The sequence below is a fragment of the Schistocerca americana genome, chromosome 6 (genome assembly GCF_021461395.2).
Source record: "Schistocerca americana isolate TAMUIC-IGC-003095 chromosome 6, iqSchAmer2.1, whole genome shotgun sequence".
NCBI lineage: Eukaryota > Metazoa > Arthropoda > Insecta > Orthoptera > Acrididae > Schistocerca > Schistocerca americana.
In genome coordinates this window covers 171,323,080-171,467,258 of record NC_060124.1, presented here as the reverse complement: position 1 = coordinate 171,467,258, position 144,179 = coordinate 171,323,080, and positions in this window count along the sequence as shown.

Here is a 144,179-nt window from a genome sequence, read left to right as displayed (position 1 = left end):
GAGGCATTGGCGTCGGATGTTGTCTTTCAGCATCCCTAAAGGTGTCGGTCGATCACGATACACTTGCGACTTCAGTTAACCCCAAAGCCAATAATCGCACGGACTGAGGTCTGGCGACCTGGGAAGCCAAGCATGACGAAAGTGGCGGCTGAGCACACGATCATCACCAAACGACGAGCGAAAGAGATCTTTCACGCGTCTAGCAATACATTTTTTTTGTTCTAATAAAGCCCCATGTCATTCCAAGTATGTGTCAATTTTTACCTCTCTATCTACATTATTCCGTGGTTTATTAAGTTTTCAAATTTATACTGACTTTTTGATCACCCTGTACTTAAGCCTAACTAACCTGAGGACATCACACACATCCATGACCGAGGCAGGATTCGAACCTGCGACCTTAGCGGTTGCCTAGAACCACTCGACCACCCCGGTCGGCTTTATAGCTAATCTGGACATTCTTTACAGTAATGTAATTATCTGACGTACACTATGCTAGAGGCTCTAATGAAGAAAAAAAAACGTAAAATAAACAAAGAAGAAATTTGAGAAAGATAGAGAGAGAGTGCCACGCTGGACTCACATTCGGGAGGACGACGGTTCAAAGCCCTATCCGACCATCCAGATACAGGTTTTCGTGAATTCCCTAAACCACTTACTGCAAATGCCAGGATGGTTCCTTCGATAAGGGCATGGCATATTTCCTTGCTCAGCCTTAACCAGTTGGAGTATGTGCACCGCCTCTAATGACCTCTTCGTCGACGACACGTTGAACGTTCATCTTCCTTCCTTCCATTCCTGCTTCCTGATATTTAATGCAGTCTGCCCGTATTCCATTAAGTCATCTTCTCAATCTTATCTCAAACGATAGAGACACAATTTTGACCGCACCTTCTCTTCACGACTGCCGGTTCCGATCTGTCTTGCAGATCATTTTCAAGTCTCGCGCCGCGAGGTGCAATTGTCAACAATGGTATAAAGGGTATAAAATTCGTCATTTATATACCATCCATAGCACTACCAGCGGAAAATAGGCGAATACGTTCATCTTTATTTGAAAGACTCTGACTGAAACGTGGTGTGCCAGCTGCTTCACTCTACCTTACTCAGTACCTTCAAAAAATTTCCTAAATTTGTGATATGACAGCACGTTCGTGCTCCTTTTAACCCGAAACCTATCCCTCAATAAACTACCGTAAATATAACTCGTTCACATCCACTATTCCGTCGTTGTAAGTCGCTCATCTCTATCCACTCCCACGTGATCAATCTCACTCGCACACTCAGCACAACTCATTAAGTCTTGGTGTCTGACTGCCACTGTCTCCAGTTTCACAGCACAGCCACAGTCTCCGTTCTGTCCTACTACTACTGTCTCTCCTCACTCTCAATGTCTACCTCTTGTTCTCTCTTACTGCTACTGTTTCATTGATTCCTTCCCCTGCATCTGTGTCTTCTTACTGTCACCATCTTTCTCTTTCTCTTTGTTAGTGTTATAGTATCTCATTATGACTGTGCCTCAGCCATTTCTCCCTCCATCTCTTTATACCTCTCCCACTACCACTGTCTTCTTCACCCTTATCCTATCACTGTTCTGTCACTGTCGACTCTGTTCCACTGTCACTGTGTCGGTCTCTTTCTCTCACAATGCCACCCTTTCATTTGCTCTTTCTTTACTGCAACTACTGTCTACTATGGCACATTATTTATTACATTTCCGTCTTTTTCCCACTCCAATTGTGTCTGTCTCTCACAGCATAAAAATCATGTAAATATGTTTGCATGCTAAAATTTTTGAGAAATATTTTGAAGGAGCTCACGAAGGTGGAATGAGGCGGTTGGTACTCCACTTTTCAGTCAGAGCCTTTTACATGCGACCATATTCGCATTTTGTGCGTTCCGATTGGAGGGATTTCCCACTGATTATCTTCTTTTCCTCCTTATATGGAAAGAACGTTATGAGTCAGGAAAATTTTGATATTTTTCTTGAATGAAATTGAAATAACACAAAACTAATTTTACAAATGAGTCCGGAATTTACGTGGAGAAAAATTTTGCAAGTGCTTCGGTACTACTACATTGGGTTCCCAGAACCCTTCTGATGATATATCAGACATTTTACAACATATTACTTCGTGCCTTGTCACTTTATAACTACGTTTTCGCCTCACATCGGATTTTACATGCACCTTGGAATCGGATAAAGGTATCACGAAAATTTTCAAGGTTGTTTGGAATTGGAATCTTAGAAATATATAGCGAAAGTTTAGGGCATTTGCTGTGCATAGCCGTCTTGGAATCGCTGCTCTGATTTGCTTTCCAAAAATCACCATTTTGTGGTGTTTCTTGATAACGGAAAAAGATTTTTGAAAACGCGAAGATGGCGTTTCTCGACAGCGATTTGCTGCCTTTATTTATTTTAGATATCCACTGCTGACGGCGAAAAAAACTTTGCAAACGCTTTTTACGGCTTTTCTCAGGAACTTCCCATGAACTAAATGGTGCGCCATAATCCCTTCAAGGCGCTCCATAAACCACATCCCATACAAAAAGAACCAATCGATTTGCTCCATTTCATTAAGCTGGATGAAGTTTTAATATTTAGGCTTTGACCGTGTACGTTAGGATTGTTACAGAATTACGGTCCTTCATTTGGATACACAAAGGGTTTCTTGTCCAAGAGCTACCCAGAATACTTGACCATGCCTTTCTATCACCAATATAACATGAGGTATGACCCTTGGCCAAATTCCATTTTTATGGGTGGAGCTTCGTACTTTCCCACCTTTCTTTTCATTATATTCACAATCACTACTTCTACTGCAGTCTGTTGTCGGAGTCAGTTCTTGGTTCTCTTGTCTCTGCTGTTATCAACAAGCATCTACCTACCGATAACTGAGCATGTCCCCTTTGTTGAATGGTTTCCACATTGAAAGTTCACGTCTGTTCTGCCACAGATCAAAACAAACTAATATTTTGCGGCACTCGAGCAATCAGGATACAGGCTCAGAAAGCGGTAGCGATATTGTTTGTGTGACCCATAGGTTTAGTTTTGGGGTTCCGTGATGCAGCGGGTCGCAGCGAGAACACCACTGGTCACAGAAAAGAGACTGCTTCGTCGTGTGTTGCTGTTAGAGACGCTTCAAGCTTTCTGAATGAATTTTTCACTTTTCAGCGGACTGTTAACAGATATGAAACTTCCTGGCAGGTTCAAACTGTACGTGTGGCCCTTGCCTTGAAATCGGGACTTTTATCTTCCGTGGGTAAGTGCACTGCCGACTGAATTGCCGAAGCACGACTCATGAACCGTCTTCGCAGCTTTACTTCCGCCAGTACCCCTTTTCCTACTTTCCATGGTCACGATTTCGAGTTGCAGTCTGGCACACAGATCTGTACTGCCATCGAGTTCCGATTCATCCTTTGTCCGTTGGTACTGATTTGATGTTACTGGCAGTCTACCATATTTTCAGCCATAGACTAAGTGTCAATCTTGGCATGCGTGTACTATATGGTTACAGCACTGACCTCCCTAGATTGTGTCAATCTATGACACAGAACAAAGACTGGTTGTAAACTGAAGCTTGGTTTTGGAAAGCCTGTCAGATTTACAAAAACTATCGCAGGTGGGTTTTCCTCTTCTGTTTATTTCTTTTGCTTTCTGTCCAGTCATATCAGTATTTTCTCCAAAAGCTGGTTTTCCTGTTTTTGAAAATCAGCAAGTAAATTTCTGTCTTCTACAACCGTTTTCAGTGAATGTATATTTTCAGATAGTGAAATTCGAGACGACCTACAATTATCGAAACTCCGCGAATATAATATGCCGAAATCAGCCTTTTGTAATAGAGATATGGCATCATATTGACGGCGAGTGTTCATAAATATCTGAAAAATCTTGCGGGACGTTGAGCGAATGCGCTTCAATGGGAATGTGTAAAAGTGCGTTACTAACTACAGTGGGAATGAAAACAAAATTGAGCAATAGAACTGACATTGAGCATAGTTCAAAATGGGCACTGACTAACACCAAAACCGAATTAGAAATGATAGAAATAAGCAGCACTGTGTATCTCATTGACTCATTATTTCTTGGAAAATAACGAAAGTTTTAATAATTGTTCGTCCATTATCATTTTGAAAAATACTTTTAGAGTCTTCTTAGGTGCAAAATTTTGTTTGGTTCTTGTATATGATCTCCATCATGATCTATGGTCTCATAAATCTTGGGGACCTGTAATCTAATTCATTTATTTACTTTAGTTTACACTTAATTTCATAAACGATTTTCCTTACGACTATAGTCTATATTGTTCTGTTTGGTTTATAATTCTATAGATTTCCAGCTAATATTGCTTTTTCATGTTCCTGAACTGAGTGGCTTGGTTCAAATGGCTCTGAGCACTATGGGACTTAACTTCTGAGGTCATCAGTCCCCTAGAACATAGAACTACTTAAACCTAACTAACCTAAGGACATCACACACCTCCATGCCCGAGGTAGGATTCGAACCTGCGACCGTAGCGCCTAGAACCGCTCGGCCACACTGGCCGGCTGAACTTAGTGGTGTATGTATCTTCTATAGAATATGTTTCCTCAGCTTTTCTAGAACGTTAAGGTAAACGTTTATCAGCTTATGCTCTCCAATTATATATCATCCAATTTATTAAACTAAAACAAAAGAGAATTTTTTTATGTAATGTCATTCCGTACATTTGATTCATTAAGCAAAAGCACTCCGTCTTGAGGACACAAGTGGCCCATTGGGACCATCCGACCGCCGTGTCATCCTCAGCTGAGGATGTGGACAGGAGAGGCGTGTGGTCAGCACACCGCTTTCTCGGTCGTTATGATGGTTTTCTTTGACCGGAGCCGCTACTATTCGGTCGAGTAGCTCCTCAATTAGCATCACTAGACTGAGTGCACCCCAAAAAATCGCAACAGCTCATGGCGGCACCATGGTCACTGATCCAAGTGTCGGCCACGCCCGACAGCGCTTAACTTCGGTGATCTGACGGGAACCAGTGTATCCACTGCGGCAAGGCATTAGGCAAAAGACAGAATAGAAATGTATTTTCTGGAACTCTAGTAGGTTTTTGAAGTTGGAGTCATAGTACACCACCGATAGGATTATAATATGAGCCGAACCGTAAAGAATACAGCAAAAGACTTATTGATATAATGAAATTGCAAGCAGATGACAGCCTCAATAGAGCACTTTGTGTATAATGGAGCATACTAAGTTACGTGATTTTGGTTGTGCATCTATTTTAAGTTAGTTGTTACACTTAACGTAAGATTGAACAAGTAATTAGCTAAAACTAACAATACTTACAGTAACTAACATATATATTACAGCAATTCTAAACGGTTGAATGTAGAAAGCAATATGGAAGGTCAAAAGTTAACACACAGCTTTCGGAATATTGGAAACAACATAAAAAGTAAGCAACAGATCTAGAAGAACAATTCGCACATACCTAAGAAACAACGATATGTTTCAAAGACAAATGATGGAAGGAAAGAACCATTGAATAATATTAAATTACGTCACATTTTCGAACAAATATGCCGCATTATACACATCCGAGATGGACACGGGGGTCAAGCGGGCTTGTATCCGGCTGGACAGAAATGAACAAAACATTGTGATGGATGTCTGGTCACGAACACTCAGGGTGAAGTGTATGTACATAGACCGGAGTTACAGGAGAGTGAAGAATCTAATTTAATTACCATCTTGTTGCCGAATAAAATATAATGAGTTAGATGGGGATGGACACAACTGAGTAAAGTTGAATGAAAGACATCAGGAAAGATTCGACAGCAGCAGCAACAAGAAAAAAGCTGTGAACAGCAATGTAGAACAGATCGAGCATAAGGAAAGTGACAGAAGAGCGTAGCTAGACGGATACCAGGGTAATTCCACAGAATCAGAGGGAACCGGGAGATGCGAGAGACGGAAGACAAACTGAGGAGAAACGTGATGTGCTGAATAAGTCACGACACTATTGTGCCGAAACTAATTAAGTAAATCAAACATTTTTACAATGTCAGTTCTGTTACCAATATGATGATCACAATTTTCATGGTATAACGTTAGTGGAAAAACATGATATATTAACGGAAAGGCATGGTAACAAGCACCAAAAGAATCTCAGTTGGTTCTAGGAAGAACGGGAGAAGGTGGGAAGAATAGATAATGAAAAGAAAAAAGTTCAGATGGAAAGGACAGAACGATACTGAAAGAAATGTGGATAATGAAAACTGCGAGAGTGTGACAGAGATATGGTTCGCAATTGGTAGTCACCGAGAGGGAAGTTGAGCCCTTTTTTAAGGGACTGAAGGTGAGGTAATCTCGTGGGCCGAGATCAGGACTATACTGAGGGTTCCAGAGTGTCTCCCACTGGAGTTGTCGTAGCTTCAGCGTGGCGACGTTTGCAGTGTGGGGACGTGCTTTATCATGAAGCAGCAGCTGTTCTTGTTGCAGTTTTTATTCCACAACGGTGGCACATTCTTGAACTCTGTTTGAGTATTTGGGATCGCCAACAGGTCAGATTAAAAGAAGGTACCGAAGAAATTCATAGACGTGCTGCTTGATTCGTTACCGGCAAGTTCGATCAGCACACAAGTATTGCGAGGATGCTCTGTGAAATGAAGGTGGAATCACTGAAGGACGTTACTTATTTTTGACATTTATTTGTTTATACAGGGTGTTACAAAAAGGTACGGCCAAACTTTGAGGAAACGTTCCTCACACACAAATAAAGAAAAGATGTTATGTGGACATATGTCCGGAAACGCTTAATTTCCATGTTAGAGCTCATTTTAGTTTCGTCAGTATGTACTGTACTTCCTCGATTCACCGCCAGTTGGCCCAATTGAAGGAAGGTAATGTTGACTTCGGTGCTTGTGTTGACATGCGACTCACTGCTCTACAGTACTAGCATCAAGCACATCAGTACGTAGCATCAACAGGTTAGTGTTCATCACGAACATGGTTTTGCAGTCAGTGCAATATTTACAAATGCGGAGTTGGCAGATGCCCATTTGATGTATGGATTAGCACGGGGCAATAGCCGTGGTGCAGTACGTTTGTATCGAGACAGATTTCCAGAAAGAAGGTGTCCCGACAAGAAGACGTTCGAAGCAATTGATTGGCGCCTAAGGGAGCACCGAACATTCCAGCCTATGACTCGCGAGTGGGGAAGACCTAGAACGACGAAGACACCTGCAATGGACGAGGCAATTCTTCGTGCACTTGACGATAACCCTAATGTCAGCGTCAGAGAAGTTGCTACTGTAAGAGGTAACGTTAACCACGTCACTGTATGGAGAGTGCTACGGGAGAACCAGTTGTTTCCGTACCATGTACAGCGTGTGCAGGCACTATCAGCAGCTGATTGGCCTCCACGGGTACACTTCTGCGAATGGTTCATCCAACAATGTGTCAATCCTCATTTCAGTGCAAATGTTCTCTTTACGGATGAGGCTTCGTTCCAACGTGATCGAATTGTAACTTTTCACAACCAACATGCGTGGGCTGACGAGAATCCGCACGCAATTGTGCAATCACGTCATCAACACAGATTTTCTGTGAGCGTCTGAGCAGGCATTGTTGCTGATGTCTTGATAGGGCCCCATGTTCTTCCACCTACGCTCAATGGAGCACGTTATCATGATTTCATTCGGGATACTCTACCTGTGCTGCTAGACCTTGTGCCTTTACAAGTACGACACAACATGTGGTTCATGCACGATGGAGCTTCTGCACATTTCAGGCGAAGTGTTCGTACGCTTCTCAACAACAGATTTGGTGACCGATGGATTGGTAGAGGTGGACTAATTCCATGGCCTCCACGCTCCCCTGACCTCAACCCTCTTGACTTTCATTTATGGGGGCATTTGAAAGCTGTTGTCTACACAACCCCGGTACCAAATGTAGAGACTCTTCGTGCTCGTATTGTGGACGGCTGTGATACAATACGCCATTCTCCAGGGCTACATCAGCGCATCGGGGATTCCATGCGACGGAGGGTGGATGCATGTATCCATCCTAACGGAGGACATTTTGAACATTTCCTGTAACAAAGTGTTCGAAGTCACGCTGGTACGTTCTGTTGCTGTGTCTTTCCATTCCATGATTAATGTGATTTGAAGAGAAGTAATAAATGAGCTATAACATGGAAAGTAAGCGTTTCCGGACACATGTCCACATAACATATTTTCTTTCTTTGTGTGTGAGGAATGTTTCCTGAACGTTTGGCCGTACCTTTTTGTGACACCCTGTATATATAAATGCATATATATAAATGCATACAAAGAATTTTGTTTAAAGTTGCTGCTGTCTTACACAGTCATACTAATTTGATACGTAATAGCTTGTAGATGTATTTAAATTTAAAATTAAAAGTGTACTTAAATAAAGAAAAAGAGATGGAATTTTAACATAGTTATGATGTGACAGCTCTTCCCTTTATACCTCCTGCGTGCATGGTTACGTCTGTTGTCTTGACGGTATTGTTGTTGTTGTGCTCTTCAGTCCGGAGACTGGTATGATGCAGCTCTCCATGCTACTATATCATGTGCAAACTTCTTTATCTCCCAGTACCTACTGCAACCTACATCCTTCCCTCCACGCTTCCCTCCACCACTAAATTGCAGATGCCTTGATGCCGCAGAACGTGTTGTGCCACAAATTCCTCTTCTCCCGATTCAATTCAGTACCTCATCATTATTTACGTGATCTACTCATCTACTCTTGAGCATTCTTCTGTAGCACCACATTTCGAAAGCTCCTATTCTCTTCTTGTCTAAACTACTTATGGTCCATGTTTCACATCCATGCATGGCTACACTGCATACAAATACTTTTAGAAAAGACTTCCTGACACTTAAATCTGCACTCGATGTCAACGAATTTCTCTTCTTCACAAACGCTTTTCTTTCATTGCCAGTCTACATTTTATATTCTCATTACTTCGAAAATCATCAGGTATTTTGCTATCCAAGTAGCAGAACTCGTCTACTACTTTAAGTGTCTCATTTCCTAATCTAATTCCTTTAGCATCACCTGATTTAATTAGACTACATTTCATTATCCTCGTTTTGCTTTTGTTGATGTTCATCGCATATCCACCTTTCATGACACTGCTCATTCCGTTCAACTGCCCTTCCAGGTCCTTTGCAGTCTCTGAGAGAATTACAATGTCATCGGCAAACCTCAAAGTTTTTATTTCTTCTCCATGGATTTTAATTCCTATTCCAAATTTTTCTTTTGAGTCCTTTACTGCTTGTTCAATATACATATTGAATAACTTCAGGGATGGGCTACAGCCCTGTCTCACTCCCTTAACAACCACTGCTTCCGTTTCATGCCCGTCGATTCTTATAACTGCCATATGGTTCACTTACAAATTGTAAATAGCCTTTCGCTCCGTGTATTTGACCCCTGCCACCTTCAGAATTTGAAAGAGAGTATTCCAGTCAAACTTGTCAAAAGCTTTCTCTAAGTATACAAATGCTAGAAACCTAGGTCTGCCTTTCCTTAACCCAGCTTCTAAGGTAAGTATTAGGGTCAGTATTGCCTCATGTGTTCTAACATGTCTACCTAATCCGAACTGATCTTCTCCAAGGTCGGCTTCTACCAGTTTTTCCATTCGTCTGTAATGAATTTGTGTAAGTATTTTGCAGCTGTGACTTATCAAAATAATAGTTCGGTAATTTTCACACCTTCTTGACGGTGGTAATACTTAATTTAATGTACCGATTAGTTACGTTATTATTCGCGAGATACTACTGCGTAAATTTACAGCAGCGGAATTTGAGGCCGACTGCAGAACGATTCTACTGCTGCCACCATACATTTCCCGTAAGGACCACGAAATAACATACGAGAAATTATGGCCCGTACAGTGACTTTTAGACAGTCGTTTTTCCCTTATTCTGTTTGCGAGTGAAACAGGAAAGGAGACGACTAGTAGTGGTACGCGGTACAGTCCGCCACGCACCGAACGATGACTATGCAAATGTAGATGCACGTATTACACCAACATAATCTGGGTCGCTCAACAAAGTCAACATAGAACAATACGACCCATTACGTCCGGAATGACCATCGTACAGTTGTATCAGTTAACATTTGTTCTCTGAGTGATAGTTTCCAGACTTCCTGGCGCCTCTTTTCAGTAGCTAGGTGTAATTTTCCGCTCACAGAGAAAGCTCCCCACAGAAGCGAAGCTGTCTGTGCAGTCTGCGAGGTCACGGTCCCAGTGGCCGTTGGCGTAATTAAGCTGTGGGCGTCACCGCGCAGCGACGCAGGTTACGCCACGCACAGTAAACAAACGACTGGCGCCCAAGAAGCGCCCTGCGCTGGCGCTTGGCCGCAACGGCGCTGTCCGCAGTACCGGAGGGCCATTGCGAGCCACTTGAGGGGCCCGGGAGGTGCAGGGCTGCGCGTGACAGAACAGGGGAGCGCCCCGGGCTGAGGGATGGGGGCCCAGGCCTACCCGCCATTGAGGACCGCTTCCTCGGCCGTTCCCGCTAACAGCGGGAGAGGACCATGGAGCAGTTCAGCACAAAGCGCCACAAACGCATCAAGCTAAGTGGGGAGGGAGCCGCTGCAGCCAGCATGGCCAAGTTGAGAGGCTGTTAGGTGGCAGGGAGAACACAACGTTTTATTTGCAGCACCACTATATATTACCTCGCTGAAACAATACAATTCCAGTACTATGCTGGTCGTTAAAATTGCAACAGTACGAAGTTTGCAAGCAACGAACGTCAAACTGACATGACGTGCCGAAATATGAATAGTTAGCATTTCAGTATAGGTAGAAGTAAAGCCTTCTGCGCTCTGTATACAGGGTATTATAGAAAGTATTCTATACTTTGAGAGGGTAGTATGAACAGTAACAGAAACAGATGTTCAGCGCCGGCCGGGAAGGCCAAGCGGTTCTAGGCGCTACAGTCTGTAACCGCGCTACCGTTACGGTCGCAGGTTCGAATCGTGCCTCGGGGATGGATGTGTGTGATGTCCTTAGGTTAGTTAGGTTTAAGTAGTTCTAAGTTCTAGGGGACTGATGACCTAAGAAGTCAAGTCCCATAGTGCTCAAAAAAAAAAAAAAAAATTCTGTGACCATCGAACCTAAAGTACACGTCTCATAATCGGTGAACACTTGTTCGGCGGGAGAGGTCTGTTTCACAGTACGAATATAAACAAGTTCTCGTAAGTCTTAAGACTGCACTTCAGACCACATTTTCATCGGACATTTTTTCTTGTTTTGGTATGTGCTGCCACCACTATGAAAAGCATAGAGCTTGCAGTAGAAGACAAGCGTTTCACAGCACACAAGATCAACAAGTGTTTATATTCGTAGTTCTTCAGGTATGCATTTCAGAGCCCTAGTTTATTGGGTATTTCTTGTCTTGTTTCCGTCATACTAACGTCACTAAAGATACGAAAAACCCTTTTCCAACGAAAAATTTCGCAGCGCATTTCTCGTTCAGAAATCGGCATTTGACAGTAGGCTGTTTGCAAAAATGAATTAAACACATTAGATGCTAGTTGGCATTCATTATATCAATGGGGTAAGTTGAAAATTTGTGTCAGACAAGGATTCGGACCCAGGTGTCCTGCTTACTAAGCAGATGTGATAACTACTATGCCATCTGGACACAATGGTCACCACAACTGCGAGCACTACCCTAGCACGTCTCGTACCAGACCTATATTCTCAGCTTACAACATGCACTACTGATGTGGTACCGTTGCTCATCGGCGTCTTTACTTACAGCATCTCGCCACTTCCCGCAAGAGTAGAACTTGGTTTGTATCTGCAATGAAACGATCATTGACCATAACCACCATAATTACGTATACACTACGTGACAAAATATCCAGACATTTACCTGAAAATGACTTACAAATTCGTGGGACCCTCCACCGGCTATGCTGGAATTCAATATGGTGTTCGCCCATCCTTAGCTTTGATGATAGCTTCCACTCTCGCAGGCATACGCTCAATCAGATGTTGGGAGGTTTCTTGGGGAATGGAAGCCCATTCTTCACTGAATGCTGCACTGAGGAGAAATTTCGTTGTCAGTCGGAGAGACATAGCACGAAGTCGGGGCTCCAAAACATGCCAATGGTGTTCTATATGATTCAGGTCACGACTCCGTGCAGGCCAGTTCATTTCAGGCATGTTAATGTCATGTAACCACTCCTCTACAGGCCGTGCATTATGGACAGGTGCTCGATCGGGTTGAAAGATGCAGTCGCCATTCCCGAATTTCTCTTCAACAGTGGGAAGCAAGATATTGCTTAAAACATTACTGTAGGCCTGTGCTGTGAAAGTGCCACGCAAAACAACAAGGAGTGCAAACTTTCTCCATGAAAAACACGATCAAGCCATAACACCATCTCCTTCGAATTTTACTGTTGGCACTACATACCATGGCAGATAACGTTCACCGGGCAATCGCCATACCCACACCCTGCCATCGGATCGCCACATTGTGTACCGTTATTCGTCACTCCACACAACGTTTTTCCACTGTTTAATCGCCCAATGTTTACGCTCCTTACACCAAGCGAGGAGACGTTTGGAATTTACCGGCGTGATGTGTGGCTTATGAGCAGCCGCTCGACAATGAAATCCATTTTCCTCGCCTCCCGCCTAACTGTCATAGTACTTGCAGTGTATCCTGATGCTGTCTGGAATTCCTGCGTAATGGTCTGGATAGATGTCTGCCTTTTACACATTACGACCCTCTCCAACTGTTGGCAGTCTCTGTCAGTCAACAAACGGGATCGGCATGTACTCCTTTGTGCTGTACGTGTCCCTTCACTTTTCCGCTTCACCATCACATCGGAAACAGTGGACTTAGGGATTTTTAGGAGTGTGGAAATCTCGTGTACAGACGTATGACACAAGGGACAACCAATCACCTGACCACGTTCTAAGTCCATGAGCTCCGCGGAGCACCCCATTCTGCACTCTGACGATGTCTAATTACTACCGAGGTTGCTGATATGGAGTACCTTGCAGTAATTGGCAGCATAACGCACCCAATGTGAAAAACTAACGTTTTTGGTGGTGTGCGGACACTTTTGACCACGTAGTGTTTATGTGGAGTGGTATGAGCTGAAAATTTGGGTTTGATGAGATAAGTGCTAGGGTATTCGGTGCAGTTGTGCTGCTACAGTGTCTGGATGTCGTAGTGGTCAGCACATCGAAGCAGTAAGTAGGAGATCCGGGCTCGATTTCCAGTCTGGCTGATTTCCAACTTGTCCCATTGATATAAATCAACATCTAATGTTGTAGAAAAATCAAACAGCTACAGCTGTCGTTTAGATGTTATTTATTGTGTAGTTACCAGTTTCGGCGCTTCAATGCACCGTCTTCAAGCTTTAGTTGCTGTTGAAGTGGTTATCACGATCCTTAAATACGATACATCAATGATCAACGTAAATGGTTTATACGAAATACCTGTAACTGTGGTGTCGTCTCTCCAAACAACTCTCAACTGTTGGAGAGACGACATCACAGTTACAAATATTCTGCTTAAAACAGTTATGTTGGCCGCTGAAGCATCGTATACACGGATCGTGATACCGCTTAAGCATCAACTAAGGTCTGAAGATGGTGCACTGAAGAACTGAAACTGATAGCTACACAATAAATGATGTCTTAAAGACGGCTGTAGGTTTTTCATTTTCTTACAGCAGTGAACGGCTGTAGTCCCCCAGACCTCTAGCCACAAGGATGGACACATAAAAAGCCATTTAAATGTCTTTGATTCTTTTGTGTCTGGAAGAACAGACACCATATATATGGCTGGTTTTTTGTTGTAATATAGCATTAAGCCTTGTGTGAGAAGGTGATATGACAATCAGCACATGTCGGAACTCGGCAATGGCAGAATCTGGCACATCAACGCCAGCCTGGATCGGTATCCTATGACTGTTATGTGTACGAAAGCAATACTCAACGTCAAGTACTAGCCCAACTGTCCAAAGCGACTAGCATCCGAGAGGACAGACGTGTTGTTCTCTTGACTCTGCAAGATCCTACAGCCACGATACCCGTCTTGATTAAGGAAATATATTCCTTTGTATCAAGACAAATAACCGCACGAACAATCTCTAGACCAAGACATTAGGATGAAAATTTTTCCGGTTTCACTTGTTGTGTGAACAAAGAGAGGCGAACCACGATACTGGACACAGTGATATAATACATCATCTCTTCAGATTAGTTCTGGATCAGTGTGCAGCACCGCGGTGCAGGTGTAAGCGTGCAGAGACTCCGAGGAAAATGAAGGCCTTTAGACCCCTCGCATATAAGGGTTCGTAACGCACGCAGGAACGTTGTAGGACATGAACTCATTACTAATGTCTTTAAGGAAAGGCGTCTTTTCTCTTCGTGTTAATGCGTAATTCTTTCATTTACCCTCTGCAATATATTGTAATGGTTTTTCCTATGTACCAGCATGGTCTAAATTTCATCGAGCAGTGTTACTTGGCAATGACACATCATGCGAAACTTACTTTCGTATTTACGTTTTGGACAATAGTGTACGTTACCAGTTCCTAACAGGTGTCTCACATAAACGACGAAGTTTTCAGTGTTATCATCTTTAGGAAGTAAATCCTGTCGGTTTTTCGGGACTGATATTCAGTTTCCTAGAAAATATCTCGATGTGGAAATTTATCTAAATATGTTTTAGTTTTCATGTTCAGTGGCGTACAGCGGTCTCATGATCAAATAGTGCGATTCATCACTCCTTTTGCTTAGAAATCCCTTTAACGAGAGAAAATGGATGAGGGCGCCACGGAACTTGAAACAGATCCCGGAGGGATCCCTCCTTCGATGGGTTTAAAGTTTCTGTTCGCTTTATCAACGAAAGGGCAGAATCTGTTGATTCTTATAAGTAAATCTGCCATTTTATTTCGGTATCGATTCAGTTGCTTTGTAATGTGAGATGGATTCAGTATTGTAGCCCATGTCCAGTCAGGCGAATGGTTTATTGTGTGTTCCTACAAGTAGTAAGGAAGCCGAATTACAGATATGGTGTTCTCTTGGTATGACTGGCTCGACATATTTTGGCACCCTAGGCGGATATGTATTGCTCCTCTGTTGGAGTGTGGTACCCAGGAAACTCTAAAATATAAATTTTCACGGCCGGCAATGTGACAATAAATAAAATGTTCTGGGGTATTATGCCGTCGTCGGATGGATTTTTCTTTGAAACCCAACGTTTCCCCTCCAACTGCGGAGGACGTTTTCAAGAGGGATCGTAGCTTCCGATTCACTGACTGCAATAAAATTCCGCTGACACGTGTTTCTTGCGCAGTGGCGTGAAGTTACACGCTTCGAATACCAGGCCGCACTAGGCCATTCTCGGTTGCCGTCGTCCACTGCTGCTGCCACCTGATGTTGGAAGAATCGTACACGTCTTCTTCAGCACCGGATTCCAGATGTCATGTGCTCCTGCCCACAAATACACTGAATCTTATAGATTCTTGATTTTTCCAGGGGTTTACGAGCAACCTTGGCCAGTTTTAGGTGATGCTGTACTCTCCGAGTTGGTCTCCAGATTGCCACGATGTTCCGCTCTCCCAAGATTTTTCCTATGCGATCAGTAACAGAGCATTGCAGTAATCTACAAATCCAAAAAATGTTTCAAATGGCTCTGAGCACTATGGGATTTAACGTCTGAGGTCATAAGTCCTCTAGAACTTAGAACCACTTAAAACTAACTAACCTAAGGACATCACACACATCCATGCCCGAGACAGGATTCGAACGTGCGACCGTAGCGGTCGCGTGGTTCCAGACTGAAGTGCCTTGAACCGCTCGGCCACACCGGCCGGCCTAGAAATCCACCAGGAAGGTAAAGCATCACCAAAATTGGCCAAGGTTGCTCGCAGTCCGCTGGAAAATGCAGGAATTTATAGGATTTCGTGTGGTTGTGGGAAGGCGTATGTGGGTGCGACAAAAAGAACGGTCAAGAAACCACTAGAAGAGCACAAGCGTAACTGTAGATTTGGAGACACTGACAGATCGTCTGTTGCGGAAGGTGCTGTGCAACCAGGAGACTATCACATTCATTGAGATAGGACTCAAGCATTGGTAGCCACAAGATGATACCGCCAAAGGCTTTATAGAGAGGCCACAGAAATTGTTTAACACCCCAGGAATTTCGGTTGGAAGGAGAAGGACATGAAATGAATGACGTCTGGATCCCTGTGGTGAACACGATACAAACGAGTCTTCCATCACAGGGTGGTAGCAACAGTGGAGGACAGCAACCAGCAACGTCCAATTGCGCCCAGATATTCAAAGCATGTGATGTCCGGCCACTGCGCAAGAGCACGTGTAAACGGAATTTTGTTGCAGTCAGTAGCGAGCCTGGAAGTTGTCGAAGATCAATGATGATTGTGAGAGTAAAGTGTGTGTTTAGTGGTGCTATTGGAATGGATCAGTGTGTGTACGTGTGTGTGTGTGTGTGTGTGTGTGTGTGTGTTAGTGTGTGTGTGTGTGTGTGTGTGTGTGTGTGTGTGTGTGTGACTGTGATATCGTACTGAAAACGAAACACCAAGACTCGCAGAAACGCATTTCTGCCATCCTGACATCACAATGAAAGTCTTCCCAGAATAACTGAAGTACTGATAATGAAGCCGTGACTTAGAAATTTATGTTGACGATGTAGTAACACTATTGAAAGACACTACACAGTTTTATCGTTAAGTTTTCCATCAAACGGGTATTGTTCACCATTCAGTGGTGTCTCTGGATTTTTATAATGACTATCAAACGGTATGAAACTCCCTGGCAGATTAAAACTGTGTGCCGAACCGAGACTCGAACTCTGGATCGTTATCTTTCGCGGGCAAGTGCTGTACCGCCTGAGCTACCCAAGCACGAGTCACGCTCCGCCCTCACAGCTTTACTTCTGCCAGTATCTCGTCTCCTACCTTCCAGACTTCACAGAAGCTCTCCTGCGAACCTTGCAGAACTAGCATTTCTGGAAGAAAGGATATTGCGGAGACATGGCTTAGCCACGGCCTGGGGGATGTTTCCAGAATGAGATTTTCACTCTGCAGCAGAGTGTGCGCTAATATGAAACTTCTTGGCAGATTAAAACTGTGTGCCGAACCGAACACGAATTCGGGACCTTTGCCTTTCGTGGGCAAGTGCTCTACCATCTGAGCTACTCAAGCACGACTCGCGCCTCGCCCTCACAGCTGTACTTCTACTGCCAAACTTCTACTATCAAACGGTAATTCAAAAACTATGACACATCAAGAGTTATAGGTGACGTGTTGTCGCGGCTCTTTTAGTTTCAGTGTCAGTCACCCAGCTGCCCCGCAGAGCCTGCGGGCCCACACCGTCTGGGACTGGGTGAACCACTGCCGCCGTGGCTGGAGGAATGCAACGCGCGACTGCCTACCTTTGGTTTGCCAGGAGCTCGGCCTCTTCATCATCTGCCCCTTATCTGGCCACCTGATAAATCGTCCGCCCAAATAATTAGAGCGCCGGCTAAATCCATTCGTTTAGCATATTTAATTACAGCTGCTGTGCGGGCGATAACATCTCGAATGACTTAAGGCGCGCTCATTACACGCCCCTCTGTGTTCGCTTCTCTGCGCTGGTGGCGCACTCAGCCACACACACACACACACACACACACACACACACACACACACGCACACGCATACGGCTTGGCAATTTTCACCCTACCTCCGAACTCTACGCCAGCTCGCTTACATTAATTATGTCCACTAATCGTCGATTATGAACTGGATAACCTCTTTAGACAATTAATATTCGATAAATCTCGCACCCATTTTAACTCAGTACTACAAAATAAACCAGGGTCATTCACTCGACTTACTGTAAATCTGCTGCATCGACCCTACTCCTTTGCCTAGACTGTTGCTTTTTTATGTAGTACTATTATATATGTACAAACAGGATTTGACTGGGCAGAGTGAAAATAAGGAAATAACGTTGTTGATAATTAAGCGCGGATAATGCTACCTAAATTAAGTTTAGAATCGTCTTGGCAGTCGTTTTCAGTTTTTTTCTGTTCATTGAGAGTACTGTTCAATCAAAATTAAATGTTATCATTTTTCCTCCTTTACAAACAATACTTAAGTGAAATTAAATTGCAGTTTCTCGTTAAGAAATGAACTGTCTTTTATGCATTTATAACCACTGAACTTAAACTTTTTTCTTGTAAAGAAACTAAAAGTCTTAATGTAATAAGCAAAAACACAGAAAGTTTACTTCTTCATTAGTAGCTAAACAGCTAAACTCACGTTCACTAGTTAAAATACACTGAACAAGGGCGTTCAGAGGAGATTAGAAGTCTTAAAACGTAGAGCATTTGGAGACAAACATTTGTTCCTTCAATGGGCAAAAAACGTGAAAAGATACAAACGATTGTTGTCCCGCGAATAACTCTCATAGTTCTTCTAAAAACAGATCCGCTATGTACACAAAACCCTTAGCAGAAAGTAAAGTTTTCCATTAAAACAATAATATCAACAAAAGTAAATTTATTGAATAAATAATTATCTTCTTGTATTTATCTTTACCTGGAATTCACCATCAAAGAATAACTTGTTCTGCAGCACTACTAAATGTTCAGCGCCCTCTGCCATTAATTTTAAACGTCTCACTACAGGATTAAACACCTCAGACGACTAACCCAGAACCTTGCCGTTCAGAGGTAGTGCTATTACCCATCCAGCCACGACATACTCTTGCCCACCATCCGGTGAGGGGTAGAGTTTTAGTCTTCCATGAAAAACGCGCGCCCATCTGTAGAGTGGATCAACATTCCTTATGGAAGCTAAGAAAAAGGCACAGAAGATTAGACACTATAAGGGATTCAAATACTCCTTAATTGAGCTACTGAAATTCGAAACCCTGTATGGAGTACATTTTTACACTCTGCTACAGCCGCAGGTTCGAATCCTGCCTCGGGCATGGATGTGTGTGATGTCCTTAGGTTAGTTAGGTTTAAGTAGTTCATCTGGTAGCCATAACAGCTCAAGATAAGATATGCCACGTGTTCATCATGGCAATGAATCTCAAGCATATAACTAACACCGTGGAGCTATTGAGCCTAGAGTATGTGGCGACATAGTCCAGCACTCAACACAAAGTTTACTATTGGAATTATATTATCTCCCCTATCTCTGACCTTTGAGCTGAAATATCCATGTACACACTGCCAAAGGGAAATGAAGCTATGAGTGAAGAAATGGGATCAGCTGAGAATTGAATACTGGATTTGCAGTCTGTTACCCACCAAACTCATATACTTTCAGGTTTCTCCTCAACAAGTTGTGTATTCTAATTCGCAACATAAATTGGCGCAGTACTTTTTCAGTACTACCTACGACTGCAATAGAAGAATGTGACAGTTCCCACCCACACTATTTCCAGTATGTCGAAATTCACTCATGTAGGAAAATAGATTTGAATTACTTTATCGTACAGGCAAGTATCATAAACAAACAATTTGCCACACTATCACGCAGTTTCTTGAGCACAGTGCTGACTGACCGAATTCACTCAGTTTAACGTGGGGGGTATGTACACTGAGGGGGGACAAAAGTTTTGGAATAGCTCCTAATGTCGTGTCGGATCTCATTATAACCGGCGTACTGCAGCAGCTCGAGGTGGCGTGGGTTCAATAAGTCGTTGGAAATCACCTACAGAAATAATGAGCTCTATTGACAGCCATAATTGCGAAAGTGCTACCTGTCCAGGATTCTGTGCTCTAACTGACACACAAATTATGCTCTAATTGACATACAAATTATGCGCCACAGATGTTCGATGAGAGTTATGTCAGGCGATGTGGGTGCCCAAATCATCGCTCAAATAGTCCAGAATGTTGTTCAAATGAATTTTGAACAATTGTTGCTACCTGACATGGCGCATTGTCATCAATAAAAATTCCATCGTTGAATGGCTGCGAATGATCTCAGACTAGCCTAGCAGAACCATTTACAGTCAATGGTCGACTCATGTGGACCAGAGGACTCAGTCCATTCCATGTAAAACACAGTCCACACCACTAAGTAGTTACCACCAGTTTGCACAGAGGCTTGTTCACAAACAGGATCCATGGCTTCGTGAGACCTGGGTCATACTCGAACCCTGCCATCAGCTCTTACCAACTAAAGTCGGGACTTACCTGAACAGGTCACGGTTCTCTAGTCGTCTAAGGTCCAACCAATATCCTCACGGGCCCAGGAGAGAAGCTCCGTACGATGCCGTGGTGTCAGCGAAGGAACTTGCTTTGGTCTTCTGCTGCCATAGTCATTAACGCCAAATTTCGCACCACTGTCCTAACGGATGAGTTTTTCGTACGTCCCACATTGATAGCTGTGGTTATTTCACGTTGTGTTGGTTGTATATCAGCACTGGTAAGTCTACGCAAATACCGCTGCTCTCGGTCGGTAAGTGAATGTCGTCGGCCGCTCTGTTGTCAGTAGTGAGAGATATTAATGCCTGAAATTTGGTATTCTCGGCATACTCTTTACACTGTGGATCTCGGAAATTTGAATTTCCTAGCGATTTCCGAAACGGAATGCCCGTGCGTCTTGTTCCAGCTACAATACCGCGTTCAGAGCCCATTCATTCCAGTCGTGCGCCCACAATCACGTCGGAAACCCTTTCACGTAGATCATCTGCTTACAAATGACACCTTCTCCAATGCACTGCTCGGCTAACCCTTGAGTACGTGATATTATCGCCATCTGTATATGTGAGTATCGCTATCCCATCACTTTTGTCACCTAGATGCACACACGCCAAAGGACAAAGAATACGTACAATGTTATATCTTTGAAAGCCCTTAGTGCAACCACTGTGGGAGAAAAAAGTGGTACAAATGGCTCTGAGCACTATGGGATTTAACATCTGTGGTCATCAGTCCCCTAGAACTTGGAACTAATTAAACCTAACTAACCTAAGGACATCACACACATCCATGCCCGAGGCAGGATTCGAACCTGCGACCGTAGCAGTCGCGCGGTTCCGGACTGAGCGCCTAGAACCGCTAGACCACCGCGGCCGGCACTGTGGGAGAAACCAACCGTTTAATTCGGATATTCTTTGACTGTGATTCGTAGGTACAGTTCGAAATGTATTCCAAGTATTTTCATCTGAGCACACGATTAGCGCGATGTTCCTACTTGATTGAGCACCTCAAGTTAAACATGCCAAATGGTTGTTATTCCTCTGACTGTTCTGGTCGCATTGCGCATACATTAATTATAGTTGCATAAGAGGCAATATTAAAGGATATAACCTGTATTGGGAGCTAATATGTAGACAATATTAGCACTGCCAAAGCACTATTTTCAAACCCGCATACTTTGGCAGCTAAGTAGGAACATACTCACAGGAGATCAGATGAGTCATTACAGTTTACAAAACTGGAGACCGCGGAATTGTTATTATTATTATTATTTGTACTGGTGGGGCCACTGTTGCTCCCTGCATCTTCACTTATGCATTGGATGTATTCCAGATTGGTCTTGTATGCTTTAGCTCCCTACAGTTCATTTAGTACCATTCCCTGACGTATTAACAGACGCCCGGTCATCTTGTTCCTTTTACGCTAGCGTTGTCTCTGCTCACCGATTCTGCAGAAAACCTCCACGACGCTTATCCTGCCAGTCCACTTTATTTTTAACATCCTTCTGTAGCATCAAATCTCAGATGATTCGATTGTCTCCTTTTCCACTCCCCACAGTCCCCGATTCACTACCAGACAATGCTTTGCTCCATACGCATATTCTCAGAAACTTCTTTGTCAAATTAAGGCTTTTGTTAGATACTAGTAGAGTATTCTTCGCCAGGAAGCTCGTCTTCTCCTTTACTGTCTGCTTTTTACACTCTCATTCTTTCGTCTATCATGTGTTATTTTCCACCAAAGGTAGCAGAATACCTTCACTTCGTCTGCTCTGTGACAAGCTATTTTTGCCTGTATTTATCTGTAAGCTCATTACTGCTACTCTTTATTACTCTCATCTTCTGTCAGTTTACTCACAAACCATACCCTGTACTCTATAGACAGTTGATTCCACTCAGCAGATCTTGTAATCACACTACCATTAGTGAAGCTTATCACAGATATCCTTTCACGCTGAATTTAAATCCCACTCTTGAATCTTCCTGTTACCTTCGTCATTGCTTCTTCAGTGTTTAGGTTGAAAGGTGTAGGTGAAAGATTACGTCTATGTCTCTTTTTGATCCTTGCACTTTGTTGTTGGTCTTCATTTCTTGTTGTTCCCTGTTGCTTCTAGCGCAGATTGCATGCCCTGCTGTGCCAAAACATTATAATCATTTCTTAATTGCTTGTTTTATAGTCTTTGGAAGGAAATATATCGCTGACTTTGCGTATCTAGGATCCGACAGTTTGCTGGTAGGTTTGTGGAGATATTTACAGGTAGTGTGTTTCGCGTGAATAACGTGCCCCATGATAACCTAAATGGGTTCCATAGGATTTACATCAGGCGAATTTAGTCACCGAAACATCAACGTGAGTTTGCTGTAATGCTCCTCAAATCCCTGAAGTATGATTCTGGCTTCGAGACACGGACAATTAGCCTGCTGAAAGAAGAATAAAGTGATGCAGGTCGTTCGCCGCTGTCACAGCGTCTTCGATTACTAGCACAGGTCCCATGCAAGCGCAGGAGGATGTCTACCGTACCATAATACTGCTAATGACAGTCTGCGTCTGTGGCGCGCTGCACGTTTCGAGCCGCCTTTCTCCTCGATGACGGCGTTTGTGGAGACGACCATCGACCTACTGGAGCAAAAATGTGATTCACCCAAAGGGTCGACACGTTTCCGTTGGTCGACGATCGAATCCAAATGCTCCCGTTCTCACTGCAACCGTAACTGACGATGTTGTAGGACCAACACGTGAACACGTACGGGAGGTCCGCTGCGGGGCTCTATGATTAACGCGTACGATGAAAGGTGTGCTGCAAAACACTTGTGCGTGCACTAACATCGTGCTCTTTAGGCAGAGGTGATACATATCACCATCTATCCTACTTTACAGAGCAGGCAATCTTCTGAAGGCCACGTTCTTTGAAGAGCCATGACGTCCAAACATTTAGCGCCTTGTGGTAGTCTGACGACAGTAGCACATGAGCATTCGACCAGCTTCGCCGTTTGCGAGATGCTACTTCACTTACTCTGGGTAAGAATAGTCCACCCCTTTGACAAAGTAGTTTATCTCAATTGATTTACCCATTTGCAACCCATATCTTCGCTAGGGTGATCCCCTGTCCGTGTCTGCTCCGCTTTTGTTACCGCACCATGTGCCCGCAACGCCACCTGGCAGCATCCAACGACGCGATGGGCTGTGGCCATCGTACTCGGATTTTCCCCAGAATTTCGAACGTCTAGCTCCCTTTTATACTTTCGAAGGCGTTTTCTAGTTCGACAAATCCTATGGAGCGCCTTCACTGTGAGAGGTAGACAGTTGCAATCCGCCAGGTTGTTTGAAAACTGCGTATACTTCGCTTCAGAGTGAAAACCACATTCCAGTGTGGCGTTATAATTTTGTTAATTCTTTTTTGAGAATTTGTGAACCAACACGGCCTACGGTCAAAATTTCTAAAATTTATTTGGAAATTCAGAGTGTTTATTTTGTAGTGTGTTACCTAGATCTTGCATGTTAGCTGCCGGGCTTGTGGCAGAGCGGTTCTAGGCGCTACAGTGTGGAACCGCGCGACCGCTGCGGTTCCAGGTTCGAATCCTGGCTCGGGCATGGATGTGTGTGATGTCCTTAGATTAGTTAGGTTTAAGTAGTTCTGAGCTCTAGTGGACTGATGACCTCAGAAGTTAACTCCCATAGTGTTCAGAGCCATTTGAACCATTTGTTTGTTACCTAGATCGCAGATTTTCAAAATCTCATCCCAGACTTGGAACGTCACACATAGCTTCAGCGGTGCTACGGAGCACCTGTTGTTCGTCTTGCAGAAATAACGTTCACTCACATTGCGGCGAATTTCTTCTTCTGTAGTCAGTCCACACCCCTTACCTGTTAGAAAATGGGTGACGTTTATCAGCTAGAGAAAATTGTTGCGTAGACTAGCTGTATTACTCGCCCTTACGGGTTGCATCAAATGTATCCTGGCATCGGGTTAATTTATCTGTTGAACAATAGTCTTTGAGTGAAAAATCCAAAGTATTCTTAGTCGTTTGTTACAAAAACACCGCGAAATACGTGCTAAGTTACAGATTCGGCACTCACACGCAAACATAGTCACTCACAACAGCCAGCCATTGGTATCCAACCGAACCTTTTACAGGAAAGATCACGAAACTGCTTGTCTGTGACCGAATGCTCCCGCAACTATCCCACAACTCCATCCCTCTGAACGTTCAGTACTAGGTCCGACACTTACAATACCCCACGTGGATTTTATTTGATTCAAAAGTCACATTTCACAATGTAAGGTGGGCATGTAGTTTTAATTTACATAAGTTATTGATGTGAGAGAGAGAGCAAGTTATGTTACTTTAAACAATCTTTGGTTTTGATGTTGCAAAGTCTTTGCCTCTGCACAGCTTTAAACTTTCTTAATTGAAGCGTGGTAGGTGATGGGCGTATTCAAATGGTTCAAATGGCTCTGAGCACTATGGGACTTAACATCTATGGTCATCAGTCCCCTAGAACTTAGAACTACTTAAACCTAACTAACCTAAGGACATCACACAACACCCAGCCATCACGAGGCAGAGAAAATCCCTGACCCCGCCGGGGGGCGTATTCTATAGCGCTATGTTGACTAGTGATTGTGTCTGTTAGTTGGCGAAAGATTGATTGTAAAGGACGGTTAGGATAAATAAGATGTACATCTTATAAAGCGAAGAGAATACAAATTTTGAACAATGTTATCTCGTATTGAAGAAATTGTAGAAATGATTGTTGGGAGCTAGTTAACTAGGTTGAGCCTAGTATTTTTCAGATCAGTATAATGTGTGAAGGTAACGCAAAGTTTTTACTTCGACTTTTCGAATATAGGTTTCATTCTAAAATTGTTGCCTTGGTATATCATTTCTTAGAAATAGTTACTCTCCCCATCCCACTGTTTATCATTAGGCATTACCACATGTGGTATTCACAGTGGAAATTTTATTTAGAAATATAAATCTAGCTTAGTCACTGCCTGCTTGCTGTTTGCTGTTGTGTCTTCGAGAAATCTGCAACAATTGTCTCAAGATGTGGCGTAAGTGGAAATCTTGTTTAGAGCCAGATGATTATTGCACATCAATTTCGGGTTTAATATAAAGACAAGTTGCATTCAGACCAATTACAGTTCAGTTCTAGATAAGTACTGTGTGGTCAAAGTTAGCATAACATTTGAGCTAAATTTCAGATAGAAGCAATTATTGTGTGGATGTTACAACACATAAAAACAGGGCTTCCATGCGTTCTTCTTTCTCGCTCATTCGCGCTCTCTTTGTGCCACCCCATCGTCACGTTTATCCCATAATTCCTACTCAGAGCTCCTATACATACATCAGATCATGATGAAAGTTGGGTCCCGAACTGGGTTTCAACTTCACAAAACAGTTATTTAGATAAAAAATACGTACTGTTCTCAGATTGGCTATGAAGCATCATAGCCAATCTGATATTAGTATTAACCCGCGCAATCTCACGTCTTTTACATTTGTCCAGTCACTACTTAATAGTCGTTACGAGCAATTCCTTAGAAGAACAGCTTATAACGCCCACAAATATCAAAATAATTCCCTCTTTAGACAGCTGAGTTATTGAAAGATGATTCTTGTTTTCCACAATACCAAAAAATGGCGAATTGCTCTTTACAAGTTTTCCCTGAGAGTATGATTCACTCTCAGTGCAACCATAGTTCTGATGATAATGTACACTCATTTAATAAATGTAATAATATTAATTTATTACATTATTCTGCGTTCACATCTTCATTATCACAACCAACAAATTATGTTCAATCAATGTAGTATTCACAGAAGATAGTTTAGTTTCCAAAATAAATTGTTTTTGAATAAGAATTTAACACTCCACAAGATGCAGACATCTTTTGGACATCCCTGTCACTATTGGGAGCTGCTATCGGATACTTCTCCCATGCTGTAATCATCACTCAGTAGATACACCGATCAGCCAGAACATTACGATCACCGACCTATTATCGATATAAATCCGTGCAGGCAGTAGCAGCGTCATCTGGCAAGGAATGACTGCTAGTCAGACACACGCATAGTGCATGTAGTATCAGTGACCATACAGACCCTGTGTAGAACGGCGTTGTCTGAGTTTGACCGAATACAGATTGTGATGGTCTGGAGGCTCGGAACGAGCATTTCAGAAAATGCACGACTTGTCGGGTGTTCGAAGGAACATCATGCTTTACTGCTGGGCAGAGTACTCGTGCAAGTGTGTCTGAACACACGGTGCACCGAACACACCCAGCGATGGGCCTTCGCAACCGACGACCCACGCATGTTCCGATGTTCCCACCACGACATGGGCAGCTGCGAGCGAAATAGGCAAGCGGCTACCGTCACTGGACATTGGCGCAGTGGCAGAGCGATGCATGGTCTGACGAATCCCGATACCTTCTTCATCATGCGTATAGGAGGGCACAAGTCCGTCGTCTTCCAGGGCAACAGTTCCTTGATACCTGTACTACAGGATGGAGACAAGCTGGCGGCGGCTCCATTATGCTCTGAGGAACACTCATTCATGAGTACAATGTAGCTCGAGCAAGGCACCATGACGGCCAAGGAGTATCTTACACTGGTTACAGACCATGTACAGATATTCATGACGATCATGTTTCTCCAATTTGCCAGATTTGAAGTCAATCGAACACATTTCGGATATGATTGAACTTGCCGTCGGAGCTCATCGCTCTCTGCTCGGAATTGACGAGAGTCAGGTGACCTGTATGTGCTGATTTGGTGCCAACTGCCTCCAGCGGTCTACCAAGATCTCATTGCTTCCATGGCACGATGCATCACTGCTGTTATCCGTGCCAAAGGTGGACTTACCGGCTGTTAGGTAGGTGCTCATAATGTTCTATCCGATCAGTGTAAAGCTGTCTGCTCGCTACCGGCTGACTTCCGTAGGCACGAGACAAGGAGCTACGCCTCAATAGAAATGCGATTGTAGATGTGAGACTACGAAAGAGTGATGGAGAGAGAACGCCCTAGCGACCGATTCGGCGCCTCCACGTAAACCCCCACCCGTCAAACAAACTTCCTCCCAGTCCAGCGAAGCGTGGTCCTTTTGTGCCCTTGCCCTGCGCCCTTTTTGGTAATTACTCGCAGCTAGGCGTCATTCAAGAGGTGACATTAACAGCTGTTGCAGCGAACGGTGTGCGCTTAATCACTCCCCACGCACGTGCCGTACTGGCGCACGCTATAACGCCTGCTCATTCCGAGTAGTGCAATGTGTGTAAGTACAGCTGCGGTGGAAAGTGCTCTGTGTAATAAGTTTCACCACTCCACAAGCCAGTGCCTGAGATGAGTGGCATCCCTGCCCTCTAACTGATCTATATGGCTCTGATTCTAAAAGGTTACACCAGTTGCTGAGAAATTTAATTACCTGCTGTGTACTTACTCGGCACTGTTGCGTATAACGTATTTCGGTCCTCTGCCTCGTCCTCTGCGTCCTCTATTCCGAACTTGTCAACGTCTTTCCCGATATAAAATGCCTGACAAATAATGTGAAGCAGTCTGAATGGGGGTGGGAAACGTAAGGGAAATTCACACGTTGCGACAGTATGTTAAGCTGTTCCAGTGACTACGAAATCGAATGAACGTAGAACTTGGCAGTATGAGACACTTATCCAAATGACGTTTCACGGGATGTGGTCTGCATGCATGCACTGATTCGGAAGGGTAGAATAAAGCCGTTGTATACTCTCCAGAAGCAAGCTGGCCCACAACGTACTGTTGTAATTGGTCTATGTCCTGAATACTGGCGGTGGTGTGGAGTCGACTTCCAAGTTAGTCCTACAGATGTTTCATTTCGGACAGATCTGTGAGCCTTTCTGGGAGTACCTCAACATGACGTAGACAGTTCACTGAAACACATGCCGTACGAGGACTTTACAGTTGAAAAATCGGACAGCTGTACTGTGCTATCAGAAGTAACACAAAGGATTGCAGGACGTCCGCGACATACAGTTCCGCCGTCAGAGTTCCCTCAGTCACCACCAGCCCTGACCTGACGTCATACTCGATGGCTCCCCACAGTATGACGCCACTATGCCTCTCCAAAAGCTGGAAAAAAGAAACCTCGGCCCAGGTCGCCGCCATATTGGCCGATGGTGATAATCCGTGGTAGTGTACAGGCGCGATTAATCGACGTACACAGTGCAACGACATTCATGAGTGATCCATCTTTCCTGGACACAGCACCATTCCAGACGCAGCTATTTATGTTGTTGTTTTAGAGTGGGTGGTAACTCCTTATCCTGTCTGCTACTATTATCCTCCCAGTGGTATGGGAATTCAATTTTCCACCGAGACTATTACGGTTCTTTGATGGCAGGCGCAAATGTGAAGGGTTTACGATGTGCTCAGTGCACAGCACGGCGATCCTCTCTCGTGATGGTCAGATGTGGTAGACCGGAACTTTGATGAAGGGTGCGCCTGCCCTCATGTTCGCATCCAGCCCGACACTGGGCCACTGTGACATCGTAATGTCATGCAACTATGGGAACTGCATGACTATATCAATCGTCTGACCGGAGAGTCACGGAACGAGGTCCCTTTCAAATTATCCATGTAAGTCAGTGCAATCGCTCAATATCTGCTGCTGTTCACGCCCCTTGAAGACTCTACCATGATTTCTAATAAGACTAGAACAAATAGCGCTAATGCAATTTGGGGGTCGTTCTACTTGCCAGAGAGAGATGCAAGTCCAGTAATTTGTGTCGTGCATGTACGAGGTTACATCGACATTCGACCATGTTTTCTGGATGGTTCAGTTTTTGTCACGTAGTGTGTAACCATTTTGTCATGGACCTCCCCTTGCTCTTTCCCAAGCCATGTCACCTTAGCACACTTCCCTTAGAACTTCTTCGTCGTGTGAATTTCCCTTTCGATCTCTTCACTTTACGGTAGGTGACGGCAGTGGCACACGCAGGTGATAGCTGCGATGCTACCTGCAGTATGCGTTACGTCTGAATGCGCGTAACCTTGCCACGTAGCCACGATTATGACTTTCAACAGGTGGCGGAGTCAGAGCAGTACTGAGGCGACAATGCGCCCTCGGCAGAACTGCCGAAGGTGCTCGACCCCTACCCCTCCCCAGAGAAACTACATTTCTGCAATGCTTTTCTACACATATTCAAGAAATTTTGTAATTTTGAAGGCATGTTTAATAAAGCTGAAGCTTTATTGAAAAATATTACTGAAATGAGCTATTAACTGAAAATTTTTGCAGACAATAAATTAAATATGTCTTTGCAGTAAATAAATTTCAAACTGTATAGGCTCTCTAGAACAGACTGAAAGTAAAAGAAAATCTGTCTCATTGTTTGCAGCAGCGACTGTATTTGAGTATGATATAAAGTATAGAGCATATTTTACTTCCTTCTCATGAATTAGTAATGAGCATTAACTATTAACTCCAAATAACAGGAAAAGCACTATAATTAGGTGTTAAGAGAAAATCACTATCCACATAAAATTTTACTTTCCATTGCCTTTGAACGAAGCAAACTCATTGCCTATGTCATCGTGTTGTGTTCTATCGACAGGATAGCTGAAGGGATAGTCCGCTTCACCTACAATAGACCGCAAGTAATATTTTATTATCTTTAATTTCTTGAAACTGTGATGACAAGATACTGCAGTCCTTGATGTTGTCACAAACATCCACAAACTATTTCGATCTTTTGATAAGCATATCGTAAACCCTACTTGAATAAAAAGACAAACTTCCGTTATCCAGCCTGAAAACTGTGTCAGCGCTCCTCAAGTTCCTTCGTCCACCCCTGGTATCTGAGTGGTCAGCGCTACGGAATGTCATACCTAACGGCCCAGGTTCCATTCCCGGCTAGGTCGGAGATTTTCTCTGGTCAGGGACTGGGTGTTGTGTTGTCCTTACCATCATCATTTCATCCCCATCAGCACGCAAGTCGCCGAAGTGACGTCAACTCGAAAGAGTTGCACCAGGCGAACGGTCTACACGACGGGAGGTCCTAGCCACACGGCATTTACAACAGTTCTTTCTACGGGAATTCCAAAGCCGCTATTTTATCAGTCAGTTGAACTGAGTTGATATTTGTGCTGTGTTTGGCACCAAAATCTGCTGTATATTTTGCAAAATAAGACACAGACTATTCACTTAATCCGTCCCCAATAATAAATTAAAATTAGATGAAATGATCTGTTGTATGTAAGACCTGTTATGCTGTTCACCTACCACGGTATCAAATAGTTTGAAGCACACTAGCTTAAACCATTTGATTACAAGCCTCACGTGACTGAACTTTTCGCAAAAATTGGAAGCCCTTGGCAAAAGGCGTATTAAGTTCAGCACCCGTTCGACAACCTAAGATATCCTAACGGCAAAAACTCCATTGTGGAGCATGATGACTGGGTAGGGGGCAGCTGTATGAACCACGAGAACTGTTGATAAAGAATCCACATGACGTCTTTTCCATGGAAGTCATTTCTTTGTGATGCCACTTGGCCGAAATACACTACCGACCATTACAATTGATACACCAAGAAGAAATGCAGATGATAAACTGGTATTCATTGGACAAATGTATTATACTAGAGCTGACATGTGATTACATTTTACGCAGTTTGGGTGCATAGATCCTGAGAAATCAGTACCCAGATCCACTACCTCTGGCCGTAATAACGGCCTTGATACGCCGGGGCATTGAGTCAAACAGAGCTTGGATGGCGCGTACAGGTACAGCTTTCCAGTGCAGCTTCAACACGATACCACAGTTCATCAAGAGTAGTGACTGGCTTATTGTGACGAGCCAGTTGCTCGGCCACCATTGACCAGACGTTTTCAGTTGGTGAGAGATCAGGAGACTGTGCTTGCCAGGGCAGCAGTCGAACATTTTCTGTATCCAGAAAGGCCCGTACCGAACCTGCAACATGCGGTCGTGCATTATCCTGCTGAAATGTAGGGTTTCGCAGAGATCGAATGAAGGGTAGAGCCACGGGTCGGAACACATCTGAAATGTAACGTCCACGGTTCAAAGTGCCGTCAATGCGAACAAGAGGTGACCGAGACGTGTAACCAATGGCACCCCATACCATCACGCCAGGTGATACGCCATTATGGCGATGACGAATACACGCTTCCAATGTGCATTCACCGCGATGTCGCCAAACACGGATGCGACCATTACGATGCTGTAAACAGAACCCGGATTCATCCGAAAAAATGACGTTTTGCCATTTTTGCACCCAGGTTCGTCGTTGAGTACACCATCGCAGGCGCTCCTGTCTGTCACGCAGCGTCAAGGGTAACCGCAGCCATGGTCTCCGAGCTTATAGCCCGTGCTGCTGCGAACGTCATCTAACTGTTCGTGCAGATGGTGGTTGTCTTGCAAACGTCCCCATCTGTTGACTCAGGGATCTAGACGCGGCTGCACGATCCGGCAGAGCCATGCGGATAAGATGCCTGTCAACTCGACTGCTAGTTACACGAGGCCGTTGGATCCAGTACGGCGTTCCGTATTAGCCTCCTGAACCCACCGATTCCATATTCTGCTAACAGTCATTGGATCTCGACCAACGCGAGCAGCAATATCGTGATGCGATAAACCGCAATCGCGATAGGCTACAATCCGGCCTTTATCAATATCGGAAACGTGATGGTACGCATTTCTCCTCCTTACACGAGGCATCACAACAACGTTCCACCAGGCAACGCCAGTCAACTGTTGTTTGTGTATGAGAAATCGGTTGGAAAATTTCCTCATGTCAGCACGTTGTAGGTGTCGCCACCGGCGCCAACGTTGTGTGAATGCTCTGAAAAGCTAATCATTTGCATATCACAGCATCTTCTTCCTGTCGGTTAAATTTCGTGTCTGTAGCACGTCATCTTCGTGGTGTAGCAATTTTAATGGCCAGTAGTGTATCAATGTGACGAGAGCGTTTGCACTCTCGACCAGCGGGCAAGGCTTCTTCTGGCAGGCAGAAGATAGGAATACGAGCGGTAGGAGAAGTCATCTACTCTCCCAGTTAACTCTTAAATCGGTTTTTTGTCAGTTTTTGCACCCTCTCTGTGACTGCGCCATTGTCTGGTGCCTATCTTGCTCCTGAGATGCCTTCCTCTTCATCTATCTCTATTAGCCACGCAATCTTCTTTTCCTTTATATTTCCTTAACTAAGTTTCATCATGTCTCTATTCTTCTCCTCCCTTCACCATGAGTCTCCCTCATACTCCCTGCTGCCAGCACTCCTATCTAAAATCTGTCTCTTCAATAATGTCTAATTATAACAGTACTTGTGACCTAAGAATATAAACTCTATATGTATGTATTTTTCCAGGTGTACCTTTCAAATTGGTTATTTCACTTTTGTACTAGATGTAGTTTAACATGCCTACTAAAACATATGAATGTAAAATAAGTAGAATGCCTGGTTAGATGTAAGAGAGGGCCTGATGGCCCTAATCTTGCCAGGTTAAATAAATAAATATCTCACCATGGCCTTGGTATGGCCCAGGTCAGTAGGTCGTTACTTACCCTGTGCGCTCTGTAGATGTCCCTCTACCTCGCTGTTCGGTTTCAAGCACAAAGCACAGGTATCTGAAACTAGTAGCGCTACAATGACATGGATAAAAGGATGTAGTACCATTAATACATATCGTTTGTTTAGAATATCATCTGCTTTTATTGGTTAAAAAGGACAAAAAACCGAAAACTGTTATTAATATACTTTTATAAATATGACTGGCTGCACTGCGCTAAGTCGCAAAGGTGAAACCGCACTCTTGATAACAATCAAACGCTCTAACAGTGCAATATTTTACCAAGTGCATAGGTACCTCTAAACACTTCGACATATCATCTTGAAGTGACCTCTGACCGACGTTACATCATCTCAGGAACCTGAAACATCATGCTGCTTAGGTTTTTGTATTTTTCACAATTAGTAGTCATGGTTTTAATGATAAACTACCAATTAACTTAAGAAAACATTATATGTTGTGATGTAGAAAGACAGAGAGCGTCTAGGTCACTTTTTATATTTATATTGAAAGCCTATTTCGAGCCACTATGAAGGTTATCCTCAGATCCAAAATCTAATATCTGCCATCTTCAACTCGTCAGCTTGGTGAAGATTCGGATATCTGCTTCGGCTTGCTGCGGTTGCCACTAATCAGTTAATGGATCTGAGGATAAACTGTAACTGAAGGTAGAAACATGTATCTCAATCAAAGATTAATAGTCACCTATATGGTATCTGTCTTTCATCATCATTTTGAAAGTGATCACAGTGCCCTCAGGTGTCATGTTTTCAATTATGACAATACTTTACGGGATGTAAAAAACTACTTCTACAGGTGCACCGCCTCCCTGCTAGGCGTCGATGAAAATTTTGACATCGATGGACAGCGAAGGCGTTGAAACTGCCGTGTGATACGTTTTAGGTATTTATAACATGGATTTCTTTTTACTCTCGGAAATCAAGCGTTTTGTGTACGAGAAACCGATAGACGCTTGAGAAGAGTTGGTTGCCCTTTTGGCCGAAGCTGCAGCCACTATTCAAGAAACACCCGGTTGTTTTGTGCTTGTCAGACTATTATTAGCGTACAGATACGAGTTGTACATTAATATGACGAGGAGTTAGCTGGACTTCCCCACCTGATTCGTGCGAGAGACGCCTAATGCACTGCTTATTCCACTAACAACATCCAATATTAGCGTACGTCGAGGCTCTGGAGAAAATAACCCAAAGTTGAAACATATCCGATATAAAGTCCTTGTCTGGAAATATGAACAAGTGTTCGGCGGGCTTTGTTGGGCTACAAGTCGACAATGATACCAGTTAAAACGTCAATTTTGTACTTTGTTTGGACTTTACCTTGCAGGAACGCATATTATTGCGCTGGTGTGACTACCTCTGCCAACTCGAAAAGAAAGGTGAATGAGCTGGTGGCACATAGAGGTGAATTCAAGTAGGCTTTTGGAGTTAAGATCAAGCTCACAGCATGTCTGTCGTATCCGATAACTGACTGTGCTGTGACTACTTTTCTTCACAGTTCTGTCCGCTTCAGCAGTTCATTTATAGTGTTTGATTGCAGGAAAGCAAGAAATTAGCTCCTTGTCCAACCAGAATTTCTAAATATTAGTGAAATCAACAAATATCCTTCCCCACAATTATTCTAACAATTGCAGACTGTGCGTATGCTCTCGCCACAGGGGACAGCTACGTGTCTTCGGAGTCTTTCGCGGCGCAATTCTCGGTTTACAGGTCGTATCACTTCAAACAAAATACTCGAGCTTTCGATTGCTGCTCAACTTACCTTCCCACACATGGCTTACTTCGGCCCTCTCTGGAAGGTTAAAGACGCTGCTATCATAACTGTATAACGGGACACCGTCTCAGCCGTCGCAGTCGGTGGCTTTTCACTCTTTGTGACGATAGTGCAGACTACTATCAATAGCTTCAGTTTTTTTAACCTAAAGTGACGCGGCTTTTAGGCCGAGAAGATTTTACTCAGGTAAACAACTGTGAAAAATTCAGAGGTATATATCTCACTGATAACCAATAATGGGCCATGGAGAAGCTGTGTTGGAGCTGCTCACAAACTTCATTAAGACTCGCCATGCTGAAAGTTCGTAGAAATATGTTATTGTGATGACTGTGTTAACGTTTGAATAGAGAAAGGAAGAATTTAGCTGAAAAAGGAAGTCCCATGTTCATCTTGGGAACAGCTAAGTGGTCTAATACTACAGCTTGAAAAGCTTAAGTGGTACTTCGTTGTATGCAGTCCACTGTACTTTACTATGTATTATTGTGAGGGACCAAACAACAAATAATCAAATAAAATTACGTTCGAGAACCTAGGTAGTAGTGTTATTGTATCAGAACCTTCGTTATCCAATTCATTAGGGAGTAGTCATTGGTTTGACGAGGAGCAGTGGGAGTAGGAATATTACTTCTACTGCTACTACGTAACATGCATTGTAAGTTGAAGCCAAAATTTTGAACTGACAATTTATTCATCAGGCTTGGTAACTTTTTGTGGATTATAATCACATGTACAAAGTGCTTTCACCTAAAATGGGAGTATATGGAAATATGAAGACATAAACGCCAAATAACGTAAAGATTATTTAATTTTGTGTGTTACATTACAAAGGCAATGTGTAACTTTTTGCTCAGAGCACTATAAATATAACTATGAAAACTTGATGGAAACGTGGAGGACGATTAGTTGGCACTGAGTAACAAATAAGGAAACTGAGACACTATTAGATGCTTGAGAGTGAAAGGAAAAACAATTTCTAGAATTTAACTGGGATATGTACGTATGTATTGTGTTAGTTAACGAGCATTTCGCTCTTATTTAAATATATGGCTGAAAGAGTCAGCCTTCAGGACTTGTGAAACGAACCCTGTCGTCGAGGGCCAGGTGCCACAAAGAGCGCAGATTCGCCACGAGATGGGAAATTCACAGGCGTTTATTGCGCTGAATGAGGCCTAAGAGGTGTAGCGTGCAAGTGGGAAACACGAGAATCTACGTCATAGGGAAATCCTGTAGAAGCATTTTGTGGCCAGGGAGACGTAGCAGTGTTAGATATGACGGACCTAAGATCGCCCATAAAGGGAAACATCTATGAAAACTATTTAATTCTGTAGTAATTCAGGGAATGAAGCCACAGTAATTTTAGTCTACCATCCTTCACAAATGTTCATGGTGATCCCAATAAAACTTGAATATTAGTCGTATATGTAACAGTTTAGGATTTACAATTAAAGTGAAATTAGCACTTTTTGTAACAAAGAAGTCAATGCTAAAATCTGAACGCTTTGGTCGATCTTAACGATCGATATTTCATATAGAAGCGCATCATTAAAATGAAAAATGTTGTAAATATCATCTCTGTAACTTTAAATGGTTCAAATGGCACTAAGCACTATGGGACGTAACGTCTGAGGTCATCAGTCCCCTAGACTTAGAACTACTTAACCCTAACTAACCTAAGGACTTCACACACATCCATGCCCGAGGCAGGACTCGAGCCTGCGACCGTAGCAGCAGTGCGGTTCCGGACTGAAGCGCCCAGAACCGCTCGGCCACAGCGGCGGGCTGTAACTTTATTTGTTTAAAAGATTTAGTAAACTTAAAAGATATAGTAAATTTAAATTATCAGTAATTTCAGCTAAGAATCTGATCACGATTTCCTTCACACAAAGTAAATTGAACGATGACGGCATGACACCTTATTGAATCCTTAGGTAATAGAATACTTGTAAAGTTTAATGCATAATAGCTACTTTGTTATTTATTTATTTATCAGAAATCACGTTGGTGCAAGGCTACTGGTCATGGTATTCAAAGCTACGAAGGAAATTGTATTGGTTTTGTGTAAAAGAATTTAACGTTTATTATGTAATGGACATTATTGTTATTTTATTTAGAACGTTAAAGTGGTCTGGTTTTGGTTATTTAAATATTTTAAAATGTAAAATAATCTAGAAAAAGCTGTAGTCAATCATATGAATGGTTTCAGGAAAGGGAACTGCCCTAGTCAATTGAGCGACGATGTTTGACACACGGGGTTGCGGCCGGAGACTGGCAGATGGACAGTGCTAGTGCAGACGCGAAAGCGGACAGTTCGGCTGGAGACACCAAAGTGGACAGTTGTGGTCAAGACACCAATGGAACGGTTCGGATTGAGACGCGAAAGCGGACAGTCGGTCTTTAGGTAGCTAGGAAGTGAAACAGTTTAGAAAATTTCGCGTTGTGTGGTATCGCGGGAATTGGTCTCTGGTCGGTGAGCAGAGGCGCCCCTGTTGTGAATTCTAGCTTTTCGTGTAAACAACGAGTTGGAATATTGGACTTGTGTTTCGCGATGAGATTGTGAATGATCTAACTGTGTCAAATGGATATCCGCTCGAGTGTAACAGTAACTCTAGAACGACCGCTTTCGCTATTAGTTTGCTTTCTGAATAAACATTATTTTACCCAAATCGCAACTGTGTGGCCTACATCATTTATGCGTCGTCAGTTTAGCTCCCGATATTATTATTACTGTTATTCTATGTTATATTAACTTTATATTTCGTAAACTTGCCATCAGCCAGACAATTTAACCAATTAATTTAGGGCGTGTAATGCGACACGTGCGGTTCAAATCCAAGACGAGTTTGAGCCAAGACATTTCGACGAAGAGCAACCGCATGTGAGCCCAAACATATATTTGATATTAGCTCGCAAATGCAAAACTGGTTTCAAAGATTTTACATCAGTGTCTTTCTGAACGTTGGCATAGATTTGAATATCAGAAACTGATAAAGCAAGTCTACACAATACTAAAAGCTCAATTAATGACTAGCGATAGGTGAACATGTGCTGGACGTGTGGTCATGGGGTATCGTCTTTGAGTCATAATCAAAACGTCTTCGGTCCCAGGTTCCAATTCCGCAGTTCCTTAAATTTTGATAAATAGTGAGCATTGGCACCCGAAGACTTCCGGCATAAGAAGTCACCCTCATTCTGCCAAGAACCTTGTCATGGAGGGCGGAGGAATGGACAGAGCTTCAGTGAACTCTCTCGTCCTAGGGGTGGGAAACTGCCCCTGAAGGCGGGAGAATCAACGAAGATCAATAGCATGAGGATGCAGAAGGCAGTGGAAACCACTGCATTAAGTCAAGTAACATGTGTGCACAGGACATGTGGGCTGTAATTGAAGAAGCGTGAAGATGATCTCTCCTTTAGCGAAAGATTCCGGAATAGTCCCCCACTCGGATCTCCGGGAGGGCACTGACAAGAGGAAGGTTACCACGAGAAAAAGATTGAATAATCAACGAAATAATAACATTCTACGAGTAGGGGCGTGGAATGTCAGAAGCTTGAACGTTACAGGGAAACTAGAAAATCTGAAAAGGGAAATGCAATGGCTAAATCTAGATATAGTAGGGGTCAGTGAAGTGAAGTGGAAAGAAGACAAGTATTGTAACTCTTCAGGCTTTCCCGTTGTGATCTTGACATGTGGAATAATCGGGTCTACTGCCGGATGTATGTGTCGCTCTGGCACAATTTTTCGGCCACGTAACTCGTTGCCTTCTTCAGGTGATACCTGAACTGCCATATCGGAAAATCTTGTCCAGTACTGGACAAGATCCTCCATTACGGCAGTCTCCGGTAGCACCTGAAGAAGGCAACGAGTTACGTGGCCGAAATATTGTGCCTGAGTGACACAAACATCCGGCAGTAGATCGATTATTCCACATGTCAAGACAAGTATTTCTGGTCAGATGAGTATAGGAAATACCAACAACAGCAGAAAATGGTACAACTGGAGTAAGATTCGTTATGAATAGGACGGTAGAGCAGAGAGTGTGTTACTGTGAAAAGTTCAGTGATAGGGTTATTCTTATCAGAATCGACAGCAAACCAACACCGACAACGATAGTTCAGTTACACATGCCAACATCGCAAGCTGAAGATGAAGAGATAGATAAAGTCTACGAGGATACTAAAAGGGTAAAGAGTATGTAAAACGGGATGAAAATCTAATGGCCATGAGGGACTGGAATGCAGTTGTAGGGGAAGGAGTAGAAGAAAAGGTTACAGGAGAAAATGGGCTTGCGACAGGGAATGAGAGAGGAGAAAGACTAATTGAGTTCTGTAACAAGTTTCAGCCAGTAATAGCGAATGCCGTGTTCAAGAATCAAAAGAGGAGGAGGTATACCCGGAAAAGGCCGGGTGATACGGGAAGATTTCAGTGAGATTACATCACGGTCAGACAGAGGTTCCGAAATCAGATATTGGATTGTAAGTTGTACCCAGGTTTAGATATAGATTCCAATCACAACATAGTAGTGATGAAGAGTAGACTGAAGTTTAAGACATTAGTCAGGAAGAATCAATAAGCAAACAAGTGGAATACGGAAGTACTAACAAATAAGGGAGATATGCTTGAATTTCTCTAAGGCTGGAGATACAGCAATAAGGAATAGCTCAGTAGGCAGTACAGTTGAAGAGGAAAGGACATCTCAAAAATGAGCAATAATAGAAGATGGAAAGAAAAACATAGATACAAAGAAGGTAACTGCGGAGAAACCATGGATAACAGAATAAATACTTCAATTAATCGATGAAAGGAGGTAGTACAAAAATGTTCCGGGAGACTCAGGAATACAGGAATACAAATTGCTGAGGAATGAAATAAGCGGTGAGTGCAAGGAAGCTAAGACGAAATGGCTGCATGACAAATGTGAAGAAATAGAAAAAGGTATTGGAAGATACATTAGACAAAGATGTTGTATGTCACCAACGGCTTTCATTATGTACCCTGAGAAACAAATGGAAGAATATTAGGAAAAGAAAGATATAATTGTAGGAGGAGGAAGGATAAAGGTAGTTAGGTTTGTAGATGTCAAAGTAGGGGTCCTCAGTGAAGGTTCCTGGAATATTTGGCCACAGCGTTTGCGTCTAGAGGCTTCATAAACAACGTACCGTAGCTATTTTTGTGTAATGCAGGAGTGGCCCAGGGAAGTGCGATACGACCACTTTGAATCTCTATGTGCATAAACGATATAACGGAGAGAGTCAGCATCAGTCTGCAAATCTTTGCTGGTGACCCCTTAGAGTAAGGTTGGTTCAAATGGCTCTGAGCACTATGGGACTCAACTGCTGAGGTTATTAGTCCCCTAGAACTTAGAACTAGTTAAACCTAACTAACCTAAGGACATCACAAACATCCATGCCCGAGGCAGGATTCGAACCTGCGACCGTAGCGGTCTTGCGGTTCCCGACTGCAGCGCCTTTAACTGCACGGCCACTTCGGCCGGCCTTAGAGTAAGGGAAAGTGTCTGTAGAAGGATGCTTCGGATGGAATTTCTATTTGATGTGATGAAAGGCACCTTGCCCTAAAAGTATAAAAATGTAATTCATTGCGGATGCGTATGAAACGTAGTCATGTACTGTTCCAATACAGTGTGAGTTGTGTGCTGCTTGACACACGTCGATTATATACGAGGGCTATTCTGGAAGTGAGAAACGATCGGTCGCGAAATGGAAGCCACTGTGAAAATGCGACGAGGCTATTCATAGACGTTTTCGGCAGTGTCTCTAGTATGCCCATCGATAGCATCAAGACGCTCTTTTCAGCTGTGAGCGCACCGTGAGCGAGTGAAGGTGCCTAGAACAACAATGTCTCCCGCCAAGTAGGAGGGTCCGCTGAAAGGCTTCGCCTTAATGAATGCAGCCCACCTAACACAACTGCCACGCACTTCCTTCTCCATGGCAATTCTGAACCGCACTCTGCAGGGGCAGTGAAGACGCCTCTGCAGCTTTTACGATGGGAAGTGTTGATTACCCTAATTGGCTCGTCCTGAGTGTCATCTCTGTTCACATGAAACGCTGTATACGAAGACAACACTTGGGCGCAGGGTACGCGCCATAGACCAGCGTAGAGAATTATCGGAAAGCACAGGCGGCGGCCTTCTATGACGATGAGGTTGGAAATTTGGTATAAAGCTCCGACAGATATCTACGTCGGAGCAGCGACTATGTAGAGAAGTACCTGGAAGGTGTAGCTAAATGCGCAAAGAAAACAGTTTTGATTTTGCGTGTGGTTTCCATTTCGCGACCGATCGTTCCTTACTTTCCAAACAACCCTCTTACCTAGACGCAACATTGAAAAGCTGTAGCCGGACGTGGTGGCCGAGCGGTTCTAGGCGCTACAGTCTGGAACCGCGCGACGGCTACGGTCGCAGGTTCGAATCCTACCTCGGACATGGGTGTGTGTGATATCCTTAGGTTAGTTAGGCTTAAGTAGTTCTAAGTTCTAGGGGACTGATGACCTCAGACGTAAAGTCCCATAGTGCTCAGAGCCATTTGAACCATTTGAAAAGCTATGTGAAATGGAACGAGCACGTGAGCTCGGTGTTAGGGAAAGAGAATGTTCGTTTAATTGGGAAAATTCGAAGAAAATGGAGCTAATCTATAAAGGAAGCCGAGTACAGAACTATAGTGCGACACATTCTTGAGTACAGTTCGAGTGTTTACGATTGTCAGCAAGTCGGATTCAGAGGAGGAATGGAAGCAATTGACGGGCTTGCTGCTAGATTTGTTACCGATAGGTTCGAAGAACACGCGAGTGTTACGGAGATGATGCGTGAACTCAAATAGGAAGCCCTGTAGGGAAGGCGACGTTCTTTTCGGGGACCACTATTTACGAAATTTAGAGAATCGGCACTTTTGGATGACTTCAGAAGGATTCAACCGCCACCAACATATACGTTTAGCGTCAGGACCACAAAGAGGTGATACGTGGGATTAGGATTCGTACGAGACAGTCGTTATTTCCACGCTCCATTTGCTAGTGGAGCGGGAAGGAGAACTAATAGCAGTGATAGCGGTTACCTTTTGCCAAGCACCATACGGTACCTTGTGGAGTATGTATGTAGAAGCAGACCTACCGAAGGCAACACAGTGTGGGCAAAGTAGACGCACATAATTATGTCATATGTTGATAGAATTTCCGTAGAAGTTATATATTGAAACAAATGAAACCACAGTGCTGTAATATCCAAAAGATGGCGTTAATAGTCTGTAATATTATTGGATTTCAGATACTTAGCAAATGAGATATTTGTCATATAAGAAAAGAACAGCCATTGGGCTCCATGTGATTAAGATTTATATTATTCTACATCTACATCTACATCTACATCCATACTCCGCAAGCCACCTGACGGTGTGTAGCGGAGGGTACCTTGAGTACCTCTATTGGTTCTCCTTTCTATTCCAGTCTCGTATTGTTCGTGGAAAGAAGGATTTGGATGAATCAATTACACTAATCACATATTCACACACCTAGTTCGTAAAGATATTAAGCATCTCAGCGCATGTGTAAAGAGACGAAATTATAATGTGCGCCTACAGCAAAGGCGCGCGTCCAGAGTTAAAATATTTCAAATAAACACTACGACCCGCTGGGCGCAGATATTTAAATCATTGCCACAGCGCTCGATAGCAATAAGCTGCGAAACATTTGAAAGAACTATCCATCATTTGTTAAGATATGTTCTAGAGACTTCATTGCCATTTTACGTTTCGTCGGCGACTTGTTAAGACATGTTGTGTAGCACTGCTACAAGTTATATTTTATTTAACGTCAAAAACCATGTAAATCACCAAGCAAAAACGCTTCGGTAAACCGTGTGAATCTAAAAAGTACTTACGCGCACGCCAGAATATTTAATTTTTAAGAAATCTCGGACAGACAAAAGCAGCGATTGTTGAACTGCTCCATGAATTGCAGAAACATGAAAATATAAGTTTTGTACTCATTGTATATTTGTTAATGTCTATTAATTTAGGGTCTTTGTACTTTGAGAATATATTCATGCTTCACTTTACAGAAAATCTCTGCTTGTTCTTTTCTTTAAACACACCGTGATTTTTCAATGTATGTAAGCTTTGTTACAGGTTCGCTCTTCATCGTGGAATCTCACTGTATTCGGGAGGATATTAATGTGTTCAATTTCCGATCTGACCACTTTTACAAAATTTCACTGTTTTTCATTCATTTCCATTTTTCTTTTTATTGTTCAGATAGGTGCCTTGGGTATTTTCATCGAAGATTCTGACCGCGTGAAGGCAATCCGGGTCAAAGGTCAGTCACGAAACCACCTTCGCGTAATCGAACCTTACGTTTCCTGAACACAATCGAGAACCGACGCATCGGCACTCGTACATTAATTTTTCTCTGTTTGCAAGTCGTAACAAGAACGGCAAAGCAGAAGTGCCGTGAGTACGCAGTCTAGTGTTATAGTTTGCATTTTTATCTTGGCGGCAGACATTGCCAGACATTATCATCATCACTGTTACATTTGATTGAATGTGTGAGAATAGCAAAATCTATAATACTGGAAGTCGGACTGAAAGCAAATGGCCATGGCCAGTGTATTTTCTTGCTAGTAACTGTTCTGTCTTTAGTGGCTTACTCTCTGAGCTGTGCAAATTATTTTCCCGTGTGCGTATTTGCTGTGTGAAACGTACAATGCCCCCGTAGCAAGGGCGAGGTTTCGCCGTCATAAGGAGGCAGCCCAGGTCGCAGACTTTTTCCCCCTTTGTTGGCTGGCGGCACGCGAGTGTCTACGCTTTTGGGGTAATTAAGTGAAAGGCAACGCCCTAGCTCTTTTACATGACGCGGAGAATTTCTCTCATACTTGCCGCCCAATCCTTTCCTTCCTTGTGCCACCATATTATGATTGTGTTTGTGTGTGTGTGCGCTTGCTAGAGTGTGTGTGTCTGCGTGTGTGTGTGTGTGTGTGTGTGTGTGTGTGTGTGTGACAGAGAGAGAGCGCGAGAGCTGCTTTCCTTGGCGCCTTTGTTTGAGGTGGCGCTCGGGTCTCGTGTGCCGTTGGCCCTGGCGGTAAATTAAGCCGCGTAGGAAGTCCGGACTGCGTCAGCGGCGCGATTCGCACCGCAGTCTCTGCTGCCGACTCCTGTGGTGCTCTTTCACTGGGGAAGGGTTGGCAGAGGGGGAGGGGGGAGGGCTGTTAGCTGGTGCACGCACTTGGCGCACACTTCCACACCGTGAGCCATCTTTGTGGAACGAATCCAGTTCCACTAAATGTACTCTGCTCACCCTGCAATACTATGACGACTTTCCACAAATACTACGTTAGAGAATCAAGTAACTTGGCACTCTCCCATCGACAATGAGATATTTCTTTCTTTTCTTCGGTTCTTGTAATTGAAATTGTTGACTTTCAGCTTACATCATACAGCCAACTCGTACTTCCATAAAATGTACAGACTCATTTTGATAGAGAATTAGTGTTAGAAGATTTATTGGTTTGCACACACACACACACACACACACACACACACACACACACAACACACTGGTTACAGGCAGCCCAGTACCGTATAATCGTTGTTACATCAAATGCCATGGAACAAACTTTTATACAGTCCCTTCTCAATGATGTACTTGTATTGATCTTAGATTCGTATACCTGCGGCAACAGTGAGCCAGTACGTCGCGTTGAAAAAAGTCTCTGACCCTGTGTTGGCATCAAAGCGGTCACTCAGAATGGTTCAAATGGCTCTGAGCACTATGGGACTTAACAGCTGAGGTCATCAGTAACTTAGAACTACTTAAACCTAACTAACCTAAGGACATCACATACATCCATGCCCTAGGCACGATTCGAACCTGCGACCGTAGCGGTCGCGCGGTTCCAGACTGAAGCCATGGAACAAACTTTTATACAGTCCCTTCTCAATGATATACTTGTATTGATCTTAGATTCGTATACCTGCGGCAACAGTGAGCCAGTACGTCGCGTTGAAAAAAGTCTCTGACCCTGTGTTGGTATCAAAGCGGTCACTCAGAACGGTTCAAATGGCTCTGAGCACTATGGGACTTAACAGCTGAGGTCATCAGTAACTTAGAAAGCCGTCACTCACTGGCACATTACCTTATGATGGAAAGTCAAGTTGCTGACTATGGGAGTGGTTTACATAGGATCTGCACTTGAAAGTTGCCACAACCAAATTAACAAATGGCAGTGTCCACGGAGGTGACAAACGTCATAGGACAGGCAGATGAACATGTACAAATGGCGGTAGTATCGTTTACCAAGGTATAAAAGGGCAGAGAATTGGTGGAATGGTGGAGCTGACATATGTAATCAGGTGATTCACGTGAAAAGTTTTCCGGCGTGATTATGGTCGCACGACGGGAATTAACAGACTTTGAACGCGGAATGATACTTGGAGCTAGACGCATGGGTCATTCCATTTCGGATATAGTTGTGGAATTCAATATTTCGAGATCCACAGTAGCAAGAGTGTGCCGAGAATACCAAACTGCAGGCATTATCTCTCACCACCGACAACACTGTGGCCGACAGTCTTCACTTAAAGACTGAGACAACGGCCTTTGTGTAGAGTTGTCAGTGCTAACAGACAAGCAACACTGCATGAAGTAACCGCAGAAATCACTGTGGGATGTACGACAAACGTATCCCCTTGGAAACTATGGCGAAATTTGGTGTTGATGGGCTATGGCAGCAGACGACCGACGAGAGGGGCTTTGCTAACAGCACGAAGTTTCCTGTATTGCCTCTCCTAGGCTCGTGACCCTATCGGTTGGACCCAAGAAGACACAAAACTGAGGAATGGTCAGATGAGTCCTGATTACAGCTGATAAGGCCTATGGTAGGTTTCCAGTGTGGCACAGACCCGTCTAAGCCATGAACCCAAGTTGTCAACAAGGCACTGTGCGAACTGGTGGTGCCTCTATACTGGTGTGGGCTGTGTTTGTTTGGAATGGACTGGGTCCTCTGGTCCAATTGAGCCAATCATTGACTGGAAATGGTTATGCTCGGCTACATGGAGACTATGTGCAGCCGTTAATCAACTTGATGTTCCACAAACAACGATGGAACTTTTGTGTATGACAATGTGCCATGTCACTGGCACACAATTGTTCACGATTGGTTTGAAGAATATTCTGGAGAAATCGAGCGAATGATTTGGCCACCCAGATAGCCCGACATGAATCCCACCGAACATTCGTGGGACATAATCTAGAGGTCAGTTCGTGCAGAAAATCCTGCTCTGCCAACTTCTTCGCAGTTATGGACGGCTATAGAGGCAGCATGGGTCAATATTTCTGCTTGGGACTTTCAACTACTTATTAAGTCCAAGTCGAGCTGCTGCCTTGCGCCGGGGAAACGGACGTCCGACGTGAAATTAGCAGGTGTCCCACGACTTTTGTCGCTTCATTGTATTAGCCTTTAGCATTCTCCATATGGATCAACATTTCTGCAGAGGACTTCCAACGACTTCTTGAGTCCATGCCACATCGAGTTGCTTCACTACGTCGGCCAAAAGGAGGTCCACCACAATATTAGGGGTATGCCATGACTTTTGTCAGCTTCAGTGTGTTAGCCTTTAGCTTATACCATATCGGCAGCTTGTTTTTACATAAAATGTACAGGAATTGATAGAAAATTAGTGTTAGAATATTTAGGCCTTTGCACGCTCACACAGGTTACAGAATAGACCAATACAGTACAATCACAGTAAAATCAAATGTGACAGGACACTTCTACAGTCCATAGTCAGTGATGTGTTGGTCTTAGATGCAGATACCTGTGGCCGCAGTTAATGTGTACGTCACGTTAAGAAGTCCCTGATGGCCAGTTGGTATCACAGCTGTCACACACTAGCACATTACAATATGGTGGTAAGTGCAATCACCAATTACGGGAGTGGTCATTATAGGATCAGCACCTGATAGTTACTCGACATAATGAATAAGCGCCAACATCAAGCTCTGAGAGCTTGTTTCGGAGCAATGCTCTCCGCCCCTGGCGTGCAAAGGGTCGTTGTGCAAAGGGACACCCCCCATGCAAACGTCGAACCCCCGTCTAACGTGAGATTAATTGTCTTGCAATCCCGTTGAATGTAGTTGCAATTGAATCCACTGTTGGACGTGGGCCCCTTCTTGCCTGTCACACAAGGCAGGGGTACTTCTGTAGCTGATCGGAGTCAGCCGCCTCCTCTCCTTCAGCAGTGTTGTCCACGGTTTAGAACGCTCAGCTGTACGTGAAACATTGCTGTGATCAACAACAACTGGGCTACGCTAGTCACACTTCGTCCTTGTTCCAGATCCCAGATGGTTATTCCCTATGTGAAGTCATCCAGTTGTTGTCTTCGCGCCGTATTATAACGATGAACACCACCACAGAGCACCTTAACTGCTCGCTAATTGGCAAACACAGACCTTTCTCGTCCCTTCAACTTGTTGCGAGTACAGCCCTTTTCAGCGCTATAATCCCTCTGACCTCATGCCATATGACGTCCAGCTTTCCGCGCACGGCTGGAAGTTCTCTGGTAACATGCTGCATCACTTTCATCCGTTTTCACCTAGTTCTTAGTACACTATGTGGTCAAAAGTATCCGGAAACCACCAAAAACATACGTTTTTCAGATTAGGTGCATTTTTCTGCCACCTGCCTCCAGGTACACCGTATCAGCAACCTCAGTACTCATTAGACATCGTGAGAGAGCAGAATGGGGCGCTCCACGAAACTCACGGACTTCAAACGTGGTCAGGTGATTGGGTGTTACTTGTGTCATACGTCTGTACCCGAGATTTAAACACTCGTAAACATCACTAGGTCTACTGTTTCTGACGTGATAGTGAAGTGGAAACGTGAAGGGACATGTACATCATAATAGCGTACAGGCCGACCTCGTCTGTTGACTAACAGAGACCGCCGACAGTTGAAGAGGGTCGTAATGTGTAATAGTCAGACATCTATCCAGACCATCACACAGGAATTCCATACTGCATCAGGATCCACTACAAGTACTATGACATTCAGGCGGGAGGCGAGAAAAATCGGAATTTCATGGTCGAGCGGCTGCTCATAACCCACACATCACGCCGGCAAATGCCAAACGACGCCTCATTTGGTGAAAGGAACGTAAAAATTTGTCCATTTAATAGTGGAAAAACGTTGTGTGGAGGGACGAATCACGGTACACAATGTGACAATCCGATGGCAAGGTGTGGGTATGGCGAATGCCCGGTGGACGTCATCTGCCAGCACGTGCAGTGCCAACAGTAAAATTCGGAAGCGATGGTATTATGGTGTGGTCGTGTTTTTCATGGAGGGGGCTTGCACCCCTTGTTATTTTGCGTGGCACTATCACAGAACAGGCCTACACTGATGTTTTAAGCACCTTCTTGCTTCCCACTGTTGATGAGAAATTCGGGGGTGGCGATTGCATCTTTCAACAGGATCGAGCAACTGTTCATAATGCACGGTCTGTGACGGAGTGGTTACACGAAAATAACACCCCTGTATTGGAATGGCCTGCACAGAGTCCTGACCTGAATCCTATAGAAAACCTTGGGGATGTTTTGGAACGCCGACTTCGTGCCAGGCCTCACCGACCAACATCGATACCTCATCTCCGTGCAGCACTCAGTGAAGAATGGGCTGCCATTTCCCAACATACTTTCCAGCACCTGATTAAACGTATGCCTGCGAGAGTTGAAGCTGTCATCAAGGCTAAGGGTAGGCCAAGACCATATTGAATTCCAGTATTACCGATGGAGGGCGACACAAACTTGTAAGTAATTTTCAGCCAGGTGTCCGGATACTTGTGATCACATAGTGAATGTTATGTTACTTTATCTACCTCATTCTTTAATTTTCCAGAGTGTTTTATCTTCATTAGCATGTTACCAAAGATACCATCGTTGACCTCAAATGAAACAATCTGTATGGTTCGATGAACTAACGTTGTACAGAAATTTCAATTTGCCTACTCTATCATCGATTGGATTCATCGTCACACAGTTTGCTCTACGGCCGCTCCTCAAATTCCGCGTTCGTGAGGTGACGCTAGCCCACTCCCGATGCACTCATCACCGTTGGGGAACATCAACAGTCCACAATTACCTTCTTGCAAATGTTCCTATTGTCAGTTCTTCACATTGATATGAAGGTCAAATTCTTAACTATCTGTACTCTGAAACGACATATCAATATTCGTCGTCTTTGTTGTCGGACGAATGTTGCTTCCATATAATAACATTGTCATAGCCACTCATTTGTCACATGCCATGTTTCTTTCTCTTCTTCTCTTGTTTTTCAGATTTCTTTCTATCGTCCCGTGTACTGATTATTTTTTTGCTGACGTCTTTCCTACATTATTTCTGAAAACGATTAAGCGTCCCAGCAATTGAAGGAAGCCTCAGAGTCCAGTCTTCATTCAGTATTTGAAATGCTTAGGAAGCTCATCGTAGCCAGAACCGTTAACACATGCTGCGTCGTATGTGAGTTACAATTTTTTCTTATCGTCAGTATTTGCTGCAAAAACAGAGGTGCAGCGTGATTACCAGACTATGCGCAAACTTTCTGTTTCAGTTATTGAGAGTGTGTCGTGGAGTGAAGGCGTCAGCCAGAACCTGACTTCTTCGACATTCCTTTTATCCCTACTGAGTAATAGCAACAAAGACCTAGTGTTACACTCCATGACCCATCCAGTACATATACATACTTGACACTACACAACTAATCAGAAGTATACTACAAACCATCCAATCCAGGTGTCCTACATTATTTCCGGTACTTTACACTCATCAAATAAAGTTTCGTAAGTGCTCTGTCACAGTGTCACATCTTCTCACTTCTGAACACCGGAACAACGCAGTGCCGAATCGTTCTAATGAATTCTGGTACATAAAGAATATTCAGTACTGACAGAAGCAACGTACAGAGTTCCTCTAGCTCTGACAAAAGATGCTTTCTTACCACCATACATTGACTTGAAACTGCATCAAAGACGTGAATCAAGGCATGTGTCACTGTAAGTACAGAAGACGGTATTGACAGTAGAAAACAACACTGTTTAGTTTCCTAGGTGTTAACGACGTATCTCATTGTTCACAGGGGAGATCCTACTATAGTAATCACTTAAATCAGAAAAGTTTCATCCATTTCAATCCGCCGTCCGCAGCTCGTGGTCGTGCGGTAGCGTTCTCGCTTCCCGCGCCCGGGTTCCCGGGTTCGATTCCCGGCGGGGTCAGGGATTTTCTCTGCCTCGTCATGACTGGGTGTTGTGTGATGTCCTTAGGTTAGTTCGGTTTAAGTAGTTCTAAGTTCTAGGGGACTGATGACCATAGATGTTAAGTCCAATAGTGCTCAGAGCCATTTGAACCATTTGAACCAATCCGCCACATACGTTTCTATTTTGACAGGCCATTACTGTATCGTCAGCGTTTATTTTTCATGTATATGTTTGGTTTAAGTGCGTTTTAAGAATAATCCTTTGTTGTTGTTGATGAGTATATTGTTGTTAATGATGTTCAAAAAATGTTCAAATGTGTGTGAAATCTTATGGGACTTAACTGCTAAGGTCATCAGTCCCTAAGCTTACACACTACTTAACCTAAATTATCCTAAGGACAAAAACACACACTCATGCCCGAGGAAGGACTCGAACCTCCGCCGGGATCAGCCGCACAGTCCATGACTGCAGCGCCCTAGACCGCTCGGCTAATCCCGGGTGGAGTTGTTGATGATGATGATGATGAATGTGACGTTGAGCGAGACCGAAGTAAGTGTGTGGGAACATGTCTTAGCATTTATGTTTCTCCTCACGAACAGCTCCATGGGAGTCGCCGGGATTAACGGAGGATGCATGTAAAGTTTATCAAAAACGTTGAAATTTTTTTTTTTTTTTTTGGCCACCACGTAGTTCTGTAGGATATTGAAATACTGTATCCAGTTTTAGAAGTTTATTTCGTGCTACAAATGATGTGAAAGCCCTCTAGTTTGAAGCACTGCGCAGTGCCACGCTCCATTTTCTACACGACTCTGTCCTTGTTTGCTATATTTCATCATTTCCTGCCCTCAGAGAAGACAGATGTAGAATACAGGAGGTTGTCAGCTCGTTTACGATTTATTATATAAATACAAACATGGTGGGACACAAATCGCGAACGAAAGCTTTAATAACCTCATTTAGAAAAGATGCCCAAAGACAACATTTTGCTCATCTGCTATTGTTAAAATTGCCTCTTATGATGCTTGTCTGACGTTCAGTGTTGTTAATGGAGGAAAAAATCAGGGTTCTTACGAGACTAAGATTTGATGCGGGTTGCTTCACTGGTAACCTAATGAAGAAGATTGACCACGTGCCTATAGCTAGTTCTGACATTTTAGTGAAGAATATTGCCCGAAGGGCGTTGCAGAAGGATCGGACTTGAAGAAAAGAGCCACATGAAGACCAAAAGTACCAAATGTCTGGTTCTGACCAACTTTACGGTACTTGCTTCTAACATAAATCCTAACAAAATCTTTTTTCTGCATATCTCGCAACTTCGTCAGTGTATAATGAATATTTTCTGCTTAACCATTGACAAAAAAGGTGACATTTGCCCTGTTATACTTACTACAACACTACTTCCTGTGATAAAAGATTTTCCAAACTGCGATAGTGACAAAATTATTTAAATTTTATGAAATAATAACCGATGTTTCATACATTTAAATCAAAAAGAAATTCTTGTAAGATTTGTAAAACTGATGTTAAAAAACTGGCACACCATTTTGATTATCTAATTACTAAGAATAACCTCTGACATTTTGGTAGTGATGTTGTTGTTTTGGTCTTCAGTCCTAATACTGATTTGATGCAGATCTCCATGCTACTCTATCCTGTGCAAGCTCCTTCTTCTTCCAGTACCTACTGCAACCTACATCCTTCTGAATCTGCTTAGTGTATTTATGTCTTGGTCTCCCTCTACGATTTTTACCCTCCACGCGGCCCTCCAATACTAAACTGGTGATCCCATGATGCCTCAGAATATGTCCTACCAACCGATCCCTTCTTCGAGTCAAGTTGTGCCACAAACTTCTCTTCTCCCCAATCTAATTCAATACTTCCTCATTAGTTACGTGATCTACCCATTTAATCTTCAGCATTCTTCTGTAGCACCACATTTCGAAATCTTCTATTCTCTTCTTCTCCAAACTATTTATCGTCCATGTTTCACTTCCATACATGGCTACACTCCATACAAATACTTTCAGAAACGACATCCTGACACATAGATCTGTACTCGATGTTAATTTCTCTTCCTCAGAAATGCTTTCCTTGCCATTGCCAGCCTACATTTTATATCCTCTCTACTTCGACCATCATCAGTTATTTTGCTCCCCAAATAGCAAATCTCCTTTACTACTTTAAGTGTCTCATATCCTAATCTCATTCCCTCAGCATCACCCGACTTAATTCGACTACATTCCATTATCCTCGTTTCGCATTTGTTGATGTTCATCTAATATCCTCCTTTCAAGACCCTGTCTATTCCGTTCAACTGCTCTTCCAAGTCTTTTGCTGTCTCTGACAGAATTACGATGTCATCAGCAAACCTCAAAGTTTTTATTTCTTCTCCATGGATTTTAATATCTATTCCGAATTTTTTTTTTTTTGTTTCCTTCACTGCTTGCTCAATATAGAGATTGAATAACATCCTGGAGAGGCTACAACCCTGTCTCACTCCCTTCCCAACCACTGCTTCCCTTTGATGTCCCTCGACTCTTATAAGTGCCATCTGGTTTCCGTACAAATTGTAAATAGCTTTTCGCTCCCTATATTCTACCCCTGCCACCTTCAGAATTTGAAATAGAGTATTCCAGTCAACATTGTCAAAAGCTTTCTCTAAATCTACAAATGCTAGAAACGTAAGTTTGGTAGTGATGAGTAACACAATCTTTTACAAATGTTCCTCATCTGATAGTACGTGATCTAAAAGTATCCAGCAACGTGCTGATAACATTATTTGTTCGATAAATAGAAGAAAACAATGTAGATTATAGCCTATGACATAAGAGAACATGTGTAAAATTTGTCTCAAATGTCTCTGAAGCAGTAAATATTACCATAGTTTATATATACATGTGTATATTCACATATGTCCCCCTTAATGTGCGAAACTAGGTGACGAATTAACACCAGCAATGTCAGATTCTCCCAAAATGATCCACTACGGAAACCTCAGAGATTTAACATATGGCATTTTGATGTATAAACAGCAGCACTCGTCTACTAATTTTACTATCTCATTTTCTAACCTAGTTCTCTAAAGTGCTGACCGGTTAGCTGAACTGGGAGTACAGAAGCTAAAGATATTCACATTATCGTTCAGATGCACATCCCTAGTAGAGAGCAGTATCAGGCCTCAATAATAGGTAAAAAATTTAAACCGTATCCATGTCTCACTTACCACGGCCATTCCCGCGACAGAATTGCTTACGCCTCTAAGAAGTTTAGGTTTCGTACCCGCAAAGAGATCGGGCTGAATCTGCCCGATAGCCTCGATGGTAAAACTAATAAGTATAAAAAGTAGTGAGTCTACATAATTAACTGTGACTTTTTCAACGTCGTCTGCCTTAGCGAATCGGGCAGAAACTTTTTGACCATGGACTGAGAGCACACATAGGAGTGTTGGAACTTTAATAGTAACCACTATTCTTGTAGAAATTACACAAAATACATGAATATTTCAAAGTTTTACTTTCCTTCAGAGTAGTCACCAACACTGTGTACATCCCGCTGCCAAGCTACGTGGAAGTCATAGGATACACTTAGCATCGCCAGTTGTGTTGATGGTCCGAGTGTAGTGGTCAATTCCCCGACGAACTTGTGTACCATTTCTGAAGCAATGGTCATGAAGTGCTTCCTTCAGTTTAGGAATCAAGATGAACTTGCATGAGAAGTGTAAGTCTCGAGAGTGTGTGCTACAGCACTTCCCATCGATCGAACATATTAGCCACAACGTGTGCCATACGCACCAGAGCACTGTCTTGCAAAGTAATGGTCGGTTCCTGCAGAACGTAATGTCACTTCTTTCTCCAAGGTGGTCGTAGGCTGCGTTCCGTGAATTAATAACTCTTGGGTGCCATTTAAGAGACGAGGGCCATGTGATGAAATCCTTGTACGTGGGTATGAGAATCTTGTGTTTTTAACCTAAGGGGAAGGATCTAGATATCTACATCTACATCTACATACATAATCCGCAATCCACCATACGGTGCGTGGCGGAGGGTACCTCGTACCTCAACTAGCATCTTCTCTCCCTGTTCCACTCCCAAACAGAACGAGGGAAAAATGACTGCCTATATGCCTCTGTACGAGCCCTAATCTCTCTTATCTTATGTTTTTGGTCTTTCCGCGAAATGTAAGTTGGCGGCAGTAAAATTGTACTGCAGTCAGCCTCAAATGCTGGTTCTCTAAATTTCCTCAGTAGCGATTCACGAAAAGAACGCCTCCTTTCCTCTAGAGTCTCCCACCTGAGTTCTTGAAGCATTTCCGTAACACTCGCGTGATGATCAAACCTACCAGTAACAAATCTAGCAGCCCGCCTCTGAATTGCTTCTATGTCCTCCCTCAATCCGACCTGAAAGGGATCCCAAACGCTCGAGTAGTACTCAAGAATAGGTCGTATTAGTGTTTTATAAGCGGTCTCCTTTACAGATGAACCACATCTTCCCAAAATTCTAACAATGAACCGAACACGACTGTCTGCCTTCCCCACAACTGCAATTACATGCTTGTCCCACTTATTATCGCTCTGCAGTATTACGCCCAAATATTTAATCAACGTGGCTGTGTCAAGCGCTACACTACTAATGGAGTATTCAAACATTACAGGATTCTTTTTCCTATTCATCTGCATTAATTTACATTTATCTATAATTAGGGTTAGCTGCCATTCTTCACACCAATCACAAATCCTGTCCAATTCATCCTACAGTCACTCAACGACGACACCTTCCCGTACACCACAGCATCATCAGCAAACAGCCGTACATTGCTATCGACCCTATCCAAAAGATCATTTATGTAGATAGAAAACAACAGCGGACGTACCACATTTCCCTGGGGCACTCCAGATGATACCCTCACCTCCGATGAACACTCACCATCGAGGACAATGTACTGGGTTCTATTACTTAAGACGTCTTCGAGCCACTCACATACTTGGGAACCAATCCCCTATGCTAGTACCTTAGGAGTCTGCAGTGGGGCACCGAGTCAAACACTTTCCGGAAGTCAAGGAATACGGCATCCGTCTGATACCCTTCATCCATGGTTCGCAAGATACCATGTGAAAAAAGGGCTAGTTGCGTTTCGCAGGAGTGATGCTTTCTTAAGCCGTGCGGATGCATGGACAGCAACTTCTCTGTCTCAAGGAAATTCATTATATTCGAACTGAGAATATGTTCGAAAATCCTGTAACAAACCGATGTTAAGGATATTGGTCTGTAATTTTGAGGATCAGTCCTTCTACCCTTCTTATATACAGGCGTCATCTGCGCATTTTTCCAGTCGCTCGGGACTTTACGTTGGGCAAGAGATTCGCCCAATTAGGAATTAGGTATTTCTGTCCATCGATCAACCAATCCCTATTCAATTATCAGTGAAAAAGCGGTCTCCCATCGACATTGGTTCATTAATATCTTTGGCGAGGTTCTGTCATAAATGTGATCCCTCCCCCTTAGCATCTTCACCAATGACGCGTGCCTGATCAGTTGTGTTACTGCTAATATCTGGTGTACGCTACGTTTTGTTTCCCAACCTGTCCAAGAGATGGCGTGGCAAGTTTACGTTTGGCACCAGTACCCATAACTGCTCTACCCTAGACTTCATGGGATCTACCAACTATCCAAAATGTTTGTAGACGTTCTTCCTCGGTGTTTTGGCTAACATCCAGCACAGAGATAGCTTTTCACATTATCTTACTACTTTCCCGTAACCCACTTTTCTGTTAGGCTTATTTAATCGCGACTAGTAAGTCTGCTACGTTGCCGTGCGGTTGATGATATATCGGCCAGCTAATCCTGAATTTAACGCAGTGTCACATACCCCTCTTATCCTACAAGGGTAGGAGAAATCCGATTAAACTAAAGCAGGCCTCGGTTTTTTTTGCCTCAGATTTCTGATGAAATACCGTCAGCTCTTGTTGACTCAGTCAAACCCCAGACTGTTCTTAATGTTAGCACGCTTTTTATCGTTTCATAAATGCATGTAATCTTCCCAGCACTTACCTGTCGTATAATGCAAGGCTAATGAATTTCTCCTTTGTTTTTTTGTAAACATTCTTATAAATGTTTTACCTCTATGTATTGTATACTAACTTTGTTTGTATAAGGACATTTAAGTCGATAAGGATGTTTCAGTCTATGCTTTATGCTCCATCTCCTCTCCCACGCCAACACAGATTTTGGTGCATTTTCTTTCGCGTTCCCTCCCATCTAAACATCGCAATAATTTAATTTTTATCCTTTATTCAGGTCGTGTTTTACCTAACAGATCCACAGCGACTTCAGCTCTTTACTTTCGTTACTGGCTTTATAAAGTCAGTATTTTTAATGTAATTTGTAAGAGCATGTAGCATCTAACAATTGTAGACAGCCTATTTTATTCTTCCGTAAATTTTGTTAGAACAGTATCAACATAAGTCAATAGCGATACGTGTCACCATACCGCATACCTTCCATACTTCCTCTCACTGTTTGGAATTGTGCCTAGATTTTAAAGAGCCTTGAATAATTCTTTCTACTGTAATACTGTAATTCTTTCTACTGTTTATTATTGGCCATCATCTGTATGAATTACGACTGGTCTGTGATTGTCCCACTATGCTTTGGCCTCCTTGTCCTCCTTCCAAATACTTCCCTTCAGCCACCAAGTAGATAACGTGATATACTGGCACAGATATGATTATACGTTTTTCACTACTGTTTTTAATTATCCGTATAAATGTTTGCTGCTATTATCTTTGCAACTTTTCTAATACAACGTTTTGTTATTAACATGTCCATATAATTTTAATAAACGCTTTTAACACCAACTGTAATCGTACAATTATGTCACAATTGGCAGGAATTTTCTTAAACGGCAACCTGCTGTCAGTTAAGCACCGATATTGAAAATGTAATTACGCGACATAGCATGATGTATTAAAGCATTTAGTATGGTACGTAATGTAATTGTGAATGGTGTTATATTTTTGTTCTTAATGTCATTCGCTTCACAAATGGTACAGAGGGTCGTTGGGCAACAGACCATTGGCCGCCCCCACCTGAACGATAATATTAATTTCTTCAGCTTCGATTTCGAGTAGGTTTTCGTACGTGCAAAAACCAGGCTGAATCGGCCCCATAGTCTCTATGGTAAAACTAATAAATTTAAAAGCTAGTTAGTCTACAGAAATAGCTGTGACTTTTGCAACGGCGTCTTTGTTAGCCAATCGGGCAGTGACTTTTTACCATGTACAGAGAGCAAAGAGGAGGGTTGGAACTTTAATAGTAACAACTATTTACGTACAACTTATACAAAATGCATGAATGTTTCAAAGATTTGCTGTCCTTCACCAACATTGTGTACATCCCGTTGCCAAGCTATGTGGACGTTATAGGATACACTTAGCAGCGCCAGTTTAAAAATAAGTGAGTCTTAGCTTTTAAAGACCTAATAATGCAGTAGTATAATATGACTGGAAGACCGAGAACGAAGTGCTCTTATTAAAAAGGCTGTAAGACAGGGATGCAGTCTTTTGCCCCAACTGTTCATAAAAGAAAGACGGAATGTAAAGAAAAGTTCAAGACTGGAATTAAAATTCATAGTAAAAGTATATCAATAATAGGATTTGCTGATGACATTCTTATCCCCAGTGAGATAATTACAGGAAATCTTGTGTGGTACGAGCATATAACGAGTTCAGAATATGGACTGAAACTAATTGAAAAAAAGAGAAAATACCCAAGTAGTATTACTCGTGAATGAGAATATTGCCAAGGTTAAGGAATCTTTTGAGAATAAGGGAATTTCAAAACTTGAACACTACCCTCCAGACCGTTTGTGAAACAGATTAAGAACACGCGCATGACGACATCCTTCTTGTTCGATGATAGAGCTTGTGAATCTGTTGAAGTTATGAACCCACGGGCCTCCTGCTTAAGGGCACAACTTAAAAGTCACAGAATGGACAGTCCAATGAGGCCCATTGTTAACGATATTGGTAGTCCAGCTTACAAGCTGTGTATAAGTTGAATGACATTTTAGTAAGAAATTATGTGATCGAGCGGCAATTTTCTGTTAAAAATACTTATGACCTTCTTGAGAAAATTAAGAATGTTCAGATACCAGGTAACTATAGATGGATGTTATTAGACATAGTAAACCTATACACTAATCTCCCTGTAAAGGAAGTCATTCTTCTTGTTAGGAAGAATTTTATTAAGAATGGACGTATGTCCGTTGGCGAGACTGATAAATTTTTAAATCTTTTAGAGCTTATACTATCGTACAATTGTTTAGATTGTTGGCTCGCAGGTACACGAGCTAATACATTTGTCAGTCGCCTTGAGGAAAGTTGTTCGTGCAACAACAATAGTTAGCCGATTTGAGCTTATAATATTATCGATACGTCGACAATACATTGTTATTGTTTCGAGATAATAATGTTAGTTTAATGAAATTTTCGAGGCTTTCAATAACGAGCATCACAAGATGCAATTTACATAGGAAAAGGGAGAAAACAGTTTAATTACTTTTTTTGGCCCATTCGTAACTGGATAGAGACCATACCATTATAGTAACGAATTATTTTTTTTTTTAGTATACAAACTCTCGGCGCTTGAGCATAGCAGTTTCGTTAAAGGCCCGTTCATGTATATTTAACCGTGTCTCTTCTCTCTGTGATTTCTCTAAAATCAAACAGCACCCAAAGGCGACGGTGGCTCGAGCTGGACGACATTTTGCTTAAAGGTACGGAAACATTTGCCATGCCAAGTCACCCAACAATCTTACAATGACTAAAAACACAAAATAAAACATACATAGTTCAGTAATTACAATGTATTCTTAAATAAAAATCACAATTAAATCTATACTTACGTTGTATAATTACGAGTACCGTTTGGTTGTAACTCGTGAATAAAATAACGAAATAATGTAGTATTAATTGCGGTGTGTCACATACGTCCGATGTGAACAAGACCTAGAAAACAAAAGTGATTCTTCCTCTTTCGCCAGTAATATGACGATCAGAAATCTTCAAATGTTTCCAGCGGCTGCATACAATATTTATGTAGCTGTGGACTATATCTGTGGCTCAAATTATTTATTTCATTACTTATAATTCCGTTTTCTGCTAAGAAAAGTTCACCATGCAAATGTGCCTTTAAACTTCCCTCTGAGTTGCGAGGCGAAACACCTGCAGGCGATTAACTCACTCTAAAGCACATTACATACGAAAGTCTACAAATACACATATCATATACAAAATAGCTTTCAAAAATAATAATTACACAAAACAGATTTACAATGTTTGGATGTGGCGCTTGCGCCTAGGACAGTTTTATGTTTATATTGCGCCTACCACGCATGAGCAGTTGCTTAAAGTTCAGCACTACCGGGGCCGTTGCGAAGCGAGTTCACCACACGACACATAGTTTATACTTAGTCCGTATGTTCATGTGCACAAGACGTCCCAGAGACAACATTTATCATCATGGATTTCACAAATGTGGATTAACATTTAAAACAGATACAAAATCCTAAAGTTACAACACTTGTTGGCATGAAATTACAAGTTCTTATTGCTGATAGTCTTTTTTGCACAGTATTGCGCTTGAAATGTCTTTTTGTATCAGATATAGAGTCTTTTTTACGATTTGTCGTCGTTCACAGTTCCATGAACGGAAAGCATACGATAATTTTATGAAGGTGAGCATTGTTTATGGCAGTTAAATGTCATAGTTCGCAGTTTTGATACTGATGCATGTGCACTGGTTACACTGTTTGTTTAGACGAATGTCACTATTTTTGTCCTGTATCCATATAAGTACAGGGTGATCAAAAAGTCAGTATAAATTTGAAAACTGAATAAATCACGGAATAACGTATATAGAGAGCTAAAAATTGACACACATGCTTGGAATGACATGGGGTTTTATTAGAACCAAAAAAATACAAAAGTTCAAAAAGTGTCCGGCAGCTGGCGCTTCATCTCATCAGAATAGCAATAACTAGCATCACACAGTAAGACAAAGCAAAGATGATGTTCTTTACAGGAAATGCTCATATGTCCACCACCATTCCTCGACAATAGCTGTAGTCGAGGAATAATGTTGTGAACAGCACTGTAAAGCATGTCCGGAGTTATGGTGAGGCATTGGCGTCGGATGTTGTCTTTCACCATCCCTAGAGATGTCGGTCGATCACGATACACTTGCGATTTCAGGTAACCCCAAAGCCAATAATCGCACGGAATGAGGTCTGGGGACCTGAGAGGCCAAGCATGACGAAAGTGGCGGCTGAGCACACGATTATCACCAAACGACGCGAGCAAGAGATCTTTCACGCGTCTAGCAATATGGGGTGGAGCGCCATCCTGCATAAACATCATACGTTCTAGCAGGTGTTTATCAGCCAGGCTGGGGATGATGCGATTCAGTAACATATCGGCGTACTTCTCACCCGTCACCGTAGCAGTTACCTGCTGTCCAGCGCCATCTGTCGGACATTTTGTGAATTTTTTTTTTGTTCTAATAAAACCCCATGTCATTCCAAGCATGTGTGTCAATTTTTACCTCTCTATCTACATTATTCCGTGGTTTATCAAGTTTTCAAATTTGTACTGACTTTTTGATCGCCCAGTATATAGTTCTGGCAGTACCGGCCATGACCTTCTTCTTCTGTGCGGATGCACACATATTCCCCGAACTCTTACGTCACTTGGCAAGAATGGCTTCCACGAATAATGAGTGCGTTTGTGTGGGACGCTACGAATGTAGTGTGTGGACATTCAAGGTGAGAATGTGAGTCTCGCCGGAAGCGTGCGCGAGATAGTCCCTGCTGTCGCCCTGTCCTCTCTGCCCTCGGTGGCTCAGATGGATAGAGCGTCTGCCATGTAAGCAGGAGATCCCCGATTCGAGTCACGGTCGAGGCACACATTTTCACCCGTCCCCGCAGATCTATATCAACGCCCGTCAGCAGCTGACGGTATTAATATAACTCTAATTTATGTCCTAGGTCGTACATTGCCTGTTAGAAGACTGGTGGATTCCCATTCCACAGCATAAGTTCGTGAAGGTATGGAAGGAGAACCTCAGAGGCCACATGCTGGCGTCGATACTCGTTTAGACCAGGTAAGAATGTCCGTCATTTCCGAGAACATATTGGTCTCTGCGGACCCGACCAAACTTCCTCTACCTGTCGAGTGGTCTTCCTCGTTTTGGAACAAAGCGACCATAGGTGCAGCAGGGAACAAGTTCTTGCTATTCAGACTTTCAGAGATCCAGAGATGCAGCGCAGTAAATGTCAATTTGCGATGCAGTCAAAAGTGTCGGTGCACTTCACTATGACAGTTTTTTTCATGTACTCAGTTTGTCAAGCGATATACATATATTCGTACACAAGTAGTTGTCACGTAGAACAAATGTCCGTCGTCAAGTTTTTACGCTAACAGTCCATAAGACGATTCTACGTTAACAGTTTGTGAACAAATTTCAAACATAAATAGCTCACCACGTCTATATACATTGCAATATATTACGCGGTTTTGCACACCAGTTTCCTCGTAATCACAAATTCAGCGACATATTGTAAACGTCCACAAATAGTTTCTGGTTACGCAACTCTCATAACTTTTCCCAGATAACATATAGAAGTGAGCATGTATCATTTAGCTTTACCTAAATACAGATACGTACATAGAAACATGTCGCATATAGGTTTTTTGCATAGCTACAAATACATACAAACATATTACATATTGGCTTTCCATAAACATAGAAACATATTTCTCTTGTCTTCACAGAAGTAGGATTGGTCACATAGAAATATTTTTCATATAGCTTTACATAAGTTTACAGTATTTACAATCATTACAATCTTACATCTATGTTTTGCTTTTGCAAATGATGTCATCTGATATAGAGGAGGATTAGACGCGACATCCAACACCAGCAATTAGGCCAAGCGCACAACTACAAATAAACAAATAACAAAGCAAGGAACTAATATCAAACACGCGCGACACGAGTGTAAGTGTGTAGAGTAAGCATGACCTTAGCTACTCGTAAGTGTGTGTGTTCAGTGGTGAGATGCATATCCAAGCAGCTGCAAGGTGAAAGTGTAAGGGTGTAGAATGATTAAGTTCAAATGTTCAAATGTGTGTGGAATCTTATGGGACTTAACTGCTAAGGTCATCAGTCCCTAAGCTAACACACTACTTAACCTAAATTATCCTAAGGACAAACACACACGCCCAAGGGAGGACTCGAACCTCCGCCGGGACCAGTCGCACAGACCATGACTGCAGCGCCCTAGACCACTCGGCTAATCCCGCGCGGCATTGATTAAGTATTCAAGTTAATCAGTCGTTAGCAGTCGAAGACTGACGATGCAGATAATCTCTTCACATCTGTATAAAAGTTAATATGAAATTTAATTAAAGTTTTAAGTGGCTGCTGTTAGTATTCGGCGAAGACGAATCTCGTCTTTCTCGTTCTGCTGCTGACAAGAACAGCTGAAATAATACTCTTATACTACGTAGCTTCTCTGTAGAAGTACTGTGAGGTACGTGTATTTGACAGTTGTGTAAGCATGATCCATAGATGTGTTTAATGTTGTGCAGGGAATATTCTGAGATCACGGTGAGCATATTGTCCAATATTTCTGTTTGTTTTAGGATGCTGCAGTAGATATGCACCAGGGGGCGGAATGCCGACAGTGATATGAGGACCGTGGTACAGCAGACGCCATGTCGCGTTGCGCCGCTGAAGAGTAGACAACTTACGGTGAGTAAGCAAAAGCACTAACATACTAGCTCTAAATTTCTGCATCCGCTTGACAGTGTGCGCATAAATTTTCATCCTAATTTTGGCCCCTGCAGTCAGTGTCGCACAGACTTCCCTTACCTTTTCGTCGTGTGTTGTTTGTTGAAAAGGTAGTTTTGGTAACAACGTTGTCCAATCTTTGTCTTCTTTGCGATCGAACATGAGCTCATTAGGAATGTACGGAGTTTCATAAACATTGAGGTTATTGTGTACCTCTTCAAATAAAGGCAAATATGTTACCCAATTCGTAAGAAATGTAGGCTCATAAATCTGTTAACCTCACGGAACACGTGATGAGTAGGATTACACTAGGGACTATATCTTGAAATAAAAATACCCTTAATGCTATTGTCTTCGACAAATTTATGAAACTTGTACTCTGTATAGTATGCAGCATTGTCGGATAAAATAGCTTTTTGTTTTACCACGTGAGGAATGTAGTCACATGAGAAACGACGAATGATGGCAGTGACAGCAGTAGATCATATAGTAAAGTGGCGGAATTAAAGCTGTGAGGACGGGGCAGAGTCGTGCTTGGGTAGCTCAGTTGGTAGAGCACTTTCCCGCGAAAGGCAAGAGTCCCGAGTTCGAGTCTCGGTCCGGCACACAGTTTTAATCTGCCAGGAAGTTTCATATCAGCGCACACTCCACTGTAGAGTGAAAATTTCATTCTATAGCAAACAGTTTAACATGCTTGGAGAGTAAATCGTAAAATACAAGAATATATTTCACACCACCACTGCTTGTGGGATGTGGACCACTTATGTCAGAACTTACAATTTCTAGAGGTTTACTGGATAGAATAGAATGCAAATCAGGCTTCGTAGACAAGTTCAGCGGTTTAGATTTTTGATAGATCGCACATGTTTTAAGTATACTGTGGATCTTACATCTCATATTGCTAAAGTATCAATAGGTACTACGCTTTGGTAGGAACTTCTTGGTACGAAAATGACCCCAAAAAATGTGTGTGCTAAATTAGGCGGCGTTCAGAATCCTTAGGAATACAAACACACCAAGTAGTGGCTTCAGGGTGACGGCGATAAAATAACCCATCATTACGTATCAAATATCGGTTGGACAGATAATGTTCAGGTTGATTTGTGAAAAAAAACTCTTATCTTACTCAGGTGCCGGCCGGAGTGGCCGAGCGGTTCTAGGCGCTACAGTCTGGAACAGCGCAACCGCTACGGTCGCAGGTTCGAATCCTGCCTCGGGCATGGATGTGTGTGATGTCCTTAGGTTAGTTAGGTTTAAGTAGTACTAAGTTCTAGGGGACTGATGACCTCAGAAGTTAAGTCCCATAGTGCTCACAGCCATTTGAACCATTTTCTTACTCAAGTGAGGATCAGATTTCTGCAACATCGACATAATTCCACATAAGTCGATATAATACTGGTGATTAGCTTATCCTGCGTGAGAAATATTCGGTAATCATTCACATTCTCCAGGTCAGAGTTACGCTCATTCAAGCCTTGAGGCAGACGAGACAATGCTTCGGCAATGATGTTGTCTTTACCCTTAATATATACAATTTCAAAGGAATAGTTTGCAAAGATAACGTCCAACGTGACAATCTGAGATCTACCAGCTTAGAAGTTAACAGAAATGTGAGAGCTTAGTGGCCACTATAAATTTTAGTGTGTTTATCATACAAATGAGAATTAAATTCTTAAAGGCCCACGCTATAGAGAGTGTTTCAAGTTCTGTGGTAGAGTATGTGCATCCACATTCACTAAGTGTGCGGCTCGCAAAACTAATCATTTTCACATGTTCTTGTTCTCCCTTCTTTACAACCTGAAATAAACAACAGCCTAAGCGACAGAATGAGGCATCGCATGTCATACAAAAATCTATGTTAAAATCAGGGTGATCCAAAATAATTGCGTTAACCAAAGCTTGCTTAATGCTACGAAAGTCTTTCTGACACTGGTCATACATGTTTGCTGTTTAGTAGTTGGTGTGGTATTAATCCTCGAATGAAAGAATAAAGTCCAAGGAATGATTTCAATTGCTTTCTAGTCCATGGACTAGGAAAATTACTGACTGCGTCTAACTTACTTGGGTCAGGTCGTATACCTTGAGCATTAGTAATATGCCAATGATACTTAATTTCACTGCAAGCAAATTTCGACTTTTACAGATTAGCAGCCACTCCACCTTCTGCGAATTTATGTAGAATTTTTTTGCAAAGTGTCTATGTGTTTAGACCAAGTCTTACTAGCTAAGAGTACGTCATCAATGCAGTGAATAACTGATTCAACTAATTCATTACCAAGTACAGTATCCAATGCGGTGATAAACGCGCCTGTACTGACGTTCAGATTGAAGAGAAGGACACTAAATTGATAGGTTCGCCCCCCGAATGTAAATGCAGTGTACTTTCCTGAATCTGACATGGTTGGAACTTGCCAGAACTAATTGGTCAGATATATCGTAGAAAAATACTTACAATCTAAAAATTTCTGGAGTTGCTCTTCTAAAATGGCTCTGAGCACTATGGGACTTAACATCTGAGGTCATCAGTCCCCTACAACTTAGAACTACTTAAACCTAACTAACCAAGGGATATCACACACATCCATGCCCGAGGAAGGATTCGAACCTGCGACCGTAGCGGTAGCGCGGTTCTACATTGAAGCGTCTAGAACCGCTGCCACAGGGGCCGGCTGCTCCTCTAAACTCTCAGGTTACGTGCGAACAGGTAAAATAATCCCATTAATTGCACGAGCATTCACAACAACTCTGATATTCCTGTTGGGTATCTTTACAACAAGTAAAGGGCTGCATTAAGGATATGTGGAAGGTTCAATAATCTTCCACTCTATCATTTGTTTCAGCCCGTGTGTGTGTGTGTGTGTGTGTGTGTGTGTGTGTGTGTGTGGTTTGAGGTTTGCGGGTGCTAAACAGCGTGGTCATCAGCGCCCAAACGCATAGAAACAGGAACACATGCGGTGAAGGGTCGAAGACGGACAGCGAACAAAGAGAACGGCTGAAAGACACAGACCTGACGCAGTTCCAAATCCTCACATACAGAGGCAAAACAAGAGGAGAAGAAACGCACTAAAAAAGGAAAAGAAACACAAGGAAAAGAGAGCAGAAATAGAAGTGAAACAAGTAGGTAATCGTGACTGGCGGACCCCTTACCTAAAACCTCGGTGAGCCAGTCACCCAGCAGCACATTAAAACCCTCTCCCTAAAATCCGAGGCAACAAATTGGACAGGACACAAAACCGTAAGACCTTAACCACAGTCGTTGCGTCGTCTTGCAAAATAGAGGGCAAATACGGTGGCAAGGAAACCACCGCCCTCTGGTCAGAGACTAAATGGCAGTCAAGTAAAATGTGGCGCACAGTAATCTGGACGCCACAAGCACTGCTGATTGGGGAGTCCTCCCGCTGGAGTAAAAAACCATGCGTTAAGGGACTGTGCCCGATGCGGAGGCGAGTGAGGAGAATCTCATTCCGCCTACAGGACTGGTAGGACGTACGCCATGGCTGCGTGGTGGTCTTGACCAGACGCAGCTTATTTTCACCGACTGTCAGCCACTCCTCTTCCCATTGACGCATAACACGAAAATGCAAAAGGGAGGTAACAGCATGGAGAGGCACGGTACATTCAACAACGTGAGGGAAGGAACATGCATCTTTGGCAGCCACATCCGCCAGTTCGTTTCCCTCAATACCCACGTGCCCCGGCACCCAGCAGAAAGGGTTTCAGCTCGTACCACACAGCAGGTCTTCGGGATAGTGGCACATTATAGGTCTTGTGGAAGAAAATATGGTGAGGCTTAACTTCTATTTTTTACACATGTGTGTTGATCACACCTGGTAGTTTGCTAAATATTTGTGTATACTTGGACAAAACATCATAAAGTTCATTACATTCATCATGTGTGACAGCTGTGGTTTCTGATAACATATTACTAATTAAAGTTTTCAAGTCCTCATACTCGGCATCAGGTGTATGTGTTAGTGTGTCAACATCATCATTGTCCTGGATTAACTGAATCTTGTACCCTGTAAAATATTTAGCGTGCTTCAGAGTCCTGGTTTCCAGATCAACTGAAATTTCACTGCCCTTATCTCTAAGTATACATTTACGTTGGGACAAGTCAATAGTGCTGCCCTTCTCGCACAATATATCTAAACCTAAGATACTTTTAGTGACCAGGTTTTGGACGACGAGGAATGGCTGTTGTACGATTCCATTACCTTCCTTGACTGTCACGAATACCTGTTTCTTAACCTTAGAAGACATTACCTACGGCAGTTAAAATTTTATAGTTCTGGGCAGGATAGTCTGGTACGGATTCAAACCCACACATTTTCTTGTAAAAATCGTAGGACAAGACACTAACAGCCGCTCCTGTGCCCAGAATTATATTAGTTTGAATACCACCCACAAACACTGCAGTTGTGGCCAAAACAATTTCAGTGGATGATGAACGCAATTGTGTATTCTCTTGCAATAGTTCATCAGACAAGTTTTCGTCATGATTATGCCTTATGAATAATAGTGGTTGCTGTATACAACTGTCAGGGACATGCTTGTTGTGCCGTTGCAAAGTGGGTGTGTCAAATAATAAATTTAAATTGAAGTCGCCCTCCAATTCTCCCACATCCACTACCTGGGGGCCGGCCGAAGTGGCCGTGCGGTTAAAGGCGCTGCAGTCTGGAACCGCGAGACCGCTACGGTTGCAGGTTCGAATCCTGCCTCGGGCATGGATGTTTGTGATGTCCTTAGGTTAGTTAGGTTTAACTAGTTCTAAGTTCTAGGGGACTAATAACCTCAGCAGTTGAGTCCCATAGTGCTCAGAGCCATTTGAACCATTTGAACTACCTGGGGCACAGTAGTGACTGTTTTTAGTCTGACGTCGTCACATTTGTAGTAGCTGCAGGCGAAACGGAGGTGGAGTATCACTAGTGGCTCTGAGCACTATGGGACTTAACATCTGAGGTCATCAGTCCCCTAGAACTTAGAACTACTTAAGCCTAACTAACCTAAGGACAACACACACATCCATGCCCGAGGCAGGATTAGAACCTGCGACCGTAGCGGTCGCGCGGTTCCAGATTGAAGCGCCTAGAACCGCATGGCCACACCGGCCGGCTATCACTAGTTACTTCAATAATATTTACATTTGGGTATTGTTTATACCTATCTCCGAACTGTGGCAGTCGTTGTGTTTTCATGTTTTAACTCGCCTGATGGTTCGTAGAAGCATTCCAATTCTGAGTTTGCATACGCGGCGGCGGCAATCACCAGCCCATATTATTGTTTTGCTGCGGCCGTGTCGCAGTGTATTGACACTGGGCAGCGTAGTTGTTGTTACTCCAGCTCTGTTGCTGGGTTGCTGAATATTGACAGTTACTTTTCTTTCTCTTAAAATTTTTGTTACCATTTTGATAATAATTATTACCGTTGTAGTAATACTTCTTGCTGTTGCTAAAGCGCTGTCTCTTATTGGATTACCGCCAGTAGAATAAGAAGTGTTATAATTGATATTTGTGCTGTCTTGAACATGTAGGATATTTTGTGTGTATACATTTGCCATTTGAAGCGGTTGATTCTGTTGGTTTGCGTGTCCGACGGCTGCCAGCACGCCTGGATTGGGTTGCCTACCCTGCGTATTTTGTTGTAAACACTGTAGCAATTGTTTCGTCGTATGGATAGCTGGTCCCTATAAAGCATTTCAATGGAATCGAGCACTGTGAGAAAATAGCCTGCGTCGTTGTCTGGGATGTGCAGAAGTTTTCTTTGAAATTAAACGAAAGTCTTGCCTTCAATGGGCGGAGCATGTCGAGCGTTGCAACTGGATCGTCAAGGAAATGTCCCATATGTAAATATTTCTCAAATTACCAGCGCAAATTGCCGTGATTAGGATTGAATGGTTCATGTTCTACAATCTGCCTAACAAGTCGTTCCTCTACAGATTGTGACCAAAATTTTTATAAAAAGGTTCTCTTAAATTATTCGTATGTGACGCATCTGTCGGCTTCATTATACGCCTATACAGCTGCGTCGCCTTGGATATAGCCGACAACATAAGATATCCTCTTACTGTCACTCCACGTACGAAGAAATGCATTTCTGAAGGCATTAAGAAAGACGACAGGCTGTACGATTCTTTTTTCACATACAAATGGCTGAAATTGTCTGTGTTTTATGAGGCTCTCCTCTTCCTTGTCATTATAGTAATGTTTAGTTTCAGAATGATTAGTGCAAGGTTCAACTGGGCAATGTAAAGGAAAATGTTGTTTACAATTATCACCATTGCAATGCAGTGTGTCATGTCGAGGTGTCAATTGTTGTTGTGAGTACGTAGTGCACGATGTGTATGCGTCATAATTGTTCTTGTATTCATTGCCAAACTGTGTGTCTTGGTTGATATTACCGTCATTGCACACTGGTTGTTCGTAATTGTCAAAGTGTTTCGATTGCGTAGCGGCAGATTATGCTGCTTCTCTGATTACGTGTTTGTTGCATTCCGCGACAGTGTCGTGGACAGCAGCAGGCAATTTTTCTTGTATGCACTCGTCAAAATAATGTTGTCAGTACTTAGTCTTACTTTATCAGAAAACTATTTGTAATTGTGTCAACCTTTTCTTCGACATCGGCAATACGCGATTTTATATCATCATGCTCTGCCGGATAAGATTTATTCTGAGTAATTACAGACTCCCATGTTTTGCCGAGATTGTTTACTTGTGCTCGGTATCTGTCACATCTTTATTTGTGTTTTCTTGTTTTAATGAAAGCTCTGAAAATTTCGCTTTCAGGTAGGACACTTGTCCAGTCTGTCTATTATTTATATCCTCAACACCACTACACAAAGTGTCGTTTGACGTTTTAAGTGATGCGAAATCTTATTTAATTTCCTAATGTCCTGTTTCCATCTCATCATGAGCTGTTTTCAAAGTGGCGTCAATGTCCTGTCTATGTTGTGTCATTTGTTTCATTACAGCATCGAACATACCAGCAATACTAGTGATGTGCAGCTTTTCCGCCCCCCGCCACGTAGTTAGACATGACGTGAGATACCAAAATGGGTTAGGAATTAGATTAAGGCGTATTACTGGTACACGGTCTATTTTCTAAATTTACGTCACCAGAATAGTCACTAACATGTCGCTCGTTAGTATTCGAGTCAACCGTAACGTCACTTTCATAATTTAAGGGCATGTCAAAGTCGGATTGCGTCTGTGTTTGCAGCCTCTGGTTCTCCATCTTAGCTAATTGTTTTCTGGTCAGTGCCATGCCACACGTTATGTATGACACTGTAAAAATTTAAACTCGTATGTGTAACCATAATAAATATAAAAAACTATTCTCGCTGTGCGACAATGTCGAACAAGAGAATTAATTGTCGAAAGTAATGGTGGAATTTTAAATATTAATGACTGCATGCCATATTATATCGCAGAGAGCTAAAATCGGCCATATTGTGAACTGACAAAACTCTATTCTTGCACTGTATGAATAATGAAAATAATTTTGGAAACCGCGATGTAGCTTAAAATCAGTGCTACGGAAACGGAAAATTGTGATAGATCTACCAAGCATGCTACGATAATAAAATGCGCTTGGGCAAGATTGCTGATGTAAAGATGCGGTGCCTTATCTTGTATCCGCGATTGCAGCGTAATTTCAGGTGTCATCATACATTCGAGGAATTAGTCTTAGCCGGCCGAAGTGGCCGTGCGGTTAAAGGCGCTGCAGTCTGGAACCGCAAGACCGCTACGGTCGCAGGTTCGAATCCTGCCTCGGGCATGGATGTTTGTGATGTCCTTAGGTTAGTTAGGTTTAACTAGTTCTAAGTTCTAGGGGACTAATGACCTCAGCAGTTGAGTCCCATAGTGCTCAGAGCCATTTGAACCATTTGAATTAGTCTTACTTCAATGTATTCCAGTCTCGTATCCCGTTTGTCGTTTGTAATAAACCTGTGACAAAGGAAAGAATATATAGTAGATTAGATTAGATTAGATTTTCGTTCCATAGATCCGTGCTGAGGAGATCCTCGTGGATGTGGAACATGTCTTTTTTTTTTTTAAAAAAAAAAGCTGATATAATAATACTAAAAGTATGAATATACACAATACATCATTTGTTTCTATTAAAAAATTCTTGAATGGAGTAGAAGGAGTTGGCCACTAGTAAGTCTTTCAGGCTCCTTTTAAACTGATCTTTATTTGTAACTAAATTTTTTATGTTTGCTGGCAAATTATTGAAGATGAGTGTTCCTGAGTAGAGGACCCCTTTTTGAACTAAAGTAAGTGCTTTTAAGTCCTTGTGCAGATCATTTTTGTTCCTGGTATTGTATGTATAAACTGAGCTGTTTGTTGGAAAAAGAGATATATTATTTAGGACAAATTTAATTAAGGAGTAAATATACTGAGAGGCAGTAGTTAGTACACCCAGTTCCTTGAAGAGGTTTCTACAGGACGTCCGTGAATTTACTCCACAAATAATACGTATTACATGCTTTTGGATTCTGAAAACTTTTGTTTGACTTGAAGAGTTATCCCAAAATATTATACCATATGACATTATGGAATGAAAGTATGCAAGGTTTTTCATTTTTATGTCGCCTATGTCTGCTAACACTCGAACTGCAAATACAGATTTGTTAAGGCGTTTCTGCAGTTCTGTGGTGTGCTCCTCCCAACTGAATTTATTATCAAGTTGTAATCCCAGGAATTTAAGACTACCAACCTCTTCTATCTGCTCTTCTTCATACTTTATGCATATGCTGGGTGGAAACCTCTTACAGGTTCTGAATTGCATATAGTGAGTTATAACAATGCGTCCAGACACGAATTAGCCAATGTAATTAAATTTTTTGGCTTATTCGTAACTGGATCGAGACCATAAAATGAATTATAGTAATGAATTTACAATAAATTTATACAAACACTCGAGGTTTGAGCGTGACATTTTCGTTAAAGGTCCGTTAACGTATTTTTAACCGTTTTTTCTCTCTGTGATTCCCCTAAACTCGGAGTTCGTTATCAAACAGCACCCCAAGACGACGGTAGATCGAGCTGTACGACTTTCTGCTTAAAAGTATGGAAGCTTTTGCCATGCCAAGTCACCCAATCATCTTACAATGACTAAAGACACAAAATGAAACATACATAGGTTAGTAATTACAATGTATTCGTAAATAAATAAGAACACAATTAAAAGTACACTTACGATTTACAGCTACGAGTGCTGTTTGGTTTTAACTCGTGAATAAAATAATGAAACAATGTAGTATTAATGGCAGTGTGCCACATACGTCCGATCTGGACAAGACATAGAAAGCAAAAGGTAACTCTTCCTCTTTCGCCAATAATATGACGATGAAAAACATTCAAATGTTTCCAGCGGCAGCATACACTATTTATACACCCGTGGACTATATCTATGAGTAAAATTATTTATTTCATTACTTATAATTACTTTTCTGCTAAGAAAAGCTCAGCATGCAGATATGCCTTTAAAGAAGGACAATTAATTTTCGTGATTTTACATTAACAAATATCAATGGGAAGCATTGGTCCTCTATCTACAGAAAACCAACGACAACAGACGCAAATATCCCGTTTCACTCTGCCCACTTCAATAGGTATAAAACTTCCTGCTTCTGTAATTTGGTCAGTAGAGTAACAAAAATTCCCATAGCGGTTGTTGAGAACACCAATGAAATACGTATACCAAAACAAGTATCATTTGGTAATGGGTTTCAACCAGAACTGATCGCCCATATACATTCAAAAATTCTAAAAAGACCTCTGATCTTATAAATGAGATCTTCCTTGAACGACACAGAAGTAAGTTAAAAGTTTTTACGGGCATGACTTACAGAGGTCGTTTGTTTAGTAACGTGGCACATACTTTTCGCAAAGTTTACGTTAAAATAGGAATTAATAACAACAGCCCAGTGTCTAAATTGTTAAGATAATATGTGTAACTATTCGACCCACTACTAAGACCATCTGTATAAAAAGTAGCCTCAATAGAATGAACCTCTTAGAAGATCTACAAGTCTATATGCACTTACACAAGGAGCCTACGAACTTAATGAACGAACATACAGAATCCAAGAACAATTGGTTTTTCGACTGTTTTCGTAATTTCTTATGCACTTAGATTTGTATACACTTATTTTATTGTTATCCAATACGTAGATCCACTATTGTACTGTATTTCTTAGTCATTCCCTAGGTATCTTTCATGATGTCTTACTTTGCATGATATATAGGGCTCTTTCGATCTATTTGGGTGCTCAGCGTACTTTACTATGGTAGAGGTCTTATTGTGGTAATCAGCATATGGACATTTCCATGGCCGCCGCGATGGTCTAGCGGTTCTAGGCGCTTAGTCCGAAACCGCGGGATTGCTACGGTTGCAGGTTCGAATTCTGCCTCGGGCATGGATGTGTGTGATGTCCTTAGGTTAGTTAGGTTTAAGTAGTTCTAAGTTCTAGGGAACTGATGACCACAGATGTTAAGTCCCATAGTGCCCAGAGCCATTTGAACCATTTTTGACATTTCCTATTTTCCTTTTGTTGCGCGTACGGTACTCTCCTAGTGATTCAGTGTGGCAGTATTTCTGGCCAAATTTTTCGTTACGACAGTTTTGATACATGTCCCCTAGATCGATAGTGAAGTGTACTTAGATTCATTTCTTTGACTGGGATCTACCTACGTCTTTGTAAATTACTAGTTTTCTTCTTTGACTGGTTTGGTTTGAATTTTTATCTAACAGTCGACAGATGATGGTTGAAGTGATCGCTATGGCAGGCAGGTACATGCGTTATTTTCTTTCTTGTGTGGTTACTTCAGTTGTGGTTCCTTTCGTTTATTACTTCCTATGTCTTATGTCATTTAAACAGAAATACTAGTATTTGAATGCTGGTCCCTCTTTTTATCAGAACCGAGGTGCAGTCTTCCTACATGTCATGATATTTTTCGTGCGTATATTGTTTTTCACGTGTTTTCTTTTATGTAAAGTTTTGGCGCACAGCAGCCATATCAGCTTTTAAGCACATATCATACGGTTTTTGGACAATATAGGTACCTTTATAGTATCTAGATTACATTTTTCCTTTCCATTCTTCTTTCCTTTCTTCATTAGAAGTATACTGAGTACAGTTTTATTGATAATATGTACTTTCATAGTATTGTGGTTTTCAATTTTACTTCTTCCTTTTTCGGTACAAGTATGATGAGTACGATTATGAGTAAGGTTGGTAGATTTTTAGGTAACAACATTCGAATTCCATTTCATTTAATTAGGGATGTATCAATGTTTGCACTTGACATACTTGGGTACACATTCCCCTTGCAACAGTCGTATGTTCTGACTGCATATAAGCATCTGAGGCTGTCTTTCGCTGTGTGGCCCTTTTTGTGATTTTTATATTACATTGTGTAATTTAGTTACTCACTTATTCCTGTGTTCCCACTCATGCAGTACCATAGCACTAATTCGGATGAACTTTACCAAAAGTAGTTAATGTTAAGGAATGTGCTGCTTTCATTAACCTTTCGTATTTGACATGTATTGGGATACTGCTGGCACGAGTTATTTATAACATTTTCCCCATTCCTTTAAGCACTAACTATGATTATTAACGACACGTCCTCAACAGTTACTGATTCCTTAAGGTTGTGATGATTCTAGGGTGCTTGTTATCTAACACTCTTCCGCTGGATTCCGCTATTTTTCGCTACAGTTAACTTGCTGGTTACTGACATAAAATAATATATATGCTAATTTGGATAAGCGCACTGGAACTGCTTACGTTTTACTGATACGCTCGTTTCCCTATCCTTTTTCAGAAGAGTACGGCTTGAGTCCCTAGCAGTTTTAGTATTGGTGCGAGAATGCCTGTGCTTCTCTGTTTTCAATAGTTGGTTTCTGCTTTGCGCGTCCACACCTGTACTTTGTTCACCTTCGATACATAAGCAGCTATGCCCTCCTTTTATAAGAATATAGGTTATGTACTTAGATGTGGGTTTGGTTTTATTGGTCTTGTAAATTGTAAGTTTATATGACTTTACAGAGTATGTTACATCTATGAATATACTACTGCACACGTAACAGAGGGACCCTTGTTTCCACACGATGCTCAGAGCAATAGGCATGCTAGTTTTTGAAGATTTTCAAGAGATTATATGAGTTTCATGACGTTATTTGACATGATGTAATGGAACCACTCTTACTGACTCCGTAATCTTCACTAGTTGACTACGTTGTTTCTCTCCTTTACTTCTCAACTGTGACGCAAAGTAAAACGTTATCACTCATGTCGTGTGATCTCCATTTTTTACAGAGGTTAGTCATCACCTGGGTTTCCACACATTTTATTGAACTGGCAGCTGTCGTTCAGACAAGACTATGATGTCTTTAGCACTCTATGTGGTGATGACATGGGTCTAATTTTTTGCTTTCACAGTTTCATGTTGCAACGGTTTATTATTAATGATTTCTAACGCAGGAGTCCTGGTAACACATAACATTTTGAATCTGATATGGATGTACTTTCTCTCTCTGTTTTCCCCCTTTGTTTAGTTCATGCCAGTATGTTAAGCATTCTTTCACATAAGATGTTTTTATACCACAACCACAGTGGATGGCTTGTACAACCGTCTGTAAGTTGAAAATTTCTGATCATTTTGGTCATGGTTAATTAAAACGGAGTTCTACTTTACAATGTATCAGCATAGTTTCCCGGTTATGATTCAGTTCTGGGTTCAAAGCTTTCATGTGCGCTGTACATAGGAGACACCACTATAAGAGGAATACATAATTGTAGTTTGTGACCTTCGCGCTTCTCGCTAACATTTTCGTACTACAAACGTGTAACGACACACGATACTGTTTTTACTGATCTTCAACATTTACAGAAGGTTTTCTTTACACATGTTCATTACTTAGTTTGTAACGTTGCTTACCTAGGCTGTGTAGTAACTATTCTCCAAATAATACAGATGTCGTTAGTTTTTTTGCAGCTTCCTAGTTTTTACACAAGTCCTGGGTGACGTAGGTTAACGTTGCCTTATCACAATTACTTGCTTACCTTCATTCTTCGGCATGTAACCAAGATGGTTGCTACACTACATTTGTTGGCATTATGGTGTTAGTGTTGTGAGTTCTTCCTTCTGTGTATTGTTTTCATATTTCATGGCGAGTGTTCGTTTTTACGCGACTACTGGTTTTATTAGTTGACGTGAGTGTTTATTCAAATTGCACACTTGAACCTCTACTACCTTATTAATACCCGACACAGTGTTCTGGCATATTCCTGTTTATCCACATTCTCAATTAACCATCTAATCACAAAGTTACTAACTGACGTATTACACACTGTGAAATTTAAAATGGTCTCGACGAATTACATGTTTCAAGAGATTCAAGACTTCAGCCAGCCGTCGTAAACTTCATTCCACGATATTTCAGCTGGACACATGAAGAATCTGTGCGACGCCTTCCTATGGATGCTGCCGAAGAAATAAGAAGAGTAACTTGCCGCGCCCTCTTGAAAGCTCCTCGTAAAGGCGTTAATATAACCTCTGAAGAAATTGCCCCACTTCGAAATCTCCGAGGGGATCCGGACATGGTGGTGCTGAAGACTGATAAATGTAACTCAATTGTTCTGTTACCCCGTAATTTCTATTTGGAGATGTGTGGTCTGCTAGTGATACTATGTGCTGGAAGACTGATCATCACCTTACAGCACGTGTGAAACGGAAGACTGAATTCTTCCTAGTTATCTCCAGAGACCATCAAGCGGTTAAGACCAGATTGCAGTGCACCACCAAGACTGTATGGTCCTCCTAAAGAGCACAAAGAAGGTCTTTCTTTACTGTCTATAGTGTGCAATACTGACACCCCCACATATGATTTAGCCAAACATCTTGCTTTCTTGCTGAGGCCATTGGTTGGCAAATGTCCACATTATTTGCGGAGCTCTGCCGATTTTATTAACAGACTGGGGTTCTCCACCTAAGTAGTTGAGATCTTCTAGTGAGTTTTGATGTAGTATGTCTTTTTACAAAGATACCTCTTGCTTATTCCTTGTCACTAGTTGGTAAACAGTTTCAGTCGGACATCACTGCTTTGTTTCGACATGCTATTTCCTCAACCTACTTTATGTTTGACCAAGAATGTTTTGAACAGATTGACGACGTGGCCATGGGCAGCCCCCCTGTATCCCATAGAGGCGAACTTTTTTATGGAGGATTTTGGGGAAAGCGCACTTGAATCATCCGTCTCTGATCCAACAGTTATTTGGAGAAACACGGATGATACTTACGTAGCGAGACCCCACAGAGAAGATAAGTTAATGGAGTTTTTACAACATCTTAAAAAATAGATTAAGGAATGGCAAACCTACGTTTCTACCATTTGTAGACTTAGAGAAACCTTTTGACAATGTTGACTGGAGTACTCTCTTTTAAATCCTGAAGGTGGCAGGGGGAAAATACAGGGAGCGACAGGCTATTTACAATTTGTACAGAAAACAAATGGCAGTTATAAGAGTCGAGAGGCATGAAAGGGAAGCAGTGGTTGGGAAGGGAGTGAGATAGGGCTGTAGCCTACTCCCGATCTTATTCAATCTGTATATTGTGCAAGCAGTTAAAGAAACAAAAGAAATATTCGGAGTAGGAATTAAAACCCATGGAGAAGAAACAAAAACTTTGAGGTTCGCCGATAACATTGAAATCCTGTCAGAGTAGTAAACGAGTTTTGCTATATGGGGAGCAAAATAACTGATGATGGTCGAAGTAGAGAGGATATAAAATGTAGACTGGCCATGGCCAGGAAAGCGTTTCTGAAGAAGAGAAATTTGTTAACGTCGAGTATAGATTGAAGTGTCAGGAAGTCGTTTCTGAAAGTATTTGTTTGGAGTGCAGCCATGTATGGAAGTTGAAACGTGGACGATAAATAGTTTAGACAAGAAGAGAATAGAAGCTTTCGAAATGTGGTGCCACATAAGAATGCTGAAGATTAGATGGGTAGATCATATAACTAATGAGGAGGTATTGAATGGAATTGGGGAGACGTTTGTGGCACAACTTGACTAGAAGAAGGGATCAATTGGTAGGACACGTTCTGAGGCATCAAGGGATCACCAGTTTAGTATTGGAGTGCAGCGTGGAGGGTAAAAACCGCAGAGTGAGACCAAGAGATGAATACACTAAGCAGATTCAGAAAGATGTAGGTTGCAGTAGTTACTGGGAGATGAAGAAGCTTGCACAGGATAGGGTAACATGGAGAGCTGTATCAAACCAGTCTCAGGATTGAAGATCACAACAACAACAAACTCCATTCACGAGAACATTAGATTTACTATCGAATTGGAGAAAGATGGTTGTCTCCCATTCCTGGATGTTTTGGTTAGACGGAAGAGTGACGGCTCTTTGGGACATTCTCACTCACACTGACTTGTACTTGCCCTCCACAGGTTGCCATCGCTCATCCCAAACCATGAGTATGCCCATACAGTGTCAGATGCTTGCACATTTAAGGACAGTGTTCAGAGACAATGGATATTCGACCCGGAAAATTAAGAGGGCATTCTCAGCTAAAACCATGAAACGGGAAGTGGATAGAGAGGAGTACTTACCAGCAAAGTCCCTAGCTTTTCTTTCCTTCGTTTGAAATATTGCCTTCAAAATAGCAAGAGTCTTTAATAATTTTCAGGTGAAAGTGATTTTACGCCCACCATCTAAGATTTCGGACCTGCTGGGATTAGGGAAGGCTAATTTGTTATTGCGGAAGACGGAAGTTTACAAAATACCTTGCCAGTGTGGTATGGCCTATATAGAACAAACAACATGCACAGTGGAAGAACGTTCCACAGAAGATAAATGTTGGACTCGCCTTCTGCAACCCAGCTAGTCTGCAGATGCGGAATATGGTATCTCCAATAGTCGTTCAATTGAGTGTGAAAGAATATTAATTTTAGCCACAGCAACATCTTTTTGAAACTCCATTATAAAAGAATCCGTCGTAGTACACATTCAGCTACCAGCTGGATAATGCGTGGAATCCCGTCATCTCTGAGATATTTTCTCCAGACGAAGATGCCAGAATCCTTCGATAACTGCGTCGAGCGGCAACGCCGAAGACATCTGATCCTTGCAGCTCCACCACCCAGGGCGCTGTTGCCGAGTTCCTCTGTCACCGTGACTGTGACGCATGCGCGACAATACTATCAGCGCCCTCTGTAAGGCGGAGTGGAGAACGTCTTCATCTGTCTTCGATGATGACTGGCAGGCGCCCAGTTGAAATATCTTGGAATGAAGTTTACGACGACCGGCTGCAATTCCGAAATCTCGTCGAACATATTACACATTGTATACCCTGACACATATGTTCTGGTGGTTTTTCCGCCGTAGGTTATACTCTTCTTTATCTTCCCTTGCTTAAGGGCTACATGACATATAGAGACACGCGATTTTGGTTGTCCTGGTTGTAATGAGTGTCCTTCTAATATACTGCACGTGCACGCCGCAGTACTTCTCTTACTTCATAGTTTATGGTTTGGTGTATCACTTTGCCACACATCTGCTTACAAGCTATCTTTCGTTATTTTTGTATTTTCCATAAATTGCAATACTTGCTGCTTAATGGTAATTCGTTACAGTGTGTTACATTCTATACATAATTCGGTTAACTAGAAATGTTTTGTTAAATAAGTTGCATCTTACGAGTATGTTATCAATAAATTGCACTGATGTAATTTTATATTCTCCTTTTATTATTGTTATTAGCATATGGAATAAGGTGATACAGATAGTTATCAGGTTGATTTCCAATAAGTGGTATATGTCTTACTAGTACATGACAGCGTGTAATCAAATGCTTTACCTACAGCTTTTACTCGTCATTATATGACTATACTTCTTTACTCCAGTTGTTTCACGCGCATTGCTTTAGCATTACACTGTGATTATCTATGCATAACATGAAATATTGACCTCCGTTTAGTAGGTTCCTTTTCTACGATTGTATGATGTATATACTTTTCTCACTAGTAGAATTTAATACAGTGTGCAACTGTTATCTTAATTTACTCCTTAATTTATCTGTAACTGTATGTAACTTCCTGTACTGGTTGGTATTGTTATGTTATTATATATTACCACTGTATATGAGACATGCACCACCCCCTTTTTTTGGTTATCTATTTCGTACTGGTACTATTGTTGTCTGTACACAGGGCTTGAACTTGTAGCCAAACAAAATAAATTCCTACATCAGACGGCTGAAAGCTGTTTCACTTGACATACTCTGGCCGGCTGATACAACCACCTCTGAAAAGATGTACATACAGAGAAAGAGTAAAGTAGTGAGAGGTAGCAGAAATAGCGAGAAATTTAAAATCACAGTTTGTGATCACGATGTAGATGGAGTTAAGGAATTCTGCAACGTTGGAAGCAAAATAACCCGTGACGGACGGAGCAAGGAGTACATCAAAAGCAGATTAGCACAGGAAAAGAGGGCATTCCTAGGCGAGAGAAGTTTGCTACTATCAGACATAGGCCTCAAATTGAGGAAGAAATTTCTGAGAATGTACCTTTGGAGCACGGCATTGTATGGTAGTGAAACGTGGAGAGTGGGAAAATCGGAACAGAAGGAAATCGAAGCATTAGGGATGTGGTGTTACAGAGGAATGTTGAAAACTAAGTGGACTAATAACATAAGGAGTGACGTGGTTCCCCGTAGAATAGGCGAGGAAAGGAACATATGGAAAACACTAACAAGAAGCAGGGTCACAATGGTAGGACGAGAGTTAAGACATCGGAGAACAACGTCCGTCGTACTAGAGGGAGCTCTCGAGGGTAACAAACTGTAAGGGAAGACAAAGATGGGAACACATCCAACAAATAACAGAGGACGTAGGTTGAAAGTGCTAGTCTGAGATGAAGATGCAGGCACACGAGAAGAATTCGTGGCAGGCTGCACCAAACCAATCAGAAGACTGAGGTCTCAAAGAAAGAAGGACTTGCCCCGAGCCTCTTTGCGTATTCACGTGCAATCATTTACTTTATTTTGTTTACGTTCAGAGACAACAATCAGTCCCTGCCCCAAGTATGCAGCCTTTACATGACTTTCAGCAATTCAATACGATCTTCTAGCATCTTCCATTGTTGTTGAAATATGGAGTTATATCAGCTGTCTGAATAACCCTGTATACGAGAAAATACCGTATAAGGCGCCGATCCCAAGAGCAGAAGTTTCGGCCCTGCCGATATTCTGCCGGATCTTTGTTGGGAGAGCTCTACCGTGTCACCACACAGGTGCACAAAGCCCCTGAAGAGTCCTCCTTTCTCTCTGCAGTCGGGCCTGATGGGACAGGGGATTGTGCTAATCGCTCGTAATGCCGAGTGATCGTCAGTCGAGCTACAAAACCGCTAGCAGCGGCTGGGGTGGTGGACGCGTCCGACAGCTCGACATCCCGGCTCAGTCCACCTGTCACGTGATCCGTCCACTGCTCGAGCCATACGAGTCCACATGGCAGCGTCCGGCGGTTCTGAACAATGAAATGTCCCGCCATTTCTGCACATCTCATGGTGTTATTACGATAAAAGCAGTAGTGTAAATCACACACTGTGTCATTACTTCACCGTGATTGTGTGCAAAATACGAGTAATCTTATTTCTCCTTACCGGTGACAAAATCTGATATATTTCATTCATTTTTAGATCTGTATTGCGCAACAGAATTAGAGAATAACTTTTCCGATTCCTCGTAAATGTCTCACACTGCGACGCACAAGTTTGAAATTTGGCTCAGTGGTGGATATAACCTTCTTCTCTAATGGTGAAAAGCCGCAGCGCCCTGTGGCATCGTGGTGGCTATAACCTACTTCTCTAATGGTGAAAAGGCACGGCGCCCCGTGACATCATCTTCGGGCTCGTACCTGTCAGAAAGATCGACACTATCTCTGACTGGCTGCTGCTCTAGCGCCTGAAGGTATTCAAACCGCACTCACGGATTAGCGAATGGGTTGTCTAATTCTCAGCGCTGGAACAGATGCGAGGCTTAATGTGTGTTGAATATCCCGACTAGTACCATTGTAACTTGTGCAATAAACTCAGGTGGCCGGCACCGAAGATGTAGCTGAACTGGGTGGATGTGGGACAGGGGTTCTTAGAACGACCCTTTAGCGTTATATTTATGCACATGTTAATGTTACACTCTCCCGTTATCACGTCTCAGGAGGGCGGAAAAAAGGTGCGCTGAATAAGCGCAAGTATCCACACTACTTCACTCTCAAATTTTGTCTAATGGTTTTGAACGGTCCCTAGCTTCAAATGGCTCTGAGCACTGTGGGACTTAACTTCTGAGGTCATCAGTCCCCTAGAACTTAGAACTACTTAAACCTAACTAACCTAAGGACATCACACACATCCATGCCCGAGGAAGGATTCGAGCCTGCGACCGGTTCCAGACTGTAGCGCCTAGAACCGCACGGCCACTCCGGCCGGCACGGTCCCTAGCTGTTCCAACTTGTGTGCGAGAGCAAAAACTTGGTTCAAGCAGTACTCTAAAGAGATACGCTCAGTTTCAACCGGTCAGATTGTAAAAATAACATTTGAACCAGAAAATACAATTTCTACAAAAGGTACTGAAAATATTTATATATTTCTTTAGCTCGGCTTTCGGAATTCTGGGGACCTGTATTAAATGCAAACAAATGAATGGTAACAATTTCAGAATTAGAAACTGAACAATTTAATTGAAGACATCAAACTGTTAAACTACACCTCACTCTTGTAGTTGTGTTTCGACATACATTAACAAGCACGGTATTAACTAATACAGAGAGAAGAGCGTTTCCGTTAGAAGATGTTGTCTACCAACAAACTAACACGAATGGACATTGGTACATTTAGTTATCAGCTCAGAGCAGGCAATAAGGCACTGGTAAAGAACACTATAAAACAAATAAGCAATGATAATAGATGTACAAGTAAATTTCTGAAAGAACTTGCAGCTGGCTTCAACTTTCAGTAATACATTTAACACTGTGCTGATAATACTCCTCAAATACAAATCGGGCTCGAATACAACGTAAGGAAGTATTTTTAGAATTAACAGAAACCATCAAAAATGTACATAGCTTGCCTTTTTAAAATTCATATAAAAGTGTATGAACATTATTTGAGCCAGAATGCCCACATGGCTTCAACTAAGGCAGGAAAACTGAACTTACGTTAGTGCTGAGTACACCTTGCAGGAACATACTGATGCGCTACCCACAGAATAAGCGTGAAGCAAAACAAATTTTGAATTAACCAGTATGAGAACGTCTGTTGACAACACTGGTGCTATGAATCATCAAACACACAGCATAAGGACACGGGTCACAGCACGTAAGTCCCACTAGCTTCTCGTACGGTGCACCCATAAGACGCTCACCAAAGATGTCCGTGTGGCCCAGCCATTCCTCTTTACCTGCAATTTCCTCAGATATCCTGACAGCAGACGTAATGCCAAGGTCGTCTTCCACCGGATTCGAGATTAGTTTTTCTTTACACGTAAACTGGCAGATTGGCAATGCAGACCTATTGCTTGGAGAGCTGTTCGATTCCAGCAGTTGGTTGTAGCGTCCATTCCCCTCGCAACAACCAGACGCTGCCGCTGGATGTCCATCATATTGTTATCGCTCGGCAACAACTCAGGCCGAGCTGATCCGGGGCGGCGTTAAGTCTACGCGGCAGGCAGCGCACGTGACCCCTTCGCCCCCCCCCTCCCCTCCCCCCCCCCCCCCCCGGGAAGTACTCTCTCTAAGCAGGACGTTGCTCGGCTACACGCAGAGGAGCTGAATCGCACCCTCTATTACATATCTAAAGCAGGTATGGCTCAGACGTCATAAAATTACTGGCGAATAAGGCAGTTCCGAAAATGAGCTTCATTGGAACACGGTCCACAAAGTGCAGTCCGCCCACAAAGGAGGTACTTTACTAAACTCTCATCCGACTCAGGGAAGCTTCAGTTTTGATTCCTTCCAGCTAGGACGTACAGGAAATGGACCAAATTGGAAGAAGAACAGCGTCTTTCGTTAACAGGACATGGATTCTCATCCAACTGTAGCGAGAAGCCATAAGACAGACCTTCTGCAACTCGATGAAATTTCTTGCTAAAATGCGAGAGTGTGCGTACCCATGAGAATCAACTACTCTACTGGCCATTAAAATTGCTACATCAAGAAGAAATGCAGATGATAAACGGCTATTCATTGGAAAAATATATTATACTAGAACTGATATGTGATTACATTTCCACGCAATTTTGGCGCATAGATTCTGAGAAATCAGTACCCAGAACGACCACCTCCGCAGTAATAACGGCCTTGATACACCTGGGAATTGAGTCAAATAGAGCTTGGATGGCGTGTACACGTACAGCTGCTCATGCAGCTTCAACACGATACCACAGTTCACCAAGAGTAGTGACTGGCGTATTGTGACGAGCCAGTTGCTCGGCCACCATTGACCAGACGTCTTCAGTTGGTGAGAGATCTTGAGAATGTGCTGTCCAGGGCAGCAGTCGAACATTTTCTGTATCCAGAAAGGCCCGTACAGGACCTGCAACATGCGGTGGTGCATTATCCTGCTGAAAAGTAGGGTTTCGCAGGGATCGAATGAAGGGTAGAGGCCGACCAGTGTGGCCGAGCGGCTCTAGGCCGCTACGGTCGCCGGTTCGAATCCTGCCTCGGGCATGGATGCGTGTGTGATGACCTTAGGTTATTTAGGTTTAAGTAGTTCTAAGTTCTAGGGGACTGATGACCTCAGATGTTAAGTCCCCTAGTCGTCAGAGCCATTTGAACCATTTGAAGGGTAGAGCCACGGGTCCTAACACATCTGAATTGTAATGTCCACTGTTCAAAGTGCCGTGAAAGCGAACAAGAGGAGACCGAGACGTGTAACCAATGGCACCCCATACCATCACGCCGGGTGATACGCCAGTATGGCGATGACGAGTACACTCTTCCAATGTACGTTCACCGCGATGTCACCAAACAGGGATGCGACCATCATGATGCTGTTAACAGAACCTGGATTCATCCGAAAAGATGACGTTTTGCCATTCGTGCACCCAGGTTCGTCGTTGAGTACACCATCGCAGGCGCTCCTGTCTGTGATGCAGCGTCAAAGGTAACCGCAGCCACGGTCTCCGAGCCGATAGTCCATGCTGCTGCAAACGTCGTCGAATTGTTCGTGCAGATGGTTGTTGTCTTGCAAACGTCCCTATCTGTTGACTCAGGGATCGAGACGTGGCTGCGCGATCCGTTACAGCCATGCGGCTAAGATGCCCGTCATCTCGACTGCTGGTGATACGAGGCCGTTGGGATCCAGCACGGCGTTCCGTATTATCCTCCTGAACCCACCGATTCCATGTTCTGCTAAGAGACATTTGATCTCGACCAATGCGAGCAGCAATGTCGCGATACGATAAACCGCAATCGCGATAGGGTACAATCCGACCTTTATCAAAGTCGGAAACGTGATGGTACGCATTTCACCTCCTTACATGCGGCATCACAACAACGTTTCACTAGGCAACGCCGGTCAACTGCTGTTTGTGTATGAGAAATCGGTTGGAAACTTTCCTCATGTCAGCACGTTGTAGGTGTCGCCACCGGCGTCAACCTTCTGTGAATGCTGTGAAAAGCTAATCATTTGCATATCACAGTATCTTCTTCCTGTCGGTTAAATTTCGCGTCTGTAGCAAGTTTAATGGCCAGTAGTGTAATATCCTGCTTCTTCTAGACGCATCAGTATAGGGGAACATTAATAAAAGCGACAAGCTACCAGGAAGGACCACTTATTGGAAATGGAGGGAAAAATGTTCTATGAACATGTGTTCAGAAATGCATCATTGTCACGGCAGATGGCGTTGACGAACGATAGTTCCTATGACCACTTTCCGTGTGTTCCTTGTGTGTTGCAGGCTGTGTGGTTGATGAAGTGCACTGTAAGCATCAGAATGATCCGGCATTCATGTCGCGAACATGCCGAGATTGTGTTTGTGTACGTCCAAGCAGATGGAGAGGCAGCACAGCTGTAGCAAAACAAGTACGCTCACAGGTTCCAACAGCATCATGCAACATTACAAGTCCTTTTTGGGCTTTTGAATGATAATAGGCCCTTTCAGACTGACGAATTTGCAGGGAGACGGCGAACTGTACGTAGATCAGTTTTGGAGGAACGGATCTTACAACGTATTTAGACGTACCCTAGAACAAATACCAGTCAAGTGGCCTGACAACATGGTGTTAGCTAAAGTAGGATTATGTGTATCCTGCGTGACAACCTCTAATACAAGTACACCTGCAATGAGTGCAAGTAGTGTCAGCTGCGGTCTTCCCTATACTGGATGAGTTTTTCGATGGTGTTGCACCAGACCATCAGAATTATGGAATTTCTGTGGGCAGTTCTCTTTAACGACGAAGCAACCTTTACCACAACGGGCTGCTTACAGTATGCTGCGTCAGTAACGCAGCCTCCAACACACAAGGAACAGATGGCACGTGGTCAGAGGAACTGTCGTCTGTAAGCGTCATCTACAATAGCAACGATGCATTTCCGGACACCATATGTTCACTGGGCCTTTTTGCTGCACTTCCAGTCAGGAGTCCGTTGCGCAATTTGTCGATGTTATTAATATTCTTATGCATTGCCTGCTAGGAGTGTAAGAGCAGATATTTTTAATTGTGACTGAGGACAGTGTACTGAACAAGATTACTTTAGTTTATACTTCATTTGCTGTCTAATAATTGAAGCTATCAGGAATAGCATGTACTTAGGTTGGTTCCTACCTCCAAGTACATGTGGCAGAAACAAGTCATTAATGATTATGTTTCCCCTGGAAGGTAGAGCAAGTGGTGAGCAAAACTGTCAGTCCATACTGACAGGCGTAATCCACTCAGTGGTGCAATTACGACTGGGCAGAAATCATTAGGTAGCATATTATATGATGTGTTAACGTGTTTGTGGGAAGGCTGTCAGTCGCAGAGGACAAACAACTGACACACAGAAGTGGGTACATATTAAGTTACTAATGATTACAATATCTGCACTTATGTCCCTCACCCTGTATATGTATATATATGACGAGTAGCTCATAACAGTTTCACCGTGTGGAGAGGCCGTTTCGCTGTGACTGCACTTGTAGATTAGTTTGACAAGTATACAAAAAATAATATCAAACCTGAAACTCACTCATGCATTCCTTCTGTCCACATTTAAGCTCACCTAGACTGAATAATAATGTAGTACCTCTAATTTGAAAGGAGTTCGCAAGGAATGGCGTGTTTTACGCAATCAGGAATATTCAAAACAGTCTCTTGTTTCACAACCGCGATATCTTTTGTAAGGCAAATCATTTTTTCTACTGTAACCAGCACTTGGCGCAGTTCAGAGCCTAAATCTCGCCAAAAATTCCATTTCCTGTTCTTTAATCTGTAACGTTCTGAAACTATACGTAATTTAAAGTTCTGCTTATTGTTTCCCTAAAAGTAGTAAATCTTTGCTCCACTTGCCACGCGGGATGATTATGTGGTGGGCACCCCACAAAGCACTTCAGACAGAAACGAAAGATGTTTTTCAAATTCTGCAGTTCACGTGAAAGTTAGTATCAACCAGTTCCACAAACTCGCAATCCTGAAATTTCTCGGTATCATACAAAGGTGTCCGTGCCCAGCCATCCGATGCCTCGCACTCCTCGCTCCATATTACACTTCTAGCGCATGGTTTCGACCAAATGAAATACGAGCCAGAGTCAGGGTTCCTTATACATTTCGGTGTCGTCCGCAGGGGACCTAGAAACGGAGCACACGCCTCTGTTACGTTAGCGCTCCTGCCTCAGTGATCAAAAAGCACCCTCTCTGCCTATTAAATATTAATAACTTCTATTGTGGTCGTACCATATCTGTAATTTTCCTATGGTAAATCGATATTCGAAAATATTTCTTTTTAATTTCACTTTCATATCTGCGGCGTATAATGCGCTAAACTTTACATTTGTTAATGTTGAGGGTCATCTGCCAGTTGCTGCATCAAGTGTCAGCTGCCAGTTGCTGCAACAGTCATCCAGACCCTGCTGGACTTCATTCATTTCTCTACAATTTTCTAGATTTCCGACGTTATCCACTGCGTCACTTATGTATGAAATGAACAGTAAGGCTCCTGTAACACTCCGCTGGGATACACCTGAAGCGACTGGTACTTCTCATATATTAGTTGCAAGCCTAAACCCTTGTAGATATGAGTGTGCATACCTCCCGCAAGTTTTTCGTTGCTGACAGTGTACTCTTTCTTATCAGACCCTCTGCATTTAACTCTTTACAAATGTTCCTTACCACCGATACTGCTGGTGTCTCATTATAAACTGGACGATCAGATCGATTTTTCAGGAACATGTACTCTTATGTAATAATTACAAGACGAAGGTGTGTGTACCGTATACACTTAATAATAGAGAGGATAAATAACGATAAAGATTCTAACAACACATTCTTTGCCGGCCACTGTGGCCGAGCGGTTCTAGGCGCTTCAGTCCGGCATCGCGCTGCCGCTACGGTCGCAGGTTCGAATCCTGCCTCGGGCATGTATGTAGGTGATGTCCTTAGGTTAGTTAGGTTTAAGTATTTATAAGTCTAGGGGACTGATGACCTCAGATGTTAAGTCCCATAGTGCTTGGAGCTATTAGAACACATCCTTTAAAGAACAAGGACTGTCAGAGAAACCAAAAAAATGCATTTAGCAACAAATTTGGGCGTTTAACGTTGCAAGCTTTTGATTCTCCCGGTGCACCATAGCGCATGTATACAACAAAGAAGCGATATTTATTTATGATTCATTCAAATTTCAGAAATAGAGTGGAGTCATTAAACTAACTAATAGGGTGGATTAAAAGAAACAGTTAAAAAGTAAATAAAACTGTATGGCTTCCAGAATAATCTATCTCGCGATACTGACCCTTCCTACAGTGGTAAACTTGTGTAAGGACTAAATGGTTCAAATGGCTCTGAGCACTATGGGACTTAACATCTGAGGTCATCAGCCCACTAGAACTTAGAACTACTTAAACCTAACTAACCTAAGGACATCACACACATCCATGCCCGAAGCAGGATTCGAACATGCGACCGTAGCGTTCGCGCGGTTCCAGACTGAGGCGCCTAGAACCACTCGGTCACACCGGCCGGCAAGGACCAAATCATGTTTCGGATAATTTAGTTTATGAAGTAGTAAATATCCTGTTACTTACGATGAAAACGAAGTTTATACGGCAGTTTGTAAAAATAATCTGAATGTATCCTTATCAATAAAGGTTTTCATATTGCGGTTCGTGTCAGCTTTGATCTATCTTATTGTTTGAAGTGGGAGCATCTCCGCTACTAGGTGCTAATGTGTTGCAGTTCATGTCGGCTTCGGCCAGTTTTTCTTCAAACTGGGAACATCTCTGCTACTAAATGCTTTTGTATTGCAGTTCATACCAACTTTGGCCTTTTTTATTTGCGCCACTACTTGCTGCCTGTAAGGGCAGTGTTGTATACAATTAATGGTAGAAGGGTACAAGATGACCCATTCTAAGAGAACACAATTAAATATCTGGCTCCTGCTTGTGTTTCGCTAGGATCTCTTCCATGCTATCACAAATGAAGTCTGATACTGCGTACGTCTGTATTTGGTTCATTAGGTGGCAGTGTGGAACTGCATCGAATGGCTTCTGGAACATGGTGTCAACTCGGGCTCCGATATGTACTGGTTCCTCTGAGGTAATAGTAAGTGCTGGGTTGCACACTAGCGTTGTTTTTGAAATCTTTGTTAATTCTTATATATACTTTACATCTCCAGATAGATGACAATACTTGAGCATGAAACGTGTTCCATATGACTGAAGGCAGATACAAAGGCATGTAGCAGCGAGCATCTGTTCAACACATTTCAGGCGACGGAAGTTTGTTATGAGGTAGGACATAGTCTACACACAGAGTTTAAAATATTACATTCTACCAGATGACCACGAACAATAACGCCAGTTTATTGGAATGATCTTCCAGAGGCTACGGTAGAAAGGGAAATAGTGACCACCGAAAATTAGTTTCCTTGCTTTTGCCATCGCTGTGTATCTTATGTTGGCTTTGTTGTCTCGTTGTTTAGGGGAAATTACACCTTTTTCTTCGGCGCAGCTGCGTTTTCGCCCTGGCCTACACTTGAGACAGATGCTAGCTTACACAAAAGATACCTGAAATGGAGTTCCCAGTCTGAATATGTCGGCCCTAAGTAGCCACTGTCACTGGATAAAGAGCCAGTGCACGGAGACACATCGTCAGATCTTTGGACTGGCTCCTGAGGAACACAGTCGTCCTGCGCAGTAGGTGGGCTTGCGTTAATCACAGGAAGGCCTTTGTTAAAAATCTTCAGTCGAGTGAATGGTAACACATGTTTCTTGAAACATGTATACACTCCATACATGTCACAATGTCTCATAGTCCATAGTACGTGTGACTGTGTCGACTTTGCACGAAAGCTTCAATTTTTTTAGGTTTTTGAAGAAAGACAACTTAAGGGGCTCCGGACAGTTTTAAACCTCCAAGTTTTCAATTTCTAATTTTTTTTCTTTGATCTTATTTCACATCTACAGTATATCTTTTATGATAAGTGTAGTTTCCTTTTGCAACGATATACAATACACATACATTACTGCCTTAATTCTGGTTTATTCACTCATTTAAACAAAACACTAGAGATGTTATTTAGGACATGGGGATTCAAAAGATTTCAAAGCAGTGAGGAGGAGAAGGTATATGGAGAAAATGTAAGCATAACGAAACTGGAATTTATAGTTCATGAACAAAGGCGAAGGAGTACGAGGCTGCGACGGCTGAAAACTGCAAACAAGAGAAAGACATCGAAGATGGCAGAGGATTAGTTGCTAAGAACAAACTCGCGGAATCTGTCATAGATAAAATTGAAACCGGGTATAGCAGGGCTATCATCTACATCTACATCTACATGACTACTCTGCAATTCACATTTAAGTGCTTCGCAGAGGGTTCGTCGAACCACAATCATACTATTTCTCTACCATTCCACTCCCGAACAGCGCGCGGGAAAAACGAACACCTAAACCTTTCTGTTCGAGCTCAAATTTCTCTTATTTTATTTTGATGATCATTCCTACCAATGTAGGTTGGGCTCAACAAAATATTTTCGCATTCGGAAGAGAAAGTTGGTGGCTGAAATTTCGTAAATAGATCTCGCCGCGACGAAAAACGTCTTTGCTGTAATGACTTCCATCCCAATTCGCGTATCATATCTGCCACACTCTCTCCCCTACTACGTGATAATACAAAACGAGTTGCCCTTTTTTGCACCGTTTCGATGTCCTCCGTCAATCCCACCCAGTAAGGATCCCACACCGCGCAGCAATATTATAACAGAGGACGAACGAGTGTAGTGTAAGCTGTCTCTTTAGTGGACTTGTTGCATCTTCTAAGTGTCCTGCCAAAGAAACGCAACCTTTGGCTCGCCTTCCCTACAATATTATCTATGTGGTCTTTCCAACTGAAGTTGTTCGTAATGTTAACACTCAGGTACTTAGTTGAATTGACAGCCTTGAGAATTGTACTATTTATCGAGTAATCGAATTCCAACGGATTTCTTTTGGAACTCATGTGTATCACCTCACACTTTTCGTTATTTAGCATCAACTGCCACCTGCCACACCATACAGCAATCTTTTTCTAAATCGCTTTGCAACTGATACTGGTCTTCGGATGACCTTACTAGACGGTAAATTACAGCATCATCTGCGAACAACCTAAGAGAACTGCTCAGATTGTAACCCAGGTCATTTATATAGATCAAGAACAGCAGAGGTCCCAGGACGCTTTCCCGGGGGACACCTGATATCACTTCAGTTTTACTCGATGATTTGCCGTCTATTACTACGAACTGCGACCTTCCTGACAGGAAATCACGAATCCAGTCGCACAACTGAGACGATACCCAATAGGTCCGCAGCTTGATTAGAAGTCGCTTGTGAGGAACGGTGTCAAAAGCTTTCCGGAAATCTAGAAATACGGAATCAACTTGAGATTACTTGTCGATAGCGGCCATTACTTCGTGCGAATAAAGAGGCTGCGTTGCACAAGAACGATGTTTTCTGAAACCATGCTGATTACGTATCAATAGATCGTTCCCTTCGAGGTAATTCATAATGTTTGAATACAGTATATGCTCCAAAACCCTACTGCAAACCGAAGTCAATGATATAGGTCTGTAGTTCGATGGATTACTCCTGCTATCTTTCTTAGACACTGGTGCGACCTGCGCAATTTTCCAATCTGTAGGTACTGATCTATCGGTGAGCGAGCGGTTGTATATGAGTGCTAAGTAGGGAGCTATTGTATCAGCGTAATCTGAAAGGAACCTAGTCGGTATACAATCTGGACCTGAAGACTTGCCCGTATGAAGCGATTTGAGTTGCTTCGCAACCCCCAGATCAGTTCGATGGATTACTCCTACTATCTTTCTTAGACACTGGTGCGACCTGCGCAATTTTCCAATCTGTAGGTACTGATCTATCGGTGAGCGAGCGGTTGTATATGAGTGCTAAGTAGGGAGCTATTGTATCAGCGTAATCTGAAAGGAACCTAATCGGTATACAATCTGGACCTGAAGACTTGCCCGTATCAAGCGATTTGAGTTGCTTCGCAACCCCCAAAGTATCTACTTCTAAGAAACTCATGCTAGCAGCTGTTCGTGTTTCAAATTATGGAGTATTCCATTCATCTTCCCTGGTGAAGGAATTTCGGAAAACTGCGTTCAATAACTCCGCTTTAGCGGCACAGTCGTCGGTAACAGTACCATCGGCACTGCGCAGAGAAGGTATTGACTGCGTCTTGCCGCTTGTGTACTTTGCATACGACCAGAATTTCTTCGGATTTTCTACCAAATTTCGAGACAGTGTTTCGTTGTGGAACCTATTAAAGGCATCTCGCATTGAAGTCCGTGCCAAATTTCGTGCGTCTGTAAATTTTAGCCAATCTTCGGGATTTCGCGTCTTCTGAACTTCGCATGCTTTTTCCGTTGCCTCTGCAACAGAGTTCGGACCTCTTTTGTGTACCACGGGGGATCAGTTCCATCTCTTACCAATTTATGAGGTATGAATCTCTCAATTGCTGTTGCTACTATATCTTTGAATTTGAGCCACATCTCGTCTACATTTGCATACTCAGTTCGGAAGGAATGGGGATTGCCTCTTAGGAAGGCTTCTAGTGACACTTTATCCGCTTTTTTAAATAAAATTATTTTGCGTTTGTTTCTGGTGGATTTGGAAGAAACGGTATCACTCAAAATGTTAGTTGTGTAGAAGATGTGAGGAAGGTTGTATGGGCAGTTTTGTTTCACCTCTCTTCAACAGACGGACCTGTGGCCTCGGAAGTGATTCATGGTACAAATACAACAGACTACAGCATAATAGAGAGAAATTTATTCACAGACCAACTATACCTTTTGCCGTATCGAAAGAAACTTTCAAGGATTTGTCAGTTGTAAGACTACTGAAGAACTGTCTTTATGGTCATTCTCAGAATCTTACCGAGACAATCAACAGCAAAATCTGGACCCGAATTCCAAAGACAGTGTCTCTGTCAGTTAGTACACTGCATTAGGATGCCTTTGCTGCAGTGGTAACTGTCAAAAATAAAATGTTGCAGTGTGTGAAATCCTGAAAAGACTGCTACAAACTGTTGGTAGTTGCCGGCCTCGGTGGCCGTGCGGTTCTAGGCGCTCCAGTCCGGAGCCGCGCTGCTGCTACGGTCGCAGGTTCGAATCCTGCCTCGGGCATGGGTGTGTGTGATGTCCTTAGGTTAGTTAGGTTTAAGTAGTTCTAAGTTCTAGGGGACTAATGATCACAGCAGTTGAGTCCCATAGTGCTCAGAGCCATTTGAACCATTTTTTGTTGGTAGTTTCACGGAGAAACAAGTGTTACATTTAGATAAAGAAAGACTTCGTCCACCAGAGAGAGCTGTTAGAGACTTTGAATCGTTGCAAGACAGCACAAAGAAGCAGCAAAAAGGAAACTGCAAGATGAGATAGAAGGGCAGCAGGCAACCTTTCACGTGGAGCATCACAACTTTAATAGCTGTTTCCCATAAGTTGCATTTATTTAAGAATAAAATCTACTTTTTCTCAACTCTTACTTACTACAATGTGTTCAAAATTACAGGGTATACTGGTAGAAGTGTTGGACAAATTTTTTATTTTGTAAATAATAGAGAAGTTAGAGCCTTACGTATGCAGAAAAGTGAAAAGTGTAGACAAGGTTTTTTCATTTTATGTTCACTTTTTACAAAATTAATTATTCTCTTTAATCAAATTAATTCTTTTAGAAACCCCTCTGTTAAAGTTTATGAAATGTGTACCCAACAAGTCATATTTCTTCAAAATTTTAGTCCCGAGCGCTTTTGAGAAAAGGTACCTTTTGTATGAATAAATTTAGCACTGATTAAGATAATGATTTTCCATCCTGTCAGAAGCCTTAATAATAGCTGTCAATTAATTATGACAAATTTCTAGATTTTTTTCAAGAACACAGTCATCTTTCTTTTGTGGTTTATGTTACGTTTTCCCAGGCCGGTAACACTGAGGACAGTCCCTGGCTTATGTTTCATCGAGCCATCTAACTACGAAAAGTAATTCACATCCTTCTGTAATATACAGGGTCAGTCACTATTGCCACCTAGAATAACTCCGCATGTATGATAGAGCTGAAAACTTTGTGAGACAAAAGTTGCATGAGACAACGGCGGCTGTAATATGACGTTGGTTTTTTGTTACTAGATGGGGTTGCTTCAGAGGTATGAAGGTCCAGTTGGTTTTTTAAATGGGATGCTATAGTTTGGTACTTATTTTCTGATAGCAGCTATCGAGACGAATCCAATGATGCGTAACAGTAACGTCTTTGAAGGTCAATGAAGGTCACAAACGTGGTGTTCGAAGTAATGACCACTGGTATAAATGCGGTGCTGCAATCTTCTTATCATGGATTGAGTGGTATTCCTTATCATATCGGCATTTACCGAAGCACATGCTCTGCCAATTCTCTCTCGCGTATCTTTGGGCATAGTTGGAACGTCTTTATAAACAATGTCTTTTACGAATCACCACAAGAAGAAAATCCATGGGCGTCAAGTCTGTCGAACGGGCCGGCCACGACACATCTCCCCCGCGTCCAATCCAACGATTTCGGAATTGTCTCTGCAACTCACTTCTAGGCATCAGCAAAAAATGCGCAAGACATCCATCGGGTTGATACCACATTCTGTTCCTTGTTCGTAAAGGTATTTCTTCCAATAACAGACCTAATGTTTCTTGCAGGAATGTGTTGTACTTCCTACCATTAGGATTACCTTCGATGAAACAGGGGCCTATAATTCTGTCCTTCAGAATCCCACACCATACATTCACCGACCACGGTTTTTGGTGTGCAACTTGCCGGATCCAACATGGATTTTCAGTTGCCCAATAATGAATTTTATGCAAATTAACATTTCCATGCCTCGTGAATGTGGCCTCGTCAGTAAATAAAATCAAATTAATAAATTCGTCATCCCTCTGAGTCTGAAGTGAGCCCAAATACAGAATTCAATGCGACGCATACACTCCGTACCAGTTAATTCACGGTGGAGACTAATATGATAAGGATGATATTTATGGCGATGCAGAACACGAACAACACTACTCTCGCTCATGACACATTCCCTTGCGATTTGACACCAACTGACACAAGGATCTTGATTCACAGTGTCAATGGTACCAATTTCCGTTTCCTCGTTAGTAACTTTCATTTGCCGGATATGTTTCCGATGCTTTAAAGATTCAGTTGTTCTCAGTTTATCATACAAATATTTCAATGTACGACGCGTAGGATGAGTACGTTGATGATATCATTCGGCTTTTAAGTCTCTAGCTCTCACTGAATTTCGTTGGCACTCTCTGTAAATGAGAAGCATATCGACTTGTTCTTCGAAGGAATACATCATTCACACTCGCTTGATTCGACTTTACTAGTCTTACCGTTCCTATTAGTGTTGTATTGCGAAACCGTCGAATGGTGTTCACATGTCAGTGGTACGTTAGATGGTTACGCCATATTAGGCGAATATTTAATATTTGCACGATATACGAGAGAGAATTGTCAGAGCATGTGATTCGGTAAGTGCCGATGTGATAAGTAATACCATTCAATCCATGATAAGAAGATTGCAGCACTGCATTGATACCAATGGTCTTCACTTCGAACGCCTTCTGTAAATGGACGTTCATGCCACCTTTTTGACCCTCATTGACCTTCATTGACCTTCAAAGACCTTACTGTTACACATCATTGGATTTGTCTCGATAGCCGCTATCAGAAAATAAGTACGAAACTATAGCATCAAATTTAAGAAAACAAAGTGGACCTTCATTTCTCTTAAGCGACGCCACCTAGTAACAAAGAACCAACGTCATATTATGATCCCCATTGTCCCATGCAACATTTGTGCCACAAGCTTTCCAGCTACTATCGTACTTTAGGAGCTATTTGAGCCGTGCGCGGCTCGTGTTCATGCCGTTTATTGTTTGTCATCTTCTCTTACAGTACTGCTACCTCGTTTCCTTTTATCCATTTACTGGCGTCACCACCTGGCTGCCTTACCTGCCGTGAGTGGCAGCAGCAGCACTTATCGATAAGTGCTCTGTCGTACCATCTCTGGAGCGACCGATATTATTTACGGGTCGTCATGGTTCTGGAGTTCAGTCGGGACGCAGCAGCAGTGAAGTCGGTCACGGAGCGCCGGTGAGGCGCGGACAGCCAGAGCTCGCCGACCACTGGTGACACAGTTGAACTGTCAGACGAAAGAAGACTGGAGCGGGAACTACCGTGGTTGGTCGTTCGTTTGGTCGTCTCATCGGCCGAGTGTATTTGGTTCTTTGACCGTTTCCGGGCCTAGTCAGTCTGTCGGATGGGCCAGAGCAGTGAGGAAGCCTCCGTGGCGCTTAGTCAGTCTGGAGCCGATGGCGGCGTGCACGCGCAGTTGGAGTGTGAGGCGCTTCTTGCGAGGGTTGCGAAGTTCGACGCCCACCGAGCCTGGACAGTAAAGTTGAGTGCTCACTTAACCTACTGTCAAACCTCAACTGCTATCACAACTCTTCCTCTGATACTGGTTGTGGCTTTCTGGGAGATTCCCGCGAGTAACAACGTGTGTGCATTGAAGTCGGCTAGAATTTCAGCCATCTTCCTGTGCAGTGTTTAACTTAATTTAATTCTTTCCTTCATTAATGAAATGTACCAGCTGTATCTTCTGCCTTGTGGCCGTTGAAGTTCCGGTTACCTGCCCTAGGCGTTGACGTAGTTTTCGGCAGTGTATTTTCCTCGTTGTGATGATGCTGTCGAGCACTTCATGTAGTTCGACAGCTGAGCTTAAATTAAAAATTGGAAATTTCTTTGCCTGGGCTATAAGCCGTGAGATGGGCTTCAGCCGAGTTTTATGTGAAGCATTTTAGGGTAAAGCCTTGGGGGTAGCCTATTTTAGTTGAAATTTAGAAGCTCTTCCCTTCAGACCTTAAGAAGTAAAATTGTTTTGTTGATATGTGGCCTTCAGCCTTCTTTCCAGCCTATTTAGATCAAACATTGAAAATTTTTGTCTCGGCCTTAAGCCGTAACACTGATCTTGATTAATGTGTGGCCTTCAGACGAGTTATATGGGGAAAATTTAAGCTAAGGCTTTCAGCCTATTAAATTGAATATAATTTTTTTTTTCTAAAGAAGTGAAAGCTCCAGAAGAACTCCTGTACCTCAATTCCTTGCTTAGGTCGTGTGTCTAGGATTTTTGATGTGGACTTCAGCCGATCTAAATTAAATCAAAGGAGGTCTTTCATTAAAACCTTGAGAGTGATTCTTCCTTGTGTGATTGTGTGTTTTGACAAATAACTTTTATATGTTGAGTGCAACTGACAGTAACTTATTTTGGCCCCTTTCCACGAATATAACCTCACCCACTCTGTACTTCTAGCCCAGTGATTTCGCTATTCTAGGTGGCAATAGTTAGTGACTCACCCTGCATTTTGAAGACTTCTTTTGATCTCAAACAGCAGCTTTCACAAAAGAAGATGTGCTGCATAGCATTTGAATTTAATATGACAGTACTACTTGCGCATTCCAAGAGGACTCTCGGTCACGTAATTGATGGGAGTAGCTGCATCAAGTGAATTCAATTACTGCTAATAAGTTCCGACCGATACAAACATTTGGCAGCAGACTACACTGTATTTAATTGGTCTAACATTTCAGTAGATAAGATTTTAGTATTGCCACATACAGCGAGTGTCGATAGCTGTGACAACTGAAACACGCTGCCAGTTGCCAACTACACCTGGCCACAAGAAAACGGGGCCGCCAACGAGGACAGCACCGACACGTGTACCGTGCTGCATGAAGTGCCCAGTCTACACTTACAACACTGTCTTGTTTTTGAACTGTTTGGTTTTAGCTTTTTGTTTATGTTCAATATCAGGCTTACGACTGTTCCACTGTCATATTTCCCATTTCGTAACGGGAGTAGAGACAAAAGAACCAGTTTGATCTTACGTGTTCCCAGCATATAGAACTATCACCAAGTGGAAACTATCTGCAACCAGCTTCGGTGCGTATTGTGGACGTTTAAAGTCATATTTTGGGAACCAAATGCCTACGTGCGAACTTTTATAAAACACTTTTAGAGAAAATCGTCTTACGGAGCATCGATGCAGATACGCCATATCTGTAATCGAAGCGAGATCCTAGATTAAGGCATATGCCTTGAACCAAATGCCTTCATGGCTAACTTTATCCGTATATAGATCCAATACCTGTGCATCAAAGCATACATCGCACATCTAAAATCGAATTGGAATCAAGAATGGGCTTTGATAACTCAGACATACATGGGATAGTTTTTCACTCTAAGAGAGCTTTTGCGAGTATTACGTGCCGTGTAAACAGCGCTGAGAGTCGGCTCGCCTTCAGTGTCTGAGAGTGGGGCAAGTTCCACACAGTCGCGCTCTTTGAGTTCAGATCGCTCGTGTGGACGGCAGCTTCCACATCTCGCGAGCTGGTCGTTGTAGCTCTCAGAAAAGAGAAACTGTACCGTAATATGCCATATATCTCAGTTTGTACACCGCCATATCTTAGAAACACATTTTGTCACACACATGCACGTGTTAAATAAAAGTACACACGAAAGTGCGTGTTTTGAGCCGCAATATGTGGCCGTTGCATGCTTCTATACGAAGAAATGGCCCGTTTTACCTCCTTAACGAACACCTTGAGCCGTTAGCCTGTTTCGAAATTTCTGGGTGTATGATGTAGAAACTACATACACATACTACACTCCTGGAAATGGAAAAAAGAACACATTGACACCGGTGTGTCAGATCCGCCATACTTGCTCCGGACACTGCGAGAGGGCTGTACAAGCAATGATCACACGCACGGCACAGCGGACACACCAGGAACCGCGGTGTTGGCCGTCGAATGGCGCTAGCTGCGCAGCATTTGTGCACCGCCGCCGTCAGTGTCAGCCAGTTTGCCGTGGCATACGGAGCTCCATCGCCGTCTTTAACACTGGTAGCATGCCGCGACAGCGTGGACGTGAACCGTATGTGCAGTTGACGGACTTTGAGCGAGGGCGTATAGTGGGCATGCGGGAGGCCGGGTGGACGTACCGCCGAATTGCTCAACACGTGGGGCGTGAGGTCTCCACAGTACATCGATGTTGTCGCCGGTGGTCGGCGGAAGGTGCACGTGCCCGTCGACCTGGGACCGGACCGCAGCGACGCACGGATGCACGCCAAGACCGTAGGATCCTACGCAGTGCCGTAGGGGACCGCACCGCCACTTCCCAGCAAATTAGGGACACTGTTGCTCCAGGGGTATCGGCGAGGACCATTCGCAACCGTCTCCATGAAGCTGGGCTACGGTCCCGCACACCGTTAGGCCGTCTTCCGCTCACGCCCCAACATCGTGCAGCCCGCCTCCAGTGGTGTCGCGACAGGCGTGAATGGAGGGACGAATGGAGACGTGTCGTCTTCAGCGATGAGAGTCGCTTCTGCCTTGGTGCCAATGATGGTCGTATGCGTGTTTGGCGCCGTGCAGGTGAGCGCCACAATCAGGACTGCATACGACCGAGGCACACAGGGCCAACACCCGGCATCATGGTGTGGGGAGCGATCTCCTACACTGGCCGTACACCACTGGTGATCGTCGACGGGACACTGAATAGTGCACGGTACATCTAAACCGTCATCGAACCCATCGTTCTACCATTCCTAGACCGGCAAGGGAACTTGCTGTTCCAACAGGACAATGCACGTCCGCATGTATCCCGTGCCACCCAACGTGCTCTAGAAGGTGTAAGGCAACTACCCTGGCCAGCAAGATCTCCGGATCTGTCCCCCATGGAGCATGTTTGGGAATGGATGAAGCGTCGTCTCACGCGGTCTGCACGTCCAGCACGAACGCTGGTCCAAATGAGACGCCAGGTGGAAATGGCATGGCAAGCCGTTCCACAGGACTACATCCAGCATCTGTACGATCGTCTCCATGGGAGAATAGCAGCCTGCATTGCTGCGAAAGGTAGATATACACTGTACTAGTGCCGACATTGTGCATGCTCTGTTGCCTGTGTCTATGTGCCTGTGGTTCTGCCAGTGTGATCATGTGATGTATCTGACCCCAGGAATGTGTCAATAAATTTTCCCCTTTCCTGGGACAATGAATTCACGGTGTTCTTATTTAAATTTCCCGGAGTGTATATGGATTTAGACAAAAAAAAAAAAAATGAATGACAGTCTTACTCGCCACCCATTGAGCCACATCAACCCTGCAGTGAGCTTTTCTATGAAAGTATACCTGTGTTATCGGGACAGGCGCTGTGTGAGAATGTCATCGCTCTGTCGGCAGAAAAGTAATGAAGAGAGCTGCCAGGAGGTGGACTGAGGACGAAGTTGTGCATTTAATTAATTTGTGCAAGGTAAGGGGAACGTTACTGGTTGTACAACTACTGGAACAGAGGAGCTGTGATAAGAAGCAAAGTTTGTTGGGTAAAATGGCTAGTTTTAAAGCATCCACAGAAGAAATTTATCAGAACATCCACAATTCACGGAATCAAACAAAGTAGTTTTATAACAAAATTAATTAACATCGGGAAGAAAGTGAAGTTAAATTTGAAAGTAATCGTTTTCGAACTCGGAAAATTGCCATTTAGCTTGCAGTAATACAGCTTTACTTACAGTTTTACGTGACGTAGTGTTTATTGATTACATCATGGTGTTGGCTGTTGAACAACAGACGTTCAGGAATTTTCGAGTGGTTTCTTAAGTCAGTACAAGTAAAAACATTCAAATGGCTACACATCCAGAAAAGCTTCATTTTTAAGATATCCATACTTAAGCTTTTGAATATCTGTGGGTATCAAGAAGTAATTGGTGAAGTGTTATTTCACCATAATTGTTGTTTTAAGAAATATTAAAGGGAATAATAGTAGATAATGCTCGAAATATTAGTGTCACAAGCACTCCGTCTTTAACACTACTGGATTTACCCATAATAGTGTCTAAATTCACAATTTTGTGTCCAGTTATGAACAGTATTTCTGCCATCTCCATCTCTGTCCTTCTCGTAAAATTCCGATACTGCTGTGGATTTTCCATCACAAGCTCTAAAATGAGATTCTTGTCTGCTCCTAAAACATTCCGCCACCTAAGCTGCTCTCTTCCCCAATACCAATACGGTGTTCTAAGTTTTTCATTTGCCATTAAAATTATTAAAAGTACACGTCCAACTCGATCTCTTCCCCTTCCTTCACGCACAGAACTACGACAGTTAAATTTCGCGGAGATTTTTCTCTTAGCTCTGACAGACACTTTCTCACCCAGATGTATGTAAACCCATCTATCATCTGCTCTCGCTAGACTCACAGACTCTGAATGAAAGTACACACGCGAGAACCTATGAGACAATTAATTATCAGCGAAAATTCGCCACTAGTGTAAACAATTGTGCAGGTACTATTTGAGAGTAGTACCAAACTGTCCGAGAGCAAAAACGTGTCATGTGTATCCTAGCCCTTACGCTGGAGAAGGGGAAAAGATGCTGATATCCACTGGAAGTATAATAGTAGCAACTAACTGATGAGGTATCGTCTTGGAATTCATGGTTTAGCAAACGCATTTAGTAGTCACATCATGCTTAACAACAGTTGCCCACTAAAGATGGCCACTGGGAATGCTCAAAGATACGTATAGTCTGGCGATAATCACCTCTTTGTTCAAGAGAATACGGGTAGGGTTGTTAGGTTCATTAACTGAATGGATATGTTCATGACGGTGCAATCGTAATAGCGCCATGACTCTGTTAAGTGCAATTAACTTCTCCTATGACGCAAACCGACGTCATACGCACTGAAGAGAGTGTCAGCCTGAAGTGTAGACACCATTTCACAAGAATGCGTATTCAGAATGGAAAAGCACTTTGTCAGGAAGCTAGACAGTGGCGCTGAAAGTGAAGGAGGCCAAAACTACAGATCTGGTTACGCTCCTGCTGAAACTGAGTAAACAAAAAAATCGAACATTGAAGTCATCACAACCCAATGGCGACACCCGGTTACAACAGCCTGTCGTCCCCACTAGGGTGGGTGTGCTGCTGTTGAACAAATACTGCCATCCAGGCTCTCATAAGCACATCCCCACCACAACAAAAAAAAAAAAAAAAAAAAAAAAAAAAAAAATGTGGCCTAAATTCTCATATTCTCAGATGACCTCAGATGCTGGGCGACGTTCTCTGTACACGATTGTATCGGTGTCTGTATGTGATACCGAACACAACCGTCTTCATCAGCTGCTAAGGCCATTGCAGTACCAGATGAAGCACCGAGTCAGCTTACAAGCTTTGCTGTAGGCACCCTCCTGAGCACAGGATGCTATGAAAGCAACTTGGCGCCTTTCTACCTCTGGGTTAACATTGGGATGACTATCTTCTGCTGGCGACCATCACCCTGATGGGTCCCATTATGAAGCCCGGGATAGGGGCTGCTTAGTCTCTCTGCTGCTGCTCACTGGTTCATGTGACTCCTCGTTACTACTGACAGACATCTTGTGCAGTCATATGACATCTATTGCTACTTTGCGGTTTACCACGCTTTAAATACCGTCCTTGGCGATGTGGTACGCTACAACCTAGAGACACCCAGGCTGCTAGGAGTTGCGCCTGTCACTCTTCGACGGTGGCAAACGGCAGCGTTAGTCTTCGGCGGCTTCGCTCATGCCAGAACCCACTGCTGTCAATGGGTGCTGTCTCCAGGGCCAGAAGTTGCTGGCTTCGGAGGATGGCACGTCTTCAGCCAGTTGGATCGAGGGCCTGAAGTCTCCAGCCTGCTGAAATCCCGTCCCCGTATTAAAATCAATAAAAGTCGGTTGTAAACAGGATGCATCGCAAGCGGTTCGCTGTGCGATCCGAGTTTCCACCGCCTCACAACACACGTTCATGCGACTAAGGGGCACTTTCTCCAGACCACCAAAGGTCTATTCCTCCGTCACTACCAAGATCAGCTCTCGACACCAACAGAGCTAAGGACGGTTTTGAGAGGAAAAATTGTTCTGAAGATGTCGGGCAGTTGATGATAACCAGAACGAACAAGCTTTAGACTTTATAGTGTGAGTTGACCTATAAGAGACTGTAGTAGAATTTGAAACTAGTGTCGACGAAGAATCAGGATTAGTTAAATGCTAACATTTCTGGAACGACAAATTGACAGTGTGGATTACAAAAGTGTAGTTACAACGGCGTAATTAGGAACATTCGATAGTGGGAACTAAAACCAAAATTTGTGTATATTAATTACAGCAGACACGTCAATAACAATAAGTACATGGTTTACTTCTGTGTCGGACATGATGTTTTGTATGTCATCTCCCACAAAATTCTAATTACAGAACAGCTGACTAAATAAAAATATACGTAAATTTCAAAAGGGGACTTTACATAATACGCACATAGTCTACCGACTCCCAGATCCTGGTCTATTTGATCCGTCCACAGCCCATGGTCTAGTGGCTAGCGTTGCTACTTCTAGATCACGCGGTCCCAGGTTCGATTCCCGGCCAGGTTGGGGCTTTCTCTGCCCGAGGACTGAGTGTTTGTGTTGTCCTCGTCATTGTATCACCACCATAATTTGTGGTAGTCACTAGATTGTACTGTAAAAAAAAATGGACTGTGTAAAATTTGAGACTTTACACGGGCGCTGATGACCACGCAGTTGAGCGCCCCACAAATCAAACATCATCATCATCTATTTGATCCACAAGCTATCAAGACAGTAAATCAAGGATCCAGACTTTACAAGGAAGTCGCAATTTGCATTAGGATAAATAATATTTTCACTCACTTCATGCATCTATTTGGCGAAGTTCTTGAGCCCTCACTAATCTCTGTGTCTTAAAGTGAACTGGAAGTAGAGAGACTCGAAATACGCCGTGGCTTCTGTGTTCCACACATCTAACACAAATTCCAAGACTGCCTTTCATTTCGCTGTCACAACAATCACAATATCATCTGAAAATGCAGTTACCGGTTTCGACCAGACAATGGTCATCATCAGTGTCTGAATGAACATCTGGCAAGCCAACATGTGAGATCCAAACAGTTTTTTTCTAAAATTGATTTAAGTGTTCAAGAGCTAAGCTTTCTGTTAATGGATTTCGTAGAATACCCTCATATAAAAGTCAAACGTGGAAGATAAAAGTTACAGACGACGAGACAGCAGAGGATTCTGAAACTTGAGGCTCCAGAATGCTGATCAAGAACTGATGGGTAGATCGTCTAACTAATGAAGTGGTACTGAATGGAATACGGGAGAAATGTAATTTATGGCATAAGTTGATTAAATGAGAAGATAACGTAATTTAAAAAGGCATCAAGAAATAATACTTTGGTAATAAAGGGAATTCTGGAGACTAAAAATTGTAGGGAGGGACCAGGGATTAAATAAAAACAAGCATGCTCAGATGGACGTAAGTACATAGATATTAAAATAACTGGTGAGGATAAACTGTCGTACATATATACATCAAACAAATCCTCAGACTGAAGCTCATAACTACTACTTCGGTGAAAATCTTGGATAAACGAAAAAGATACGAGAATGGAACTGTCCGTCGCTGTTTTCTACTAGCACACTAAACTAATGACCGATTTTTACGACTTCTTCTGTTGAAGACATCTTTGTACGCCAGTACACAAAGTGTACGTGGATAACACAACTATTTCTTGATAGTCTGTAGTAGAATCAGGCGCCGCTGAATCGTCTTCAAGTCACTAAGTGAGTTGGCGCAATGGAGAGGATCAGAATTATCGTCTGTCCGCCAATATAGAATCCCGTTTCGTTATTTGTATAAACCTATTAAAACAAATTCTGGGATGGATTCTTTCCATAGGACATGGTCACTGTACCTTGCCGTCTGAGCTGGCTATGCGTTTTGAATATTGCACTCTATTGACACAGCTATTTGCAAATATACTGTGCATAAATAAAATCTTTAAATAGTAATGTATCACCAGTTTTTATGTTCTGTGACTTATCGAAGGCATTGGATTGTGTCACTCATTATACTATATTAGAGAAATTAAGTTTTCGTGGAATATGTAAGTCAGCGCATGCCTGTTTTAGTTCTTAAGAAACACGGAGCAGGAAGTTAGCCTAGGCTGCTCGAGTAATACGGAGGAGGACGTCAAGTCATCTGCTTGTGGAGAAATTACAATGAGATGGATGACTGGCTCACCGCTTTTCTTGCCACGTGTTAAGGATCTACCACTTCGATTGATTCAGGAAGAAAAATTAGTTCACTTCACTCATAAAAAAGCGCTGTTATTAGCTGAGCAAAAAGCAACAATGGAGAAAATACTTTGCACAAGTAGACCAGCCTTAAACAACAGAAAAATGTGGTTCACCTATCTTTGCTCGATCAAAAACATCCCACTTCTTATTAACCTGGTATACCAACAAAAAACAATAGCTAGTTAAGTCTACTGTCTTTGGTGTGCATATTGATGAAAACTGATACCGAAAAAAGCATATAGCACACCGGCAAAATCGATTAGGTTCAGCAAACTTGCGCAATGAAAACTTAAGTCAATATTTTTGTACCTTTTCATTCCTTGGTGTGTTATGTGATAATAATCTGTAACTTCTCACTTATGCAGAAAGTACTCGTAGCACAAAAGGAAATAATTACAGTAACATGTGGACTTGAGACACATATATATTTAACTCTGCTGTTATCTTTGGATCAATATGATCTGAAAGGAATTTGTTGTTTCATAAGTTTTTAATATCTATATTATATTACATCCAATTTGATGACTTGGTTTTTCCAAACATTCTAAGTACCTTAAAGCTCAAACTAAAAAACTACTTTTCTCCCATTTACTAAAACTTAATTTGTTACACTTGTGTTCCTCGGGTCAGTATGACCTAGGGGGCTCAAAAATTCACAGAATGTAGAAATATGATAGTGCAGTTCTACTTCTACATGCCTGAGTATATGTATAATGAGTTTATTATTGCAAACTAAATATTTGATTCCTCATGTTCAAATGTTCGAAAGTCATGCAACAATGATTGCGTTCAAATTATTAATGCACATTATCTCTAACAGTTACATTTTATCGGCTGTTGTGTTCAGACGCAGTTCATGACCTATACTAGTAATTTCTGTGTGGCTATCATGACATAACGAGTTCTTTCCGATGAGCAATAAGAAGCGTTAGTAAATGCATCTGACAGCGAAGAAGAAAACCACACCAGTGATGACAACATTTATCCTTCATCTGATTCGGAAGACGTTTCAGATATTGGTACCCCAAGTGACAATGTTCTAGCTTTTCAATTGTTTTAGTCTAAAGACAAAGAAATCACGTGTAGCTCACAATCTTTTCCGCAAACTGGAAGAGCATCTAGTGCAAACATAATAAAACTGACTCCTAGTCCGACAAGATACGCTATCGTCAGAGTAACTTATACAAAATCATGTCTACAAGTTATGGTGAACGATAATTCTCAGAGCATTGTGGTGGAAATGACTAATATTAAGAATCGAAGAGCTTATGAGAGTAGCTGGGATCACTGCATGATGTTACACTGGCTCATGTGTGTAAACCATATGGTAAATCAACAAGGCATCGGTGTAATCCAGTAACAGGCAGCACCATCTTACCTGCCGTAATGCTGCTGAAACGGTCCTGTTCCATCACGCATGTGTTACGTTTTGATGACAAGTCTGATCGAAGATCACGAAGAGTAAATGATAAGTTGACACCTATAAGAGTTCCGTGGGATAAGTGGGTGGACATACTTCCAAAACTATATAATATTTGCACAGATGTAACTATGGATGAACAACTGGTAGCTTTTGAAGGAAGTTTTCTATTCAACCAATGTATGTTGAGCAAACCCTCAAAATATGGGGTAAAAATATGGAATTGTGTGACTGTGGTACTTCTTACGTTTGAAGACACAGATACATATAGTAAAATAACCTGGAAAAGCACCTGACAAAAATCAAGGTATGAGCGTTGTCATGGGCGTCACACATGAGCTTAAAGGGCAAATGTCACATATGAAGGGCTTTTGTTCACTTTGAGATACAGAGTCCTAAAGTTAAATGAGCGCTGAAAAATCTGCAGTTGAGGTACCAGAAATATTCAAGCATATGGCTTCTTGGTAGAGATGAACCTTTCTTTCTGTTTGTTTGAATCATTAATTTCAGAAGCATAATAGGCAGAAAAGTGGAGGTAATGGAGTTGCACCACTATTGAAATTAGCCCTTCATATGACAGTTTCAGTACCAGATACAAATTCTGTCCATAAGTTGTGTTTACAACACAGCAATGAAGTGTTGAAATTGTAATCATCATGATTGTACAGCTCACATCAGATACCACTGCTCCAATTGTGGAATTCTAAGTAAAAATCTATTCTCATTCTTCCTGTGATTTACAGTTTATACGCCAAGTAAAACTCTATTGTGCTAAGCTCACTAACGGCCTGAGGTTACATCATTGTTGAGATTGATGACATGCAGTACTGTAACAAACGACCTTACATTCAAAATTATAATAATTTCTAACAATTTATAATCGTCATGCCATTCAATGGCTGTGGACACATACCATTTTGGGTCATTGTGACCTGAATGAGAATAAGTTTATAGCTTTCTTACGGAAGGCAATTGAGTTAAGACATATCTATAAGCAGCTGAGAATATTATCAACAACCTCACAACATATTTATCCAGTTATGAAATTTGTTAGTAACAATCCATAGGAATTTGAGAGTAACAGAAATTTTCACAATTACAGCACTAGAAGCAAAACTAATGTGTGTTACCCTTTAACGTATTTAACTTTGATGCAGGTACGTGGAAAATCTGCATTCTACTCAGACATCTGAAACGTTTTGAAATGTAGGTTAAAAATGTTTTCCGTTGACAGGTCTTTCAATGTCGTAGAGGAATTCTGGAACAGAAATAATTATTTATACACAGAAATAGCCTTTACTTAGGAAGCATGTAGCCATACGAATATTTTTTCCGTATTTGTGTGTGCTATGCTCCTTTTTTTTTTTTTTTTTTTTCTTTGGATGACACGTTTACCGTGAATATGGTCTATGGAAGGTCATTCTGGCCTCTTCTTTCTTCTTGTGAACAGGTACAACAAACTCGATACATTTAAAGAACTTTATTGTTTCCCTTTCTTTGCTTAAAAGAGTATGTTAACGAGAACTACTAGCGTCTTTCGAGCATTTACTCACTCTCAAGACAACAATGGCTGTGGACACATCATCGTCCTAAAAGTATATATCATGAATCAGATAACGTGGACAGTTACATATTGTCGACCACAGGCCACCATGCTATGCGTGACTTTGCATTTGGTATTTGTTTTCTCTTGTATATTGTTTATGATGATGATGTGTCCTATATAGTTGTGGACTTGAAAATAAGAACATGCTCGAAACTAGCTAGTAGCCCACAATAAAGTACTCACATAAACTAAGAACCTGGTAGAGAGTTGTTTTCCTTTCCAAGAAGCTCTTCACCTATTCGCTTCAAGTATGCCCTTAGTTCACATCACTGAGTATATCGTATCTCCCTTTTACCTTCCAATTTTTGTCAGTTTTGGACGACCAATTAAGGTCCCCAAAGTGGACGGTATATAAGGAGGCTTATATGAGGGTTTAAAGGCTGTTGTTAATAGTTTGTCTGTTTATGTCAGTGATAATGGACTGTTTGGGTCGCGTAAGACCAGCTGTGAAATTGGTCCATGAAGCATAGTATTACGAGTAATGCATTAGTGCAAGCAGCTGAGAGGGTAAATTTTTTATGAAATAAAACTGACATCAGTGCGAAGATAATGCTGATGGTAAAGATAATGACGACTATGATGCTGCTTAGTAATAACGCTTAATGAAAGTGACCACCGACTGGTGCTGTGCATATCTGGCATGTCAGAACATGTAAAAATTGACCTTCGTGAACGAGCAGGAATTGCACAGTCGCGTAATGACGGACAGCCTGTGAAAGAGAGACAGCCTCAATGTGCCACAGGGTTGGATAACGTCTGAGGGGCCGGCAACTTTACATTTGCTTGCGTTCTCTCCAGCATGCTACACGCACCATGGAAGACTGCATTAGTAAATTCTATATAATATTCATGAGCGATACCTTGTTAAGCACATACCCTCACTCTCCGTTGTAACAAATGTGTCATTTATTGTGTTTTAATCTTATACATGTCAGATCTCGTTATCAAAAGAAATCCCGAATCGGCAGGCCTAGTTGTGCTGAGCGAACAAGTTGGCGGTGTGGTTAGAACATCGGAGTCGCATTCGTGAGAATGCCGGTTCCAATTACTGCCCAGCCACACGAACTTAGGTTTTTCGTGATTTCTCTAAAACGCTCCACAATCCGAGTTTGTGCTACCTCTGTAATGAACTTGGTGTTCACAAGGCATTAAAGTCTAATCTTCCTTTCTTACTTCCAATTGTGGTGCATAAAGTACACGTCAATAACAAATCAGAATGTGTAGTCGTTCCCAAAACGATAAGACACATATGCACAACTCTCGTCATCGAACACCCGTCACTAGTGTCCCCGTCTTTTAATATTTATTATCACGCAGTCTAGGCTTTCTATCTTGCGACGGTTCACTAACGGCGACGCACAGGCCTCTAGGATGGCTTCACTGTCCATATGAGAGGTACTGCTATATTCATCTGTAGAGACAAGCTCTTTCCTCAAACCAATGCCATCATGGGCTTTCATAATAAACGATGTGTGTCACTGAACTAAAAGATTATCTCCTTCGATTTGGCTTATCAGACAACAAATGGTCAACTGAAGGATTAATACGATTGCTCTAAAATAAAAGACCTACATATTCCATACGACGATCGCCAGGTGAACAGAGTACCAGTCGGTTTCACTGTCATCACAGTTCAACAGGAATTCTTCAACCGCAGTCACTAACTGTAATTTTTACCTTTCAACATTTCACAATTTCTGTTACATTTCGTAGGTTCGCTGATGGAAGTCTAAAACGCTAACAAATTATTCATTGCATACAAGTACTTGGAATTAATGCTATGCGACTGTTTAAAAAAAAGTCATGATGTATAAAAATTTATTCGTGGTAGATAATTACTTTGAATTAATGTTGAAAATGAAGAAGTTAGCAAATTAACAGTTTTGCTAGAAGCTGTATCCTTTCCGGCACTGAAGCCATGTATCACAACCGGCTGTTGGACGAAGTACGCTAGAAATAAATAAAAACCAGGCCAACTAATCCTTAATTGTTTTGACTGATCCCTGTATTTGCATTCCAGTGGAGCTTGAAAAGGCTCTAACAACACCTACTCCCGCGTATATCCCTCTTGGGCAAGTGAGGCAATATTAAAGGCAATCCGTCACTCGCTTACAGGGCAGAACAGACGTCGAATAAATGAGACGAGAGAGAGAGAGAGATAGAAAGAGAGAGAGAGAGGGGGGGGGGGGAGGGAGAGAGAGAGAGACTCGATGAACAAGGTGCAGAGGAGCGGCAAACAGAGCGAGCTGCTGTGTTTTTTTTCGCCAGCGGGAGACCCAGTTTAGCCGTTTAACGGGATGAAGAAGCAAGAGGAGCGCTGCATTGCGACCCGGGAGGAAGAGATTCGGAGGCGACACAATTCTCATTACCGCTCTGAAAAGACAGGGGCGGGGCGGTACCAAGTTTTAGCCAGTCGCTTTCGTCGCTGCAGACGGCGAGTAGCGTTTTTATTGCCATTGCAGTTCAGCGAGACACCACTTGAACCTCCCCAAATTATACTTGAGGAGCAATGTAACTATTCACAAACAGTTACAGTTATTTTACTTTTAACACAATTTAAGCTAAAACTGTACAGGCTACTTCCGAAATACAAATATTCAAAGTTACCCTATTCGTACACGTAAAATCTGGTGTGAAACGGAAACGTCATTTATAAAGTGACGTATCACGCAGAAACATGCTGTGAAGTATCTCCGGTATCATCACAACGGTTCTGGGAACCATATTTTGCGTTACGGAAGCACATGTTAGACTTTCGCCCTCGTAAAATTTTACGTTAGTAAACTATCAGAATTTTACTGTCCCATAAATTCCTTGTCGTATGATTGACATGCCCCGCTGTGGCAGAGAAAACAAGGAAACTAGCGGAAAAATTCTCCTCTTCAAAAGACACTGACAGTAAAGTGGCGTTCCAACTGACACATTCTATCTTCCTCAGTAGCTTTAAAAACGTTCCCGCAAATTGTAGCGTGAGAATATATTCAAGCTATTTTTGCTGAGGGAGACCCAGACAGAGGCTATGAGAAAAATACAGAAATGATATAAATACCGGAAGGTGGTAGGCTGCGGTAAAGAAAGAGCGAAGGAGACTGTGGGAATGTGAGAGAAAGAGAAGGACACAGTGCCAGTGGAATGTAATTGACAATAAGAGAACAGAACTGGAAAAAAGTGAAGGAGAGAGTGCCAGTGGGAGAAGAATACAGAGATGGAGAAAGTGGAAACGAGTGAGAGCCAGTGATAATGAGAGATTCTCTTTGACTGTGATAACGAGGAACAGACACTGACAGTGAGGAGAGACAGAAGCAGTGGGAAGGAATGTGTCAGACAGTACCACAGAGAGAGAGATCAAGAGGATACAGTGACAGCTACTGCAGTTGTAGGACAGAGCAAAGGGGACTGTGCTTATGATACAGGAGACAATGACAGAGAGACACAAAGAGATGACAACAATGATATGGGCTGAGTGAGTAAGTGAGAATGGGAAACTAGGATTGGTAGTTATGAGTGACTCATAACGTTGAAATAGTGGGTGTGAAAGACTTACAGTCAGGGGAGCTTGTGGCAGTGAAATGAGAGTTGCATGTCAATAAGAGCGCGAAAATGTTCGCATGCCAAAATTTTTAAAGACGATGTTTTTTTTTTTTTTGGTCATCAGTCTGTAACCTCCCCCTCACTTATCGACATTAATGACAGTGAAAAATTAAACCGCGTGTACCTAATGGAAATTTGGGAAAAGCAATCGTCACCGAAGTTAATCTATCGGTAAAGAGGGAGGAAAGGGTTACATCTAATTGAAAGGAAAAATGCAAATGAAACTGGTGGAAATTAATTTTGAAAAGGGGTAAAGTTAATAAAGAAAGTAAATGTGCGGCCGTTACGTTAACAATTAACTAGCGGTAATTCGATATTTGAGATTTGGGGGAAATCACGGTCGCCAGTCCTAAGGACAATTACTATAGTAACTGAAAAAGAAAGGTTATTACACATATAATTAACACTAGAAGCGTGGCAACTGAAGGTTGACACGTGTAGTGTGAAAACTGAAAGTTTGTCAGAAGTAATAAATTTCGCTATACTCTGACTTAATTTAGCAAAAGAATTAATAAAACCGGGAAATCGAAAGTTAATTTAGTGACTGAAGTTAATAGTGAGCTTTCTTTCTGAAGCACATCGAAATTCAGTAAAATAAGGTTAGTCTTGGACTACCTCAACAATCATTTCAAAAGCTACTTGAATCTACGCAATTTAGAAATAAGAGAATTAACTTTGAACTTGAATTAAATGATTCTGAACAATTAACAATCGTAAAATTTAGTACGTACCAAGCTGAGCTGCAGTCACAGGTAAGCTAAAATATGCTAACAAAACTCGCACTCTAAATTTGTGCTCGTGTAACCTAAATATTGTAGCCAGCTAATGCTTGAATTGAACTTTGAAATTAAAGCAGTGAAATGGAATTATGCTGGCGTTTGAATTTCAACGACACTCGGGTTCATTTCGGAAAAGGAAGGGACCCTGCTTGGCAATGCAATTGGGACAATGAGCAACAAAGGTTCATGCTAAGTTGCTGTAATTTTGCGAGGCAAATGGATCAATTTGAAAAGCTGAGGTCTGCCATACAGTTCTGAAACTTTACGTGCTTTTAGTCTTCCTTGTTGGTTGATTGAAGGTTTGAAGCCGTCAATCGAGGAGGTGGCGACAGTCACTCATTGTCGGCCGTCGCTGTTGCAGAAGCTGGATGTTGGCGCGCCTTCTTCTCGACACGGTCACCAGGCGAAACGGGCTCTTGATGTGCGCCAGCTAATGCTTCCCGTCCGCGACACCATGTCAGAAACTATCATCGCGAGTCGAGCGCAATTACATGCTGCCAAACCCCGAAAGCGCGGCAACTCGCGGGAGCGTCACACAACACACCTGCTCCACTCGCTACTCCAGCCAGACTCTCACTGCCCGCGCTCCACGCGGCAGAGTTAACACTACCAAAGATCCTACACACTTTGAGTCTTCACACGACCTATCGATGTAATCGTTCGATAGCAGTTTTCCCTAGGCAAGACCCAGCGTAAAAATACAAATAATATTTACGAAACAAACCAATTATACATCGACATAAGTGCATAAATATATATATATATCCAAGCAGTAAAGCAATTACAATATATAAAGAGACAGAAATGTCATATCTTGAGGTAACAAAACAAGGAAAAAAATAATAGTACAATAGATGGAAATAGGAGGATATGCATTTCCGGCGTTACACGTGCCCCACATTGTCTGAGGATGTTCGTGTAACGTAAACAGACTCAGAAAATGTCCCAAAAAAGAAACAGCGGAAATGCATATGCTCAAAACATCAACAAAATTTAGCATTCGTCTAATTAACCATAAATCAATTTTTAGACCATAATAACTGAGTGGAGACACTCCTAATCTTATTCCACTCAGTCATCTTGCACAAAATAAAACAGGTTGACAACATATTAAAATTCATAGAAGATATAGAAAATGGTTTAGCTATTCCAATATCGTCAAAATTCCTAACAGTATCAAGAAATGGAATACTATTTACAAAATTAATCAGAGTACATGGTCATAAAAACAGGTAGATCAAAATACGCAAATTAATAATTAATTACATAGAATACACATTTTTACATAACCCTTTCATAATTAATATTCTCGCCATGGGAGTCCATTAAACGCTAAACAAGAAAATAACACACATTAGATCGAAAAAAACATAAATATTGACAGTAGAATTCTTTCAGCTGTCCAGGAAGAAAAACAATTCCGCCTTCCGTACTCGCAAGTACAAAGAATGCCGACAGCGGCCCAAGAGCCGACAGCGGCACAAGAGCCGACAGCGGCTCGACTCGCCAGTATTGTTGCGCCCGCGTGTGCGGCACGCTTGATCTCACTCGCCTGTGTAACGGCATTTCCAGAACGTCCGTTTCACTGAATTCTTTCGGAAAAACTCACTCCCGAGTAATCTCAAGGAGTCCATAAACACTATCACAGTGGATAACTCAACACTGTCCATCATCACACATGTACAAGCCTGAAACTTAAAACAGCGTCTAAGTACATCGGCAATGACTAGTAAAACACATATTCATGGGATCTCACAGCTAGCTACAAAATCATATTTACATTGCTTAATCTACTGTGACTCAGCTGAAAACTTAAACTAGCAGCTTGGATTTTTAAATTGATTAATAATCACTCTCTCTTAAATCATTTAGTCAAAATTAATTACTTATTAATTACAACTTCTTTAATGTCCTCTTGGTCAGGCAAAAGCATGGCAATCTAGCAAACCTTAAATCTCACACTCTATATTTACATATTGTACAAATTACCCATTGTGTGGTATTAATCGATCCTAGGTTGGTACATTTTCAAGTCTACTATATTCCGTGTACCTAATCGTTTTCCAGAGCTTGGATACTCTAAGCAATAAGCATTTGTGTGAGGTATACCAATGACTTTATATGGTCCATTATAAACAAACTTAAATTTAGAGATTTCATTGTCTATCTCGCTCGATTTCTCATGAGCTTTTACAAGTACTAAGTCTCCGATTGCAAACTTAGCAAAACGCGCTTTAGCGTCATGACGACGTATGCGAGCATCAGCTTGTAGCTTCATTACTTCTCGCAAACGATCTTTTTTCACACCAATACTAATGTCAATCCGTGGAGGGAATTTGATTACCTCTTCCACTAAACTTTTAATTCTGTCATCCAACAGGATTTCCTCTGGAGAAAATCCCGTAGATTCATGTCTCAAGGTGTTCATAATTCTCTCAAATACTGCTACATATTTGCCCCATGCCCTATGGTTGTGATGGCAATAGGTACGGCAAAGTCGGCCTAGCTCGCGCATATACCTCTCAGCGGGATTCCCAGCCGGACAATAAGCTGAAATATGGATCACCTCGACCCCATTACTTTCCATGCCTTCATTCCACAACTTAGAAGTAAATTGAACCCCATTGTCTGATAGAATCGCCTTGGGCTTGCCAATATGAACAAAATAATCGTTCACAAGCTTGCTATAGACCGCTTTGGCTGTAGCTTTCCTAATCGGGTATAGTTTGATGAACTTGGAAAAAGCTTCTAGCACTACTAAAATGTAGGCAAAGTTTCCTGATGACTTGGGCAAAGGTCCGTACAAGTCCACGCACAGTAACTCAAAGGTGTCGTTAGGCCTTATACTTTGCATAGGACCACGACTCGTACAGTTGGTAACCTTCACCTTCTGACATAAATCGCAAGTTTTCACTCTGTCAGTAACTCGTTTTAACATGTTGTTGAAATGCACTACTTCACTCAGCTTTTCCGTACATTTCTTTGGTCCACAGTGACCATACGCCAAATGGTAGTAGTCTATTATTTCCGTGACGTATTTGCTGGGCCAGCATACCCGCCAAATATTACTATCTTCACCCTTACGTATGTACAAGATATGATCGTATATCTTGTAATATTTCCTTAATTTCTCTCCTTCTGGACTCTTTTCATCATATCGGGTTTTCACCATATTTAAACAACCATCCTCGTTCTGATGACGACGTAGATTCTTACAAATGTTCATTATTAATTTACGTCCCTCAACTTGTTTAAAATAGTGCAATTTGACCACTCCATCTGCCTCATCTTTCAATAGACCTTGAGTAGACTCGGGCAACCGCGACAGCGCATCCGCTACGCAATTGTCGGTCCCTTTTACGTAACAGATGTCATAGTTAAATTGCTGTAAATACAGCGACCACCTAGTCAGTCTTTCGTGAAGTAGTTTACAATCCTTCAGATAAGTGAGCGCCTTATGGTCCGTATGAATAATCACCTTACGGTCCCATAGGTAACCCCTGAACTTCTTGAATCCCCACACGATAGCGAGACACTCTTTCTCAGAAATCGTGTAGTTTCGCTCACTTTTTGATAAAGTTCGACTCGCGAACGCTATCGTCCGGTGTTCCTTATCCTCTCCTTTACCAACTTCTTGGAACAGTTCTACCCCCACCCTGTAATTCGACGAATCCGTTCCCAGATGGAAGGGTAGCGATAAATCAGGATGAAATAGTATGTTAGATCTTAACAACTCGTCTTTTAATCTCTCGAAAGCGGTCTGACACCCGTCAGTCCACACAAACGGAACATTTTTGCGTAAGAGGTTATTCAAATTTTCATCATTAAACACTTGTCCTTTTACAAATTTACGGTAAAATCCTGTGAGCCCTAGAAAACTTTTTAACTGTTTCCTAGACTTGGGTGGAGGACAATTCCTTATTGCCTCTAGTTTCTTTGGGTCTTTCGTAATGCCAGCAGTGGTAATTACATGCCCTAAAAATTTCAGTTCCTGCTTCACAAATTCGCATTTCTTTAGCTTTAGAGTCATTCCGCCACGGCGCAATGCTCTAAAAACTTCATCTAACAGGTCACAATGGTCATGCCAAGTGGCATTGGCCAACAATAGGTCGTCAACATATACAGTTAATCTTGAACTCAAAGCCGGTCCTAGCACTTTATCTAGGGCCCTGATGAATACGGACACAGATATATTAAGTCCAAACGGCAGTACTCTATACTGATAACACCTGCCCGCAAACAAGAAGGCGGTGTATGGCCTAGATTCTTCTTCGAGTTCTATTTGCCAGTAACTAGCCGTCAGATCGAGGCTAGTCATGAACTTAACGTCATGAAAACGTTGCAAAATCTCCTCCATACTCTCTGGTCTGTCTGTTTCACGTTGAACGACCCTATTCAACGTGCGTGCGTCAATCACAATACGCACACTACCATCCCGTTTCGCTACAATGACCAAACCGTTATTGTATGGACTTGTACTTCTTTCAATCACTCCCCATTCGATCATCTTATCTACCTCCCGTTGCACTGCTTCCTTTTTGGTCAGCGGTATAGCATACGGTCTCACGAAGAATGGTTCGTGCGGAATTACATGCAACTTGCATTTATATCCTTCCACAAGACCCGGTTTGTCTGAAAACACACTCTTATTCCTCATCATCACTTCATACAGGCCTCGTCTTTGTTCGTGTGTTACGTTTGACATACCGTCTACAATACTTTCCAATTCAGTTTCTACACTATTGTCAATGCCGAGATTCCTCACATTACAGTAGTTCAAATTCATACCTACATCAATACCATTCGGCCAGTTAACAATGTGTATAGGCTGGTATTGCCTATGCACACCGTCTCCTGCCTCGTCAAAGCTAACTACTATCGTTTTATCTAGTGACATACATGTCAAAGTTTTGCTTTCGCAGTTAATCACTGCACGGTACTTTAATAGCCAATCTAACCCGATAATTACTTCCGTAGTTAAGTCTGGCACGACGACAAACTCTTGCTCAAATCGTGCCCCACATATCTCGAAGTTGACAAAAATCTGTTTTGTGACCGGTTTACTGGCCTTCGCAGTAGCACCGATAATTTTCACTCCTGTTACTGGCATAACTACGATGCCGGGTCTGTCTTTCAGTAACTCAAATATTTTCCCAGATACAGCACTCAATTCTGCACCGGTGTCAATCAACACGTTTAGTTGTAGGTCGTGCATATTAACAGACACTACTATCTGTCTACACTTGTCCTCGACTGTTTCATTATTTTCCCACAGTAAATCCTCGTCTATATCCAGGTCATTCCAGAAAAAACCATCCGGCTTTGATCCTAAATTCGGCTTATCTGGCGGCTTTTTCAGCCTCTGTTCACATACAGTTTTAATTTCAACACGTTTGTCCTGAGGCTTAGTCTGTAGCTTCGCCTCCAATACCGAAACCTTTTCCTGTAACTCGTCAACTAGTGAGTGCTGCTTTGCTATCACTTCACTAATTGTCACCTTCGTTGATTCCTCTTTGGTCAGATTGATCTCATCTGCCGATCTACCTGGAAGAATGTGCCCAGTAGCATCTGAAATTACTTCCTCTGGATCTGCGCAACCCACACTGCTACCGTCTGACCGTATAACGTCAGCTCTAACCTCATACACGCTGTAATCTACGTGCTTTTCTACCAATCGTTTCCGGCTATCACTAAAATTTTCGTAATCTTTCTCCTTAATACTCTCGCAATGTTTAAACTGGATGTTCGCGTCGGATGGGTCGGCTACTTCTACCACTACAACTTTCGGTAAAGTCTGCCGGTTAGGGCCAGAACTTTCCGTTACTACTTCAACATTCAACTCCTGCGGGACGAAACACGACGCATCTTGCTCATGCTCCCCGTTAACATCAACTATTTCTAGTAAAGTCTGCCGGTTAGGGCCAGAACTTTCTATCACTTCACAATCACTATCTTCCTGCGGGACGAGACGCGGCGAATCCTGCCCGTGCTCCCCATAACCACTTCTCCCGTACAGGCCCCTATAATCTCTTAGTTCGTCGTATAAGCGACCGAACTGCCTTAACCAGACCTCATCCCTCTCTGCATCCCCTCGCTCGATGACGGACGTTTTATCCGACATCTGATCTTCTTTCAACACTTGCGAATCATTCTTAAACTCAATCTCCAGTTCCACTGTGGGTGTTACAGCTGCCACTTTATAATCGATTTCCGGAACACTGCTTAAATTGTTCTCACTGACAGTGAATGTATTTTCTACTGCCGTGTCTACAGCTGATCTACTACTTGTGGGCGCACTCCTTTCTCCTAATACTGGCACACTCTCCCGCCGTTGATTATTCCATACGGAATTTCCATAACGACGACACCTCGGTTTTCTACTGTTATTGGGCCGCCAAAATTTCTCCACGCCCGGTCGGCCCCTCACCGGCGCGGCTAATGGTTTCCCTGTCTCGTCCCAGCAGATACGCTCCCCGGATGCTGCTGAGGCGGCTGATCACACCCTCTGGCGTTATTACTATTCTGTGAAGCCCGTATCACGTTAGTGTGATACTGGTTTCCGTCATTCCTGTTATTATTTGCATTGTACCGATTGTTATTACGGTCCGAACCATTATTGTTATTGCTGCCATGGTTGCGGTATGCATTATTCCCATGGTTATCGTTGTTGTGGTAGCTGTGGTACCCGTTGTTGTTACCACGGCCTCTGCCACTGTCGCGATTATTGCGCCAATTGTCCTCGTCCTCCACTCTTTCCAGGAAATCTTTGATTGTCCTGTAATTGCTTCCTACGTAGCGTTTTGTATCATCTGGAAGCTTCTTGTAGAGTTCCCAGACTATTTCGGATTCCGTGCGGCGATCACGCAAATATTCCAACTTGCGGATCCAGCCCTCACAAAACTCCTTCATCGAAACGCGCGAATTCGCATCGAAAGGCCTCGATACGACAAATTCGCGCCAGACACCTTGCTGTTTCTGCTCTGACCAGTATTCAGCCAGAAACAAATTTTTAAACTCGTCAAAAGTCAGGTTCGTAATGTTGAGGTTTAAGCCCCAACGCTTGGCATCACCAGCCAACACATCAATAACCGCATTAATTTTTCTCTCATTAGTCCATGATCTGGGTAAAACTCTTTCACAATTTTTAATGAAATCCGTCGGGTGTATACCGCCTTTTTGCAAGGGGTCGAACCGCTCCTCTTTCGTCAACAACTCCGAACTATGTGCACAGATTGGCACATAGCTCTGTTTTTCGTCAAGTTTCCTTTCTAATTCCGACACCCTCGTAATCACTTGGCAAGTGGTTGTCGCAAGCGTTTCCACTTCCCTCTTTTTCTCTTCGCAGGTATTAGCCTGCTTCGTCACTTTGGTATCTACTTCGGATACTAAAGCCTTTAAAGTTTCCACCTTCTGATGATCCTCTTTTCTCACTAATTGAATTTGTTCCGTCACCTTATTCTCGATGATCGGAGCAACTGCGTCTCCTACACTTTTCTCGATTCTGCTAATTTCGGAATCAAAACGAGTATTTATGCTCGCAATTTCCGCCTGAACGCCTATCATTTCCTGTTTAAGATTACCGATTTCGGTATTAATTACAACAATATCTTCTTTGATTTTATCAACTTTTGTGTTAACAACTCCAACATTGTTGATAACAACGTTAATAGCTTTGTTCTGATTGTCTAGCATCCGTTCAAATTTTTCAGACTGAGCTTCTTGCTTGGCAGCCTGAGCTTCTTGTTTGGCAGCCTGATCTTCTTGCTTGGCCGATTGACTCTTGATTTCGTTAATCAAAACATTCAATAAATCAGTTAAATTCCCGGAAACTACCGGTTTTACTTCCGTAGCGGCTTCCTCTTTAATTGTCCCCCCGTATTCGTCATCAAGGGATTCAGATTTGATTTTCACTTCTGATTCCGAAACATTTTCTAAACTTTGGAATTCCATTTCTGCTCTTTGTTGCGTTTCGGCGGTCGCGTCTTTCATGCTAGCCGCCTGCCCCTGAACAATGGGTACCGCGGCGCGCGTTTCCCACTGTTCACCAATTGTTCCGTATCCAAGTCTACCAAATTTTGGCAATTGTTGCCTTCACTCATTTTAATAATTTTCAATATAAATGCAAAATCTCAACTCTAATTAGGATTCCTCACACGAATATTCTCGCTGACGTATCGACCATTTCGTAACCAGTACTTTGTTACGAGATTTGCACAATGCAAAATTCGTGTCCAGAACAACCTCAAATTTGAAGATTGTCCTGTCACCAGGTCGCCACGTGTAACCTCCCCCTCACTTATCGACCTTAATGACAGTGAAAAATTAAACCGCGTGTACCTAATGGAAATTTGGGAAAAGCAATCGTCACCGAAGTTAATCTATCGGTAAAGAGGGAGGAAAGGGTTACATCTAATTGAAAGGAAAAATGCAAATGAAACTGGTGGAAATTAATTTTGAAAAGGGGTAAAGTTAATAAAGAAAGTAAATGTGCGGCCGTTACGTTAACAATTAACTAGCGGTAATTCGATATTTGAGATTTGGGGGAAATCACGTTCGCCAGTCCTAAGGACAATTACTATAGTAACTGAAAAAGAAAGGTTATTACACACATAATTAACACTAGAAGCGTGGCAACTGAAGGTTGACACGTGTAGTGTGAAAACTGAAAGTTTGTCAGAAGTAATAAATTTCGCTATACTCTGACTTAATTTAGCAAAAGAATTAATAAAACCGGGAAATCGAAAGTTAATTTAGTGACTGAAGTTAATAGTGAGCTTTCTTTCTGAAGCACATCGAAATTCAGTACAATAAGGTTAGTCTTGGACTACCTCAACAATCATTTCAAAAGCTACTTGAATCTACGCAATTTAGAAATAAGAGAATTAACTTTGAACTTGAATTAAATGGTTCTGAACAATTAACAATCGTAAAATTTAGTACGTACCAAGCTGAGCTGCAGTCACAGGTAAGCTAAAATACGCTAACAAAACTCGCACTCTAAATTTGTGCTCGTGTAACCTAAATATTGTAGCCAGCTAATGCTTGAATTGAACTTTGAAATTAAAGCAGTGAAATGGAATTATGCTGGCGTTTGAATTTCAACGACACTCGGGTTTATTTCGGAAAAGGAAGGGACCCTGCTTGGCAATGCAATTGGGACAATGAGCAACAAAGGTTCATGCTAAGTTGCTGTAATTTTGCGAGGCAGATGGAACAATTTGAAAAGCTGAGGTCTGCCATACAGTTCTGAAACTTTACGTGCTTTTAGTCTTCCTTGTTGGTTGATTGAAGGTTTGAAGCCGTCGATCGAGGAGGTGGCGACAGTCACTCATTGTCGGCCGTCGCTGTTGCAGAAGCTGGATGTTGGCGCGCCTTCTTCTCGACACGGTCACCAGGCGAAACGGGCTCTTGATGTGCGCCAGCTAATGCTTCCCGTCCGCGACACCATGTCAGAAACTATCATCGCGAGTCGAGCGCAATTACATGCTGCCAAACCCCGAAAGCGCGGCAACTCGCGGGAGCGTCACACAACACACCTGCTCCACTCGCTACTCCAGCCAGACTCTCACTGCCCGCGCTCCACGCGGCAGAGTTAACACTACCAAAGATCCTACACACTTTGAGTCTTCACACGACCTATCGATGTAATCGTTCGATAGCAGTTTTCCCTAGGCAAGACCCAGCGTAAAAATACAAATAATATTTACGAAACAAACCAATTATACATCGACATAAGTGCATAAATATATATATATATCCAAACAGTAAAGCAATTACAATATATAAAGAGACAGAAATGTCATATCTTGAGGTAACAAAACAAGGAAAAAAATAATAGTACAATAGATGGAAATAGGAGGATATGCATTTCCGGCGTTACAAGTCTACTGACTGGTTTGATGCGGCCCGCCACTAATTCCTTTCCTGTGCTAACCTCTTCATCTAGAGTAGCACTTGCAACCTACGTCCTCAATTATTTGCTTGACGTATTCCAATCTCTGTCTTCCTCTACAGTTTTTGCCCTCTACAGATCCCTCTAGTACCATGGAAGTCATTCCCTCACGTCTTAGCAGATGTCCTATCATCCTGTCCCTTCTCCTTATCAGTGTTTTCCACACATTCCTTTCCTCTCCGATTCCGCGTAGAACCTCCTCATTCCTTACCTTATCAGTCCACCTAATTTTCAACATTCGTCTATAGCACCACATCCCAAATGCTTCGATTCTCTTCTGTTCCGGTTTCCCCACAATCCATGTTTCACTACCATACAATGTTGTACTCCAGACGTACATCCTCAGAAATTTCTTATTCAAATTAAGGCCGGTATTTGATATTAGTAGACTTCTCTTGGCCAGAAATGCCTTTTTTGCCATAGCGAGTCTGCTTTTGATGTCCTCCTTGCTCCGTCCGTCATTGGTTATTTTACTGCCTAGTTAGCAGAATTCCTTAACTTTATTGACTTCGTGATGTTAAATTTCTCGCTGTTCTCATTTCTACTACTTCTCATTACCTTCGTCTTTCTCCGATTTACTCTCAAATCATACTGTGTACTCATTAGACTGTTCATTCCGTTCAGCAGATCATTTAATTCTTCTTCACTTTCACTCAGGATAGCAATGCCATCAGCGAATCGTATCATGGATATCCTTTCACCTTGTATTTTAATTCCACTCCTGAACCCTTCTTTTATTTCCATCATTGCTTCCTCGATGTACAGATTGAAGAGTAAGGGCAAAAGGCTACAGCCTTGTCTTACACCCTTCTTAATACGAGCACTTCGTTCTTGATCGTCCACTCTTATTATTCCCTCTTGGTTGTTGTACATATTGTATATGACCCATCTCTCCCTATAGCTTACCCCAACTTTTTTCAGAATCTCGAACAGCTTGCACCATTTTATACTGTCGAACGCTTTTTCCAGGTCGACAAATCCTATGAAAGTGTCTTGATTTTTCTTTAGCCTTGCTTCCATTATTAGCCGTAACGTCAGAATTGCCTCTCTCGTCCCTTTACTTTTCCTAAAGCCAAACTGATCGTCACCTAGCGCATTCTCAATTTTCTTTTCCATTCTTTCGTATATTATTCTTGTAAGCATCTTCGATGCATGAGCTGTTAAGCTGATTGTGCGATAATTCTCGCACTTGTCAGCTCTTGCCGTCTTCGGAATTGTGTGGATGATGCTTTTCCGAAAGTCAGATGGTATGTCGCCAGACTCATATATTCTACACACCAACGTGAATAGTCGTTTTGTTGCCACTTTCCCCAATGATTTTAGAAATTCTGATGGAATGTTATCTATCCCTTCTGCCTTATTTGACCGTAAGTCCTCCAAAGCTCTTTTAAATTCCGATTCTAATACTGGATCCCCTATCTCTTCTAAATCGACTCCTGTTTCTTCCTCTGTCACATCAGACAAATCTTCACCCTCATAGAGGCTTTCAATGTATTCTTTCCACCTATCTGCTCTCTCCTTTGCATTTAACAGTGGAATTCCCGTTGCACTCTTATTGTAACCACCGTTGCTTTTAATGTCACCAAAGGTTGTTTTGACTTTCCTCTATGCTGAGTCTGTCCTTCCGACAATCATACCTTTTTCGATGTCCTCACACTTTTCCTGCAGCCATTTCGTCTTAACTTCCCTGCATTTCCTATTTATTTCATTCCTCAGCGACTTGTATTTCTGTATTCCTGATTTTCAAGGAACATGTTCGTACTTCCTCCTTTCATCAATCAACTGAAGTATTTCTTCTGTTACCCATGGTTTCTTCGCAGCTACCTTCTTTGTACCTATGTTTTCCTTCCCAACTTCTGTGATGGCCATTTTTGGAGATGCCCATTCCTCTTCAACTGTACTGCCTACTGCGCTATTCCTTATTGCTGTATCTATAGCGTTAGAGAACTTCAAACGTATCTCGTCATTCCTTAGTACTTCCTCATCCCACTTCTTTGCGTATTGATTCTTCCTGACTAATGTCTTGAACTTCAGCCTACTCTTCATCACTACTATATTGTGATCTGAGTCTATATCTGCTCCTGGGTACGCTTTACAATCCAGTATCTGATTTCGGAATCTCTGTCTGACCATGATGTAATCTAATTGAAATCTTCCCGTATCTCCCGGCCTTTTCCCAGTATACCTCCTCCTCTTGTGATTCTTGAACAGGGTATTCGCTATTACTAGCTGAAACTTGTTACAGAACTCAATTAGTCTTTCTCCTCTTTCATTCCTCGTCCCAAGCCCATATTCTCCTGTAACCTTTTCTTCTACTCCTTCCCCTACAACTGCATTCCAGTCGCCCATGACTATTAGATTTTCGTCCCCCTTTCCATACTGCATTACCCTTTCAATATCCTCGTACACTTTCTCTATCTGTTCATCTTCAGCTTGCGACGTCGGCATGTATACCTGAACTATCGCTGTCGGTGTTGGTCTGCTGTCGATTCTGATTAGAACAACCCGGTCACTGAACTGTTCACAGTAACACACCCTCTGCCCTACCTTCCTATTCATAACGAATCCTACACCTGTTATACCATTTTCTGCTGCTGTTGATATTACCCGATACTCATCTGACCAGAAATCCTTGTCTTCCTTCCACTTCACTTCACTGACTCCTACTGTATCTAGATTGAGCCTTTGCATTTCCCTTTTCAGATTTTCTAGTTCCCCTACTACGTTCAAGCAACTGACATTCCACGCCCCGACTCGTAGAACGTTATTCTTTCATTGATTATTCAATCTTTTTCTCATGGTAACCTCCCCCTTGGCAGTCCTCTCCCGGGGATCCGAATGGGGGACTATTCCGGAATCTTTTGCCAATGGAGAGATCATCATGGCGTATCTTCAAGTAGAGGCCATATGTCCTGTGGATACACGTTACGTGTCTTTAATGCAGTGGTTTCCATTGCCTTCTGCATCCTCATGTCGTTGATCATTGCTGATTCTTCCACCTTTATGGGCAATTTCCCACCCCTAGGACAAGAGAGTGCCCTGAACCACTATCCGCTCCTCCGCCCTCTTTGACAAGGCCGTTGGCAGAATGAGGCTGACTTCTTATGCCGGAGGTCTGCGGCCGCCAACGCTGATTATTTATCAAAATTTGGGCAGTGGTGGGGATCGATCCCAGGACCGAAAACGTTTTGATTATGAATCAAAGACGCTACCCCTAGACCACGGGTAGCTAAATTGTGGCAGCCGGTACCCCACTTTACAGTCAGTCTTTTAAGCAGGAGCAAATTCAACTTTTCTGTGCTCCGATAGCAGCATTTTTCCACTGGTTTTGTATATGAATGAAGACAGTCAACTTTAACTTACCCATAGTACTACATAGTTCTTAGTTTTAAATTAACCGTCCGATTGCTGATATACATATTGCAACGATGGGTTACTTTCTACAGTTGCTTTCAGGACCAGAATGTCCATTTACCTTTCGCACGTGTTAACCTGCTTTCCACTGGACTTTCGGCAGTCAGAGGACAGACGCTACTCGTCCCACAATTCTGTGGAATACTGAATTCGCTGCAGTTGTTACGCGGCGTCAAACGTCAAAAAATGGTTCAAATGGCTCTGATCACTATGGGACTTAACTTGTGAGGTCATCAGTCCCCTAGAACTTAGAACTACTTAAACCTAACTAATCTAAGGACATTACATACATCCATGCCCGAGGCAGGATTCGAACCTGCGACCGCAGCGGTCGCGCGGTTTCAGACTGAAGAGCATAGAACCGCTCGGCCATACGTCGAACGTCACGCAAAATTTTGGAAGAGAAAGAACGTAGACGGAGCATTTCGCAAATCAAAACAGAGACAATGTCCCGTGGCGCGATATCAGGCGGCCTCGGAGCCAAATGTTGTAATGCGTGACCCATACGTCCTTACGACACAAACCGTCGCTGAGGCAGCTCATTGTTAGTAGGAACACGCAGCGTGATTGTAGCTTAATCGCATCTATTGAAACGAACTTAAAGCACTTCTTTTTGGATTTTGGCTGTATCGACTCTACACACATTTGGTAACGAACGAGCAAGCGAGAAAAGTGTGGGCACTGAAAAGATGTCACCGCCAACCACAATACTCGCCAACTACAGCCATTGTAAACTGTTAATTTCTATGCGTAGGTTGAACTTCACCTCAAGTTTCTATCTTCTTTCGTGTATAAAATGGTACTGTGAAATCAGATCATACTTTCTGAAATACATCGTATAAATCAGAACAACAATAGCAAGTTCCACTCACACTATTGCGTGCAAACTCAAGCTGCCGCCAGATACAATTAGTGTCAGTTGCTCTCATAACCTAGATGATAGGGCACAAGTCTTTGGCTTGGGTTCGATCGTTACTACCACCCCGTGTCCAATTTTTGTATCTCTGTTTTGATCTGTTTTTGGAAACCAAATGAAGGACATGTTTGGCGAACTTGAATTTGCCCGCACAATTCCTGAGTTCAATGGTAAGTAACCTGGACATGGCGCAACGTATCGATTTTTGTGTTACTGTGGTTTTTCTTTTTTGTGCGTGATTAAGAATGATATACTACTCCTATGATTATTAACATACATAATACACAGCCACTCTGGTATCATTAATCATAGAAAACACCCTCAGTTGCATAAAAATTGTTAGCTCTATTTCAAAATTATAGTCTTTCAACTTTCCCATTTATCTCTGATAGAATTCTCACTTTCGTCCACATGTATTATTACTTGCCTTTTCATACGTCTGTAAGTTGCTAGAGCATAAGTCAGTGAAATTATATTTACGGTTATATACTCTTTCCTACGAACAAACGTTCTAAAGCTCACAATTACGCTATTATCTGGAGATGTGAACAGGTACGATTACTAGATGTATATTTTGAACAAAAAATCTTCAAAAACCTTAGTAACTTGTTGATAGTAGGAACACGCAGCGTGATTGTAGCTTAATCGCATCTATTGAAACGAACTTAAAGCACTTCTTTCTTGGATTTTGGCTGTATCGACTCTACACACATTTGGTAACGAACGAGCAAGCGAGAAAAGTGTGGGCAGTGAAAGTTACTAGATTTTGAGAAAGGTGTAAAAACTACACACAAGTGTAGTAAGCATTAATGACGCATAGTATAGAATCACTGTCAGCAAACAGTAGAGTACGAATCAACTGTCTTCATTACAGTTCAACTACGTTTCTTACGATTATGTTGCTTGAAGGCTTCCTCTTTCAAATGGTTCAAATGGCTCTGAGCACTATGGGACTTAACTTCTGAGGTCATCAATCGCCTAGAACTTAGAACTAATTAAACCTAAATAACGTGAATCTAAGTGTTTTTGCTTTCTTTTTTTGCAGGGGAATGTACTTTTTCGTACTCATAATAATAAATCGTGACGACAATATTAACGATGTCAATTCTTTTCGTTTTTAATTTCATCATTTCATAAAATCATAAATCGCAAATCTTTTTCTTACAATTAAATAATAAAACTTACATACAGCGTGTATAGGTCCTCTGGGAACGAGAAATTTTATTTATGGTTGACACGACATGTTTAAACCAACTGTTATTCTGTGTGTACAAGAAAACGCAAACATATTAATTATCTCACTGTCATGTAGGCGAAAGGCAGTATCGATATTGCAGGATGATCTGTGTTTGGAGAGCAATGAAACAATTGAAATGGACTTTCAAAATTATTTTATTTTGGTCGAATCTTCATATGAGAAAGAAATGCCATCTCGTAAAATATGAAGTACTATAACCAAACCACTTATCTCAGTAGCTCTAGCGTCCCTACATGCGTGAATTCCATTCTACGTTTTTTAGATATTAATAACGTGCAGTACAGCGCGAGTTGTAATTTGTGATGTTGGCCGCCATTTGCAAGACTGCAGATTCTTATTCAAATTACTCCAATATTAAGTGGCGTAAGAAAAAATCAATTAATTTTTGAGTCAACATACTTCAGTCAAGTTAACTTCACTCGTTTTGCAATGAGTCGTATCGATATTAAGACATTCTTGTGGTTGTCGCTGCACGGCAGTCTTTTGCTCAAGTAACGGGATTTACTCAGTTAAGACAGTTATCAGCTTTGTGTTAATAATAAAGTACCATGCTAAAGGTGTTTCTCCAAGCGAACCCACGAAAGTATAAATTATATTGAAGTGAAAGGACATTCAATTAAAGCCCTGAAATATTTCTAAATTTAAAAGGTTGAGGTGGTTCACACCAAGCTTCTCCTAATCTATTTTACGTCTACACAGCCACTCCAAAGTGATTTATTTATCGAACACTTGAATATAGAAAGCCTTGACAATATTAAAAATCATAATACTTGCCCGTAATAAGAAGTTGTATTGAATATGTTGTTTGTAGCCTTACGCGATCTTTTTATTATTATTATTAATATGTAGTATTCCGCCTTATTGCACGGCTGTGTCTCCGTTCGGAGAATTTCTGATGCCAATGTTCCCTATCTTCAGCGTCTTCCTGCAGCTTGCTGTACCCCTCTCCATCCTTCATGTCATTCAAAAGTTGAATTCTTCTTTTTCCTTGTACTATCTTTCCTTTAATTTTCTCTTCAATGACTTCGTGCATGAGTCTTTCGTGTCTGTGTCCGATCCAGTTGGCCTTCCTCTGAAGAACTATATCCAGAATGTCTCTCTTCTCTTCCACTCTTCTCAGTACAGCCTTTTTCTTCACCCGATCAGTCCACTTGATCTTCTCCATTCTCCTCCAGCACCACGTTTCCGAACTTTCAGGGTATTTTTTTCCTCAGGTTACATTCCATTCAGAAGGTCGTTGCATGCAGCGACTGTTATATTGACTTGTAAATACTATATTTCAACTATCAGTCGTCCTTTTGAAATTTTATTGGAAGATCTAGATTTCAGCTAGAAACTAGTCATTCTCAGTGCACCATCATTTTTGATCAATGCATGCAATGCCTGTTGGTCGGGCTTCGTCTACAGTTGATTGAATACTTCACTCGCCACGGGGCGAGACTCAGCGACTGACAATACCCTTGTCTGACGCCTCTTCCTATTGCCAAGCTGTTTAGTTGTCCGTAGTCCAGTCGCACCTTTACCCTTTGTCCTAGGTACAAGTTGAGCAATAGTTTCCGGTCTCTCCAATTTATTCCTATCTCCTTAAGGATGTTCATGAATTTTATACAGTTGTCTCTGTCAAAGGCCTTCTACCAGTCTATAAAAGAACCACAAACTTCTTCGTTAGCAGCCAAAACTCTCTCCAACGATATCCTCACTGTGCCGACGGCGCCTATGGTTCCTTTTCCCTCCCTAAATCCAAACTGGTCCTCTCCTAGCACTTCTTCAATTTTGTGTTCCAGCCCACTGTTGACTATTGTTGCAATAATCTTCGCTATGTATGATTGGTTGGTTGGTTTGGGGTATAAAGGGACCAAACTACAGGGTCACCAGTCCCTTTTCCTGACGCAAGCAAGTCTCAAGGTTCAAAAGCACCCACATCTAAAAAGAAAACGAATGGAAAGAACAAAAAACGGGGAAAACATACGCCACAAGGAAAAATAGAAGAAGGTATTAAAACCATAGAGTATATGTTCTGGGCTGGATGATCACAATAATAAGAGAGGATGAGCCAGCCACTATGCAACACATTAAAATGTCCGCCCCGAGAAGGCAAGGCGAGATGAACACATGTAGGGAAAAGACGACCACCAAGACAAACAAATGCAAAGAATGTGCGGTAGAGTCAAGTGGAGAGAGGGTAGTCCCCCCCCCCCCCTAGATGGTACGATAAAAACACGCCTTACGAGGAGGAGATTAGTGTTTAACGTCCCGTCGACATCGAGGTCATTAGAGACGGAGCGCAAGCTCGGGTGAGGGAAGGATGGGGGAGGAAATCGGCCGTGCCCTTTGAAAGCAACCATCCCGGCATTTGCCTGAAGCGATTTAGGGAAATCACGGAAAACCTAAATCAGGATGGCCGGAGACGGGATTGAACCGTCGTCCTCCCGAATGCGAGTCCAGTGTGCTAAGCACTGCGCCACCTCGCTCGGTCTCGCCTTACGAATAAAACGTAAAACTAAAACTGCTGTAGAGGGATTGTCGCCCAACATCGAAGGTAGGGTGCTGGGAAGGTTAAAAGTCCGCCGCAGAGCGGCTAAAAGTGGGCAGTCCAGCAAGATGTGGACGACAGTCATATGTGAGCCACAGCCTCGCGACGGAGGAGGTAGCTATGTTTTAGCCACATATGGCCAATGCGGAGCCTGCAGAGAACCACAGAGTCCCTGCGAGAGGCCCACATGGAGGTCTTCCTCACAGTCGTAGTCTCCTGAAGAGCACGCAGTTTGTTGAGCGTAATGAGATTATGCCATTTCGTCTCTCAAAGCTAAAAACCTTGTGGCATAATAATGATCGCAAGTCAGTTACAGGGATACCGATCTCCAGAAGCGGTTTCCGTATAGCCTGTTTGGGCAGCCTGTCAGCAAGTTCATTTCCTGGGATTCCGACGTGGCCTGGGATCCACACAAACACCACACAATGACTTTACCGTTCCAGGGCACCGATGGACTCTGGATAGTCGCTGCCAAAGAATGGTGGGTGGTAGTACTAGTCGATAGCTTGTAGGCGCTCAAGAAATCAGTACAGAGAAGAAAGGACTCGCCAGGGCATGAGCAGATGCACTCAAGAGCATTAGAAATGACCGCTAGCTCTGCAGTGAAAACACTACAACCATCTAGCAAGCGAAGTCAAGGTGACCATAAGCCATTGAACCGTCAGTGTAAAGAAGACGAGGAGATGTCGCTTGTAGTCGGACGAGAGATGTTTGATCATCTGACTGTGGATCCGATCTGGCCCAGGAGTTGTGTCGTTGCTATATGCAAGGACGCTGAGTAGCTCCCACTCTGTAAATGGAGCATTATACAGTTCACTGTGATGTTCAGTGAACGAGAGGGCTTCCCTTTTCATCCACCGTTTGAGGGTGCGAAATGCTGGGGGATAATTCTCTGACGTGGAGGCTCGAGAATAGTGCTCAGCAAAGTGCTGTGCAATTGCGTTTGTGTCGGTAGGAAACACGGCATTGACGTTAATGCTGGTAACACCTGTCGGCGTCTGGTAGCCAATAACATGTCTGATCTTCGTGCAGACTTGGGAAGGGACGTATCGCACCCAATTGTCGAGATGGACCTCTCCCAACACGCCTGTTTCTGTCTTTTTATGAGCTTTCGAAAGTAAGCACGGAACCGTTTATAAGCTATTAGTTGCTCTAGGGAAGGGTGCCACTTACGTCGCTGTAGAGCTCGCCTACGCTCTTTAATGGCCTCAGTGATTTCCAGCGACCACCAAGGTACTGACTTCCTCTGGGGGCACCCTAAAGGACAAGGGATCGTGTTTCCCACCGCAGAAACGATCGTTCTAGTGACCTGACTACCACGTCGATGGTACCATGTGGAGGAGTTTCAGCAGTGAGAGCAGAGCTGATAATTTCCCAGTCTCGCATGTTTAAAGTCCATCTTTGTATACGTCCGGGGAATGGGACTGGGGGAGTGACAGGAAGATGGGAATGTGGTCACTACCATACAAGTCACCGTGGGCTCTCCAGTGGACAGATGGGAAAAGTCATGGGCTGCAGAGGGATAAATCAATGGTCAAGAAAGTGCCAGGATCCACACTGAAATGTGTGGTGGCCCTTGTATTTAAGAGGCAGAGGTCGAGTTTTGACAGGAAAGTTTCGACTTCTCTGTTTCGCCCAGTAACCACAGTGCCACCCCACAAGGGGTTATGGGCGTCAGAATCTCCCAAGTGTAGGTAAGGTTTATGGAGTTGATGTAACAGTGCAGCCAATGCGTTCAGGGGTACTGCACCATCTGGAGGAAGATATACATTGCAGACTTATTTCCAGCGTTGTCCTTATCCTGACAGCCACAGCTTGAAGAGGGGTTTGAAGGGGCAAAAGTTCACTGCATACTGAGCTCAGGACATAGACACAAACACCACCTGACACTATATTATAGTCGCTATGGTTTTTGTAATATCACCTATAGCCACGAAGGGCATGGGCCTGCGTTCAACGGAACCAGGTTTCCTGGAGGGCTATGCAGAAAGCAGATGTAAATCTTAACAGTTGTCATAGCTCAGCCAGGTGGTGGAGAAAACTGCAGCAATTCCACCAGACGATGAAGTTATTGTGAGACTTGGAAGGCATGAAGCATGCAAGGAGGCAGGTTACTCCTCAGGGTCACCTGCTGCCACTGATTATTTGTATCCATTCCTATTGTGGATGAGGCATCAGTGAAATCCAGGTCCTCATGGGACGCTGAGATCTCCACCTTATCTGCAGTTGCAGAATATGTAGGGTCTGGTAACGTTGGGGCCACCGGAGGGTGCTTTTTCTTAACGGACTTCTTTGTTTGCTTGCCCTCTCGCTTCTCTTTAGCGGCTTGCTGGGAGGATTTCTCTGAAGTAGCTTCAGGCATAGAGGAACATCGTGAAACTCTTTGTCCAGCAGCTTTTGGCTCTTTTAGCCACTGGCGAGTGTCTATTGTGGAATTAGTGGAGACCTTGGGAGAGAGGATGTTGCTTCTCCAGCTGGGGGGAGAGGACCAATGTCCCCTGCATTTGGGGGAGGGGGGGGGGTACTTTACTCCCAAAGTAGGTACTTTGGGAGCAATGGAAGGATATTTTCCCCCTATCACCAAGGGGGCAATGTATTCTGGAGGCCCAGAGGGCCCAATGTTCGTGGCACAGAGTGTGTTACGACTGGTACTTGTGATGGCAATGGTAATGTAGCTGCAGCATATGTCGACTTCAACCGAATGAGGTGCAATCGATCAAATTTACATTTAGCCTCTTGGTAAGTCAACTGGTCCAGGGTCTTGTACTTCATGATTTTCCGCTCTTTTTGGAGTACTGTGCAGTTCAAATGGTTCAAATGGCTCTAAGCACAATGGGATTTAACTTCTGAGGTCATAAGTGCCCTAGACTTAGAACTACTTAAACCTAACTAACCAAAGAACATCACGCACAGCCATGTCCCAGGCAGGATTCGAACCTGTGACTGTAGTAGCAGCGCGGTTCCGGACTGAAGCGTCTAGAACCGATCGGCCACAGCGGCCAGCTACTGTGCAGACTGGCGAGCAGGGGATTGCTGCTCTCTGCAGTTAATACAAGTGGGAGGAAGCGCACAGGGAGTATCTGGATGCAGTGGGCGTCTGCTGTCTCGTCATGTGGCGTTGGAAGTGCAGTGGGAAGATGTGAGCCCCAATTTACATCACTTAAAGCACCTCATAGGAGTAGGGACGTATGGTTTAACGTCACAACGGTAAACTCTCACCTTGACCTTTTCAGGCAATCAATCACCTTCAAACGCGAAGATGAAGGCACCGATAGGAACCCCGTTGTCTTTGAGGCCCCTGTAAACGCCGCAGATGAAATGAACACCCCCGTAATTTTCGATTGGCACGGAGCTCGTCGTCAGACTGCAAGAGGAGGTCGCAATGGAAAATTATCCGCTGGACCATGTCAAGGCTTTTATGGGGAGTGACAGAAACAGGAATATCACCCAGCCAGTCATAAGAGAGTAACGCCCGATGTTGGACTGGGGATGCTGTCTCAATCAAGACTGCACCGCTTCTCCTCTTGGACAGCACTGTCACTTCCCCAAACTTTTCAAGATGTTTAACAATAAATTGAGGCTTCATAGGTAGAAAGGAGTCCCTCTCCATTCTGCTACAGACTAAATAACAGGTCAAATATTGGTCTGTCCTTTCTATAGCCATACATTCCGCCCATGGCGTAGCGAGGGAGGGAAACGATTTAGGGTCATATCTGTCAGCAGTGTACTCGACCTTGTCCTTCTTAGTGACTGCTTGTGCTGTACGATCACCGGCAAGAGATTACAGCCCACTTCATTGCAGGTCATCCGCACTGATGCCACCCACTCCGTTCAGGGGCTCTCCCCACGGGCTCCACCCAGCCACAGCAAAGGCCACCCAGCAGGATGGCCGTTTCCATCCTGATGCAGGAAGACAAGCATCTTCTCCTTGGCATACTTGGGGAGTTTACAGCTCAGGCCTCAGCAGTTCGATCCCTTTGTTGCCAGGGGGCTACCACCAAATGGATACATGATGGCCACACCACAGCGGACTGGCTACCTTGCTGGATATTGGGCGCAGAGAAATCCAATATTGTCATGGGACAGGAGACAATGGAAGAAGATGATATACCCCAGAAAGTATCCTCTCCAGGTAGTTGAATTGCAGACGGAGATGCAAAGCCTTGACAAGAGGTTCAGGAGATCGGAGCTAAGGCCACTATGGATAACACCACGTAAGGTGTCCTTCCCTGTATAGCCCGCACTTTTGTAGAATTTGGGATGTGGCAAGTCAAACCACAAAATGCGACCTGAATATATAGGGCTGAGAATTTCGAGACTCCTTGTAGTCGCCTCTTACGACAGGCAGGGGTACCTCGGGCCCACTCTATCCCACAGACCAGCAGGACCAGCAGGGGGAGCAATGTGTGAGATTAAACAGATTGTTCTGAAATCCTACGTTCTTTGGCTTGCTGTTTATTCTCAATAGAAACCATTGTGAAATCCAAGAAGACCTTACAGCATCCCCCACTTCTGTAAGTTTTGTTTATGAAATGAGTCAATACCTTCAAACCCCCTTTTCTGATTTCTTTCAGCAAATTCACCACTATGTCGTCATCTCTTGTGGCTTTCCTCCTCTTTATGTCCTTAATCGCCTTCCCTACTTCAGTTTTCAGTATGCTAGGTGATCGTACGATGCAATATTAACAGCACAAGTACACACACACACAGATCACAGATATATATATATATATATATATATATATATATATATATATATATATATATACGAAAAAATCACTACAAGTGTTATAGGTTTTTTACTCGAAAATTGCTGTAAAATGACATTTCTGTGTGTCAAATTTCAGAAGATTTCTAACGGTAGGACTTGCACCACAGGTTCAGCCTAGTAGTCTAGGGATGGTAAATACGGCTCCGCGCTGCTGTATCGTCACAGAGTACCCGCTCATGTCGCAGCTGAGGAAGGAGGTTGAGAAGCGGCACGAGTGATGCCCTGAGGTCACTGGAAGGAGGCCGGCTCTGAAGCGAAGGGAAGCGAGGCGTGGGCACACCCGCCACAGGCTGCGCCATCCTTCCGCGAATTCCAACCGCCGCAGCCCTTTTCAAGAGTTCATTAAAACGAGCTCGCAGATAAGACCGCGGCAGGGCACACGTAGCTGGCCGCGCCTGGCGAGAAAAAACTTCTAATGAGTTTTTACATTTGATATATTCTCGCTCCTCTAGACGCGCTACTAAAAATAATAAAAAAAAGTGGATGATGTTGTTTCTGAGACCATATATAACATTTTAATTTCCTGCTAACTTCTTGGCTTTCCGAGAGCCTCTCACGCACACACACACGGACACCGCGTTTCCCTGTGAAACTTTTATTCTCGCCGTTTGCCTACGGCCTTAAGTACATTCCAGGCAAGAGGACAAATGGACGTCATAAGCAAACCGGGTTGTGGAGCGCTAATATTAAAACAGGAGCAGTTTAAGCTAAATGGAATTCTGTCACAAAAGAATCCTTTTCCTGTGCGTGCTTGAACTGGGCACACATAATGTTCAGCCGGTAGCGGTCAGCGCCTCATGCACCGAAAAATTCGTATTGTTCCTGACGACTTTCTATTACAAATTTTTGAGCTTAATCAGTGCAATACGAATGAAACAAATAATATTCGCTTTTTACAAGGGCACACTCGCAAAGACCGGAAAGTCAAATCGATTGCTCAAGTTGAAAGTTGGACATTAGTAGTTCTTTACAGAGTTGACCAATGATGCTGCTGTGGTGTGCATACACGAACTCTAGTCTCTGATATTATTATCGAAAGTGGTAGCGAGCGAACAATTGTTAAGAGGAGTCGGAGGTGGTCGGACGCAACCTGCCACGGAGAGAAGCCCCGCGACATTAGTGGTTGCAGTCTGCCGTGATCGTGCTAGTAGCACAGGAGGAGACTTTGGTATTAATTGAGGACTTTTCGGAAATTTGCCTTTTTGTTGCAAGTAGTTGTTGGTTTATTGTGAGGATATTCGTACCTTTGTTGTGGCTAGAGATGTGTTTATTCAATATACACGTTGTGTAACAATTAAGGTCTGTGTAAAGCTTGTCAGTGTTTAAATAATCTATTTTGCGAATATATTGCAAATTAAACCCTTTACTGGTTTCCTTCATTTTTTTACACCGTCTACGGTTAGTTCACCAAACGCCTACTGATCATTCAGTTTCTAGAACAGAAGAATATGGCAGTAGTTCGTGCAATTATTATAATTAGGCATTGCACTCTGCATGAATCGCAGTAATGTTTTTGAAATATTTTTAGCCTGTTGCTGATCACGTAGTTACAGCGGCAAGACGGAGTAATTTGACCGTTGCGCACAGGACAACTGCAGAACATTTGTTAGGAGTTGTTAGAGAATATTTTAAAAATGTTAGTCAGATACTTGAGAATTGATTTCTTTACGATTTTTAGGTATAGTAATTAATTTCTGTTCCCTTTTGTTCTCAGAATTATATTATTTTCAGAGATGCTACACACATATCTCCAAAGGTCTTTTGAAAATATAGTTACGGATCCGTGTCAGAGTTAAACGTGAAAGAGCATTGTTGCGCCAAGTAGCAGAGGCAGTCGGAAGGCGGGAATCGTTGAAGGAACTGGACGCAAGCGGCCGTCAGCGTTCCTGCAGGTCTTAATGTACGTCCGTGAAGCGATGGCTGGAACATCTTCCAAGATCCCATTCCGTCACTCGGATCCTTTAGGGAAAAAGTCTCGCACGCCTTCACGAGTGATCAATCTTCGCCATTCGTCAAAAGCTACCACTACTTCGCTAGCGCCGAACCAACCTACCACCACCATTAGCAAATGAGTACCCAGAATGAATGAGTGTTTTTTCTGCGTTCCTGAAATGCGTTGTAACAATAAGAAGACGCCATCTTTAATTATTCCATGATTACCTCGGCCGTAAGAGACAGCATTCTGAGGACTGATTTGATAAATGCAAATAAAACAGTTTCTGCGTCAGTCGCTAGTTTATTTTGCCAGTATGCGTTTCTTCAGGCCACTATCTTCAGGTATAGACTTCATTATTTACAAACAGCTGGTGTTGGTGAAGAGTACATACGTCTTTTCACAGTCGCAGGTCAAGGACAGTGTAGGTTACACTTATCAGCCAGAATAGTATAACGATCAAACAGACGGTATGTCCACCTTTCGCAGGGATATAGACGGCGACGGGTCGTGGTATGGAACAATTAGAACTTGACCACATCTGCGCACACAAGCCACCAAATTCCCGCAAATTCCAGGAAGGAGGGCGATGAACTCTGACGCCCCATCCCAGATGTCTTCGATAGGGTTCAGATCTGACGCGTTGCGGGGCCAGCACATCGAAATCGCCACTGTGATCCTCGAACCACTCCATCACGCTCTTGGCTTTGGGACATGGCAAATTATCTTGTTGAAAAGTGCCACTGCCTTCTGGAAAAATGATCGTCATGAAGGAATGTACATGGTCTTCAATCATTACGATACTCCTTGGCCGTCAAGGCGCCTTCCACGAGCTACACTGGACCCATGGATTCCCACGTGAATGTTCCCCAGAGAATAAAGGAGCCGCGGCCAACTTGTCTCCTTCCAGTGGCACGGGTTTCAAGGAGCTTTTTCCCTGGAACACGACGAATTCGCACTCTCCCATCAGCATGATGAGGAAGGTATCGGGATTCATCAGACCGTGCAACACTCTGCCACTGCGTCAAAGTCGAGCGCCGATGGTCATGTGCCCATTTCAGTTGTAGTTGCCGATGTTGTGGTGTTAACATTGGCACATGCATGGTTCATCGGCTTAGGAAGAACATGTTTAGGAGTTTTCAATTCCGCCACATGTTGCTTCCTGTTCTGTTTTACTTGTCTGCCGAGCGTAAGACGTAAGACATCTGCAATGAGAACTGGCCACAAACCCCACGATGTCTGGACGTGGTTTCACCACATGTTGAAGCCACTCACCACAGCACTCCTCGAACATCCGACAGGTCGAGCAGTTTGCGAAATGCTCTTGCTGAGTCAGTGGCCAGCACAATCTGCCCTCGGCCAAACTCAGGTAGATAGCGCGCCTTCCCATTCTACAAACGCACAGCACGCTCACTGATACTACATGCATCGTGCTTGTGTCTGACCACCGGTCATTCCTCGTCAGGTGACGCTGCTATCACCTGGACGGGTCTATATCGATAGTATTGTGGATGATAAGTGCATGTTGTCCCTTCTGCGGGGTGGTGCAGTCTTGAAAAACATGCACACTATTGCCCGAAGTTTGTCCTCTCATTGCTGGTAGTTATTATTGTATTCTGAGGCGAATTCTGGACGTGGGTTTTAAAGAAATTACTTGCAAGAAACAGCTGCAACCGATGTACACTGGGCAGCCACCTTGCGACCCGTGGCTGAAGGTGCACTGTCACGCCACCCTTTCCTGTTTCAATCGCTGGACAACACATATGGCGGGTAATCATTTTCTGCATGTATTCCAGGCTCACTTCATTTTTTGTCTTCCAGTCATATTTTTACCTCTTGATTCTTATACATATTGTATACTGCCCGTCAATCTCTGCAGCTTAGCCTATTTTTGTAAGAATTTGGAACATCTAGCACCATTTGAGATTGTCGAACGCTTTTTCCGGGACGACAGATGCTATGAACATGTCTTGATTATTCTTCAGTCTTGTTTCATAAGCAATCGCGCCGTCGGAACTGCCCCTCTGCAGCCTTTACCTTTCCTAAACCAAACTGATCGTCATCCACTAAATCGTCAATTTACTTTTCCGTGAGTCGTACACGGCTCGCGTTTATCCAATTTATTGTTTGTCATCTTCTATTACGGTACTGCCCCCTCGTCTTCTTATTCCATTTACTGGCATCACTAACTTCCTGCCTTACTTGCCCGTGAGCGGCAGCAGCAGCGCGCATCGATAGTGCAGCAGTGAAGTCGGGGACGGAGAGCCAGTGAGGCTCCCGCAACCAGTGCTCGCCGACCGCTGGCGACAGACATGAACTGTACGACGGAGGGAGAGTGGAGCGAGACGTCCGTTAGTTGGTCGTTCGGTTGGTCGTCTCATCGGCCGACGTGTATTTGGTCCTTTCACTGTTTCCGGGCATGGGCAGTCGTACGGTTGGCGTGAAGCGGCGAGGAATTCTCCGCGGGACGTAGTTTGTCCAGGGCCGCTGGCGGTCTCTATGCGGTGTTGGAGTGTGTGGAGCTGTTCCCATTGCTACGAGGTCCTTGGCTCACCTATGCCGGACACGAAAGATAAGTTATCCTGTCGCTTGGTCCGTTGACTGTCTGTCGGTTGGGTTGTCGTCGGATCGTGAATGGTTGGTCCGACTGCCTGTCTCTCCAAGGCGAGAGTTAGTGTTTGGATTCCAGGCTGACCCTCGAACATCTGAGCGCCCTTGGGCGTACTGCCTGTTGTTGTTTGTACTTGTATGGCTTATAGCCAATTTTTTTTAAAGTTAAGGTTGTTTTGCCCTTAAGACGTAAGATTCTTTAGGCCTTCAGCCTAATGTAAAGAACTGTTTCACGTAAGACCTTTAGCAATTTAAAAGTTTTAATTTTGTTGAATTTTAAGTGCTGGTATTCAGCCGTTTTTGAGTTTGAGTTGTTTTGCTCTTAAAGCTTTCAGCCTAGTTGAAAGAACTGTTTCACGTAAGACCTTTGGCATTTTAAAAGTTTTAATGTTGTTGAATTTAAGTGTTGGGCCTTCAGCCGGTTTTGAGGTTGAGTTGTTTTGCTCTTAAGGCCTTCAGCCTAAATTAAAGAACTCTTTCACGTAAGGCCTTTGGTATTTAAAAAAATTATGTTATGGAGTTTTAAGGGTTAGGCCTTCAGCCGATTTGATTTTAACTTGTTTGCTCAGGAAGTGTCTGATTCTTTGGGCCTTCAGCTTAACTAAAGAACTGTTGTAAGTTAAGGCTTGCCTTTTCAATTTCTGATTATGCTTGCGTTTTAAGTTATTAGCCTTCAGCAGTTTTTAAATTATAGTGGCTTCCAGCCGGTAATTAAGTCCCAAAGATTAAAGCTGTGTATTTAAAAAAAATATCTGGACTCTTGTAATGTTTGATCAAATAATGAAGTTGTATGCTCTAGTGTAACTGACAGACCCTTATTTCGGTCCCTTTTCACAATTTAAACTACCTGTCCTGCGGGTTAAGTGGGTGTTTCTTCTGTTTATTATTCTTGTCAGCAACTTGGATGCATCGCTTTTTAAGCTGATTGTGCGATAATTCTCACGCCTGTTTGCCCTTGCTATCTTTGGAATTGTATGGATGATGTTTTTCGGAAAGTCTGATGGTATATTGCCAGTCTCACACATTCTACACACCAGCGACAATATCGTTCCGTTGTCATTTCTCACAATGATTTTACAAACCAGATGGGATGTTATCTATATCTTCTGCTTTATTTGATCTCAGGTCATCCAAAGTTCTTTCAGATTCTGATCCTAATACTGGATCCCATGTCTCTTCCCTAACAGCTCCTGTTTCTTCTTTCGTCACGTCATCAGACTAGCCCTCCCCGTCATAGAGGACTCCAGTGTACTCTTCTCTTATATTTTGTCTCTCCTCCGAATTTAACAGCGGAAATCCCATTTCACTCTTAATGTTACCACCATTGCTTCTAATTTAATCAAGACTGTTTTGATTTTTCTGTATGCTGAGTCAGTCCTTCCGACAATCATACCTTTTTCAATTTCTTCAGATTATTCAAGCAGCCATTTCACCCTACCTTACTTGAACTTCCTCTTTACGTCACTCTTAAATGACTATATTTCTGTATTCCTGAATTAGTTCGAACATTTTTGTTCTTACTGCTTTCGTCATTCAACTGAAGTACTTCTTCTGTTACCCATGGTTTACTGGCACTTATCTTCCTTATCCAATGTTTTTCTTCCCAACTTCTGTGATTGTTCTTTTCTGAGATGCGTCGCTGTGTCTGTAGCCTTAGAGAATTTCAAGAGTATTTCTTCATTACTTAGTACTTCCGTATCCCAATTCTTTGCTCATTCATTCGTCCTGACTGATCTCTTAAACCTCAGTCTACTCTTCATCACCATTAAATTGTGATCCGAATCAATATTTGCTCCTGTGTACGCCTTACAATCGAGTATATGATTTCGGAATTTTTGCCTTGTCATTATGTTATCTTTCGGGGTGCACTCAGCCTCGTGATGCCAATTGAGGAGCCACTCTACCGAATAGTAGCGGCTCCGGTCAAAGAAAACCATCATAACGACCGGGTGAGCGGTGTGCTGACCACACGCCCCTCCTATCCGCATCCTCAACTGAGGATGATACGGCGGTCGGATGGTCCCGATGGGCCACTTGTGGCCTTAAGACGGAGTGCTTCATTATCTAACTGGAATCTTCCTGTATCTCACAGCTCTTTCCAAGTACACCCCCTACTCTTGTGATTCTTGAACAGACTATTAGCTATTACCAGCTGAAGTCAATTGCAGAACTAAATTAGTCTTTCTTCTCTCTTGTTCCTGGTATCAGGCCCAGTAACTTTTCCTTCTGCTCCTTCGCCTACAACAGCATTCCAATTGTGCTTGACTATTACATTTCCATTTCCGTTTACGTATTGAATTAACTTTTCATTATTCGAATGTACTTTCTACGTCTCTTCATCTTCTGTCTGCGACGTCACCAGGTATACCTGAACTATTGATAGTTTTTATTCGAGGCAGACAAATCTACGGTCCTCTTGAAATGAACAACTAGTAGAAAATTCTCATTTCTTTGTTAGCATCATTTCAGCAACGTGTATTGCATAAAGGCATTGGTAAAGCAGCGCGATTCTTAAGTGTCTCTCCTCTGTTTCAAATACTGATGTACTCAACGGCGCAAATGGTCAAAGTGTGACAATAATTTTATCATAAGCGACGCGTAATGTGTCCCAGACCAAAAGCGAGCCGTAAATTTCAGCATTAGAATTGCGACGACCTACGTACCATCTTGGATTATTTCAGGCCTAACAACACTTCAACTTTTTCATAAAAGTCAACTTTTCAGATAATAAGAACTGAAAAAGGAAATTTATTACGACATTTAGCCTTTAGTTCATCTCTCTCGTACGCCGTTTTCTATTTGGTTTAACACTAGTTACCAAAGAGCTCTGTGGTAGCCTTCAAAGTGCAAGACTCTGTCGCTGTCCCTTTACCAGCTTCAACATATATTTCCACAAGAAGCACTTCACTTTGTTCCGCTGCCTTAACATCCAACAAGTGAAGCCAGCATATGACTGTGTGTGGGAACCAGCAAATGTTGCACCCGAACTTCAACACTGCTCCTGTCCCTGAATCCTTAAGATGTTATAACTCGCGTCAGAATTTAATATTACTTGTAATAATAGGATGTCAACGCATAAAATGTTCTGTCTTGTTGTGACGGAAACTGTAGCAGGAGGCTATATGCAGCCATCATACACTCCTGGAAATGGAAAAAAGAACACATTGACACCGGTGTGTCAGACCAACCATACTTGCTCCGGACACTGCGAGAGGGCTGTACAAGCAATGATCACACGCACGGCACAGCGGACACACCAGGAACCGCGGTGTTGGCCGTCGAATGGCGCTAGCTGCGCAGCATTTGTGCACCGCCGCCGTCAGTGTCAGCCAGTTTGCCGTGGCATACGGAGCTCCATCGCAGTCCTTAACACTGGTAGCATGCCACGACAGCGTGGACGTGAACCGTATGTGCAGTTGACGGACTTTGAGCGAGGGCGTATAGTGGGCATGCGGGAGGCCGGGTGGACGTACCGCCGAATTGCTCAACACGTGGGGCGTGAGGTCTCCACAGTACATCGATGTTGTCGCCAGTGGTCGGCGGAAGGTGCACGTGCCCGTCGACCTGGGACCGGACCGCAGCGACGCACGGATGCACGCCAAGACCGTAGGATCCTACGCAGTGCCGTAGGGGACCGCACCGCCACTTCCCAGCAAATTAGGGACACTGTTGCTCCTGGGGTATCGGCGAGGACCATTCGCAACCGTCTCCATGAAGCTGGGCTACGGTCCCGCACACCGTTAGGCCGTCTTCCGCTCACGCCCCAACATCGTGCAGCCCGCCTCCAGTG